General features: G+C 37.3%; 7 protein-coding genes and 1 pseudogene across 7 annotated transcripts; all 8 read right to left on the bottom strand.

Annotated features, from left to right (window-relative positions):
• Positions 1-7,176: 7,176 nt before the first annotated feature.
• On the bottom strand, positions 7,177-15,704 carry LOC137391656 (probable helicase with zinc finger domain). Its single transcript, XM_068078173.1, has 19 exons — positions 15,687-15,704; positions 15,467-15,576; positions 15,131-15,317; positions 13,420-13,527; positions 12,998-13,186; positions 12,633-12,832; positions 12,279-12,452; positions 11,875-12,085; positions 11,506-11,634; positions 11,284-11,405; positions 10,992-11,195; positions 10,433-10,683; positions 10,115-10,233; positions 9,097-9,199; positions 8,660-8,850; positions 8,315-8,507; positions 8,035-8,224; positions 7,838-7,932; positions 7,177-7,244 (listed from the first exon to the last, which is right to left on the bottom strand). Exons 1-19 carry the CDS (start codon positions 15,702-15,704, stop codon positions 7,177-7,179), a joined length of 2,862 nt encoding a protein of 953 aa, XP_067934274.1.
• A 10,297-nt stretch (positions 15,705-26,001) lies between these two features.
• On the bottom strand, positions 26,002-35,696 carry LOC137391665 (probable helicase with zinc finger domain). Its single transcript, XM_068078185.1, has 20 exons — positions 35,679-35,696; positions 35,459-35,568; positions 34,868-35,054; positions 33,117-33,224; positions 32,695-32,883; positions 32,330-32,529; positions 31,980-32,153; positions 31,571-31,781; positions 31,202-31,330; positions 30,980-31,101; positions 30,655-30,891; positions 30,129-30,379; positions 29,809-29,927; positions 28,790-28,892; positions 28,419-28,609; positions 28,074-28,266; positions 27,794-27,983; positions 27,596-27,690; positions 26,817-27,007; positions 26,002-26,133 (listed from the first exon to the last, which is right to left on the bottom strand). Exons 1-20 carry the CDS (start codon positions 35,694-35,696, stop codon positions 26,002-26,004), a joined length of 3,150 nt encoding a protein of 1,049 aa, XP_067934286.1.
• Positions 35,697-44,229: 8,533 nt separating this feature from the next.
• LOC137391673 (probable helicase with zinc finger domain) lies at positions 44,230-53,462 on the bottom strand. Its single transcript, XM_068078198.1, has 19 exons — positions 53,445-53,462; positions 53,226-53,335; positions 52,590-52,776; positions 52,111-52,218; positions 51,689-51,877; positions 51,324-51,523; positions 50,973-51,146; positions 50,563-50,773; positions 50,194-50,322; positions 49,987-50,108; positions 49,695-49,898; positions 49,140-49,390; positions 48,822-48,940; positions 47,067-47,169; positions 45,801-45,991; positions 45,456-45,648; positions 45,176-45,365; positions 44,978-45,072; positions 44,230-44,384 (listed from the first exon to the last, which is right to left on the bottom strand). The coding sequence occupies exons 1-19, from the start codon at positions 53,460-53,462 to the stop codon at positions 44,230-44,232; spliced, it is 2,949 nt and encodes a 982-aa protein (XP_067934299.1).
• Positions 53,463-59,398: 5,936 nt separating this feature from the next.
• Positions 59,399-68,764, bottom strand: LOC137391682 (probable helicase with zinc finger domain). Its single transcript, XM_068078208.1, has 20 exons — positions 68,747-68,764; positions 68,527-68,636; positions 68,191-68,377; positions 66,440-66,547; positions 66,018-66,206; positions 65,653-65,852; positions 65,302-65,475; positions 64,898-65,108; positions 64,602-64,730; positions 64,380-64,501; positions 64,088-64,291; positions 63,529-63,779; positions 63,211-63,329; positions 62,192-62,294; positions 61,821-62,011; positions 61,476-61,668; positions 61,196-61,385; positions 60,998-61,092; positions 60,214-60,404; positions 59,399-59,530 (listed from the first exon to the last, which is right to left on the bottom strand). Exons 1-20 carry the CDS (start codon positions 68,762-68,764, stop codon positions 59,399-59,401), a joined length of 3,117 nt encoding a protein of 1,038 aa, XP_067934309.1.
• A 6,689-nt stretch (positions 68,765-75,453) lies between these two features.
• On the bottom strand, positions 75,454-84,812 carry LOC137391691 (probable helicase with zinc finger domain). The gene is made up of 20 exons (XM_068078221.1): positions 84,795-84,812; positions 84,576-84,685; positions 84,240-84,426; positions 82,494-82,601; positions 82,072-82,260; positions 81,708-81,907; positions 81,357-81,530; positions 80,953-81,163; positions 80,657-80,785; positions 80,435-80,556; positions 80,143-80,346; positions 79,584-79,834; positions 79,266-79,384; positions 78,247-78,349; positions 77,876-78,066; positions 77,531-77,723; positions 77,251-77,440; positions 77,053-77,147; positions 76,272-76,462; positions 75,454-75,585 (listed from the first exon to the last, which is right to left on the bottom strand). Exons 1-20 carry the CDS (start codon positions 84,810-84,812, stop codon positions 75,454-75,456), a joined length of 3,117 nt encoding a protein of 1,038 aa, XP_067934322.1.
• Positions 84,813-91,490: 6,678 nt separating this feature from the next.
• Positions 91,491-100,857, bottom strand: LOC137391701 (probable helicase with zinc finger domain). Its single transcript, XM_068078231.1, has 20 exons — positions 100,840-100,857; positions 100,620-100,729; positions 100,284-100,470; positions 98,534-98,641; positions 98,112-98,300; positions 97,747-97,946; positions 97,396-97,569; positions 96,992-97,202; positions 96,696-96,824; positions 96,474-96,595; positions 96,182-96,385; positions 95,623-95,873; positions 95,305-95,423; positions 94,286-94,388; positions 93,915-94,105; positions 93,570-93,762; positions 93,290-93,479; positions 93,092-93,186; positions 92,308-92,498; positions 91,491-91,622 (listed from the first exon to the last, which is right to left on the bottom strand). The coding sequence occupies exons 1-20, from the start codon at positions 100,855-100,857 to the stop codon at positions 91,491-91,493; spliced, it is 3,117 nt and encodes a 1,038-aa protein (XP_067934332.1).
• Positions 100,858-107,589: 6,732 nt separating this feature from the next.
• On the bottom strand, positions 107,590-117,338 carry LOC137391709 (probable helicase with zinc finger domain). Its single transcript, XM_068078243.1, has 20 exons — positions 117,321-117,338; positions 117,101-117,210; positions 116,510-116,696; positions 114,701-114,808; positions 114,279-114,467; positions 113,914-114,113; positions 113,563-113,736; positions 113,159-113,369; positions 112,790-112,918; positions 112,568-112,689; positions 112,276-112,479; positions 111,717-111,967; positions 111,399-111,517; positions 110,380-110,482; positions 110,009-110,199; positions 109,664-109,856; positions 109,384-109,573; positions 109,186-109,280; positions 108,407-108,597; positions 107,590-107,721 (listed from the first exon to the last, which is right to left on the bottom strand). The coding sequence occupies exons 1-20, from the start codon at positions 117,336-117,338 to the stop codon at positions 107,590-107,592; spliced, it is 3,117 nt and encodes a 1,038-aa protein (XP_067934344.1).
• A 13,506-nt stretch (positions 117,339-130,844) lies between these two features.
• Positions 130,845-140,234, bottom strand: part of LOC137391719 (probable helicase with zinc finger domain) — a 10,083-nt pseudogene continuing 693 nt past the window's right edge.

Consider the following 140,234-nt stretch of genomic DNA (forward strand, 5'->3'; position numbering starts at 1 on the left):
TCTTTCCAGACGCTATTGTCAGTGTCTACCAGAATCTTTAATTGCAGTTTCTATAGTCTAAATACTGTGAAACAGTTAATATCTTAATAGCTGTGAATATAATTGAGGAAAATAATCTTTTACAGAATTAGTGACTAGCTAATGTTTTGAGTAAGAAATGAGGGTGACGCATGAATGTGCCACAGGAGATACAGCTCAGGCACTAGGTCATATGTATATCAGTATAACTAACTAGATAGACACATGTTTAGATCAAACCTAGACATTGTCATGGTTTTGGTGAGCTCACAATAAAACTTGACTTTGGTTTAAAAAGCTTCAGAAAGTATTGCTGTTACTCATGCTCATGATATGAACTATTATAATACTGTTACGTGTGTAACAGAAATAAATAAATATAATATGGCACATTTGTATCAAACAATAAAGTCTATATCATATCTGATAAAACTATTTCACAATAACTTACATAGAGTATTACGGTGTGTCATTATCTTACGATGTCATATATTATTATTAACACATGGATAAAGAATAGTGTAAATGGTGAGCACTCTATTTTCACTATATAACCATAGGGTTTACATAAAAAGGAAGGCATCGAAGCTTTAGGAGTTCTTGTAATAAGTTGTAAGGTAGGAGGTTACAGTAAGATGTACATGAAGGACTTTTTAGGTTAGAGAAGGGAAAGCTGTTAGGAGTATACAAGTAAACAATGGAAGGATTAAAATGGCATATAAGAAAGGGTTTAAAGTGTACAATAGGTAATTATGAGGCGTGTTTGGGGTCTCTGCAATTATAGGATAAGTCATGTCCTCTTCAACATCTTGTGAACTTCAAGAGACCATGGATGGTTGATGCCTAGGAAGATTCTACTACGACATCTCGTCTTGCAAGTTTAGCTCCTGAGAAATATTGTAAAGTTGCCCATAATAACTCACAGAGAAAGACCTCAGTTTCAAAGGCAATTATCAACAATCAAAAGAGGGAGGCACTCATTGATTGTTATTCATATTTATAATAATAATAATAATAATGGTAGAAAAAAAATACAAATATACAAACAAGTATCATCCTCCATAGGAATAAATGGTACATCTTTTACAAATATATTCAAAATGCTGTACAGGAAATGGGAAGATGACACCATAACAAGAATATCGATAACTTCACTGTGGAGGAGTGGCTTCTCCTCTGACACGTATATTCAAACTTTGTTATTGAGAAATAAAACTTAGACATAAAAAACATGATTTGAGACTAATTATGTCTATGAGTAGACTGCCATACCCTAACAATAGGTTTTTGAAAGTGATTTGACTGCCAAGGTGTTTCAAGATTAAAATTGACAAGACTTGATCACGGTTATAAGGCTCAGATGAAGAATACGTAAAAAATTGATTAATTTGTTATTATCATAGACTCCTATAAACCGTGCCAAGATTAAGGTTGTGACTCCTATAACAACTGACAAGATTAAAGTAGTGACTCCTATAACAACTGACAAGATTAAGGTAGTGACTCCTATAACAACTGACAAGATTAAGGTAGTGACTCCTATAACAACTGCCAAGATTAAGGTAGTGACTCCTATAACAACTGAAAAGATTAAGGTAGTGACTCCAATAACAACTGACAAGATTAAGGTAGTGACTCCTATAACAACTGACAAGATTAAGGTAGTGACTCCTATAACAACTGCCAAGATTAAGGTAGTGACTCCTATAACAACTGCCAAGATTAAGGTAGTGACTCCTATAACAACTGACAAGATTAAGGTAGTGACTCCTGTCATCAGTTATACAAAACATCTTATCCTGACTATCAACTCATTTCAAACTTAGCTCTCTTCACCCAAGAATATTTTCACACAAAATAATCAGCCTCGTCTAAAAAAGAGGTAAGCACAATAAACACATCGATCTAGTCAAGCTGAGTTGTCAATAGCTATTCACTAAAATTCCATGTTTCTCTTGGTGATGATATTTTTTACAATAATTTGCCAAACTTTTAAGGAACTTTTAACATGATGGGATCCCGCAATAACATGACATAGCATTTCAGATACATATTAATGGAGCTGAAATCGGGAATACTATTACCTCTTACATAAGCAATGCAGTTAATGAAATCTACATAAGTTTAGTAATCATGCATCAACTTATCAAAGTAGAAAAACTTAAGCCACTGAGGCTTTTATAAACCGTTAGTTTTCGTGTTTTGAAAAGAGTTGATTTGGTACAGCTGAATAGTCTAGTCAGATTGGCATTTTGGTTTATGCTTATGTCAAAGTTTAGCCAGAAGTACAGAGATTAACATGAAAACTATTTAAAACAATCTTGTCATATTAAAGTATTAACAGCAATTTGCTTACAGAAAAAAGCGAGTCTTATGAGACACTTTTTTCCTTGGAAGTGTAAAAGTGACAATTTAATCACTGGAACCTGATGCTCAGGAGAACCCTGCAACACAATCTACCTGACACACTGTTGGTTAGTAGAACACAAGTAATAGGAACAAGAGCTAGTAATTACCCTATTTACATAATTAGTCTTCTAACATATTCTGAATTAATTTAAAATCTCTTATTTTCATGACCTTTGTTCAACATTCTTCAGATTTAGCAAGGGTAAATGAAAGAATATTACAAGTTCTTTAATATGGTTAAAGTGAGAGGAGTAGTGAGCATGTATTACAGTATCAAGGATGTAACTGGTTAAGTGAGAGGAATAGTGAGCATGTATTGCAGTATCAAGGATGTAACTGGTTAAGTGAGAGGAATAGTGAGCATGTATTACAGTATCAAGGATGTAACTGGTTAAGTGAGAGGAATAGTGAGCATGTATTGCAGTATCAAGGATGTAGCTGGTTAAGTGAGAGGAATAGTGAGCATGTATTACAGTATCAAGGATGTAACTGGTTAAGTGAGAGGAATAGTGAGCATGTATTGCAGTATCAAGGATGTAGCTGGTTAAGTGAGAAGAATAGTGAGCATGTATTGCAGTATCAAGGATGTAGCTGGTAAAGTGAGAAGAATAGTGAGCATGTATTGCAGTGTCAAGGATGTAACTGGTTAAGTGAGAGGAATAGTGAGCATGTATTGCAGTGTCAAGGATGTAACTGGTTAAGTGAGAGGAATAGTGAGCATGTATTGCAGTATCAAGTATGTAACTGATTAAGTGAGAGGAATAATGAGCATGTATTGCAGTATCAAGGATGTAACTGGTTAAGTGAGAGGAATTATAGTGAGCATGTATTGCAGTATCAAGGATGTAGCTGGTTAAGTTTGTATTAATAATTGTGCAGTGTAAGTACAGGCCAAATTAGAATAAAAACAACAAACATAGATAAACTCACAAAACAACCAAAAACTTGTAATTATATATCAGATATGGTGTAGTCTGTGAATCTCTCATAACATTACTGCTAATATTGAGTCTGCTTATTATCATCACTCAATATTAATCTCGTGATATTTGAGTAACATAATAATTTAATTCTTAAAAGTGTAGATTCACGAATGCAACACTAATTTACTATTGCTACAAAGTTACTATTGCATAGTGGTAGGTGAATAGTACACTCAACATATACAGGTCAGTATTTACATAGTTGTATATCATTAACAGCTACACTGTCAATAAGTGATGGTATAAGTCTCCTTAAGTAACTGTATCGCACAGTCATAGTAAACTTGTAAGTTAAGGTTTCTTACTAGAGTACACTTCAGCATATGATAATTAAACAATCACAGTTCACAAAAAGCCGAATCATCTGCTAATCAATGTTGCATGGAACTATTGATTTGATTGTCAATATTTTGCTGTTGAAACAATAAAACTAGTTGTTGCTGGTTTTACTATTGAATTATATTTACATTCAGAAATTTGATCTCACTCTAAGATAAGTCTGTATAATGTTTTCTCTTTATCAGACTGTTTATGTCACAAGCAGTGTAAAATTTTTAATAAAAATCATTTAAAAGTGGTGAGGACCCAAAACAGGACCAATTGTCACGGCTATAATTCAAGCTTTTGTGGCTGAACTAGGTTTTTACATATCTAGGCTTATCATAATCATCTGTATCAACAGCAACAATCGAAAAATGCTGCAAAAATGGTTTGCCAAGTATTGGGTCACATGATCAGATTACGACTTGACGATTGAATAATGACGAAACAAAACTGTAAAGTAGCGAGCACCTATGTTTGTTACGGGGTCTTCGGTAAAACCCGAAGTGTTTGTCATAAACTAGTACTACCATAAGTTTTATATTGAGCTTTGTATTGGCCTTTCAATTCTCGTGAGAACATACGTGACAAGACGATAACCAAATTGCGTGGTTACGTCTTTGAAATAAAGAGATTCCAATCTACGCGGCTTTTCGTTTTTGAGCTTTTAAGAGCTTGTAATCACATTTCCACATTATTGGCACTTACAACAAAACAGAGTAAGACATGGTGAATCTTTTAATACCAAATAACTGTAATGTGAATTTTGTTGCAAGTCAACCTTTAACATTAAAATTTGACACAGCGGTGAAAACACATGCATACTTTGGTTAATTGCACTTATTTCCTATTTGTCCTGTTGCTTGTTCATAGTTATTTTAAGTGAAATAATTAATGCTGATGATGGCTTTCACAGAAAAACTTTTGGGCTTCCATATCTGGCACAGACAAATTCATGAAACTTATTGTAAACATTGTGCATGATAATACGTATTATGCTCGTTTCTCGTGGACTCAAACATAGAAGGAGTTATCTTTCCCATGTTGAACAAATGCATTGCACCATCATTTCTAATACGCAGCTATCATGAGTCAGATCGCGTGACGCACGCATCAGTTTATGGTTTGCTAGGCCTTCGATGTTATAATCACATGATCGGTTGATGCGGGTGGGCTATACTTACTAGCCAGTAATGAGTGATTTCAGGGTGGGTCGTTGACATTTCATTTAAGTTTTTAGCAGACGGAACGCGCAGTTAGCTTGCTCAGTCAAAAAGAACCAGTCTACTTTGTTTAAAACTGATCATGTATTTAATCACTGAAAGAGTTCTTGTTGCGCCTCAAAGTTATTTACTGGAAAGTAAAAGGTACTAATTATGAACTTTTTCATAATATTTTAATCTGTCAGTTCTTGTTCTTTCATTTGCCTATGATTGTACTGTGTGAGCCTCGTGATGTTGCTATTCATTCAACTACTTTGGAACTCTTATGAATACTTGTATTTGTGTTTTGAGTTTGGTGGTGGTGTTGTGGCTGAAGGTCAAGGTTCAAACTCAAGAAAGTTGCTTGCAATTATTATAACTCACATCGGTAACGTCATAATCTCTATAAAGTTCAGTCCTAGCGGTTGTACAAATAATTGATTAGCTTTGCGAGACCGGCATTTTTATATAATAATACTGTTAATATAATAAAGGACTGAAAAACAACCTCTATGTGAAATAGATTATAGTCCTTGGTCAGCCAGGAACACACTGAAAACTCAAGCCGCCGTAAAGGAAACATCCAGTTCTAATCAGTGTGGGCATTGTTGAAGTATGATTGTGAATATGGTGTGTGAATATTTTCCTATATATAATAATGACCTGTAAACTATTATTATTATACTATAATAATGATTTTAGAGTTGTTTTATTGTCAAGTATTTGACTAGTTGTCAAAAGAGGAAGCTCATGTAATTCTTGTCATATTAGCTGAGTTTTTGTTACCATTGTTTGGGTGGCTCGGCACCCATAACTCAAGTTACAGTGTTTGGGTGGCTCAGCACCATAATTCATGCTACGGACTAGATAGAGATGTATAATATTGTCTTTAAGTCTGCAATTGTATGCTACCACTACTCCCTTTAAGTAACTGTGGTTTTTTACATCGCTGCTAACTTTTTAAGAGAATCTGCTAAAGTGTTAGTAGCTTGTTGATAATGTATCTGAAAACTGTTAACAACAATACAGTTTTGTGTCTGCTGATATTTTATTACACAGAAAAAAGAAATGTTATGTAGCCAAGCGAATGTAAAAGTAAAAAGAAGTTTTATCACTACCTGAAAGGTATGCGTGCGCCAAATCTTTCCCTATTAAAGTCTGAAAATGCGCAAAGAAAGATAATATAAAAATTAAAAAATAATTTATCGGAACATGGATCTAAAATAATCAGTTCGTATGGTCCTTCCAAGTTGCTGAGGGCTCAGCTAAGCAGTCGACTGTAGTAGAGGGGTCAACAGCAGAGTCTATAGACGTGACGATGCTTGCTCATTCGAATATTCGTCTGCTGCGTCGCTGTAGTGAATGTGTGCTGGATGGTATGACACGGAGCGATATCTTGCTGCACTCGGGACATATGGAATAGATGCGGCTCCGACCTAGAATATTCCAGAACTGATCATTATGACAGCATGAGAAACAGAAAAAACTTTTAGCAACTTTAGAAATTTTTCGTTTTTAGATTTGAGTACTGCAGAAAGCAACAACTTGCTGAAATGCTAGGTGGTGGCCGCAACAAACAGTCTTCAAGCATTCCGGAACCAGTGTAGACAACAGGGCCAAAACTGGCTGAAAGGTCTTTTAGCGATACGCAATACTCCAGAAATCTATGGGTTATTGTCCCCTGCACAACTACTTCAGGGTAGAGTGTTGCGTGATGGTATGCCTGTGTGTGAGACTGCTTATGCTGGTAAGTCAAATGATTTAAATGAGTACTTTGAGCAGCTGAGTAGGATTAAATCAAGAGATAGATTTTACCATGATAATCATGCTGGTAGAGAGAAAAGCAAATTGGATGAAGGCCAGCAGTGTTATTTCAAAACTGCTACAAAAGGCTGGGTTTCAGGTAAGGTAGGAAAGGTTGTTGGTGACAGGTCTTTTAATGTACAGAAGCCTAATGGTCAGACATAGAGACGCAATCGCATTCATATACGACCTAGTCATGTACGTAGCGCTGGATAAGCAAAAGGTTGCCTTTAATATCAGCAGGTAAGTGAAATCTAAATGAAAGATAAGATCCCAGCAACTATTGTACCTACCAGTGAACATAGAAGTATACGAACCTGCACAGGTGGATGCCATCGAGGTTGTGTAACTCCCTGAGTCAATACAGGAACTGCATCTGAAGGTATCACTGGAACAGGAATAACCAAGTGTGGCGGAATTATGCGATGAGGAGCTGCGACTCATTCTCGAGCTGGTCTTGGTACGAATTCGCTAGCTTGAGGATTAAACTTGTAAGATTTCTCTATATCTGTAAATATAAGGCAAAATCTGAAAGACTGAGTAATTGTAAAAGACAGGGCAACAGGGTTACGGTTATATTTTATTGTATAAAGTATATGACTATATGACTGACCCATCATTCAGTCATATGATAATGAGTAAACAGGGAACAAAACCAAACTGAGACTGGCACCTTTCAACAGACAGATATTATTCCTAACTAAAATTTTAACTTGTTGAAACAAAAATTTTCTTTGAGCTGAGCAATAACCTTGTAGGGGGATATGAGTAATTATACACTTTCTTCTTGGTTGTATTTGGAAGAATGGAAAATGAGTCCAAACGATGTACAAAATCGTTGTAGATTTCTTCAGAAAGTATCGGTATTTGTATTGATATGGGGTCATTGTCTGTGGGATTTGTTTTATAAAATTTTGATGTCAGTTGTTGCTAGGGTTGTGATTCAGTTCGACAACTTCACTATAAGTTTTATGTAAACAAAAACATTGGGTTTGTGATCAGGTGTGCGGTATTTAGCAATACAAAATGAAACTGTCACAAAGTCAAGTTCAGTGCAGTTCAGCAGACACTGGTTCTCAAAATTAGACCATTTATACTCACCCATATAGTTGAGGTAGTCCTGCAGCTGGGCAAACGTCACTCCGCGTAGACTCCCATTGCACTGGCATTGCTCCAGATAGTGGATCCAGAGGCTCCTAACAATCAAACAGAGTATATGGAAAAAACGTAGCTTGCAAGATAACGTTACATTTGTGTAAATAAGAAAATAACGCTGTATTCATTTGCTGCGGGCTCACCTGCACTTGCCGACAGTGACGAGTGAAAAAGGATCTCCTATGATGGTTACTAGGGACTGGGCGCGGGTAATGGCAGTGTTGAGCAGCTTGGGGTTGGAAAGAAAGCCAAAATCTGCCTCATTTTCATCAACATCCAGACATGAATTATATGTGCGCACTGCATTGATGACAACGACACGAAACTGTTTACCTAGAAAACAAACCTGAATTGTGAAATACGGTTATATTTAAGCATCAGTTATAAATTTAAATAAAGCAAAGCGATAACTGCATAACACACCTTGCACATTCGATATTTTTTCCACTTGAATCTCACGAAGAGGACTAGGCTTTTCTTTGAGCAACTTCCTCACAATAGCCACTTGATCTGTGTAGGGGAGGATGATTCCGACTGACTCTGGATTAAACTCACCCCATTGGTCCTCAGGCCAGTTGGCCAGCAGGTCAGTGACAAAATCAACTGTTTCATGAACCTGGTGACAGAAGAGAAAGACTACAACAATGCGCTATAACTTTGTTAAAGATCAAACACTACGCCAAGCTCTTTCCATATAATGGCTTTGTAAATATTTTAATTAAGTGTTTCATCGACGAAGGAATAGCAAAAGAGATTCAAAATACTAACCTCTGCCAGATTATAATACCCTGTGCCTTTATCATGTCGTAAACTTTCACCACGGGCAGCGATGAATGAGAGCGGGTAGAGACACGGGTGGCTTGGCTCATCTCCCATAGCTTCCAGCATACCATTATAGAAATAACGAGAAGAGAACCTGACGAGTGACTCGTGGGATCTGTAGTTCTCATTTAAAGTAACTAAAACATGAACATAGAATAATTAGCAAAAGGCCATCATTATTGGTAGGAAATATAATCAAACATGAGTGGAAGTGTCCAAGTATGATAGGCTAGGTGTGAAGTCAGAGTTATAGATGAGTAGTGAGTGAAAACCATGCTACTAAATGCAAACATCAATTTTGGAGCCATGCTACTAACTGCAAGTATCAAGTATCTCTAGCTAAAAGCAGCAACGGTATGTTGATTAAATGTGTCATAGTTTACCTTTACATTCAAAGGTGTCCGGGTAAAGCTTGGTTAATCGCTCAAACATACTGCTAGCCAACCCATATTTCTTCGCACGCTTTGAGAAAACATCCGGGTTCATCTGCAATGTAACGATGGAAAGGAAAAAGCAATAGACATGACATATACACAATTCTATTGCATATACCGTAAGACCTCATGCTCCCGCCGCGCGGCTTGTGCTAAAAAACAAATGACTCACGAAAGAAAAAATAATTCTCCAACAAGCCGCAAATGCCCGCAGACCGCGGCTAATGACAGAGGTTTTGTCGTCCTTGACCCCTTCAGGAGTGAGAGTGTTGAGACGGGTTTCGTTACACTCCCGTCCTCTTGAATAAGAAAACAGGTCACATCAGTACATATGAAAAGAATTTTCTTTTACTTCCGAGTTCGAATTAAAATTCCTAAACCCTTGCACAAGAACTTCCTTGCCATGTCTCAGCTAGATTTTTATTTCGCTGTTAAAGGGCTTCACGTTTATGGAAAGATGCCAGTCAAGAAGGAAAAGGTGTTAATAACCTATGACTGTGGTGAGTTAAACATGACCGATAAATTCTTCTTTAGTCTAAAGTATTCCATAAACATGAAAGTAAACCTTGAAAATAAACGAGTAGGTCACTAAAACCTCGCACATAAAAGTGTATCTGACTGCAATTTTATGGTTATAGCGCGGAACTGAGCAGAAACCGCGTTTATCGAGAAGCGGCCCTGAGCCCCACATAAGTTTTAAAAACTTGTCTTTAGCCGCCGCCTGTGACCTTGAACCAGGAACCGCGCCCAACGACAAGCCGCGTGGCTTGAGCACAAGGACTTACGGTATACAATTCTATTGTTGAGAAGATTACTATATTCAGCCACACGGCCGTAATTAAAAAGGTATGCAGTTTACTATTTTATAAAACAGTCCATGTCAATAAAATCAGCTGAACCAATGCTAAAGATGACATTTACTGATGCATATTGAAATGTTAATTTATACTAAGCATTCCAAACTCACCTGCATGTGATCACCCGCCATTATAATCTTAGTGTTGGGTCCAGCTAGCGCGAATGGTATGATTGTATCAACTTCCTTTGCCTGTGCCGCTTCATCCACCATGACATGAGTGAAGAAACCTGTGAACAAAGTACAGAAAAAATACACATTAGCACAAAAGCTACACTCTTTACCTTGCATAAGCGAGTTGAGTAAAGTGGAAAACTTTTTTTGACCGAATTCCTTACTGAGCATGATGAAACTGGTCTGGTGAATACAGAGTGCAGCACTGAGCATGAAAAGAAAAATGCTCAGAATACCACTTATAGCAAAAGATACCTTTGGGTAGCTGAAGACGAAGCAGGCTGTAACAAGATGCAAGGGAAACAATGACAACCCTTACACCTTGTAAGTCGCTCATAACCGGGTCACGAAAGGACTGCGAGACATGGTCGAATAGGGTGTAGTTCTTGACAGTGGGATGAACAGCTGCACTCCATCGATGTTTGTAGTAAAGCCTCAGTACCTTACAGGATGGTTTAATGACTAGATACGAGTGGATATGCTCTGTGATATACAGGTCAGCAGCGCTGTAAATGAGGAAACATAATCAGCTGCAACACCTTCTAATGGCTTTTTGCTGACACAGACAAAGCATCAATTTAATGGCATGGTATGATCAACACTGAAGGAATTCTGTAACTGAATGGATACTCTCTAAGAACGTCCTGATGGCTCTATACGATATAATATACCAGCACATATTCACCACTCCTTATGAAGTATGATATGTAACATGTTAGCAGGTAACATCCACATGGGCCATTTGACGATGCGACTGATTAACCTGAAACGGCCAACGAACAAAGCAGTAACTAGATGGGCAGTTGATAAAAACCTGTTGGAGTGAGTGCAGAGAAGGATGCGGTTCTCAGTTTTCTCTATAAGATGCAGCAATGTAGTAGCCAATGTCAATGTCTTTCCTGTTCCGAAAGGCCCGATGAGAAGAACAGGGTGAGGCTGGATAGGCTTAGTCATCGCGTTGAAGCCGTCTTTCTGTTTCCGATTTAGCACAAAGGGTCTTGATCTGATCCCATTCATGCTACAAGGGGAGCAACTGATGAACTATAGCAACATTTCTGGTTGAAGAAGTCGCTCAAAGAAAGAACAGTCTAAATATAGATATTCACCATGTCTGGACTTGAGAAGGCCTCATATATTGAGGTGCAGGAAATAATCGAATAATATTATCCAGTTGATCCAAGGCTGAGTGCATCTCACAAAACGGTAGCCTGTTCATGACAAACTGTACCTATGAAGGAAGTAGTGGAAGAATGAAATAGGAATGAAATAGTGGAAGATGCAAAGAACTTCACAAAATGCATAACAATCCAGAGCACCATAAATATTACCTGACATCTTCTAGAAGTTTGGGCCTTGATTTTAAAGAACTTTACCAATTTAGCCGTCACCCTGAAGATCATGCCAGCTTTACAATGGTCTAATATAGGACACTCAAACACCTGTGAGAAATAAAGGAGCTGTGAGAATGGAAGCGAATGCAATCATATGAGGGCCAAAATTACACAAATATTTTGTTTGAAAATATTTTTTAACTATTTTAGCATTGAGTTTTAGCACATACAGAGAAATGAAGCAATTGAAAGTTCAATATCGAAAGCTATAGATCAATACGGGTGTTAGTTTGCAGTTCAATACAATGAGTCACACGTTGGCAGAGCATGTCAAGGTACACACAAGTTATGTAAAGAGATTCATACCACTGAAGGACAAGGATCCATGTCACATGTTATTAGTAGGCTGTTAACATTCTGCAAGAGAATCCTTCCAGGCACTGTATCCTCTGATAAAGCATTGTCGAGTGGCAGTTCTCCGAATAGTTCGGCAGGCCGAGCATAGTTAGTAGTGTTGTTGACAAAAGATTCTCTCGTGTAGGTCTGAGTAAAATGTACCACCCTACTCAGCTGGAGCCTACAAAGCAGCGGAACAACTTAAAAGATTTTTAAAGTTCCTTGCATGCAAGTTGGCATCAATCAAAATCAATAGCCAAAAAGCGTAGTGTCAGAACAAGACTACATTTCAAATGCAGTTGCATGAAGCGGTAGAACTACTAGAACAAAATATGGAAAGTTCAGAGTTGTAGAAGTGTAAACAGGCTACTAACTTGGAAAGTTCATGGAATTGCTCTATCTCCTCGAGATATAATAGTGAGTGATTGTAGAGTTTGTAGTTGGAAGCGGAAAGACTGCCTTGAGACTCGACAATCTCTACACAGTCTTCAACATTAGAAGGTCTCTTGTATTGTTCACTCAACTGTTCATCTTGTTCTGAATCCATTCTAAACACAAGAGCCACATGACGTCACTATCAACATCATTAAACATTAATTACAACAGAAGATGTTAGCTTTTCTTATTGATCTTTTTTTTGGCAATTTTAATGAATAAGAAAAGAAAGTGAACAGCATTAACAAGATACTTCAAATAAGAACTTATGGTAAAAGTAAACAGACACTTACGACTCCTGCCATTTAACGATGCGCAACTCAGGCAGGCTGTCCCATCGCCGGCTTTCCGTGACAGCTACGTCTGCTACAGGATTGGTCATTGTCATTGGCCGAACTGTCACTTTTAACTTCCTGTACAAGTACCTTTCTCGATCCATTGCAAAGACCACTCTTTGTTGATAGACGCCATATGCGTTGCATTTGAACTCAACCTGCAGAGCAAAAATTCTTAAGTGAACTATGCAAAACTCACCAAGTATGTTCATGAGGGGTAGCTGGACCACGGAGTTGACAAGATGAAGTTGTATTTATTTTAATACAATTCTGTGCAAATGAAAACATTGCGAGGCATCGCTAATAAAAAGGTCTTTACTCACCTTTACTCTAAAGGTTTGTGGAGCATGCCCTCTTGTATCATAATAAGGAAACCTCCATTCTCGCTGACCATCTCGTCGCATTGGCAGTCTTTCCACATCACCCGATCCCAAAACATTCCTTGTGACATATTGAAGAGAAAAGTTGGCTGCCGTTTCATTGTCGATGAGAATGATTCCCTTTACACACTCCTACAAGAAAGACAGTCACATGAAAAGATGCTCCGCTCACGTTTCATATGCAGACTATTTTATTATAGTCATCACTCAAAAGTACTATTTTATCACATTATGTTCAGTAAAGGTGATGTAATACAGAAAAGCATATTTAGCAATAAAGGTTTCAAATAACTAGTAAATATAACATTACTTTAAAAAGTTATTACGGATAATTTTTGATTATGATTTTCTCAAAAAATGCTTACCGATGATGAAACATTAAATATCCAGCTAACCACCTCAGACTTGCTCTCTACCACAATGGTATCTTGTTTATCAAGGTACATCTCAACACCATCCAGATATTTTTTCAACTACAACAGGCCGGAATGAGTGCATCACATAACTACAGTTTCTGTCAGCAAGAGAATATATATATTGCATGAAGGTCAGATGAAAACCATTTAAGTCGGATATGTCCAAAGTCAGGCCCGCGGGCCAAATGCGGCCCAGGGTCAATTTTCATTTGGCCCGCAGCCTCTGTCATAAAATCGATACGTCTGGCTCGCCTGTAGAATTAATCCTTTGAACCCTAACGCCGATTTTCCAGCATCGCATAGGGTGTGTCAAAATCCCTAACGGCCGGAATTCTGGCATTCACATGGCTCTGTTTACAAAAGTAGTTTGTAACTAACGGCATAAACCAATCAGATTAATTCTTGCACAGGATGTTTAACCAGAAATGTCTCATCAATTTGTAACAGTTTTCAAATATCTTCATTTCCTTAGATTTAATAGCAAATTTTATTAGAATGGCGTTGCAGAAAAATTGATACGACTCGTTTGTTGGTAGGTCCTAAATGCTTTTGATGCAAATAAAGAATTTTATGATATACTAACTATAAATTTCCATTACATTTTGAGTCATGAAATGATGATGAACATGTGCTCAATGGATATGATGCTACTGTAATTGTTTCTACGAGTTTTTTAGAATCGTACAAATTTTCATAGTTTTGGCGCGAATAATGGTGACACACGGTTTTGTTTGTTTGATGACATTTGCTGTAGGCTGCTCAACCTTTTTACTAATGTTTTACCAAATATCATTGTATTATGGGCATGTTTAGTTATATTTAAAAAAAGTTTAACAACTTAGAATGGCTGGACAGATTGCTTAGGGTTACTGACACCAATGACAAAACTACCAGTGTTCAAAGGGTTAATAAATTGAGCAGAGGCACTGTTACCTGCGTGTTAAACATTTAAAAATTCAATCAACATTTATAGTTACTGTCATACTTTAAATGAGCCCTGCACTTGTTGACGTAATTTTGAATGTTGAAGATATGCCATGGCAAGATATTGTTTCACGTTTCAAATGTAATTTGTACTCAAGAGTACAAATTACGTCTGTTCAACTGTTACAAAAAAGTTGGTATTAAGAAAGTGAAGTTAAGTGATTATTAAATTTCAATTATAATGTCAATGCAAATTTGATACGCATGTTTTAAAGGAACCAAAACACATGCTTAAGATAGCTGAACTTAAAACAAAAAAGTAAATAAGAAACACGGATTGGCTCGGTAAAGTATATTTACATTAATTGCTGTTATCTGTAAAAATGTCTGCCAAGGATGGCCTCCTAAACTTTTAACACGCCAAATCTGCCCCCTTTGCAAAAGGTTTGGACGGTCCTGATTTACGGGAAGAATATTAAACACAAGGAGAGAAGAAGATGTCTAGGAATTAGTTAGAATTCAGCACTCATGTTCCCTAAAGCAGCTGATGCATGTAGTTACCACCAGGTAGTTGTTCCTTCTAGTTATGACCATATTTACTCTGGGTATACCAACAGATGCTAGAGACCTTTGACTAATACCAGTAGAGCTGTAGACAAAATACTCATGAAGAGCTTGAAATAAGGAAAACTCGCTGAAGTAACATGACCTGTAGATATATTAAAACTTGACTCACAAGATGAGAAGCGTCTTGTACGAGTCTAAGGTGACGACGCAACCTTTCAGTCAGAGATGTTGGCTCATGTCCTAAAGTTATTCGGTTGGTTAGACGGTTATCTACAGCCAATCTCATCATCCGTAGCTCCAGTTCATCCTCACTGTGTGCTCTGTTGCAAGTAGGCCGGCGTGAACAAGCTCCCTGACTGAAAAAAGCAACATCATTTAATATGTTAATATAGTAATATGAGCTCGGCCTAGCTTCTACTCAAATGTTCAGCATGTTTCACAAGTGTAGTCAAGACATTTGTAGTTGTTTATATCCTGCAAAAAGCTTAGAAAATTGTTCACTCACCGATTACAAATTGACATTTCCTCTCGAGCCTGCTGGCCACCATAGACTGGCTCGCCTTCATAAAATCTAACATCTACGCCATCCCAGGCACTACCAAATTGCCATGTATTCTACAGATAGAGGAGATCAACTATGTTTCTCTGAATGAGTAAGACGTTACTTCAAGGATTATCAAACAGCTTCAAACAATGAAATCTATAAGCCTACTGCATAAACTTACCCAAGTATAACCCGCCATGTTTTTCTGTAGATTTTGAGATATATTTAACCAGATGAGCCTAAAATGATAATACGACTTGTGAAATATGTCCTAGCCTTTAGCTGCCACATCTATCGTAGAGATATGATACTTATAGACAAATGACAAACATTTTTAATATAAAACTCACCAAATGTGTACGATCTGACAAAAGAGAGGAGTAACTAAGAATCCAAGTATCCGAGGTTCTTGAAAAAGAATGAGAACAGAGAGTCAGCACTCTCGTCTTTATATCTTCATCTCAGACCGGAAATAAATAACCTCATAAAAGTGCATTGCTCATTGGACGGCTTCTTCAAGGGTCCGCCTTTTGGACTGCTTTCCAATCGAGAGTTTATATGACATTCGCTTTAAATTGTGTAGCAAAAGGGCGAGTGCAAAGTTATTGGAGTTCCTTACAATGGAGACAAACCAACAATTATCTTTCCAGACGCTATTGTCAGTGTCTACCAGAATCTTTAATTGCAGTTTCTATAGTCTAAATACTGTGAAACAGTTAATATCTTAATAGCTGTGAATATAATTGAGGAAAATAATCTTTTACAGAATTAGTGACTAGCTAATGTTTTGAGTAAGAAATGAGGGTGACGCATGAATGTGCCACAGGAGATACAGCTCAGGCACTAGGTCATATGTATATCAGTATAACTAACTAGATAGACACATGTTTAGATCAAACCTAGACATTGTCATGGTTTTGGTGAGCTCACAATAAAACTTGACTTTGGTTTAAAAAGCTTCAGAAAGTATTGCTGTTACTCATGCTCATGATATGAACTATTATAATACTGTTACGTGTGTAACAGAAATAAATAAATATAATATGGCACATTTGTATCAAACAATAAAGTCTGTATCATATCTGATAAAACTATTTCACAATAACTTACATAGAGTATTACGGTGTGTCATTATCTTACGATGTCATATATTATTATTAACACATGGATAAAGAATAGTGTAAATGGTGAGCACTCTATTTTCATAGGGTTTACATAAAAAAGAAGGCATCGAAGCTTTAGAAGTTCTTGTAATAAGTTGTAAGGTAGGAGGTTACAGTAAGATGTACATGAAGGAATTTCTAGGTTAGAGAAAGTAAAGCTGTTAGGAGTATACAAGTAAACAATGGAAGGATTAAAATGGCATGTAAGAAAGGGTTTAACGTGTACAATAGGTAATTATGAGGCGTGTTTGGGGTCTCTGCAATTATAGGATAAGTCATGTCCTCTTCAACATCTTGTGAACTTCAAGAGACCATGGATGGTTGATGCCTAGGAAGATTCTACGACGACATCTCGTCTTGCAAGTTTAGCTCCTGAGAAATATTGTAAAGTTGCCCATAATAACTCACAGAGAAAGACCTCAGTTTCAAAGGCAATTACCAACAATCAGAAGAGGGAGGCACTCATTGATTGTTATTCATATTTATAATAATAATAACAATGGTAGAAAAAAGATACAAATATACAAACAAGTATCATCCTTCATAGGAATAAATTGTACAACTTTTACAAATATATTTAAAATGCTTTACAGGAAATGGGAAGATGACACCATAACAAGAATATCGATAACTTCACTGTTTAGGAGTGGCTTCTCCTCTGACACGTATATTCAAACTTTGTTATTGAGAAATAAAACTTAGACATAAAAAACATAATTTTAGACTAATTATGTCTATGAGTAGACTGCCATACCCTAACAATAGGTTTTTGAAGATGATTTGACTGCCAGGGTGTTTCAAGATTAAAATTGACAAGACTTGATCACGGTTAAAAGGCTCAGATGAAGAATACGTGAAAAATGGATTAATTTGTTATTATTATAGACTCCTATAACAACTGCGAAGATTAAGGAAGTGACTCCTATAACAACTGCCAAGATTAAGGTAGTGACTCCTATAATAACTGCCAAGATTAAGGTAGTGACTCCTATAACAACTGACAAGATTAAGGTAGTGACTCCAATAAAAACTGACAAGATTAAGGTAGTGACTCCTAAAACAACTGCCAAGATTAAGGTAGTGACTCCTATAACAACTGACAAGATTAAGGTAGTGACTCCTGTCATCAGTTATACAAAACATCTTATCCTGACTGTCAACTCATTTTAAACTTAGCTCTCTTCACCCAAGATTATTTTCACACAACATAATCAGCCTCGTCTAAAAAAGAGGTAAGCACAATAAACACATCGATCTAGTCGAGCTGAGTTGTCAATAGCTATTCACTAAATTTCCATGTTTCTTTTGGTGATGATATTTTTTACAATAATTTGCCAAACTTTTAAGGAACTTTTAACATGATGGGATCCCGCAATAACATGAAATAGCATTTCAGATACATATTAATGGAGCTGAAATCGGGAATACTATTACCTCTTACATAAGCAATGCAGTTAATGAAATCTACAGAAGTCTAGTAATCATGCATCAACTTATCAAAATAGAAAAACTTAAGCCACTGAGGCTTTTATAAACCGTTAGTTTTCGTGTTTCGAAAAGAGTTGATTTGGTACAGCTGAATAGTCTAGTCAGTTTGGCAGTTTGGTTTATGCTTATGTCAAAGTTTAGCCAGAAGTACAGAGATTAACATCAAAACTATTTAAAACAATCTTGTCATATTAAGGTATTTACAGCAATTTGCTTACAGAAAAAAGCGAGTCTTATGAGACACTTTTTTCCGTGGAAATGTAAAAGTGACAATTTAATCACTGGAACCTGATGCTCAGGAGAACCCTGCAACACAATCTACCTGACACACTGTTGGTTAATAGAACACAAGTAATAGGAACAAGAGCTAGTAATTACCCTATTTACATAATTAGTCTTCTAACATATTCTGAATTAATTTAAAATTTCTTATTTTCATGACCTTTGTTCAACATTCTTCAGATTTAGCAAGGGTAAATGAAAAAATATTACAAGTTCTTTAATATGGTTAAAGTGAGAGGAATAGTGAGCATGTATTACAGTATCAAGGATGTAACTGGTTAAGTGAGAGGAATAGTGAGCATGTATTGCAGTATCAAGGATGTAGCTGGTTAAATGAGAGGAATAGTGAGCATGTATTGCAGTATCAAGGATGTAACTGGTTAAGTGAGAGGAATAGTGAGCATGTATTGCAGTATCAAGGATGTAGCTGGTTAAGTGAGAGGAATAGTGAGCATGTATTGCAGTATCAAGGATGTAGCTGGTTAAGTGAGAGTAATAGTGAGCATGTATCGCAGTATCAAGGATGTAACTGATTAAGTGAGAGGAATAGTGAGCATGTATTGCAGTATCAAAGATGTAACTGGTTAAGTGAGAGGAATAGTGAGCATGTATTGCAGTATCAAGGATGTAACTGGTTAAGTAAGAGGAATAGTGAGCATGTATTGCAGTATCAAGAATGTAGCTGGTTAAGTGAGAGGAATAGTGAGCATGTATTGCAGTATCAAGGATGTAGCTGGTTAAGTGAGAGGAATAGTGAGCATGTATTGCAGTATCAAGTATGTAACTGGTTAAGTGAAAGGAATAGTGAACATGTATTGCAGTATCAAGGATGTAACTGGTTAAGTGAGAGGAATAGTGAGCATGTATTGCAGTATAAAGGATGTAACTGGTTAAGTGAGAGGAATAGTGAGCATGTATTACAGTATCAAGGATGTAGCTGGTTAAGTGAAAGGAATAGTGAACATGTATTGCAGTATCAAGGATGTAGCTGGTTAAGTGAGAGGAATAGTGAGCATGTATTGCAGTATCAAGGATGTAGCTGGTTAAGTGAGAGGAATAGTGAACATGTATTGCAGTATCAAGGATGTAGCTGGTTAAGTGAGAGGAATAGTGAGCATGTATTGCAGTATCAAGGATGTAGCTGGTTAAGTGAGAGGAATAGTGAACATGTATTGCAGTATCAAGGATGTAGCTGGTTAAGTGAGAGGAATAGTGAGCATGTATTGCAGTATCAAGGATGTAGCTGGTTAAGTGAGAGGAATAGTGAGCATGTATTGCAGTATCAAGTATGTAACTGGTTAAGTGAAAGGAATAGTGAACATGTATTGCAGTATCAAGGATGTAACTGGTTAAGTGAGAGGAATAGTGAGCATGTATTGCAGTATAAAGGATGTAACTGGTTAAGTGAGAGGAATAGTGAGCATGTATTACAGTATCAAGGATGTAGCTGGTTAAGTGAAAGGAATAGTGAACATGTATTGCAGTATCAAGGATGTAGCTGGTTAAGTGAGAGGAATAGTGAGCATGTATTGCAGTATCAAGGATGTAGCTGGTTAAGTGAGAGGAATAGTGAACATGTATTGCAGTATCAAGGATGTAGCTGGTTAAGTGAGAGGAATAGTGAGCATGTATTGCAGTATCAAGGATGTAGCTGGTTAAGTGAGAGGAATAGTGAACATGTATTGCAGTATCAAGGATGTAGCTGGTTAAGTGAGAGGAATAGTGAGCATGTATTGCAGTATCAAGGATGTAGCTGGTTAAGGGAGAGGAATAGTGAGCATGTATTGCAGTATCAAGGGTGTAGCTGGTTAAGTGAGAGGAATAGTGAGCATGTAATGCAGTATCAAGGATGTAGCTGGTTAAGTGAGAGGAATAGTGAGCATGTATTGCAGTATCAAGTATGTAACTGGTTAAGTGAAAGGAATAGTGAACATGTATTGCAGTATCAAGGATGTAACTGGTTAAGTGAGAGGAATAGTGAGCATGTATTGCAGTATCAAGGATGTAACTGGTTAAGTGAGAGGAATAGTGAGCATGTATTGCAGTATCAAGTATGTAACTGGTTAAGTGAGAGGAATAGTGAGCATGTATTACAGTATCAAGGATGTAGCTGGTTAAGTGAAAGGAATAGTGAACATGTATTGCAGTATCAAGGATGTAGCTGGTTAAGTGAGAGGAATAGTGAACATGTATTGCAGTATCAAGGATGTAGCTGGTTAAGTGAGAGGAATAGTGAGCATGTATTGCAGTATCAAGGATGTAGCTGGTTAAGTGAGAGGAATAGTGAGCATGTATTGCAGTATCAAGTATGTAACTGGTTAAGTGAAAGGAATAATGAACATGTATTGCAGTATCAAGTATGTAGCTGGTTAAGTGAGAGGAATAGTGAGCATGTATTGCAGTATCAAGGATGTAGCTGGTTAAGTGAGAGGAATAGTGAGCATGTATTACAGTATCAAGGATGTAACTGGTTGAGTTAGAGGAATAGTGAGCATGTATTGCAGTATCAAGGATGTAACTGATTAAGTGAGAGGAATAGTGAGCATGTATTGCAGTATCAAGGATGTAACTGGTTAAGTGAAAGGAATAGTGAACATGTATTGCAGTATCAAGGATGTAGCTGGTTAAGTGAGAGGAATAGTGAACATGTATTGCAGTATCAAGGATGTAGCTGGTTAAGTGAGAGGAATAGTGAGCATGTATTGCAGTATCAAGGATGTAGCTGGTTAAGTGAGAGGAATAGTGAGCATGTATTGCAGTATCAAGGGTGTAGCTGGTTAAGTGAGAGGAATAGTGAGCATGTATTGCAGTATCAAGTATGTAACTGGTTAAGTGAGAGGAATAGTGAGCATGTATTGCAGTATCAAGGATGTAGCTAGTTAAGTGAGAGGAATAGTGAGCATGTATTGCAGTATCAAGGATGTAGCTGGTTAAGTGAGAGGAATAGTGAACATGTATTGCAGTATCAATGATGTAGCTGGTTAAGTGAGAGGAATAGTGAGCATGTATTGCAGTATCAAGGATGTAGCTGGTTAAGTGAGAGGAATAGTGAACATGTATTGCAGTATCAGGGATGTAGCTGGTTAAGTGAGAGAAATAGTGAGCATGTATTGCAGTATCAAGGGTGTAGCTGGTTAAGTGAGAGGAATAGTGAGCATGTATTGCAGTATCAAGTATGTAACTGGTTAAGTGAGAGGAATAGTGAGCATGTATTGCAGTATCAAGGATGTAGCTGGTTAAGTGAGAGGAATAGTGAGCATGTATTGCAGTATCAAGGATGTAGCTAGTTAAGTGAGAGGAATAGTGAGCATATATTGCAACATCAAGGATGTAACTGGTTAAGTGAGAGGAATAGTGAGCATGTATTGCAGTATCAAGTATGTAACTGGTTAAGTGAGAGGAATAGTGAGCATGTATTGCAGTATCAAGGATGTAGCTGGTTAAGTGAGAGGAATAGTGAGCATGTATTGCAGTATCAAGGATGTAGCTAGTTAAGTGAGAGGAATAGTGTGCATGTATTGCAGTATCAAGGATGTAACTGGTTAAGTGAGAGGAATAGTGGGCGTGTATTGCAGTATCAAGGATGTAACTGGTTAAGTGAGAGGAATAGTGAGCGTGTATTGCAGTATCAAGGATGTAACTGGTTAAGTGAGAGGAATAGTGAGCGTGTATTGCAGTATCAAGGATGTAACTGGTTAAGTAAGAGAAATAGTGAGTATGTATTACAGTATCAAGGATGTAGCTGGTTAAGTGAGAGGAATAGTGAGCATGTATTGCAGTATCAAGGATGTAACTGGTTAAGTGAGAGGAATAGTGACCATGTATTACAGTATCAAGGATGTAGTTGGTTAAGTGAGAGGAATAGTGAGCATGTATTACAGTATCAAGGATGTAGTTGGTTAAGTAAGAGGAATAGTGAGCATGTATTGCAGTATCAAGGATGTAACTGGTTAAGTGAGAGGAATAGTGAGCATTCCATTACAGTATCAAGGATGTAACTGGTTAAGTGAGAGGAATAGTGGGCATGTATTGCAGTATCAAGGATGTAGCTGGTTAAGTGAGAGGAATAGTGAGCATGTATTGCAGTATCAAGGATGTAACTGGTTAAGTGAGAGGAATAGTGAGCATGTATTGCAGTATCAAGTATGTAGTTGGTTAAGTGAGAGGAATAGTGAGCAGGTATTGCAGTATCAAGGATGTAACTGGTTAAGTGAGAGGAATAGTGACCATGTATTACAGTATCAAGGATGTAGTTGGTTAAGTGAGAGGAATAGTGAGCATGTGTTACAGTATCAAGGATGTAGCTGGTTAAGTGAGAGGAATAGTGAGCATGTATTACAGTATCAAGGATGTAGTTGGTTAAGTGAGAGGAATAGTGAGCATGTATTACAGTATCAAGGATGTAACTGGTTAAGTGAGAGGAATAGTGAGCATTCCATTACAGTATCAAGGATGTAACTGGTTAAGTGAGAGGAATAGTGGGCATGTATTGCAGTATCAAGGATGTAGCTGGTTAAGTGAGAGGAATAGTGAGCGTGTATTGCAGTATCAAGGATGTAACTGGTTAAGTGAGAGGAATAGTGAGCATGTATTGCAGTATCCGGGATGTAGCTGGTTAAGTTTGTATTAATAATTGTGCAGTGTAAGTACAGGCCAAATTAGAATAAAAACAACAAACATAGATAAACTCACAAAACAACCAAAAACTTGTAATTATATATCAGATATGGTGCAGTCTGTGAATCTCTCATAACATTACTGCTAATATTGAGTCTGCTTATTATCATCACTCAATATTAATCTCGTGATATTTGAGTAACATAATAATTTAATTTTTAAAAGTGTAGATCCACGAATGCAACACTAATTTACTATTGCTACAAAGTTACTATTGCATAGTGGTAGGTGAATAGTACACTCAACATATACAGGTCAGTATTTACATAGTTGTATATCATTAACAGCTACACTGTCAATAAGTGATGGTATAAGTCTCCTTAAGTAACTGTATCGCACAGTCATAGTAAACTTGTAAGTTAAGGTTTCTTACTAGAGTACACTTCAGCATATGATAATTAAACAATCACAGTTCACAAAAAGCCGAATCATCTGCTAATCAATGTTGCATGGAACTATTGATTTGATTGTCAATATTTTGCTGTTGAAACAATAAAACTAGTTGTTGCTGGTTTTACTATTGAATTATATTTACATTCAGAAATTTGATCTCACTCTAAGATAAGTCTGTATAATGTTTTCTCTTTATCAGACTGTGTATGTCACAAGCAGTATAAAATTTTAATAAAAATCATTTAAAAGTAGTAAGGACCCAAAACAGGACTACCAATTGTCACGGCTAATTCAAGCTTTTGTGGCTGAACTAGGTTTTTACATATCTAGGCTTATCATAATCATTTGTATCGACAGCAACAATCGAAAAGTGCTGCAAAAGTGATTTGCCAAGTATTAGGTCACATGATCAGATTACGACTTGACGATTGAATAATGACGAAACAAAACTGTAAAGTAGCGAGCACCTATGTTTGTTACGGGGTCTTCGGTAAAACCTGAAGTGTTTGTCATAAACTAGCACTACCATGAGTTTTATATTGAGCTTTGTATCGGCCTTTCAATTCTCGTGAGAACATACGTGACAAGACGATAACCAAATTGCGTGGTTACGTCTTCGAAATAAAGAGATTCCAATCTACGCGGCTTTTCGTTTTTGAGCTTTTAAGAGCTTGTAATCACATTTCCACCTATTTGGCACTTACAACACAACAGAGTAAAACATGGTGAATTCTTTGATACCAAATAACTGTAATGTGAATTTTGTTGCAAGTCAACTTTTAACATTAAATTTTGACACAGCAGTGAAAACACATGCATACTTTGATTATTTGAACTTATTTCCTATTTGTCCTGTTGCTTGTTCATAGTTAGTTTAAGTGAAATAATTAATGCTGATGATTGCTTACACAGAAAAACTTTTAGGCTTCCATATCTGGCACAGACAACTTCATGAAACTTATTGTAAACATTGTGCATGATTATGCTCGTTTCTCATGGACTCAAACATAGAAGGAGTTATCTTTCCCTTGTTGAACAAATGCATTGCATCATCATTTCTAATACGCAGCTATCATGAGTCAGATCGCGTGACGCACGCATCAGTTTATGGTTTGCTAGGCCTTCGATGTTATAATCACATGATCGGTTGATGCGGGTGGGCTATACTTACTAGCCAGTAATGAGTGATTTCAGGGTGGGTCGTTGACATTTCAATTAAGTTTTTAGCAGACGGAACGCGCAGTTAGCTCGCTCAGTCAAAATGAACCAGTCTACTTTGTTTAAAACTGATCATGTATTTAATCACTGAAAGAGTTCTTGTTACGCCTCAAAGTTATTTACTGGAAAGTAAAAGGTACTAATTATGAACTTTTTCATAATATTTTAATCTGTAAGTTCTTGTTCTTTCATTTGCCTATGATTGTACTGTGCGAGCCTCGGGATGTTGCTATTCATTCAACTAGTTTAGAACTCTTATGAATACTTGTTTTTGTGTTTTGAGTTTGGTGGTGGTGTTGTGGCTGAAGGTCAAGGTTCAAACTCAAGAAAGTTGCTTGCAATTATTATAACTCACATCGGTAACGTCATAATCTCTATAAAGTTCAGTCCTAGCGGTTGTACAAATAATTGATTAGCTTTGCGAGACCGGCATTTTTATATAATAATACTGTTAATACAATAAAGGACTGAAAAACAACCTCTATGTCAAATAGATTATAGTCCTTGGTCAGCCAGGAACACACCGAAAACTCAAGCCGCCCGTAAAGGAAACATCCAGTTCTAATCAGTGTGGGCATTGTTGAAGTATGATTGTGAATATGGTGTGTGAATATTTTCCTATATATAATAATGACCTGTAAACTATTATTATTATACTATAATAATGATTTTAGAGTTGTTTTATTGTCAAGTATTTGACTAGTTGTCAAAAGAGGAAGTTCATGTAATTCTTGTCATATTAGCTGAGTTTTTGTTACCATTGTTTGGGTGGCTCAGCACCATAACTCAAGCTACAGTGTTTGGGTGGCTCAGCACCGTAACTCAAGCTACGGACTAGATAGAGATGTATAATATTGTCTTTAAGTCTGCAATTGTATGCTACCTCTACTCCCTTTAAGTAACTGTGGTTTTTTACATCGCCGCTAACTTTTTAAGAGAATCTGCTAAAGTGTTAGTAGCTTGTTGATAATGTATCTGAAAACTGTTAACAACAATACAGTTTTGTGTCTGCTGATATTTTATTACACAGAAAAAAGAAATGTTATGTAGCCAAGCGAATGTAAAAGTAAAAAAAAGTTTTATCACTACCTGAAAGGTATGTGTGCGCCAAATCTTTCCCTATTAAAGTCTGAAAATGCGCAAAGAAAGATAGTATAAAAATTAAAAAATAATTTATCGGAACATGGATCTAAAATAATCAGTTCGTATGGCCCTTCCAAGTTGCTGAGGGCTCAGCTAAGCAGTCGACTGTAGTAAAGAGGTCAACAGCGGAGTCTATAGACGTGACGATGCTTGCTCATTCGAATATTCGTCTGCTGCGTCGCTGTAGTGAAAGTGTGCTGGATGGTATGACATGGAGTGATATCTTGCTGCACTCGGAACGTATCGAATAAATGGGGCTCCGACCTAGAATATTCCAGAACTGATCATTATGACAGCATGAGAAACAGAAAAAACTTCTAGCAACTTTAGAAACCTTTTCAATTCTAGATTTGAGTACTGCAAAAAGCAACAACTTTCTGAAATGCTAGGTGGTGGCCACAACAAACAGTCTTCAAGCATTCCGGAACCAGTGTAGACAACAGGGCCAACGCTGGCTGAAAGGTCTTTTAGCGATACGCAATACTCCAGAAACCTATGGGTTATTGTCCCCTGCACAACTACTTCAGGGTAGAGTGTTGCGTGATGGTATGCTTGTGTGTGAGACTGCTATGCTGGTAAGTCAAATGATTTAAATGAGTACCGTGAGCAGTTGAGTAGGATTAAATCAAGAGATAGATTTTACCATGATAATCATGCTGGTAGAGAGAAAAGCAAATGGATGAAGGCCAGCAGTGTTATTTCAAAACTGCTACAAAAGGCTGGGTTTCAGGTAAGTTAGGAAAGGTTGTTGGTGACAGGTCTTTTAATGTACAGAAGCCTAATGGTCAGACATGTAGACGCAATCGCATTCATATACGACCTAGTCATGTACGTAGCGCTGGATAAGCAAAAGGTTGCCTTCAATATCAGCAGGTAAGTGAAATTTAAATGAAAGATAAGACCCCAGCAACTATTGTGCCTACCAGTGAACATAGAAGTATGCGAACCTGCACAGGTGGATGCCATCGAGGTTGTGTAACTCCCTGAGTTAATACAGGAACTGCATCTGAAGGTATTACTGGAACAGGAACAACCAAGTGTGGCGGAACTATGCGATGAGGAGCTGCGACTCGTTCTCGAGCTGGTCTTGGTACGAATTCGCTAGCTTGAGGATTAAACTTGTAAGATTTCTCTATATCTGTAAATATAAGGCAAAATCTGAAAGACTGAGTAATTGTAAAGGACAGGGCAACAGGGTTACTGTTATATTTTATTGTATAAAGTATATGACTATATGACCGACCCATCATTCAGTCATATGATAATGAGTAAACAGGGAACAAAACCAAACTGAGACTGGCACCTTTCAAAAGACAGATATTATTCCTAACTAAAATTTCAACTTGTTGAAACAAAAGTTTTCTTTGAGCTGAGCAATAACCTTGTAGGGGGATATGAGTAATTATACATTTTCTTCTTGGTTATATTTGGAAGAATGGAAAATGAGTCCAAACGATGTACGAAATCATTGTAGATTTTTCCAGAAAGTATCGGTATTTGTATTGATATGGGGTCATTGTCTGTGGGATTTGTTTTACAAAATTTTGATGTCAGTTGTTGCTAGGGTTGTGATTCAGTTCAACAACTTTACTATAAGTTTTATGTAGACAAAAACATTGGGTTTAGGATCAGGTGTGCGGTATTTAGCAATACAAAATGAAACTGTCACAAAGCCAAGTGCAGTTCAGCAGACACTGGTTCTCAAAATTAGACTGTTTATACTCACCCATATAGTTGAGGTAGTCCTGCAGCTGGGCAAACGTCACTCCGCGTAGACTCCCATTGCACTGGCATTGCTCCAGATAGTGAATCCAGAGGCTCCTAACAATCAAACAGAGTATATGGAAAAAACGTAGCTTGCAAGATAACGTTACATTTGTGTAAATAAGAATATAACGCTGTATTCATTTGCTGCGGAGCTCACCTGCACTTGCCGACAGTGACGAGCAAAAAAGGATCTCCTATGATGGTTACTAGGGACTGGGCACGGGTAATAGCAGTGTTGAGCAGCTTGGGGTTGGAAAGAAAGCCAAAATCTGCCTCATTTTCATCAACATCCAGACATGAATTATATGTGCGCACTGCATTGATGACAACGACACGAAACTGTTTACCTAGAAAACAAACCTGAATTGTGAAATACTGTTATATTTAAGCATCAGTTATAAATTTAAATAAAGCAAAGCGATAACTGCATAACACACCTTGCACATTCGATATTTTTTCCACTTGAATCTCACGAAGAGGACTAGGCTTTTCTTTGAGCATCTTCCTCACAATAGCCACTTGATCTGTGTAGGGGAGGATGATTCCGACTGACTCTGGATTAAACTCACCCCATTGGTCCTCAGGCCAGTTGGCCAGCAGGTCAGTGACAAAGTCAACTGTTTCATGAACCTGGTGACAGAAGAGAAAGACTACAACAATGCGCTATAATTTTGTTAAAGATCAAACACTACGCCAAGCTCTTTTCATATAATGGCTTTGTAAATATTTTAATTAAGTGTTCCATCGACGAAGGAATAGCAAAAGAGATTCAAAATGCTAACCTCTGCCAGATTATAATACCCTGTGCCTTTATCATGTTGTAAACTTTCACCACGGACAGCGATGAATGAGAGCGGGTAGAGACACGGGTGGCTTGGCTCATCTCCCATAGATTCCAGCATACCATTATAGAAATAACGAGAAGAGAACCTGACGAGTGACTCGTGGGATCTGTAGTTCTCATTTAAAGTAACTAAAACATGACCATAGAATAATTAGCAAAAGGCCATCATTATTGGTATAAGAAATATAATCAAACATGGGTGAAAGTGTCCAAGTATGATAGGCTAGGTGTGATGCTGCTAACTGCAAACATCAAGTATCTATAGCTAGAAGCAGCAACGGTATGTTGATTAAATGTGTCATAGTTTACCTTTACATTCAAAGGTGTCCGGGTAAAGCTTGGTTAATCGCTCAAACATACTGCTAGCCAACCCATATTTCTTCGCACGCTTTGAGAAAACATCCGGGTTCATCTGCAATGTAAGGATGGAAAGGAAAAAGCAATAGACATGACATATACACAATTCTATTGCATATACCGTAAGACCTCATGCTCCCGCCGCGCGGCTTGTGCTAAAAAACAAATGACTCACGAAAGAAAAAATAATCCTCCAACAAGCCGCATATGCCCGCAGACGGTGGCTAATGACAGAGGTTTTGTCATCCTTGACCCCTTCAGGAGTGAGAGTGTTGAGACGGGTTTCATTATACTCTCGTCCTCTTGAATAAAAAAACAGGTTACATCAGTACATATGAAAAGAATTTTCTTTTACTTCCGAGTTCGAATTAAAATTCCTAAACCCTTGCATCAAGAACTTACTTGCCATGTCTCAGCTAGATTTTTATTTCGCTGTTAAAGGGCTTCACGTTTACGGAAAGATGCCAGTCAAGAAGGAAAAGGTGTTAATAACCTATGACTGTGGTGAGTTAAACATGACCGATAAATTCTTCTTTAGTCTAAAGTATTCCATAAACATGAAAATAAACCTTGAAAATAAACGAGTAGGTCACTAAAACCCCGTACATAAAAGTGTATCTGACTGCAATTTTATGGTTATAGCGCGGAACTGAGCAGAAACCGCGTTTATCGAGAAGCCGCCCTGAGCCCCACATAAGTTTTAAAAACTTGTCTTTAGCCGCCGCCTTTGACCTTGAACCAGGAACCGCGCCCAACGACAAGCCGCGCGGCTTGAGCACAAGGACTTACGGTATACAATTCTATTGTTGAGAAGGTTACTATATTCAGCCAAATGGCCGTAATTAAAAAGGTATGCAGTTTACTATTTTATAAAACAGTCCATGTCAATAAAATCCGCTGAACCAATGCTAAAGATGACATTTACTGATACATATTGAAATGTTAATTTATACTAAGCATTCTAAACTCACCTGCATGTGATCACCCGCCATTATAATCTTAGTGTTGGGTCCAGCTAGTGTGAATGGTATGATTGTATCAACTTCCTTTGCCTGTGCCGCTTCATCCACCATGATATGAGTGAAGAAACCTGTGAACAAAGTACAGAAATAATACACATTAGCACAAAAGCTTCACTCTGTACCTTGCATAAGCGAGTTGAGTAAAGTGGAAAACTTTTCTTGACCGAATTCCTTACTGAGCATGATGAAACTCTGGTCTGGTAAATACAGAGTGCAACACTGAGCATGAAAAGAAAAATGCTCGGAATACCACTTATAGCAAAAGATACCTTTGGGTAGCTGAAGACGAAGCAGGCTGTAACAAGATGAAAGGGTAACAATGACAACCCTTACACCTTGTAAGTCGCTCATAACCGGGTCACGAAAGGACTGCGAGACATGGTCGAATAGGGTGTAGTTCTTGACAGTGGGATGAACAGCTGCACTCCATCGATGTTTGTAGTAAAGCCTCAGTACCTTACAGGATGGTTTAATGGCTAGATACGAGTGGATATGCTCTTTGATATACAGGTCAGCAGCGCTGTAAATGAGGAAACATAATCAGCTGCAACACCTTCTAATGGCTTTTTGCTGACACAGACAAAGCATCAATCTAATGGCATGGTATGATCAACACTGAAGGAATTCTGCAACTGAATGGATACTCTCTAAAAACGTCCTGATGGCTCTATACGATATAATATACCAGCACGTATTCACCACTTTTTATGAAGTATGATATGTAACATGTTAGCAGGTAATATCCACATGAGCCATTTGACGATGCGACTGATTAACCTGAAACGGCCAACGAACAAAGCAGGAACTAGATAGGCAGTTGATAAAAACCTGTTGGAGTGAGTGCAGAGAAGGATGCGGTTCTCAGTGTTCTCTATAAGATGCAGCAATGTAGTAGCCAATGTCAATGTCTTTCCTGTTCCGAAAGGCCCGATGAGAAGAACAGGGTGAGGCTGGATAGGCTTAGTCATCGCGTTGAAGCCGTCTTTCTGTTTCCGATTTAGCACAAAGGGTCTTGATCTGATCCCATTCATGCTACAAGGGGAGCAACTGATGAACTATAGGAACATTTCTGGTTGAAGAAGTCGCTCAAAGAAAGAACAGTCTAAATATAGATATTCACCATGTCTGGACTTGAGAAGGCCTCATATATTGAGGTGCAGGAAATAATCGAATAATATTATCCAGTTGATCCAAGGCTGAGTGCATCTCACAAAACGGTAGCCTGTTCACGACAAACTGTACCTATGAAGGAAGTAGTGGAAGAATGAAATAGGAATGAAATAGTGGAAGATGCAAAGAACTTCACAAAAAGCATAACAATCCAGAGCACCATAAATATTACCTGACATCTTCTAGAAGTTTGGGCCTTGATTTTAAAGAACTTTACCAATTTAGCCGTCACCCTGAAGATCATGCCAGCTTTACAATGGTCTAATATAGGACACTCAAACACCTGTGAGAAATAAAGGAGCTGTGAGAATGGAAGCGAATGCAATCATATGAGGGCCAAAATTACACAAATATTTTGTTTGAAAATATTTTTTAACTATTTTAGCATTGAGTTTTAGCACATACAGAGAAATGAAGCAACTGAAAGTTGAATATCGAAAGCTATAGATCAATACGGGTGTTAGTTTGCAGTTCAATACAATGAGTCACACGTTGGCAGAGCATGTCAAGGTGCACACAAGTTATGTAAAGAGATTCATACCACTGAAGGACAAGGATCCATGTCACATGTTATTAGTAGGCTGTTAACATTCTGCAAAAGAATCCTTCCAGGCACTGTATCCTCTGATAAAGCATTGTCGAGTGGCAGTTCTCCGAATAGTTCGGCAGGCCGAGCATAGTTAGTAGTGTTGTTGACAAAAGATTCTCTCGTGTAGGTCTGAGTAAAATGTACCACCCTACTCAGCTGGAGCCTACAAAGCAGCGGAACAACTTAAAAGATTTTTAAAGTTCTTTGCATGCAAGTTGACATCAATCAAAATCAATAGCCAAAAAGCGTAGTGTCAGAACAAGACTACATTTCAAATGCAGTTGTATAACATGAAGCGGTAGAACTACTAGAACAAAATCAGGAAAGTTCAGAGTTGTAGAAGTGTAAACACGCTACTAACTTGGAAAGTTCATGGAATTGCTCTATCTCCTCGAGATATAATAGTGAGTGATTGTAGAGTCTGTAGTTGGAAGCGGAAAGACTGCCTTGAGACTCAACAATCTCTACACAGTCTTCAACATTAGAAGGTCTCTTGTATTGTTCACTCAACTGTTCATCTTGTTCTGAATCCATTCTAAACACAAGAGCCACATGACGTCACTATCAACATCATTAAACATTAATTACAACAGAAGATGTTAGCTTTTCTTATTGATCTTTTTTGTGGCAATTTTAATAAGAAAAGAAAGTGAACAGCATTAACAAGATACTTCAAATAAGAACTTATGGTAAAAGTAAACAGACACTTACGACTCCTGCCATTTAACGATGCGCAACTCAGGCAGACTGTCCCATCGCCGGCTTTCCGTGACAGCTAGGTCTGTTACAGGATTGGTCATTGTCATTGGCCGAACTGTCACTTTTAACTTTCTGTACAAGTACCTTTCTCGATCCATTGCAAAGACCACTCTTTGTTGATAGACGCCATATGCGTTGCATTTGAACTCAACCTGCAAGGCAAAAATTCTTAGGTGAACTATGCAAAACTCACCAAGTATGTTCATGAGGGGTAGCTGGACCACGGAGTTGACAAGATGAAGTTGTATTTATTTTAATACAATTCTGTGCAAATGAAAACATTGCGAGGCATCGCTAATAAAAAGGTCTTTACTCACCTTTACTCTAAAGGTTTGTGGAGCATGCCCTCTTGTATCATAATAAGGAAACCTCCATTCTCGCTGACCACCTCGTCGCACTGGCAGTCTTTCCACATCACCCGATCCCAAAACATTCCTTGTGACATATTGGAGAGAAAAGTTGGCTGCCGTTTCATTGTCGATGAGAACGATTCCCTTTACACACTCCTACAAGAAAGAGAGTCACATGAAAAGATGCTCCGCTCACGTTTCATATGCAGACTATTTTATTATAATCATCACTCAAAAGTATTATTTTAGCACATTATGTTCAGTAAAGGTGATATTATACAGAAAAGCTTATTTAGAAATAAACGTTTCAAATAACTAGTAAATATAACATTACTTTAAAAAGTTATTACGGATAATTATTGATTATGATTCTCTCAAAAAATGCTTACCGATGATGAAACGTTAAATATCCAGCTAACCACCTCAGACTTGCTCTCTACCACAATGGTATCTTGTTTATCAAGGTACATCTCAACACCATCCAGATATTTTTTCAACTACAACAGGCCGGAATGAGTGCATCACATAACTACAGTTTCTGTCAGCAAGAGAATATATATATTGCATGAAGGTCAGATGAAAACCATTTAAGTCGGATATGTCCAAAGTCAGGCCCGCGGGCCAAATGCGGCCCAGGGTCAATTTTCATTTGGCCCGCAGCCTCTGTCATAAAATCGATACGTCTGGCTCGCCTGTAGAATTAATCCTTCGAACCCTAACGCCGATTTTCCAGCATCGCATAGGGTGTGTCAAAATCCCTAACGGCCGGAATTCTGACATTCACATGGCTCTGTTTACAAAATTAGTTTGTAACTAACAGCATAAACCAATCAGATTAATTCTTGCACAGGATGTTTGACCAGAAATGTCTCATCAATTTGTAACAGTTTTCAAATATTTTCATTTCCTTAGATTTAATAGCAAATTTTATTAGAATGGCATTGCGGAAAAATTGATACGACTCGTTTGTTGGTAGGTCCTAAATGCTTTTGATGCAAATAAAGAATTTTATGATATACTAACTATAAATTTCCATTACATTTTGAGTCATGAAATGATGATTAACATGTGCTCAATGGATATGATGCTACTGTAATTGTTTTTACGAGTTTTTTTAGAATCGTACGAATTTTCATAGTTTTGGCGCGAATAAAGGTGACGCACGGTTTTTTTTGTTTGATGACATTTGCTGTGGGTTGCTCGACGTTTTTACTAATATTTTACCAAATATCATTGTATTATGGGCATGTTTAGTTATATTTAATAAAAGTTTAACAACATAGAATGGCTGGACAGATTGCTTAAGGCTGCTGACACCACTGACAAAACTACCAGGGTTCAAAGGATTAATAAATTGGGGAGAAGCGCTGTTACCTGTGTGTTAAACATTTAAAAATCCAATCAACATTTATAGCTACTGTCATATTATTAATGAGCCCTGCACTTGTTGATATGCGTATTACTTGTTCATTTTTCTGTAATTGTGTTTAAAAGTTCTATAAATATTAAACTGCCATAGTGAGATATTGTTTCACGTTTCACGTTTCAAATGTAATTTGTACTCAAGAGTACAATTACGTCTGTTCAACTGTTACAAAAGGTTCGTGTTAAAAAAGTGAAGTTAAGTGATTATTAAATTTCAATTATGTCAATCCACTTTTGATATGCATGTTTTAAATGAACCAAAACACATGCTTAAGATAGCTGAACTTAAAACAAAAAAGCAAATATGAAACACTGATTGGCTCGGTAAAATTTATTTATATTAATTGCTGTTTTCTGTAAAAATGTGCGCCAAGGATGGCCTCCTAAACTTTTAACACGCCAAATCTGCCCCCTTTGCAAAAGGTTTGGACGCTCCTGATTTACGTGAAGAATATTAAACACAAGGAGAGAAGAAGATGTCTAGGAATTAGTTAGAATTCAGCACTCATGTTCCCTAAAGCAGCTGATGCATGTAGTTACCACCAGGTAGTTGCTCTTTCTAGTTATGACCATATTTACTCTGGGTATAGCAACAGATGCTAGAGACCTTTGACTAATACCAGTAGAGCTGTAGACAAAATACTCATGAAGAGCTTGAAATAAGGAAAACTCGCTGAAGTAACATGACCTGTAGATATATTAAAACTTGACTCACTAGATGAGAAGCGTCTTGTACGAGTCTAAGGTGACGACGCAACCTTTCAGTCAGAGTTGTTGGCTCATGTCCTAAAGTTATTCGGTTGGTTAGACGGTTATCTACAGCCAATCTCATCATCCGTAGCTCCAGTTCATCCTCACTGTGTGCTCTGTTGCAAGTAGGCCGGCGTGAACAAGCTCCCTGACTGAAATAAGCAACATCATTTCTCAAGCTACGAAAAGATAACTTTTTAAATGGCACGAAATGAAAAAAATTGTGGGATCTGGCAATTTTATCAAAAGCTGTAAATATTTTTTATGGGATGCAAAATGAGATGAAAACCAGAAATAAGTGATTTTTATTCTGATTAAACCAGTTAGTCAACTGAGATGTGTTTATAAACGTACAAATTACCAGAATTAACAAATAGAAGGTAAAAATGTGTTATTGGCATCTTCTATTTGTAAGAAATAAAAATGATGAACATACAATAAAGTAACATGAGCTCTGCCTAGCTTCTACTCAAATATTCAGCATATTTCACAAGTATAGTCAAGACATTGGCAGTTGTTTCTATCCTGCAAAAAGCTTAGAAAATTGTTTACTCACCGATTACAAATTGACAATTCCTCTCGAGCCTGCTGGCCAACATAGACTGGCTCGCCTTCATAAAATCTAACATCTACGCCATCCCAGGCACTACCAACTTGCCATGTATTCTACAGATAGAGGAGATCAACTATGTTTCTCTGAATGAGTAAGACGTTACTTCAAGGATTATCAAACAGCTTCAAACAATGAAATCTATAAGCCTACTGCATACACTTACCCAAGTATAACCCGCCATGTTCTTCTGTAGATTTTGAGATATATTTAACCAGATGAGCCTAAAATGATAATACGACTTGAGAAATATGTACTAGCATACAGCTGCCACATCCATCATAGAGATATGATACTTATAGACAAATGACAAACATTTTTAATATAAAACTCACCAAATGTGTACGATCTGACAAAAGAGAGGAGTAACTAAGAATCCAAGTATCCGAGGTTCTTGAAAAAGAATGAGAACAGAGAGTCAGCACTCTCGTCTTTATATCTTCATCTCAGACCGGAAATAAATAACCTCATAAAAGTGCATTGCTCATTGGACGGTTTCTTCAAGGGTCCGCCTTCTGGACTGCTTTCCAATCGAAAGTTTATATGACATTCACTTTAAATTGTGTAGTAAAAGGGAGAGTGCAAAGTTATTGGAGTTCCTTACAATGGAGACAAACCAACAATTATCTTTCCAGACGCTATTGTCAGTGTCTACCAGAGTCTTTAATTGCAGTTTCTCTAATCTAAATACTGTGAAACAGTTAATATCTTAATAGCTGTGAATATAATTGAGGAAAATAATCTTTTACAGAATTAGTGACTAGCTAATGTTTTGAGTAAGAAATGAGGGTGACAAGTGAATGTATCACAGGAGATACAGCTCAGGCACTAGGTCATATGTATTATTATCAGTATAACTAACTAACTAGATAGACACATGTTTAGATCAAACCTAGACATTGTCATGGTTTTGGGTAAGTTCACAATAAAACTTGACTTTGGTTTAAAAAGCTTCAGAAAGTATTGCTGTTACTCATGCTCATGATATGAACTATTATAATACTGTTACGTGTGTAACAGAAATAAATAAATATAATATGGCACATTTGTATCAAACAATAAAGTCTATATCATATCTGATAAAACTATTTCACAATAACTTACATAGAGTATTACGGTGTGTCATTATCTTACGATGTCATATATTATTGATAACACAGGGATAAAGGATAGTGTCAATGGTGAGCACTCTATTTTCATAGGGTTTACATAAAAAAGAAGGCATCGAAGCTTTAGAAGTTCTTGTAATAAGTTGTAAGGTAGGAGGTTACAGTAAGATGTACATGTAGGAATTTCTAGGTTAGAGAAGGTAAAGCTGTTAGGAGTATACAAGTAAACAATGGAAGGATTAAAATGGTATTAAGACAGGGTTTAAAGTGTACAATAGGTAATTATGAGATGTGTTTGGGGTCTCTGCAATTATAGGATAAGTCATGTCCTCTTCAACATCTTGTGAACTTCAAGAGACCATGGATGGTTGATGCCTAGGAAGATTCTACTACGACATCTCGTCTTGCAAGTTTAGCTCCTGAGAAATATTGTAAAGTTGTCCATAATAATTCACAGAGAAAGACCTCAGTTTCAAAGGCAATTATCAACAATCAGAAGAGGGAGGCACTCATTGATTGTTATTCATATTTATAATAATAATAATGGTAGAAAAAAGATACAATTATACAAACAAGTATCATCCTTCATAGGAATAAATTGTACAACTTTTACAAATATATTTAAACTGCTTTACAAGAAATGGGAAGATGACACCATAACAAGAATATCGATAAATTCACTGTGGAAAAGTGGCTTCTCCTCCGACACGTATATTCAAACTTTGTTATTGAGAAATAAAACTTAGACATAAAAAACATGATTTGAGACTAATTATGTCTATGAGTAGACTGCCATACCCTAACAATAGGTTTTTGAAGGTGATTTGACCGCCAGGGTGTTTCAAGATTAAAATTGACAAGACTTGATCACGGTTGAAAGGCTCAGATGAAGAATATGTGAAAAATGAATTAATTTGTTATTATCATAGCAATAGTTGATAGATGCAATACCGCTTAAGCTGTAGCGTTGCAGATCTTTATTCCGGCGGTATTTTTACAACTGCAGACGTCGTAAGCGCATCTATGCTTCATCTAAGCGTTTTAACTGCGATCAAGTTTTATTAAATTTAATCTTGAAACACCAAGGCAGTCAGACTACTATAAACATCGAAACAATTAGAAATGGTAGAAAAATATAGATACTTTCTAATAAAATTAACCAAAATCTTTTGTAAGTTCATTTTTGAGTATGATTGACAACAAAAGATGCTGACAACAAGATTAAGGTAGTGACTCTTATAACAACTGCCAAAATATCACTGTGCTATCTGTTTAGCATGAGCGCCAGGTACCCTGGTGTCATATCAGTTATACAAAACATTTTATCCTGACTATCAACTCATTTCAAACTTAGCTCTCTTCACCCAAGATTATTTTCACACAAAATAATCAGCCTCGTGTAAAAAAGAGGTAAGCACAATAAACACATCGATCTAGTCGAGCTGAGTTGTCAATAGCTATTCACTAACTTTCCATGTTTCTCTTGGTGATGAACTTTTTTACAATAGTTTGCCAAACTTTTAAGGAACTTTTAACATGATAGGATCCCGCAATAACAAGACATAGCATTTCAGATACATATTAATGGAGCTGAAATCGGGAATACTATTACCTCTTACATAAGCAATGCAGTTAATGAAATCTACAGAAGTTTAGTATTCATGCATCAACTTATCAAAGTAGAAAAACTTAAGCCAAGGAGGCTTTTATAAACCGTTAGTTTTCGTGTTTCGAAACGAGTTGATTTGGTACAGCTGAATAGTCTAGTCAGTTTGGCAGTTTGGTTTATGCTTATGTCAAAGTTTAGCCAGAAGTACAGAGATTAACATCAAAACTATTTAAAACAATCTTGTCATATTAAAGTATTTACAGCAATTTGCTTCCAGAAAAAAGCGAGTCTTATGAGACACTTTTTTCCTTGGAAGTGTAAAAGTGACAATTTAATCGCTGGAACCTGATGCTCAGGAGAAGCCTGCAACACAACCTACCTGACATACACTGTTAAGTAGTAGAACACAAGTAGTAGGAACAAGAGCTAGTAATTACCCTAATTACATAATTAGTCTGCTAACATATTCTGAATTAATTTAAAATCCTTTATTTTCAGGACCTATGTTCAATATTCTTCAGATTTATCAAGGGTAAATGAAAGAATATTACAAGTTCTTTAATATGATTAAAGTGAGAGGAATAGTGAGCATGTATTGCAGTATCCAGGATGTAACTGGTTAAGTGAAAGGAATAGTGAGCATGTATTGCAGTATCAAGGATGTAACTGGTTAAGTGAGAGGAATAGTGAGCATGTATTGCAATATCAAGGATGTAGCTGGTTAAGTGAGAGGAACAGTGAGCATGTATTGCAGTATCCAGGATGTAACTGGTTAAGTTGGTATTAATAATTGTGCAGTGTGAATACAGGCCTAGTTAGAATAAACAACAAACATAAATAAACTCACAAAACAACCAAAAACTTGTAATTATGTATCAGATATGGTGCAGTCTGTGAATCTCTTATAAAATTTCTGCTAATATTGAGTCTGCTTATTATCATCACTCAACATTACTCTCTTGATATTTGAGTAACATAATAAATTAATTCTTAAACACGAATGCAACACTAAATTACCATTGCTACAAAGATTTTAATGCAACATAAATTTCTCTACAACAGCCCTAGTTATGCGGGCACACAAAGCACAAAGCACTCCAGCACACAAAGTGATTACTTTGTGTGCTGGAGTATGCTTAGTGTCCATGAGCATCTCTTGTCATCATTTCTTCTAGAGAACCTTTAAAGGGACCTATTCAACAGTCATGAACCTCACTTAGTTTAAACAAATTAATAGTAGCCATAACTTTTGTCAAACCAGAATTATAGTGGTAGGTGAATAGTACACTCAACAGATACAGGCCACTATTTACATAGTTGTATATCATTAACAGCTACACTGTCAATAAGTGATGGTATAAGTCTCCTTAAAGGTTGACTTGCAACAAAATTCACATTACAGTTATTTGGTATCAAAAGATTCACCATGTCTTACTCTGTTGTGTTGTAAGTGCCAAATATGTGGAAATGTGAATACAAGCTCTTAAAAGCTCAAAAACGAAAAGCCGCCGTAGATTGGAATCTCTTTATTTCGATGACGTAACCACGAAATTTGGTTATCGTCTTGTCACGTATGTTCTCACGTGAGTTGAAAGGCCAATACAAAGCTCAATATAAAACTTATCGTAGTACTAGTTTATGACAAACACTTCGGGTTTTACCGAAGACCCCGTATAAAATATAGATGCTCGCTACTTTACAGCTTTGCTTCGGCATTATTCAATCGTCAAGTCGTTCTCTGATCATGTGACCCAATACTTCGCAAATAATTTTTGCAACACTTTTCGATTATCACAGGTGACCAACAGGCTCATCATGATTATCAAACAATGATATGTACTCTTTCGAGCTAAGGTTAAAAAGTTTAACGATTTTTTACAGCAAGTTATAAGATATCAGTGCTAAAAGTGACAGCATTACAATGACGATAAAACAGACGCGTAAGAACAATAGACATAGTTTTATTGATTGCGTGAAGTATATTTGTGAAAATATTTCGACGAATAAAGTCGCAGGAAAGTGGGAACAGAAACCATCTCTCACAACTACATCACACTTGAGCCGTTCTGGAAAGGGAATCCAAACTACGACGGTCTCGTGTGGCTGCGATTTTCTGTTCGTTTTTGAGCTTTTAAGAGCTTGTAATCACCTTTCCACATATTTTGCACTTACAACACAACAGAGTGAGACATGGTGAATCTTTTCATATCAAATAACTGTAATGTGAATTTTGTTGCAAGTCAACCTTGAAGTAACTGTATCACACAGTCATAGCAAACTTGAAAGTTAAGGCTCTTTACTAGAGTACACTTCAGCATATGATAATTAAACAATCACAGTTCACAAAAAGCTAACTACTCTGCTAATCAAGTTTGCATGGAACTAGTGATTTGATTGGCAATATTCTGCTGTAGAAACAATAAAACTAGTTGTTGCTGGTTTTACTATTGAATTATATTTACATATCTTTTTTATCGGGCTGTGTATGTCACAAGCGTTGTGAAAATTTTAATAAAAATCATTTAAAAATAGTGAAGACCCAAAACAAGACTACCAATTGTCAAGGCTAATTCAAGCTTTTGCGGCTTAACTAAGTTTTTACATATCTAGGCTTATCATAATCATCTGTATCAACAGCAACAACATTAACATTAAAATTTAACACAGCAGTGAAAATACATGCATGTTTTGGTTATTTCCTACTTGTCCTGTTGCTTGTTCATAGTTGCTTGTTCATTGGCACAGATAAATTCATGAAACTTATCGTAAAGATTGTGCATGATAATGTTCATTTCTCAGACTCAAACATAGAAGGAGTTATCTTTCCCTTGTTGAACAATTGCATTGCATTATCACTTCTAATACGCAGTTATCATGAGTCAGATCGCGTGACGCACGCATCAGTTTATGGTTTGCTAGGCCTTCGATGTTGTTATCACATGATTGGTTGATGCGAGTGGGCTACACTTACTAGCCAGTAATAAGTGAGTTCAAGGGCTTCGTTGACATTTCAACTATGTTTAGCAGACGTACGCGCAGTTATCTCGCTCAGTCGACATGGACCAGTCTACTTTGTTTAGAACTGATCATGTATTTAATCACTGAAAGAGTTCTTGTTACGCCTCAAAGTTATTTACTGGAGAGTAAAAGGTACTAATTATGAACTTTTTCATAATATTTTAATCTGTCAGTTCTTGTTTTTTATTTTGTCTATGATTGTACTGTGCGAGCCTCGGGACGTCGCTATTGTGGTGGAAAACAAACTTCCACCCTCTCTGGTACAGTTAAGATATTTTCTAACAAGGGTTATGTTCTCTTTCTTTTTGTTAGCCACGCCCCTAAGGAAGGCTGGCTTAATTATATCTAATTTGCATAATTTCATGTACATAAGATAGGGTCTCGGCCCTTTTTATTCATTCAATACATTCATTGCAATTGAATCATACTCCTTCTGCTACCTTAAGCAATACAAGGATCACCACGGCATATGGCTATCTCCAAAGAATTGGTCTATGGACTGTGCTGATGGAACAGGCTCATAAAAACACTGTCGACCTCTGTCGACCCTGTCGACCTAGTATAAAACCCCTTTTGTGCAATCCCTTGTGTGAAGTGGTTAATGTTGACCGGTAGAGTAAGCCGACCTAGTCGCCTCTACGTGTTGGTCACGGGGAACCAGCACACAACCTCCTGTGAAGGGTGAATGTTGACCGGTAGAGTAAGCCGACCTAGTCGCCTCTACGTGTTGGTCGCAGGAACCAATACACTATTCATTCAACTAGTTTGGAACTCTTGTGAATACTTGCATTTGTGTTTAGAGTTTGCGGTGGTGTTGTGGCTGAAAGTCAAGGTTCAAACTCAAAAAAGTTCTTTACAATTATTATAACTCACATCGGTAACGTCATAATCTCTATAAAGTTCAGTCCTAGCGGTTGTCGCACATTGCTAAACTAATGTCAGCAATTTGATCAAGATAGTCCAGAACAAAGTAATGATTCTATAAAGATTATACATTTAACAAAAAAACTTTATTAAATAATATTTGATTTGAGTACAGAATCAGACGAAGTAGAAATATCAATAAAACCAGGTAATCTGTTAGGATGACGTGGAGGTCTCAAATTTGAGATTTCTGTATCTGTTGATTACTATTTTTGAATAACAACTCTTTGGTTTTTCGTCTCTTGGAACAACTCACTTTCAATTTACTATTAGAAGGTTTAGACGTAGAATCAGTCTCAAATCAAATGTAAATGACCTTTCAATGTTTCCTTTAAATCTAACCATGTGATCCATGCAAAAAGCTGTCGCTTCATCTAGGAGCTGGTGAGTTGTGCAGAGTCACACTCTTATCTTTCATACAAAAGAGTCATTTGTTTTCATATTTAGTAACACGAAAGAATATGCTGTAGATGTGAGCTTGTACAAAATTTAGCAATAATTGCTTACTTTGCAAAACTGTTATTTTTATATAATAATACTGTTAAGATAATAAAGGGCTGAAAGACAAAGTTTATGTCGAGTAGATTATAGTCCTTGGTCAGCGAGGAAAACACTAAAACTCAAGCCGTCTCTTACAAGGAAACATCTAGTTCTAATCAGCAAGGGCATTGTTGAAATATGACTGTGAATATGATGTGTAAATATTTTCCACACGGCGCTTGTCTAAAAACCACTGATAGTAGTTTAGGTAATATGATATTGGTATTAAAGGCCTAATGATATCTACCTAATGATAGTTACCATGCACTGTCAATGATTTATTCAAGCCGCAAAATCTTCGCTGATGAAAGTCGATCACAAAATAACTGACATAAATTATATGAAAATTATGTCTCTTGATATAACCGTTGCATGTCTTTATATTACATGAATTTAGACATTTCTGTTTAATATGATAACTTTTTGTTTATTTACGAATTACAGCTCCTTGATTTAGTAATAACAAATAGTGGAACTAGGCATAATATATATTATTGCCATATAATAATGACTTGTAAATTATTATTATTATTATTATACTATAATAATTATTTTAGAGTTGTTATATTTTCAAGTATTTGACTAGTTGTCAAAAGAGAAAGCTCATCTAATTCTTGTCACATTAGCTCAGCTTTTGTTATCAGTGTTTGGGTGGCTCAGCACCCATAACTCAAGCTACAGACCAGGTAGAGATTTATAATATTGTCTCTCAGTCGGTAATTGAATGTCACCACCACTTCTTTCAAGTAACTGTGGTTCTTGCATAACTTTTTAAGAGAATCTGTTAAAGTGTTAGTAGCTTGTTGATAGCATATCTGAAAGCTGTTAACAACAATACAGTTTTGTGTCTGCTGATATTTTATTACACAGAAAAGAGAAATGTTATGTAGCCAAGCAAATGTTATAGTAAAAAAATGTTTTATCACTACCTAAAAAGAATGCATGCGCCAAATCTTTCCCTGTCAAAGTCTGAAAATGCACAAAGAAAGATAGTATAAATATTAAAAAATAACTTATCGAAACATGCCTGATTGGATCTAATATAATCAGTTCGTAAGGGCCTTCCAAGTTGCTGAGAGCTCAGCTAAGCAGTTGACTGTAGTAGAGGGGTCAACAGCGGAGTCTATGGACGTGACGATGCTTGCTCACTAGAATATTCGTCTGCTGTGTCGCTGTATTGAGTGTGTGCTGGATAGTATGACATAGAGCGATATCTTGCTGCACTCGGAACAAGTGATGGGGCTCCGACCTAGAATATTCCAAAACTGATCGTTATGACAGCATGAGAGACAGAAAAAACTTTTAGCAACTTAAGAAACGTTTTCAATTCTAGATTTTAGTACTGCAGAAAACAACAACTTTCTGAAATGCTAAGTGATGGTCGCAACAAACAGTCTTCAAGCATTCCGGAACCCGTATTAAATGAAAGATAAGACCCCAGCAACTAATGCACCTACCAGTGAACATAGGAATATGCGAACCTGCATTGGTGGATGCCATTGAAAATGTGTAGCTCTTCAAGTCAATACAGGAACTGCATCTGAAGGTATCACTGGAACAGGAACAACCAAGTGTGGCGGAACTATGCGATGAGGAGCTGCGACTCGTTCTCGAGCTGGTCTTGGTACAAATTCGCTAGCTTGAGGATTAAACTTGTAAGATTTCTCTATATCTGTAAATATAAGGCAAAATCTGAAAGACTGAGTAATTGTAAAGGACAGGGCAACAGGGTTACTATTATATTTTATTGTATAAAGTATATGACTATATGACCGACCCATCATTCAGTCATACGAAAATGAGTAAACAGGGAACAAAACCAAACTGAGACTGGCACCTTTCAACAGACAGATATTATTCCTAACTAAAATTTCAATTTGTTGAAACAAAAGTTTTATTTGAGCTGAGAAATAACCTTGTAGGGGGATATGAGTAATTATACATTTTCTTCTTGGTTGTATTTGGAAGAATGGAAAATGAGTCCAAACGATGTACGAAATCATTGTAGATTTTTCCAGAAAGTATCGGTATTTGTATCGATATGGGGTCATTGTCTGTGGGATTTGTTTTACAAAATTTTGATGTCAGTTGTTGCTAGGGTTGTGATTCAGTTCAACAACTTTACTATAAGTTTTATGTAGACAAAAACATTGGGTTTGGGATCAGGTGTGCGGTATTTAGCAATACAAAATGAAACTGTCACAAAGTCAAGTTCAGTGCAGTTCAGCAGACACTGGTTCTCAAAATTAGACTGTTTATACTCACCCATATAGTTGAGGTAGTCCTGCAGCTGGGCAAACGTCACTCCGCGTAGACTCCCATTGCACTGGCATTGCTCCAGATAGTGGATCCAGAGGCTCCTAACAATCAAACAGAGTATATGGAGAAAATCTAATTTGTAAGAGAGTGTTACATTTGTGTAAATAAGAAAATAACGCTGTATTCATTTGCTGCGGAGCTCACCTGCACTTTCCAACAGTAACGAGTGAAAAAGGATCTCCTATAATGGTTACTAAGGACTGGGCACGGGTAATGGCAGTGTTGAGCAGCTTGGGGTTGGAAAGAAAGCCAAAATCTGCCTCATTCCCATCAACATCGAGACAGGAATGATATGTTCGCACTGCATTGATGACAACGACACGAAACTGTTTACCTAGAAAATAAACTTGAATTGTGAAGTACGATTATACTTAAACATCAGTTATAAATTTACATAAAGCAACGCAATAATTGCACAACACACCTTGCACATTTGATATTTTTTCCACTTGAATCTCACGAAGAGGACTAGGCTTTTCTTTGAGCAACTTCCTCACAATAGCCACTTGATCTGTGTAGGGGAGGATGATTCCGACTGACTCTGGATTAAACTCCCCCCATAGGTCCTCAGGCCAGTTGGCCAGCAGGTCAGTGACAAAGTCAACTGTTTCATGAACCTGGTGACAGAAGAGAAAGACTACAACAATGCGCTATAATTTTGTTAAAGATCAAACACTACGCCAAGCTCTTTTTATATAATGGCTTTGTAAATATTTTAATTAAGTGTTTCATCAACGGAAGACTAGCAAAAAAAATTCAGAATACCAACCTCTGCCAGATTATAAAACCCTGTGCTTTTATCATGTTGTAAACTTTCACCACGGGCAGCGATAAATGAGAGCGGGTAGAGACACGGGTGGCTTGGCTCATCTCCCATAGCTTCCAGCATACCATTATAGAAATAACGAGAAGAGAACCTGACGAGTGACTCGTGGGATCTGTAGTTCTCATTCAGAGTAACTAAAACATGAACATAGAATAATTAGCAAAAGGCCATCATTATTGGTAGGAAATATAATCAAACATGGGTGAAAGTGTCCAAGTATAGGCATGGTCACACGTGCACCGAACCGACGGAGGATCGGTTCGGAGGCTGGTTCGGTTCGTGGCACATGTCACACGGCCACCGAAGTAACTTTGCTTCCTAGATACCATACGTATAGAAACAGGACACGGTTTCATTAGTAGTTGTTATGTATTTGAGTTAAATATTTCTATTGTAAACAAAAAAACTTTGAGGAACAATTATAAATTATAATTACACAGCAGATTTATCAGAAGATCGTTCGGCTGCTCAAAATAAATCACTCGATACAAATATTTTGCTAACCCTTCCCATCAACATAATTATTTTTTTTTTTATTAACATATGAATGTTTTTCTATGCTGAGTACATAACAAACAAAAACAGTCTTTATCATAGTACTGCGGTTTTACATAAATAAATCAGTCAACGATAGTTCATCAGGATGAATATGACACATTACTTATATTCTACACGAAAGAAAATCACAACCATTCCCGTACATTTATGCAAAACTTAAGTGCAATATCTTACATTTATGCAACCCAATCACAAGTCCGGGTGAACCTTGTCGTAAATTGCTTCATGTTGTTTATTTAACGAAATAAAAGTATCGTCCCATTTCTTTTTTAACTTTACTCACACGCACGTAAGAAGAAATGTGACGCGTGCTCGCTAGAATTCTAAAATTTTAACCAGCCAATAAGAGCAAGGGTTCGGCACGAAATTTCGAGCAGTACCGAAATAGTTCGTTTCGGCCAGAAATGTCCTCAGTCGAACTTTTTAGAGCTGAAAACGACGTCGTTTTGCGTCATTTAGCTCGGTTCGGTGCCCGTGTGACCACGGCTTATGATAGGCTAGGTGTGAAGTCAGAGTTATAGATGAGTAGTGAGTGAAAACCATGCTACTAAATGCAAACATCAATTTTGGAGCCATGCTACTAACTGCAGGTATCAAGTATCTCTAGCTAGAAGCAGCAACGGTATGTTGATTAAATGTGCCATAGTTTACCTTTACATTCAAAGGTGTCCGGGTAAAGCTTGGTTAATCGCTCAAACATACTGCTAGCCAACCCATACTTCTTCGCACGCTTTGAGAAGACATCCGGGTTCATCTGCAATGTAAACCATAACTGTCGCGTACAACTTTTATCGCATATACTAGGTAAATCAGACACGCTGATTCCGATTTTGTACTCAAAATAAAGATTGGTTCATTAACTTTCAGAGTATTGAAGGCTTTTTCACAGCGTTCTAATATTGGTCTCAAAAACAACACAACAAGCTCCGCCCATAAATACGTGATGTAACCTAGCTTTTTAGGAACGGAGGTTAGGAATGTTTAGACCGATTTAGAATAATATAGATGGGTGTTTTAAAATCCATTATTATCTAAATTTAGCCTTAGAAATAATCTGTCTATTTTGAAAGGTAAATAAGCTATTTAGCATTGCATATTTAAAAATGAGCTCATAAAAGCGCGATAACAGCGCTAGCTTGTGATAAAATCGCGATTTTTTGAGCTCATTTTTCTTGGCGTTCTGCCTATTTAAACATCATGTAACAAGCTACGAGCAATTTTAAATAGTTTATATACCTTTCATAAAAAACTGAGATTATTTTACAGGCTGGATTTAGTTTATAATGGGTTTTAAGACACCCATCTCTATTATTCTAAATCGGACTAAACATCCCTAACTTCCGTTCCTGAAAAAGCTAGGTTTCGTCACATATTTATGGGCGGAGCTTGTTATGCCGATTGTGTTGTTTTAGAGACGGATATTGAAACGCTTTAAAAAAGCCTTAATGACTTTGAAGGTTAGTGGACTAATCTTTATTTTGAGTACAAAATCAGAATCCGCGTGTCTGATTTACTTACAAAATGCAATAAAAGTTGTATGTGACAGTTAAGGTTAAGGATGAAAAGGAAAAAGCAATAGACATGGCATATACATGTATACAATTCTATTGTTTAACTCTTTCACTGCCAACCATGTACAAATTCGGCCTAGTGCCAGGCACCTTACCGAAAATTGCCGATATTGCTTCATGATATGTATATAGTATTTTTTCAATTTCAATCTCTATCTAGAACATTTTTGTTACATATTTTATTTTGCTAACATTTCAACCAACATTGCTAAGTGAAAATTCAATGGATCTGTACTCTGAGCGATGATAAAGCTATGTGAAGCTACATGTACTATCGACGCGAAGCTAAAACGGTCCTCAACAAGGTTCCTTACTCTTACAAAACGATTACTGTCACCACTATCAGTGACAGTGCTGCTACTTTAATTGTCTGTATAATCGCGAAAATCTGAAATTGGCTATAATGTCATCAACATAACTAATTACCTGTTTTCTGACTCGCGCGGTACTTAACAAAACTTACATAAAAATGTGCCTCTTTAGATTAGAAACTCTCAAACAAAAGTTTAAAACTGCTTCGTTGTTCTAGGCTAATTTTATAGATGAATTTTTTGTCAATTTCAATTTCATAAAAGTCTTAAAGATCGTGGGTAGTGTTGTCAACGAATAATAAAATTAAGTTACAACACAATTGCTGGGGAAGTCGCAAAAATGCATATATAGCAGTCGACCCTAAAAAATGCCTAAATGTCTCTATGCCGGCAAAAGGGTTACAAGAATACTATATTCAGCCACATGGCCATAATTAAAAAAGTATGCAGTTTACTATTTTATAATTTATACATTTACTGATACATATTGAAATGTTAATTTATACTAAGCATTCTAAACTCACCTGCATGTGATCACCCGCCATTATAATCTTAGTGTTGGGTCCAGCTAGCGCGAATGGTATGATTGTATCAACTTCCTTTGCCTGTGCCGCTTCATCCACCATGATATGAGTGAAGAAACCTGTGAACAAAGTACAGAAATAATACACATTAGCACAAAAGCTACACTCTTTACCTTGCATGAGCGAGTTGAGTAAAGTCGAACACTTTTCCTGAGCGAATTCCTTACTGAGCAAGATGAAACTAGTCTGGTAAATACAGAGTGCAACACTGAGCATGAAAAGAAAAATACTAGGAATACTATTTATAGCAAAATATACCTTTGGGTAGCTGAAGACGAAGCAGGCTGTAACAAGATGCAAGGGTAACAATGACAACCTTTACACCTTGTAAGTCGCTCATAACCGGGTCACGAAAGGACTGCGAGACATGGTCGAATAGGGTGTAGTTCTTGACAGTGGGATGAACAGCTGCACTCCATCGATGTTTGTAGTAAAGCCTCAGTACCTTACAGGATGGTTTAATGGCTAGATACGAGTGGATATGCTCTTTGATATACAGGTCAGCAGCGCTGTAAATGAGGAAACATAATCAGCTGCAACACCTTCTAATGGCTTTTTGCTGACACAGACAAAGCATCAATCTAATGGCATGGTATGATCAACACTGACTTCTGCAACTGAATGGATAATCTCTAAGAACGTTCTGATGGCTCTATACAAGATAATATACCAGCACGTATTCACCACTTTTTATGAAGAACGCTATGTAACATGTTGGCAGGTAATATCCACATGAGCCATTTGATGATGCGACTGATTAACCTGAAACGGCCAACGAACAAAGCAGTAACTAGATGGGCAGTTGATAAAAACCTGTTGGAATGAGTGCAGAGAAGGATTCGGTTCTCAGTTTTCTCTATAAGATGCAGCAATGTAGTAGCCAATGTCAATGTCTTTCCTGTTCCGAAAGGTCCGATGAGAAGAACAGGGTGAGGCTGGACAGGTTTGGTCATTGCGTTGAAGCCGTCTTTTTGCTTCCGATTTAGCGTAAATGTTCTTGATCTGACCTCATCCATGCTACAAGTGGAGCAACTGATGAACTATAGGAACATTTCTGGTTGAAGAGATTGCTCATAAAAAGAACAGTATAAATATGGATACTCACGGTGTCTGGACTTGAGAAGGCCTCATATGTTGTGGTGCAGGAAATAATCGACTGATATTATCCAGTTGATCCAAGGCTGAGTGCATCTCACAAAACGGTAGCCTGTTCACGACAAACTGTACCTATAAAGTAATATAGGAATGAAATAGTGGAAGATGCAAAGAACTTCACAAAATGCATAACAATCCAGAGCACCATAAATATTACCTGACATCTTCTAGAAGTTTGAGCCTTGATTTTAGAGAACTTTACCAATTTAGCCGTCACCCTGAAGATCATGCCAGCTTTACAATGGTCTAATATAGGACACTCAAACACCTGCGAGAAATAAAGGAGCTGTGAAAATGGAAGCGAATGCAATCATATGAGGGCCAAAATACACACAAATATTTTGTTTGGAAATATTTTCAACTATTTTAGATTTGAGTTTTAGCACATACAGAGAAATGAAGCAAATGAAAGTTCAATTTCAAAAGCTATAGATCAATGCGGGTGTTAGTTTGCAGTTCAATACAACCAGTCACACGTTGGCAGAGCATGTCAAGGTACACACAAGTTATGTAAAGAGACTCATACCACTGAAGGACAAGGATCCGTGTCACATGTTATCAGTAGGCTGTTAACATTCTGCAAGAGAATCCTTCCAGGCACTGTATCCTCTGATAAAGCATTGTCGAGTGGCAGTTCTCCGAATAGTTCGGCAGGCCGAGCATAATTAGTAGTGCTGTCGATAAGAGATTCTCTCGTGTAGGTCTGAGTGAAATGTACCACCCCACTCAGCTGGAGCCTACAAAGCAGCAGAACAACTTAAAAGATTTTTAAAGTTCCTTGCATGCAAGTTGGCATCAATCAAAATCATTAGCCAAAAGAGCATAGTGTCAGAACAAGACTAGATTTCATGTGCAGTTGTATAACATAAAGCGGTAGAACTACTAAAACGGAATCAGAAAAGTTCAGAGTAGTAGAACTGTAAACAAACTACTAACTTGGAAAGTTCATGGAATTGCTCCATCTCCTCGAGATATAATAGTGAGTGATTGTAAAGTCTGTAGTTGAAGGCGGAAAGATTGCTTTGAGACGCAACAATCTCTATACAGTCTTCAACATTAGAAGGTCTCTTGTATTGTTCACTCAACTGTTCATCTTGTTCTGAATCCATCCTAAACACAAGAGCCACATAACACCACTATCAACATCTTTAAACATTAATTACAACAGAAGAATTTAGCTTTTCTTATTGATCTTTGTGGCAATTTTAATGAATAAGAAAAGAAAGTGAACAGCATTAACAAGATACTTCAAATAAGAACTTATGGTAAAAGTAAACAGACACTTACGACTCCTGCCATTTAACGATGCGCAACTTAGGCAGACTGTCCCATCGCCGGCTTTCCGTGACAGCTACGTCTGCTACAGGATTGGTCATTGTCATCGGCCAAACTGTCACTTTTAACTTCCTGTACAAGTACCTTTCTCGATCCATTGCAAAGACAACTCTTTGTCGATAGACGCCATATGCGTTGCATTTGAACTCAACCTGCAAGGCGAAGATTCTTAGATGAACTATGCAAAACTCACAAAGTATGTTCATGAGGGGTAGCTGGACTACGGAGTTGACACGATGAATTTCTAATTATTTTAATATAATTCTGTGCAAACAAAAACATTGCGATACACCACAAATAAAAAGGTCTTCACTCACCTTTACTCTAAAGGTTTGTGGAGCATGCTCTCTTGTATCATAATAAGGAAACCTCCATTCTCGCTGACCACCTCGTCGCATTGGCAGTCTTTCCACATCACCTGATCCCAAAACATTCCTTGTGACATATTGGAGAGAAAAGTTGGCTGCCGTTTCATTGTCGATGAGAACGATTCCCTTTACACACTCCTACAACAAAAAGAGTCACATGAAAAGATGCTCCGCTCACGTTTCATATGCAGACTATTTTATTATAGTCATCACTCAAAAGTATTATTTTAGCACATTATGTTCAGTAAAGGTGATGTAATACAGAAAAGCATATTTAGCAATAAACGTTTCAAATAACTAGTAAATATAACATTATTTTAAAAAGTTATTACGGATAATTATTGATTATGATTCTCTCAAAAAATGCTTACCGATGATGAAACATTAAATATCCAGCTAACCACCTCAGACTTGCTCTCTACCACAATGGTATCTTGTTTATCAAGGTACATCTCAACACCATCCAGATATTTTTTCAACTACAACAGGCCGGAATGAGTGCATCACATAACTACAGCTTCTGTCAACATGAGAATATATATGACATGAAGGTCAGATGAAAACCATTTACTTTTTTAAGAATGTGAAGAATATTAAACACAAGGAGAAAAGTAGATGTCTAGGAATTAGACTTCAGCACTCATGTACCCTAAAGCAGCTGATGCATGTAGTTACCACCAATTAGTTGTTCCCTCTGTTATGACCACATTTACTCTGGGTATAGAAACAGATGCCAGAGACCTTTGACTAATACCAGTAGAGCTGTAGAAAAATAAACTCATGAAAAGCTTGAAATAAGGAAAACTCGCCGAAGTAATATGACATGTAGATATAGTAAAACTTGACTCACAGGATGAGAAGCGTCTTGTACGAGTCTAAGGTGACGACGCAACCTTTCAGTCAGAGAAGTTGGCTCATGTCCTAAAGTTATTTGGTTGATTAGATGGTTATCTACAGCCAATCTCATCATCCGTAGCTCCAGCTCATCCTCACTGTGTGCTCTGTTGCAAGTAGGCCGGCGTGAACAAGCTCCCTGACTAAAATAAACAATGCAGTTTCTCAGGCTGCTGAAAGATAACTTTTTAAACGGCACGAAATCAAAAAATTGTAGGATCTGGCAGTTTTATCGAAAGCTGTAAATATTTTTAAAGGATGCAAGATGAGATGAAAACCAGAAATAAGTAATTTTTATTCTGATTAAACCAGTTAGTCAACTGAGATTTCTTATAAACCGACAAATTTCTAAAATTAACAAATAGAAAGCAAACATTGGCATCTTGGCATCTTCTATTTGTAAGAAATGAAAATGATGAACATGCAATAAATTAGCATGAGCTCTGCCACTACTGAACTGAGCTACTCGCCTACTCGCCACTACACCACTCGCTGAGCTACTCAAATATTCAGCATATTTCACAAGTATAGTCAAGACATTGGTATATAGTTGTTTATATCCTGCAAAAAGCTTAGAAATGTGTTTACTTACCGATTACAAATTGACATTTCCTCTCGAGCCTGCTGGCCCACATAGACTGGCTCGCCTTCATAAAATCTAACATCTATACCATCCCAGGCAGTACCAAATTGCCATGTATTCTACAGATAGAGGAGATCAACTATGTTTCTCTGAAGAGTGAAAGGTTACTTCAAGGATTATCAAACAGCTTCAAACAATGAAATCTATAAGCCTACTGCATACACTTACCCAAGTATAACCCGCCATGTTCTTCTGTAGATGTTGAGATATATTTAACCAGATGAGCCTAAAATGATAATACGACTTGTGAAATATGTACTAGCATACAGCTGCCACATCCATCATAGAGATATGATACTTATTGACGAATGACCAACATTTTTAATATAAAACTCACCGAATGTGTACGATCTGACAAAAGAGAGGAGTAACTAAGAATCCAAGTATCCGAGGTTCTTGAAAAAGAATGAGAACAGAGAGTCAGCCCTCTCGTCTTTATGTCTTCATCTCACACCGGAAATAAATAACCTCATAAAAGTGCATTGCTCATTGGACGGTTTCTTCAAGGGTCCGCCTTCTGGACTGCTTTCCAATCGAGAGTTTATATGACATTCGCTTTAAATTGTGTAGTAAAAGGGAGAGTGCAAAGTTATTGGAGTTCCTTACAATGGAGACAAACCAACAATTATCTTTCCAGACGCTATTGTCAGTGTCTACCAGAATCTTTAATTGCAGTTTCTATAGTCTAAATACTGTGAAACAGTTAATATCTTAATAGCTGTGAATATAATTGAGGAGAATAATCTTTTACAGAATTAGTGACTAGCTAATGACTAGAGTAAGAAATGAGGGTGACGCATGAATGTGCCACAGGAGATACAGCTCAAGCAGGAGGTCATAATGTATATCAGTATAACTAACTAGATAGATACATGTTTAGATCAAACCTAGACATTGTCATGGTTTTGGTGAGCTCACAATAAAACTTGACTTTGGTTTAAAAAGCTTCAGAAAGTATTGCTGTTACTCATGCTCATGATATGAACTATTATAATACTGTTATGTGTGTAACAGAAATGAATAAATATAAAATAGCACATTTGTATCAAACAATAAAGTCTATATCATATCTGATAAAACTATTTCACAATAACTCACATAGAGTATTACGGTGTGTCATTATTTTACGATGTCATATATTATTGATAACACGGGGATAAAGAATAGTGTAAATGGTGAGCACTCTATTTTCATACAGTTTACATAAAAAAGAAGGCATCGAAGCTTTAGGAGTTCTTGTAATAAGTTGTAAGGTAGGAGGTTACAGTAATATGTACATGAAGGAATTTCTAGGTTAGAGAAAGTAAAGCTGTTAGGAGTATACAAGTAAACAATAGAAAGATTAAAATGGCATATAAGAAAGGGTTTAAAGTGTACAATGGGTATTTATGAGATGTGTTTGGGGTCTCTGCAATTATAGGGTAAGTCATGTCCTCTTCAACATCTTGTGAACTTCAAGAGACCATGGATGGTTGATATCTAAAAGTTTGCAATTGTCTTGCAAGTTTTAGTCACGAAATTAGCCCGTGAGAAATATTGTAAAGTTGTCCATAATAACTCGCAGAGAAAGACCTCAGTTTTAAAGGCGATTATCAACAATCAGAAGAAGGAGGCCCTCAATGATTATCATTCATATTTATAATAATGATAATGGTAGAAAAAAGATACAAATATACAAACAAGTATCATCCTTCATAGGAATAAATGATACATCTCTTACAAATATATTCAAAATGCTTTACAGGAAATAAAAAGATGACACCATAACAAGAATACCGATAAATTCACTGTGGATAAACGATTACTTTTCCTCCGACACGTATAATCCAAGTTTACGATTGGCAAATAGTACTAAAAGGTTAAATATAAAACACATATGAATTTAGACCAACTAAATCTATGAGTAGATTGTCACACCCTAACAATAAATCCTTGAACAAACTTACAAAAAGTTTTAGTAGATTTTATCAGAAAGTATCCGTATTTTTCTATCATTTACAGTTGTTTTTGATGTTTAAGGTGATCTGACTGGCAGGAAGTTTCAAGATTAAAATAGACAATCTTAATTGCGATTAAAAGCTCATATGAAGAATGCTTGAAAATTGACTTCGTTAGTTATTATCATAGCGATTGTGGATATCTACTATATCGTTGAAGCAGTAGCTTTGCAGATCTTTATTCTGTCAGTATTTTTGCAACTGCAGACGCCCTAATCGCATCTTTGCTTACTCTGAGCATTTTAATTGTGATCAAGTTTTGTTAAATTTAAGCTTGAAACATCCTGGCAGTCAGATTACTACAAATATCAAAAACAATCGCAAATGATAGAAAGTTACTGATACTTGCTATTAAAATTAATTAAAATTTAGTGTAAGTTCATCATTAAATAATAGTGACAACAAAAGATGCTGACAACAAGATTAAGGTAGCGACTCTTGTAACTCTGGTAACAACTGACAAGATAGCACCGTGCTTTCTGGTTAGCATGAGGGCAGGTACCTCAGTGTCATATCAGCTATACAAAACACCTTATCAGGCTATCAACTCATTTAAAACTTACATGTAGCTCACCTTACCTATGATCATTTTCACACGAAATAATCAACCTCGTTTGAATAGGAGGTAAGCATAATAAATACGCCGATCTAGTCGAGCTGAGTTGTCAATAGCTATTCACTAAATTTCCATGTTTCTCTTGGTGATGAACTGTTTTACAATACTTTACCAGACTTTTAAGGAACTCTTGAGATGACAGGATCCCGCAATAACATGACATAGCATTTCAGATACATATTAATGGAGCAGGAATTGGGAATACTATTACCTCTTACATAAGCAATGCAGTTAATGAAATCTACAGAAGTTTATTATTCTTACATCAATTTATCAAAGTATAAAAACTTGAGCCACTGAGGCTTTTATAAACAGAGTCTATACTAGTCAGATTGGCATTTTGGTGTATGCTTATGTCAAAGTTTAGCCAGAAGTACAGAGATTAACATCAAAAATATTTAAAACAATCTTGTCATATTAAAGTATTTACAGCAATTTGCTTACAGAAAAAAGCGAGTCTCATGAGACACTTTTCTCCATGGAAGTGTCAAAGTGACAATCTAATCGCTGGAACCTGATGCTCTGCAACACAACCTACCTGACATACACTGTTAAATAGTAGAACACAAGTAGTAGAAACAGGAGCTAGTAATTACCCTAATGACATAATTAGTCTGCTAACATATTCTGAATTAATTTAAAATCTTTTATTTTCAGGACCTATGTTCAACATTCTTCAGAGTTATCACTAGTAAATGAAAGAATATTACAAGTTCTTTAATATGATTAAAGTGAGAGGAATAGTGAGCATGTATTGCAGTATCAAGGATGTAGCTGGTTAAGTGAGAGGAATAGTGAGCATGTATTGCAGTATCAAGGATGTAACTGGTTAAGTGAGAGGAATAGTGAGCATGTATTACAGTATCAAGGATGTAACTGGTTAAGTGAGAGGAATAGTGAGCATGTATTGCAGTATCAAGGATGTAACTGGTTAAGTGAGAGGAATAGTGAGCATGTATTACAGTATCAAGGATGTAGCTGGTTAAGTTGGTATTAATAATTGTTCAGTGTGAATACAGGCCAAATTAGAATAAACAACAAACATAGATAAACTCACAAAACAACCAAAAACTTGTAATTATATATCAGATATGGTGCAGCCTGTGAATCTCTCATAAAATTTCTGCTAATATTGAGTCTGCTTATTATCATCACTCAATATTAATCTCTTGATATTTGAGTAACATAATAAATTAATGCTTATAAGTGTAGATCCACAAATGCAACACTAAATTACTAGTGCTACAAAGATTTTAATCCAACAACACCTTCTCAGAAAAGACAAAAAGACAATGGGCAGCCCTAGTTATGCGGACATCCAAATAGCTAATCACTTTGTGTGCTGGAGTATGCTTAGTATCCATGAGCATACTTCCTTTCTTATGAAAAGAGTTATCGCCTTTTTATCTGGCACAAAAAAAATCTATGAAATTTATTGTAAAGATGGTGTATGATCATTATGATCATTTCTCATAGACTCAACTATAGAAGCAATTATCTTCCCCTTATTGACCAATTGCGTTGCATCATGTATTTGAATACAGAATGATCTTGAGTCAGGCTGTGTGTGACACACGTATCGTATCGGTTTACGCTTTGCCTAGAGACGTATAGTGCAAAGCCCGCGACCTATGTCTACTATGTGTCTACTATGTGTCTACTATGTGTCTACTATGTGTCTACTATGTGTCTACTATGTGTCTACTATGTGTCTACTATGTGTCTACTATGTGTCTACTATGTGTCTACTATGTGGCTATGAGTTTACTTGGCCTTTATTTTTATCGCATGATTGGCTGGTATGGATGGGCCATACTTGTTAGCCAGTGATATGTGATTTCAGGACTGGTCGTTGACCTGTGAACTCTGTTTTAGCAGCCGGGGATCGCGCCGTTAGTCCACGCAGTCAAAATGACACAATCTACTTTGCTTGCAGCTGATCATGTATTTGACTACTAAAAGAATTCTTGTTGCACCAAGTCTCCAAGCATACCTGCCAACTTTCACGCATTGGGCGCGAGACTCACGCAATTGCCCCATGCCTCACGCATCTCACACCCGTGTCACGCAATTGCCCCTTTTACCCAAGCAACCCTGATTTTTGCCTCAATCTTCAAGTAGTAATCATATACTTACTATCAATAAACAACTATGTATACACATATTTGTGGCATTCTCATCTTTCAATAACCTCCATGACATGTGGTTTCCAGATGGAGTTATATTATCTTCCACTGTGGTGTTTTTTACGCTATGAAAATTTACCCCACTTATCAAATCCTCGCGTTTTCATTGGCCCCAAAATAGACTCTCACTCTTTTCCCCACTCCAAGGTTGACAAGTCTGTCTCCAAGGACTGGGAAGCAAAAGGTACTAATTATGAACTTTTTCATAATATTTTAATCTGTAAGTTCTTGTTCTTTCATTTGCCTATGATTGTACTGTGCGAGCCTCGTGATGTTGCTATTCATTCAACTAGTTTGGAACTCTTATGAATACTTGTATTTGTGTTTTGAGTTTGGTGGTGGTGTTGTGGCTGAAGGTCAAGGTTCAAACTCAAGAAAGTTGCTTGCAATTATTATAACTCACATCGGTAACGTCATAATCTCTATAAAGTTCAGTCCTAGCGGTTGTACAAATAATTGATTAGCTTTGCGAGACCGGCATTTTTATATAATAATACTGTTAATATAATAAAGGACTGAAAAACAACCTCTATGTCAAATAGATTATAGTCCTTGGTCAGCCAGGAACACACCGAAAACTCAAGCCGCCCGTAAAGGAAACATCCAGTTCTAATCAGTGTGGGCATTGTTGAAGTATGATTGTGAATATGGTGTGTGAATATTTTCCTATATATAATAATGACCTGTAAACTATTATTATTATACTATAATAATGATTTTAGAGTTGTTTTATTGTCAAGTATTTGACTAGTTGTCAAAAGAGGAAGCTCATGTAATTCTTGTCATATTAGCTGAGTTTTTGTTACCATTGTTTGGGTGGCTCAGCACCATAACTCAAGCTACAGTGTTTGGGTGGCTCAGCACCGTAACTCAAGCTACGGACTAGATAGAGATGTATAATATTGTCTTTAAGTCTGCAATTGTATGCTACCTCTACTCCCTTTAAGTAACTGTGGTTTTTTACATCGCCGCTAACTTTTTAAGAGAATCTGCTAAAGTGTTAGTAGCTTGTTGATAATGTATCTGAAAACTGTTAACAACAATACAGTTTTGTGTCTGCTGATATTTTATTACACAGAAAAAAGAAATGTTATGTAGCCAAGCGAATGTAAAAGTAAAAAAAAGTTTTATCACTACCTGAAAGGTATGTGTGCGCCAAATCTTTCCCTATTAAAGTCTGAAAATGCGCAAAGAAAGATAGTATAAAAATTAAAAAATAATTTATCGGAACATGGATCTAAAATAATCAGTTCGTATGGCCCTTCCAAGTTGCTGAGGGCTCAGCTAAGCAGTCGACTGTAGTAAAGAGGTCAACAGCGGAGTCTATAGACGTGACGATGCTTGCTCATTCGAATATTCGTCTGCTGCGTCGCTGTAGTGAAAGTGTGCTGGATGGTATGACATGGAGTGATATCTTGCTGCACTCGGAACGTATCGAATAAATGGGGCTCCGACCTAGAATATTCCAGAACTGATCATTATGACAGCATGAGAAACAGAAAAAACTTCTAGCAACTTTAGAAACCTTTTCAATTCTAGATTTGAGTACTGCAAAAAGCAACAACTTTCTGAAATGCTAGGTGGTGGCCACAACAAACAGTCTTCAAGCATTCCGGAACCAGTGTAGACAACAGGGCCAACGCTGGCTGAAAGGTCTTTTAGCGATACGCAATACTCCAGAAACCTATGGGTTATTGTCCCCTGCACAACTACTTCAGGGTAGAGTGTTGCGTGATGGTATGCTTGTGTGTGAGACTGCTATGCTGGTAAGTCAAATGATTTAAATGAGTACCGTGAGCAGTTGAGTAGGATTAAATCAAGAGATAGATTTTACCATGATAATCATGCTGGTAGAGAGAAAAGCAAATGGATGAAGGCCAGCAGTGTTATTTCAAAACTGCTACAAAAGGCTGGGTTTCAGGTAAGTTAGGAAAGGTTGTTGGTGACAGGTCTTTTAATGTACAGAAGCCTAATGGTCAGACATGTAGACGCAATCGCATTCATATACGACCTAGTCATGTACGTAGCGCTGGATAAGCAAAAGGTTGCCTTCAATATCAGCAGGTAAGTGAAATTTAAATGAAAGATAAGACCCCAGCAACTATTGTGCCTACCAGTGAACATAGAAGTATGCGAACCTGCACAGGTGGATGCCATCGAGGTTGTGTAACTCCCTGAGTTAATACAGGAACTGCATCTGAAGGTATTACTGGAACAGGAACAACCAAGTGTGGCGGAACTATGCGATGAGGAGCTGCGACTCGTTCTCGAGCTGGTCTTGGTACGAATTCGCTAGCTTGAGAATTAAACTTGTAAGATTTCTCTATATCTGTAAATATAAGGCAAAATCTGAAAGACTGAGTAATTGTAAAGGACAGGGCAACAGGGTTACTGTTATATTTTATTGTATAAAGTATATGACTATATGACCGACCCATCATTCAGTCATATGATAATGAGTAAACAGGGAACAAAACCAAACTGAGACTGGCACCTTTCAAAAGACAGATATTATTCCTAACTAAAATTTCAACTTGTTGAAACAAAAGTTTTCTTTGAGCTGAGCAATAACCTTGTAGGGGGATATGAGTAATTATACATTTTCTTCTTGGTTATATTTGGAAGAATGGAAAATGAGTCCAAACGATGTACGAAATCATTGTAGATTTTTCCAGAAAGTATCGGTATTTGTATTGATATGGGGTCATTGTCTGTGGGATTTGTTTTATAAAATTTTGATGTCAGTTGTTGCTAGGGTTGTGATTCAGTTCATCAACTTTACTATAAGTTTTATGTAAACAAAAACATTAGGTTTGGGATCAGGTGTGCGGTATTTAGCAATACAAAATGAAACTGTCACAAAGTCAAGTTCAGTGCAGTTCAGCAGACACTGGTTCTCAAAATTAGACTGTTTATACTCACCCATATAGTTGAGGTAGTCCTGCAGCTGGGCAAACGTCACTCCGCGTAGACTCCCATTGCACTGGCATTGCTCCAGATAGTGAATCCAGAGGCTCCTAACAATCAAACAGAGTATATGGAAAAAACGTAGCTTGCAAGATAACGTTACATTTGTGTAAATAAGAATATAACGCTGTATTCATTTGCTGCGGAGCTCACCTGCACTTGCCGACAGTGACGAGCAAAAAAGGATCTCCTATGATGGTTACTAGGGACTGGGCACGGGTAATAGCAGTGTTGAGCAGCTTGGGGTTGGAAAGAAAGCCAAAATCTGCCTCATTTTCATCAACATCCAGACATGAATTATATGTGCGCACTGCATTGATGACAACGACACGAAACTGTTTACCTAGAAAACAAACCTGAATTGTGAAATACTGTTATATTTAAGCATCAGTTATAAATTTAAATAAAGCAAAGCGATAACTGCATAACACACCTTGCACATTCGATATTTTTTCCACTTGAATCTCACGAAGAGGACTAGGCTTTTCTTTGAGCATCTTCCTCACAATAGCCACTTGATCTGTGTAGGGGAGGATGATTCCGACTGACTCTGGATTAAACTCACCCCATTGGTCCTCAGGCCAGTTGGCCAGCAGGTCAGTGACAAAGTCAACTGTTTCATGAACCTGGTGACAGAAGAGAAAGACTACAACAATGCGCTATAATTTTGTTAAAGATCAAACACTACGCCAAGCTCTTTTCATATAATGGCTTTGTAAATATTTTAATTAAGTGTTCCATCGACGAAGGAATAGCAAAAGAGATTCAAAATGCTAACCTCTGCCAGATTATAATACCCTGTGCCTTTATCATGTTGTAAACTTTCACCACGGGCAGCGATGAATGAGAGCGGGTAGAGACACGGGTGGCTTGGCTCATCTCCCATAGATTCCAGCAAACCATTATAGAAATAACGAGAAGAGAACCTGACGAGTGACTCGTGGGATCTGTAGTTCTCATTTAGAGTAACTAAAACATGACCATAGAATAATTAGCAAAAGGCCATCATTATTGGTATAGGAAATATAATCAAACATGGGTGAAAGTGTCCAAGTATGATAGGCTAGGTGTGATGCTGCTAACTGCAAACATCAAGTATCTATAGCTAGAAGCAGCAACGGTATGTTGATTAAATGTGTCATAGTTTACCTTTACATTCAAAGGTGTCCGGGTAAAGCTTGGTTAATCGCTCAAACATACTGCTAGCCAACCCATATTTCTTTGCACGCTTTGAGAAAACATCCGGGTTCATCTGCAATGTAACGATGGAAAAGAAAAAGCGATAGACATGACATATACACAATTCTATTGCATATACCGTAAGACCTCATGCTCCCGCCGCGCAGCTTGTGCTAAAAAACAAATGACTCACGAAAGAAAAAATAATCCTCCAACAAGCCGCATATGCCCGCAGACCGCGGCTAATGACAGAGGTTTTGTCGTCCTTGACCCCTTCAGGAGTGAGAGTGTTGAGACGGGTTTCGTTATACTCTCGTCCTCTTGAATAAGAAAACAGGCTACATCAGTACATATGAAAAGAATTTTCTTTTACTTCCGAGTTCGAATTAAAATTCCTAAACCCTTGCATCAAGAACTTACTTGCCATGTCTCAGCTAGATTTTTATTTCGCTGTTAAAGGGCTTCACGTTTACGGAAAAATGCCAGTCAAGAAGGAAAAGGTGTTAATAACCTATGACTGTGGTGAGTTAAACATGACCGATAAATTCTTCTTTAGTCTAAAGTATTCCATAAACATGAAAATAAACCTTGAAAATAAACGAGTAGGTCACTAAAACCCCGTACATAAAAGTGTATCTGACTGCAATTTTATGGTTATAGCGCGGAACTGAGCAGAAACCGTGTTTATCGAGAAGCCGCCCTGAGCCCCACATAAGTTTTAAAAACTTGTCTTTAGCTGCCGCCTCTGACCTTGAACCAGGAACCGCGCCCAACGACAAGCCGCACGGCTTGAGCACAAGGACTTACGGTATACAATTCTATTGTTGAGAAGGTTACTATATTCAGCCACATGGCCGTAATTAAAAAGGTATGCAGTTTACTATTTTATAAAACAGTCCATGTCAATAAAATCAGCTGAACCAATGCTAAAGATGACATTTACTGATGCATATTGGAATGTTAATTTATACTAAGCATTCTAAACTCACCTGCATGTGATCACCCGCCATTATAATCTTAGTGTTGGGTCCAGCTAGCGTGAATGGTATGATTGTATCAACTTCCTTTGCCTGTGCCGCTTCATCCACCATGATATGAGTGAAGAAACCTGTGAACAAAGTACAGAAAAAATACACATTAGCACAAAAGCTACACTCTTTACCTTGCATGAGCGAGTTGAGTAAAGTGGAAAACTTTTTTTGACCGAATTCCTTACTGAGCATGATGAAACTGGTCTGGTAAATACAGAGTGCAGCACTGAGCGTGAAAAGAAAAATGCTCGGAATACCACTTATAGCAAAATATACCTTTGGGTAGCTGAAGACGAAGCAGGCTGTAACAAGATGAAAGGGTAACGATGACAACCCTTACACCTTGTAAGTCGCTCATAACCGGGTCACGAAAGGACTGCGAGACATGGTCGAATAGGGTGTAGTTCTTGACAGTGGGATGAACAGCTGCACTCCATCGATGTTTGTAGTAAAGCCTCAGTACCTTACAGGATGGTTTAATGGCTAGATATGAGTGAATATGCTCTTTGATATACAGGTCAGCAGCGCTGTAAATGAGGAAACATAATCAGCTGCAACACCTTCTAATGGCTTTTTGCTGACACAGACAAAGCATCAATTTAATGGCATGGTATGATCAACACTGAAGGAATTCTGCAACTGAATGGATACTCTTCAAGAACGTCCTGATGGCTCTATACGATATAATATACCAGCACGTATTCACCACTTTTTATGAAGTATGATATGTAACATGTTAGCAGGTAATATCCACATGAGCCATTTGACGATGCGACTGATTAACCTGAAACGGCCAACGAACAAAGCAGTAGCTAGATAGGCAGTTGATAAAAACCTGTTGGAGTGAGTGCAGAGAAGGATGCGGTTCTCAGTGTTCTCTATAAGATGCAGCAGTGTAGTAGCCAATGTCAATGTCTTTCCTGTTCCGAAAGGCCCGATGAGAAGAACAGGGTGAGGCTGGATAGGCTTAGTCATCGCGTTGAAGCCGTCTTTCTGTTTCCGATTTAGCACAAAGGGTCTTGATCTGATCCCATTCATGCTACAAGGGGAGCAACTGATGAACTATAGGAACATTTCTGGTTGAAGAAGTCGCTCAAAGAAAGAACAGTCTAAATATAGATATTCACCATGTCTGGACTTGAGAAGGCCTCATATATTGAGGTGCAGGAAATAATCGAATAATATTATCCAGTTGATCCAAGGCTGAGTGCATCTCACAAAACGGTAGCCTGTTCACGACAAACTGTACCTATGAAGGAAGTAGTGGAAGAATGAAATAGGAATGAAATAGTGGAAGATGCAAAGAACTTCACAAAATGCATAACAATCCAGAGCACCATAAATATTACCTGACATCTTCTAGAAGTTTGCGCCTTGATTTTAAAGAACTTTACCAATTTAGCCGTCACCCTGAAGATCATGCCAGCTTTACAATGGTCTAATATAGGACACTCAAACACCTGTGAGAAATAAAGGAGCTGCGAGAATGGAAGCGAATGCAATCATATGAGGGCCAAAATTACTATAGATATAGAAAGCTAAAAGCTATAGATCAATACGGGTGTTAGTTTGCAGTTCAATACAATGAGTCACACGTTGGCAGAGCATGTCAAGGTGCACAAAAGTTATGTAAAGAGATTCATACCACTGAAGGACAAGGATCCATGTCACATGTTATTAGTAGGCTGTTAACATTCTGCAAAAGAATCCTTCCAGGCACTGTATCCTCTGATAAAGCATTGTCGAGTGGCAGTTCTCCGAATAGTTCGGCAGGCCGAGCATAGTTAGTAGTGTTGTTGACAAGGGATTCTCTCGTGTAGGTCTGAGTAAAATGTACCACCCTACTCAGCTGGAGCCTACAAAGCAGCGGAACAACTTAAAAGATTTTTAAAGTTCCTGGCATGCAAGTTGGCATCAATCAAAATCAATAGCCAAAAAGCATAGTGTCAGAACAAGACTACATTTCAAATGCAGTTGCATGAAGCGGTAGAACTACTAGAACAAAATCAGGAAAGTTTAGAGTTGTAGAAGTGTAAACACGCTACTAACTTGGAAAGTTCATGGAATTGCTCTATCTCCTCGAGATATAATAGTGAGTGATTGTAGAGTTTGTAGTTGGAAGCGGAAAGACTGCCTTGAGACTCAACAATCTCTACACAGTCTTCAACATTAGAAGGTCTCCTGTATTGTTCACTCAACTGTTCATCTTGTTCTGAATCCATTCTAAACACAAGAGCCACATGACGTCACTATCAACATCTTTAAACATTAATTACAACAGAAGATGTTAGCTTTTCTTATTGATCTTTGTGGCAATTTTAATGAATAAGAAAAGAAAGTGAACAGCATTAACAAGATACTTCAAATAAGAACTTATGGTAAAAGTAAACAGACACTTACGACTCCTGCCATTTAACGATGCGCAACTCAGGCAGACTGTCCCATCGCCGGCTTTCCGTGACAGCTAGGTCTGTTACAGGATTGGTCATTGTCATCGGCCGAACTGTCACTTTTAACTTCCTGTACAAGTACCTTTCTCGATCCATTGCAAAGACAACTCTTTGTTGATAGACGCCATATGCGTTGCATTTGAACTCAACCTGCAAAGCAAAAATTCTTAGGTGAACTATGCAAAACTCACCAAGTATGTTCATGAGGGGTAGCTGGACCACGGAGTTGACAAGATGAAGTTGTATTTATTTTAATACAATTCTGTGCAAACGAAAACATTGCGAGACACCGCTAATAAAAAGGTCTTTACTCACCTTTACTCTAAAGGTTTGTGGAGCATGCCTTCTTGTATCATAATAAGGAAACCTCCATTCTCGCTGACCATCTCGTCGCATTGGCAGTCTTTCCACATCACCCGATCCCAAAACATTCCTTGTGACATATTGAAGAGAAAAGTTGGCTGCCGTTTCATTGTCGATGAGAACGATTCCCTTTAGACACTCCTACAACAAAGAAAGTCACATGAAAAGATGCTCCGCTCACGTTTCATATGCAGACTATTTTATTATAGTCATCACTCAAAAGTCTTATTTTCGCACATTATGCTCAGTAAAGGTGATGTAATACAGAAAAGCATATTTAGCAATAAACGTTTCAAATAACTAGTAAATATAACATTATTTTAAAAAGTTATTACGAATAATTATTGATTATGATTCTCTCAAAAAATGCTTACCGATGATGAAACATTAAATATCCAGCTAACCACCTCAGACTTGCTCTCTACCACAATGGTATCTTGTTTATCAAGGTACATCTCAACACCATCCAGATATTTTTTCAACTACAACAGGCAGGTATGAGTGCATCACATAACTACAGTTTCTGTCAGCAAGAGAATATATATATTGCATGAAGGCCAGATGAAAACCATTTAAGTCGGATATGTCCAAAGTCAGGCCCGCGGGCCAAATGCGGCCCAGGGTCAATTTTCATTTAGCCCGCAGCCTCTGTCATAAAATCGATACGTCTGGCTCGCCTGTAGAATTAATCCTTCGAACCTAACGGCGATTTTCCAGCATTGCATAGGGTGTGTCAAAATCCCTAACGGCCGGAATTCTGGCATTCACATGGCTCTGTTTACAAAAGTAGTTTGTAACTAACGGCATAAACCAATCACATTAATTCTTGCACAGGATGTTTGACCAGAAATGTCTCATCAATTTGTAACAGTTTTCAAATATCTTCATTTCCTTAGAAAAATTTCCTTAGCAAATTTTATTAGAATGGCATTGCGAAAAAATTGATACGACTCGTTTGTTGGTAGGTCCTAAATACTTTTGATGCAAATAAAGAATTTCATGATATACTAAGTATAAATTTCCATTTCATTTTGAGTCATGAAATGATGATGAACATGTGCTCAATGGATATGATGCTACTGTAATTGTTTTCACGAGTTTTTTAGAATCGTACAAATTTTCATAGTTTTGGCGCGAATAATGGTGACGCGCGGTTTTGTTTGTTTGATGACATTTGCTGTAGGCTGCTCAACCTTCCTACTAATGTTTTACCAAATATCATTGTATTATGGGCATGTTTAGTTATATTTAATAAAAGTTTAAAAACTTAGAATGGCTGGACAGATTGCTTAGGGTTACTGACACCACTGACAAAACTACCAGTGTTCAAAAGGTTAATAAATTGAGCAGAAGCGCTGTTACCTGCGTGTTAAACATTTAAAAATCCAATCAACATTTATAGCTACTGTCATACTTTAAATGAGCCCTGCACTTGTTGATGTGCTTATTACTTGTTCATTTTTCTGTAATTGTGTTTAAAAGTTTTATAAATATTAAACTGCCATGGCAAGATATTGTTTCACGTTTCAAATGTAATTTGTACTCAAGAGTACAAATTACGTCTGTTCAACTGTTACAAAAAGTTGGTGTTAAAAAAGTGAAGTTAAATGATTATTAAATTTCAATTATAATGTCAATGCAAATTTGATACGCATGTTTTAAATGAACCAAAACACATGCTTAAGATAGCTGAACTTAAAACATAAAAGCAAATATGAAACACGGATTGGCTCGGTAAAGTTTATTTACATTAATTGCTGTTATCTGTAAAAATGTCTGCCAAGGATGGCCTCCTAAACTTTTAACACGCCAAATCTGCCCCCTTTGCAAAAGGTTTGGACGGTCCTGATTTACGTGAAGAATATTAAACACAAGGAGAGAAGAAGATGTCTAGGAATTAGTTAGAATTCAGCACTCATGTTCCCTAAAGCAGCTGACGCATGTAGTTACCACCAGGTAGTTGTTCCTTCTAGTTATGACCACATTTACTCTGGGTATACCAACAAATGCTAGAGACCTTTGACTAACACCAGTAGAGCTGTAGACAAAATACTCATGAAGAGCTTGAAATAAGGAAAACTCGCTGAAGTAACATGACCTGTAGATATATTAAAACTTGACTCACTAGATGAGAAGCGTCTTGTATGAGTCTAAGGTGACGACGCAACCTTTCAGTCAGAGAAGTTGGCTCATGTCCTAAAGTTATTCGGTTGGTTAGACGGTTATCTACAGCCAATCTCATCATCCGTAGCTCCAGTTCATCCTCACTGTGTGCTCTGTTGCAAGTAGGCCGGCGTGAACAAGCTCCCTGACTGAAATAAGCAACATCATTTAATATGTTAATATAGTGATATGAGCTCGGCCTAGCTTCTACTCAAATGTTCAGCATGTTTCACAAGTGTAGTCAAGACATTTGTAGTTGTTTATATCCTGCAAAAAGCTTAGAAAATTGTTCACTCACCGATTACAAATTGACATTTCCTCTCGAGCCTGCTGGCCCCCATAGACTGGCTCGCCTTCATAAAATCTAACATCTACGCCATCCCAGGCACTACCAACTTGCCATGTATTCTACAGATAGAGGAGATCAACTATGTTTCTCTGAATGAGTAAGACGTTACTTCAAGGATTATCAAACAGCTTCAAACAATGAAATCTATAAGCCTACTGCATACACTTACCCAAGTATAACCCGCCATGTTCTTCTGTAGATTTTGAGATATATTTAACCAGATGAGCCTAAAATGATAATACGACTTGTGAAATCTGTACTAGCATATAGCTGCCACATCCATCGTAGAGATATGATACTTATTGACGAATGACAAACATTTTTAATATAAAACTCACCGAATGTGTACGATCTGACAAAAGAGAGGAGTAACTAAGAATCCAAGTATCCGAGGTTCTTGAAAAAGAATGAGAACAGAGAGTCAGCAATCTCGTCTTTATATCTTCATCTCAGACCGGAAATAAATAACCTCATAAAAGTGCATTGCTCATTGGACGGTTTCTTCAAGGGTCCGCCTTCTGGACTGCTTTCCAATCGAGAGTTTATATGACATTCACTTTAAATTGTGTAGTAAAAGGGAGAGTGCAAAGTTATTGGAGTTCCTTACAATGGAGACAAACCAACAATTATCTTTCCAGACGCTATTGTCAGTGTCAACCAGAGTCTTTAATTGCAGTTTCTATAGTCTAAATACTGTGAAACAGTTAATATCTTAATAGCTGTGAATATAATTGAGGAAAATAATCTTTTACAGAATTAGTGACTAGCTAATGACTAGAGTAAGAAATGAGGGTGACGCTTGAATGTGCCACAGGAGATACAGCTCAAGCAGGAGGTCATAATGTATATCAGTATAACTAACTAGATAGATACATGTTTAGATCAAACCTAGACATTGTCATGGTTTTGGTGAGCTCACAATAAAACTTGACTTTGGTTTAAAAAGCTTCAGAAAGTATTGCTGTTACTCATGCTCATGATATGAACTATTATAATACTGTTACGTGTGTAACAGAAATAAATAAATATAATATGGCACATTTGTATCAAACAATAAAGTCTATATCATATCTGATAAAACTATTTCACAATAACTTACATAGAGTATTACGGTGTGTCATTATCTTACGATGTCATATATTATTATTAACACAGGGATAAAGGATAGTGTAAATGGTGAGCACTCTATTTTCATAGGGTTTACATAAAAAAGAAGGCATCGAAGCTTTAGAAGTTCTTGTAATAAGTTGTAAGGTAGGAGGTTACAGTAAGATGTACATGTAGGAATTTCTAGGTTAGAGAAGGTAAAGCTGTTAGGAGTATACAAGTAAACAATGGAAGGATTAAAATGGTATTAAGACAGGGTTTAAAGTGTACAATAAGTAATTATGAGATGTGTTTGGGGTCTCTGCAATTATAGGATAAGTCATGTCCTCTTCAAAATCTTGTGAACTTTAAGAGACCATGGATGGTTGATGCCTAGGAAGATTCTACTACGACATCTCGTCTTGCAAGTTTAGCTCCTGCGAAATATTGTAAAGTTGTCCATAATAATTCACAGAGAAAGACCTCAGTTTCAAAGGCAATTATCAACAATCAGAAGAGGGAGGCACTCATTGATTGTTATTCATATTTATAATAATAATAATGGTAGAAAAAAGATACAAATATACAAACAAGTATCATCCTTCATAGGAATAATTGGTACAACTTTTACAAATATATTTAAAATGCTTTACAAGAAATGGGAAGATGACACCATAACAAGAATATCGATAAATTCACTGTGGAGAAGTGGCTTCTCCTCCGACACGTATATTCAAACTTTGTTATTGAGAAATAAAACTTAGACATAAAAAACATGATTTGAGACTAATTATGTCTATGAGTAGACTGCCATACCCTAACAATAGGTTTTTGAAGGTGATTTGACCGCCAGGGTGTTTCAAGATTAAAATTGACAAAACTTGATCACGGTTGAAAGGCTCAGATGAAAAATATGTGAAAAATGAATTAATTTGTTATTATCATAGCAATAGTTGATAGATGCAATACCGCTTAAGCTGTAGCGTTGCAGATCTTTATTCTGGCGGTATTTTTACAACTGCAGACGTCGTAAGCGCATCTTTGCTTCATCTAAGCGTTTTAACTGCGATCAAGTTTTATTAAATTTAATCTTGAAACACCAAGGCAGTCAGACTACTATAAACATCGAAACAATTAGAAATAGTAGAAAAATATAGATACTTTCTAATAAAATTAACCAAAATCTTTTGTAAGTTCATTTTTGAGTATGACTGACAACAAAAGATGCTGACAACAAGATTAAGGTAGTGACTCTTATAACAACTGCCAAGACATCACTGTGCTATCTGTTTAGCATGAGCGCCAGGTACCCTGGTGTCATATCAGTTATACAAAACATTTTATCCTGACTATCAACTCATTTCAAACTTAGCTCTCTTCACCCAAGATTATTTTCACACAAAATAATCAGCCTCGTGTAAAAAAGAGGTAAGCACAATAAACACATCGATCTAGTCGAGCTGAGTTGTCAATAGCTATTCACTAACTTTCCATGTTTCTCTTGGTGATGAACTTTTTTACAATAGTTTGCCAAACTTTTAAGGAACTTTTAACATGATGGGATCCCGCAATAACATGACATAGCATTTCAGATACAGATTATTGGAGCTGAAATCGGGAATACTATTACCTCTTACATAAGCAATGCAGTTAATGAAATCTACAGAAGTTTAGTATTCATGCATCAACTTATCAAAATAGAAAAACTTAAGCCATGGAGGCTTTTATAAACCGTTAGTTTTCGTGTTTCGAAAAGAGTTGATTTGGTACAGCTGAATAGTCTAGTCAGTTTGGCAGTTTGGTTTATGCTTATGTCAAAGTTTAGCCAGAAGTACAGAGATTACCATCAAAACTATTTAAAACAATCTTGTCATATTAAAGTATTTACAGCAATTTGCTTCCAGAAAAAAGCGAGTCTTATGAGACACTTTTTTCCTTGGAAGTGTAAAAGTGACAATTTAATCGCTGGAACCTGATGCTCAGGAGAAGCCTGCAACACAACCTACCTGACATACACTGTTAATTAGTAGAACACAAGTAGTAGGAACAAGAGCTAGTAATTACCCTAATTACATAATTAGTCTGCTAACATATTCTGAAATAATTTAAAATCCTTTATTTTCAGGACCTATGTTCAACATTCTTCAGATTTATCAAGGGTAAATGAAAGAATATTACAAGTTCTTTAATAAGATTAAAGTGAGAGGAATAGTGAGCATGTATTGCAGTATCAAGGATGTAGCTGGTTAAGTGAGAGAAATAGTGAGCATGTATTGCAGTATCAAGGATGTAACTGGTTAAGTTGGTATTAATAATTGTGCAGTGTGAATACAGGCCTAGTTAGAATAAACAAAAAACATGAATAAACTCACAAAACAACCAAAAATTGTAATTATGTATCAGATATGGTGCAGTCTGTGAATCTCTCATAAAATTACTGCTAATATTGAGTCTGCTTATTATCATCACTCAACATTACTCTCTTGATATTTGAGTAACATAATAAAATAATTCTTAAACACGAATGCAACACTAAATTACCATTGCTACAAAGATTTTAACGCAACATAAATTTCTCTACAACAGCCCTAGTTATGCGGGCACACAAAGTACAAAGCACTCCAGCACACAAAGTGATTACTTTGTGTGCTGGAGTATGCTTAGTGTCCATGAGCATCTCTTGTCATCATTTCTTCTAGAGAACCTTTAAAGAAACCTATTCAACAGTCATGAACCTCACATAGTTTAAACAAATTAATAGTAGCCATAACTTTTGTCAAACCAGAATTATAGTGGTAGGTGAATAGTACACTCAACAGATACAGGCCACTATTTACATAGTTGTATATTATTAACAGCTACACTGACAATAAGTGATGGTATAAGTCTCCTTAAAGGTTGACTTGCAACAAAATTCACATTACAGTTATTTGGTATCAAAAGATTCACCATGTCTTACTCTGTTGTGTTGTAAGTGCCAAATATGTGGAAATGTGAATACAAGCTCTTAAAAGCTTAAAAACGAAAAGCCGCCGTAGATTGGAATCTCTTTATTTCGATGACGTAACCAAGAAATTTGGTTATCGTCTTGTCACGTATGTTTTCACGTGAGTTGAAAGGCCAATACAAAGCTCAATATAAAACTTATCGTAGTACTAGTTTATGACAAACACTTCGGGTTTTACCGAAGACCCCGTATAAAATATAGATGCTCGCTACTTTACAGCTTTGCTTCGGCATTATTCAATCGTCAAGTCGTTCTCTGATCATGTGACCCAATACTTCGCAAATAATTTTTGCAACACTTTTCGATTGTCACAGGTGACCAACAGGCTCATCATGATTATCAAACAATGATATGTACTCTTTCGAGCTAAGGTTAAAAAGTTTAACGGTTTTTTACAGTAAGTTATAAGATATCAGTGCTAAAAGTGACAGCATTACAATGACGATAAAACAGACGCGTAAAAACAATAGACATAGTTTTATTGATTGCGTAAAGTATATTTGTGAAAATATTTCGACGAATAAGGTCGCAAGAAAGTGGGAACAGAAACCATCTCTCACAACTACATCACACTTGAGCCGTTCTGGAAAGGGAATCCAAACTACGACGGTCTCGTGTGGCTGCGATTTTCTGTTCGTTTTTGAGCTTTTAAGAGCTTGTAATCACCTTTCCACATATTTTGCACTTACAACACAACAGAGTAAGACATGGGGAATCTTTTCATATCAAATAACTGTAATGGGAATTTTGTTGCGAGTCAACCTTGAATTAACTGTATCACACAGTCATAGCAAACTTGAAAGTTAAGGATCTTTACTAGAGTACACTTCAGCATATGATAATTAAACAATCACAGTTCACAAAAAGCTAACTACTCTGCTAATCAAGTTTGCATAGAACTAGTGATTTGATTGGCAATATTCTGCTGTAGAAACAATAAAACTAGTTGTTGCTGGTTTTACTATTGAATTATATTTACATATCTTTTTTATCGGGCTGTGTATGTCACAAGCGTTGTGAAAATTTTAATAAAAATCATTTAAAAATAGTGAAGACCCAAAACAAGACTACCAATTGTCAAGGCTAATTCAAGCTTTTGCGGCTTAACTAAGTTTTTACATATCTAGGCTTATCATAATCATCTGTATCAACAGCAACAACATTAACATTAAAATTTAACACAGCAGTGAAAATACATGCATGTTTTGGTTATTTCCTACTTGTCCTGTTGCTTGTTCATAGTTGCTTGTTCATTGGCACAGATAAATTCATGAAACTTATTGTAAAGATTGTGCATGATTATGTTCATTTCTCAGACTCAAACATAGAAGGAGTTATCTTTCCCTTGTTGAACAAATGCATTGCATCATCAATTCTAATACGCAGTTATCATGAGTCAGATCGCGTGACGCACGCATCAGTTGATGGTTTGCTAGGCCTTCGATGTTATAATGGCATGATCGGTTGATGGGGGTGGGCTATACTTACTAGCCAGTAATGAGTGATTTCAGGGTGGGTCGTTGACATTTCAATTAAGTTTTTAGCAGACGAACGCGCAGTTAGCTTGCTCAGTCAAAATGAACCAGTCTACTTTGTTTAAAACTGATCACGTATTTATAGTCTCCAAGGACTGGGAAGCAAAAGGTACTAATTATGAACTTTTTCATAATATTTTAATCTGTCAGTTCTTGTTCTTTCATTTGCCTATGATTGTACTGTGCGAGCCTCGTGATGTTGCTATTCATTCAACTAGTTTAGAACTCTTACGAATACTTGTATTTGTGTTTTGAGTTTGGTGGTGGTGTTGTGGCTGAAGGTCAAGGTTCAAACTCAAGAAAGTTGCTTGCAATTATTATAACTCACATCGGTAACGTCATAATCTCTATAAAGTTCAGTCCTAGCGGTTGTACAAATAATTGATTAGCTTTGAGAGACCGGCATTTTTATATAATAATACTGTTACTACAATAAAGGACTGAAAAACAACCTCTATGTCAAATAGATTATAGTCCTTGGTCAGCCAGGAACACACTGAAAACTCAAGCCGCCGTAAAGGAAACATCCAGTTCTAATCATTGTGGGCATTGTTGAAGTATGATTGTGAATATGGTGTGTGATTATTTTCCTATATATAATAATGACCTGTAAACTATTATTATTATACTATAATAATGATTTTAGAGTTGTTTTATTGTCAAGTATTTGACTAGTTGTCAAAAGAGGAAGCTCATGTAATTCTTGTCATATTAGCTGAGTTTTTGTTACCATTGTTTGGGTGGCTCGGCACCCATAACTCAAGCTACAGTGTTTGGGTGGCTCAGCACCATAACTCAAGCTACGGACTAGATAAAGATGTATAATATTGTCTTTAAGTCTGCAATTGTATGCTACCTCTACTCCCTTTAAGTAACTGTGGTTTTTTACATCGCCGCTAACTTTTTAAGAGAATCTGCTAAAGTGTTAGTAGCTTGTTGATAATGTATCTGAAAACTGTTAACAACAATACAGTTTTGTGTCTGCTGATATTTTATTACACAGAAAAAAGAAATGTTATGTAGCCAAGCGAATGTAAAAGTAAAAAGAAGTTTTATCACTACCTGAAAGGTATGCGTGCGCCAAATCTTTCCCTATTAAAGTCTGAAAATGCGCAAAGAAAGATAGTATAAAAATTAAAAAATAATTTATCGGAACATGGATCTAAAATAATCAGTTCGTATGGCCCTTCCAAGTTGCTGAGGGCTCAGCTAAGCAGTCGACTGTAGTAAAGAGGTCAACAGCGGAGTCTATAGACGTGACGATGCTTGCTCATTCGAATATTCGTCTGCTGCGTCGCTGTAGTGAATGTGCGCTGGATGGTATGACACGGAGCGATATCTTGCTGCACTCGGGACATATGGAATAGATGCGGCTCCGACCTAGAATATTCCAGAACTGATTGTTATAACAGCATGAGAAACAGAAAAAACTTCTAGCAACTTTAGAAACCTTTTCAATTCTAGATTTGAGTACTGCAGAAAGCAACAACTTGCTGAAATGCTAGGTGGTGGCCGCAACAAACAGTCTTCAAGCATTCCGGAACCAGTGTAGACAACAGGGCCAAAACTGGCTGAAAGGTATTTTAGCGATACGCAATACTCCAGAAACCTATGGGTTATTGTCCCCTGCACAACTACTTCAGGGTAGAGTGTTGCGTGATGGTATGCTTGTGTGTGAGACTGCTTATGCTGGTAAGTCAAATGATTTAAATGAGTACCGTGAGCAGTTGAGTAGGATTAAATCAAGAGATAGATTTTACCATGATAATCATGCTGGTAGAGAGGAAAGCAAATTGGATAAAGGCCAGCAGTGTTATTTCAAAACTGCTACAAAAAGGCTGGGTTTCAGGTAAGGTAGGAAAGGTTGTTGGTGACAGGTCTTTTAATGTACAGAAGCCTAATGGTCAGACATGTAGACGCAATCGCATTCATATACGACCTAGTCATGTACGTAGTGCTGGATAAGCAAAAGGCTGCCTTCAATATCAGCAGGTAAGTGAAATCTAAATGAAAGATAAGACCCCAGCAACTATTGTGCCTACCAGTGAACATAGAAGTATACGAACCTGCACAGGTGGATGCCATCGAGGTTGTGTAACTCCCTGAGTCAATACAGGAACTGCATCTGAAGGTATCACTGGAGCAGGAGCTACCAAGTGTGGCGGAACTATGCGATGAGGAGCTGCGACTCGTTCTCGAGCTGGTCTTGGTACGAATTCGCTAGCTTGAGGATTAAACTTGTAAGATTTCTCTATATCTGTAAATATAAGGCAAAATCTGAAAGACTGAGTAATTGTAAAAGACAGGGCAACAGGGTTACTGTTATATTTTATTGTATAAAGTATATGACTATATGACCGACCCATCATTCAGTCATACGAAAATGAGTAAACAGGGAACAAAACCAAACTGAGACTGGCACCTTTCAACAGACAGATATTATTCCTAACCAAAATTTCAACTTGTTGAAACAAAAGTTTTTGAGCTGAGCAATAACCTTGTAGGGGGATATGAGTAATTATACATTTTCTTCTTGGTTATAATTGGAAGAATGGAAAATGAGTCCAAACGATGTACGAAATCATTGTAGATTTTTCCAGAAAGTATTGGTATTTGTATCGATATGGGGTCATTGTCTGTGAGATTTGTTTTATAAAATTTTGATGTCAGTTGTTGCTAGGGTTGTGATTCAGTTCAACAACTTTACTATAAGTTTTATGTAAACAAAAACATTGGGTTTGGGATCAGGTGTGCGGTATTTAGCAATACAAAATGAAACTGTCACAAAGTCAAGTTCAGTGCAGTTCAGCAGACACTGGTTCTCAAAATTAGACTGTCTATACTCACCCATATAGTTGAGGTAGTCCTGCAGCTGGGCAAACGTCACTCCGCGTAGACTCCCATTGCACTGGCATTGCTCCAGATAGTGGATCCAGAGGCTCCTAACAATCAAACAGAGTATATGGAAAAAACGTAGCTTGCAAGATAACGTTACATTTGCGTAAATAAGAATATAACGCTGTATTCATTTGCTGCGGAGCTCACCTGCACTTGCCGACAGTGACGAGTGAAAAAGGATCTCCTATGATGGTTACTAGGGACTGGGCACGGGTAATAGCAGTGTTGAGCAGCTTGGGGTTGGAAAGAAAGCCAAAATCTGCCTCATTTTCATCAACATCGAGACAGGAATGATATGTTCGCACTGCATTGATGACAACGACACGAAACTGTTTACCTAGAAAACAAACCTGAATTGTGAAATACCGTTATATTTAAGCATCAGTTATGAATTTACATAAAGCAAAGCGATAACTGCATAACACACCTTGCACATTCGATATTTTTTCCACTTGAATCTCACGAAGAGGACTAGGCTTTTCTTTGAGCAACTTCCTCACAATAGCCACTTGATCTGTGTAGGGGAGGATGATTCCGACTGACTCTGGATTAAACTCACCCCATTGGTCCTCAGGCCAGTTGGCCAGCAGGTCAGTGACAAAGTCAACTGTTTCATGAACCTGGTGACAGAAGAGAAAGACTACAACAATGCGCTATAATTTTGTTAAAGATCAAACACTACGCCAAGCTCTTTACATATAATGGCTTTGTAAATATTTTAATTAAGTGTTCCATCGACGAAGGAATAGCAAAGGAGATTCAAAATGCTAACCTCTGCCAGATTATAATACCCTGTGCCTTTATCATGTTGTAAACTTTCACCACGCGCAGCGATGAATGAGAGCGGATAGAGACACGGGTGGCTTGGCTCATCTCCCATAGATTCCAGCAAACCATTATAGAAATAACGAGAAGAGAACCTGACGAGTGACTCGTGGGATCTGTAGTTCTCATTTAGAGTAACTAAAACATGACCATAGAATAATTAGCAAAAGGCCATCATTATTGGTATAGGAAATATAATCAAACATGGGTGAAAGTGTCCAAGTATGATAGGCTAGGTGTGATGCTGCTAACTGCAAACATCAAGTATCTATAGCTAGAAGCAGCAACGGTATGTTGATTAAATGTGTCATAGTTTACCTTTACATTCAAAGGTGTCCGGGTAAAGCTTGGTTAATCGCTCAAACATACTGCTAGCCAACCCATATTTCTTCGCACGCTTTGAGAAAACATCCGGGTTCATCTGCAATGTAACGATGGAAAGGAAAAAGCAATAGACATGGCATATACACAATTCTATTGCATATACCGTAAGACCTCATGCTCCTGCCGCGCGGCTTGTGCTAAAAAACAAATGACTCACGAAAGAAAAAATAATCCTCCAACAAGCCGCGTATGCCCGCAGACGGTGGCTTATGACAGAGGTTTTGTCGTCCTTGACCCCTTCAGGAGTGAGAGTGTTGAGACGGGTTTCGTTATACTCTCGTCCTCTTGAATAAGAAAACAGGCTACATCAGTACATATGAAAAGAATTTTCTTTTACTTCCGAGTTCGAATTAAAATTCCTAAACCCTTGCATCAAGAACTTGCTTGCCATGTCTCAGCTAGATTTTTATTTCGCTGTTAAAGGGCTTCACGTTTACGGAAAGATGCCAGTCAAGAAGGAAAAGGTGTTAATAACCTATGACTGTGGTGAGTTAAACATGACCGATAAATTCTTCTTTAGTCTAAAGTATTCCATAAACATGAAAATAAACCTTGAAAATAAACGAGTAGGTCACTAAAACCCCGTACATAAAAGTGTATCTGACTGCAATTTTATGGTTATAGCGCGGAACTGAGCAGAAACCGTGTTTATCGAGAAGCCGCCCTGAGCCCCACATAAGTTTTAAAAACTTGTCTTTAGCTGCCGCCTCTGACCTTGAACCAGGAACCGCGCCCAACGACAAGCCGCACGGCTTGAGCACAAGGACTTACGGTATTCAATTCTATTGTTGAGAAGGTTACTATATTCAGCCACATGGCCGTAATTGAAAAGGTATGCAGTTTACTATTTTATAAAACAGTCCATGTCAATAAAATCAGCTGAACCAATGCTAAAGATGACATTTACTGCTACATATTGAAATGTTAATTTATACTAAGCATTCTAAACTCACCTGCATGTGATCACCCGCCATTATAATCTTAGTGTTGGGTCCAGCTAGCGTGAATGGTATGATTGTATCAACTTCCTTTGCCTGTGCCGCTTCATCCACCATGATATGAGTGAAGAAACCTGTGAACAAAGTACAGAAAAAATACACATTAGCACAAAAGCTACACTCTTTACCTTGCATAAGCGAGTTGAGTAAAGTGGAAAACTTTTTTTGACCGAATTCCTTACTGAGCATGATGAAACTAGTCTGGTAAATACAGAGTGCAGCACTGAGCATGAAAAGAAAAATGCTCGGAATACCACTTATAGCAAAATATACCTTTGGGTAGCTGAAGACGAAGCAGGCTGTAACAAGATGAAAGGGTAACGATGACAACCCTTACACCTTGTAAGTCGCTCATAACCGGGTCACGAAAGGACTGCGAGACATGGTCGAATAGGGTGTAGTTCTTGACAGTGGGATGAACAGCTGCACTCCATCGATGTTTGTAGTAAAGCCTCAGTACCTTACAGGATGGTTTAATGGCTAGATATGAGTGAATATGCTCTTTGATATACAGGTCAGCAGCGCTGTAAATGAGGAAACATAATCAGCTGCAACACCTTCTAATGGCTTTTTGCTGACACAGACAAAGCATCAATTTAATGGCATGGTATGATCAACACTGAAGGAATTCTGCAACTGAATGGATACTCTTTAAGAACGGCCTGATGGCTCTATACGATATAATATACCAGCACGTATTCACCACTTTTTATGAAGTATGATATGTAACATGTTAGCAGGTAATATCCACATGAGCCATTTGACGATGCGACTGATTAACCTGAAACGGCCAACGAACAAAGCAGTAACTAGATGGGCAGTTGATAAAAACCTGTTGGAGTGAGTGCAGAGAAGGATGCGGTTCTCAGTGTTCTCTATAAGATGCAGCAGTGTAGTAGCCAATGTCAATGTCTTTCCTGTTCCGAAAGGCCCGATGAGAAGAACAGGGTGAGGCTGGATAGGCTTAGTCATCGCGTTGAAGCCGTCTTTCTGTTTCCGATTTAGCACAAAGGGTCTTGATCTGATCCCATTCATGCTACAAGGGGAGCAACTGATGAACTGTAGCAACATTTCTGGTTGAAGAAGTCGCTCAAAGAAAGAACAGTCTAAATATAGATATTCACCATGTCTGGACTTGAGAAGGCCTCATATATTGAGTTGCAGGAAATAATCGAATAATATTATCCAGTTGATCCAAGGCTGAGTGCATCTCACAAAACGGTAGCCTGTTCACGACAAACTGTACCTATGAAGGAAGTAGTGGAAGAATGAAATAGGAATGAAATAGTGGAAGATGCAAAGAACTTCACAAAATGCATAACAATCCAGAGCACCATAAATATTACCTGACATCTTCTAGAAGTTTGGGCCTTGATTTTAAAGAACTTTACCAATTTAGCCGTCACCCTGAAGATCATGCCAGCTTTACAATGGTCTAATATAGGACACTCAAACACCTGTGAGAAATAAACGAGCTGTGAGAATGGAAGCGAATGCAATCATATGAGGGCCAAAATTACTATAGATATAGAAAGCTAAAAGCTATAGATCAATACGGGTGTTAGTTTGCAGTTCAATACAATGAGTCACACGTTGGCAGAGCATGTCAAGGTGCACACAAGTTATGTAAAGAGATTCATACCACTGAAGGACAAGGATCCATGTCACATGTTATTAGTAGGCTGTTAACATTCTGCAAAAGAATCCTTCCAGGCACTGTATCCTCTGATAAAGCATTGTCGAGTGGCAGTTCTCCGAATAGTTCGGCAGGCCGAGCATAGTTAGTAGTGTTGTTGACAAGAGATTCTCTCGTGTAGGTCTGAGTAAAATGTACCACCCTACTCAGCTGGAGCCTACAAAGCAGCGGAACAACTTAAAAGATTTTTAAAGTTCCTGGCATGCAAGTTGGCATCAATCAAAATCAATAGCCAAAAAGCCTAGTGTCAGAACAAGACTACATTTCAAATGCAGTTGCATGAAGCGGTAGAACTACTAGAACAAAATCAGGAAAGTTTAGAGTTGTAGAAGTGTAAACACGCTACTAACTTGGAAAGTTCATGGAATTGCTCTATCTCCTCGAGATATAATAGTGAGTGATTGTAGAGTTTGTAGTTGGAAGCGGAAAGACTGCCTTGAGACTCAACAATCTCTACACAGTCTTCAACATTAGAAGGTCTCCTGTATTGTTCACTCAACTGTTCATCTTGTTCTGAATCCATTCTAAACACAAGAGCCACATGACGTCACTATCAACATCTTTAAACATTAATTACAACAGAAGATGTTAGCTTTTCTTATTGATCTTTGTGGCAATTTTAATGAATAAGAAAAGAAAGTGAACAGCATTAACAAGATACTTCAAATAAGAATTTATGGTAAAAGTAAACAGACACTTACGACTCCTGCCATTTAACGATGCGCAACTCAGGCAGACTGTCCCATCGCCGGCTTTCCGTGACAGCTAGGTCTGTTACAGGATTGGTCATTGTCATCGGCCGAACTGTCACTTTTAACTTCCTGTACAAGTACCTTTCTCGATCCATTGCAAAGACCACTCTTTGTTGATAGACGCCATATGCGTTGCATTTGAACTCAACCTGCAAGGCAAAAATTCTTAGGTGAACTATGCAAAACTCACCAAGTATGTTCATGAGGGGTAGCTGGACACGGAGTTGACAAGATGAAGTTGTATTTATTTTAATACAATTCTGTGCAAACGAAAACATTGCGAGACACCGCTAATAAAAAGGTCTTTACTCACCTTTACTCTAAAGGTTTGTGGAGCATGCCTTCTTGTATCATAATAAGGAAACCTCCATTCTCGCTGACCATCTCGTCGCATTGGCAGTCTTTCCACATCACCCGATCCCAAAACATTCCTTGTGACATATTGAAGAGAAAAGTTGGCTGCCGTTTCATTGTCGATGAGAACGATTCCCTTTAGACACTCCTACAACAAAGAAAGTCACATGAAAAGATGCTCCGCTCACGTTTCATATGCAGACTATTTTATTATAGTCATCACTCAAAAGTCTTATTTTCGCACATTATGCTCAGTAAAGGTGATGTAATACAGAAAAGCATATTTAGCAATAAACGTTTCAAATAACTAGTAAATATAACATTATTTTAAAAAGTTATTACGGATAATTATTGATTATGATTCTCTCAAAAAATGCTTACCGATGATGAAACATTAAATATCCAGCTAACCACCTCAGACTTGCTCTCTACCACAATGGTATCTTGTTTATCAAGGTACATCTCAACACCATCCAGATATTTTTTCAACTACAACAGGCCGGAATGAGTGCATCACATAACTACAGTTTCTGTCAGCAAGAGAATATATATATTGCATGAAGGCCAGATGAAAACCATTTAAGTCGGATATGTCCAAAGTCAGGCCCGCGGGCCAAATGCGGCCCAGGGTCAATTTTCATTTGGCCCGCAGCCTCTGTCATAAAATCGATACGTCTGGCTCGCCTGTAGAATTAATCCTTCGAACCTAACGGCGATTTTCCAGCATCGCATAGGGTGTGTCAAAATCCCTAACGGCCGGAATTCTGGCATTCACATGGCTCTGTTTACAAAAGTAGTTTGTAACTAACGGCGTAAACCAATCACATTAATTCTTGCACAGGATGTTTGACCAGAAATGTCTCATCAATTTGTAACAGTTTTCAAATATCTTCATTTCCTTAGATTTAATAGCAAATTTTATTAGAATGGCATTGCGGAAAAATTGATACGACTCGTTTGTTGGTAGGTCCTAAATACTTTTGATGCAAATAAAGAATTTCATGATATACTAACTATAAATTTCCATTACATTTTGAGTCATGAAATGATGATGAACATGTGCTCAATGGATATGATGCTACTGTAATTGTTTTCACGAGTTTTTTAGAATCGTACAAATTTACATAGTTTTGGCGCGAATAATGGTGACGCACGGTTTTGTTTGTTTGATGACATTTGCTGTAGGCTGCTCAACCTTCTTACTAATGTTTTACCAAATATCATTGTATTATGGGCATGTTTAGTTATATTTAATAAAAGTTTAAAAACTTAGAATGGCTGGACAGATTGCTTAGGGTTACTGACACCACTGACAAAACTACCAGTGTTCAAAAGGTTAATAAATTGAGCAGAAGCGCTGTTACCTGCGTGTTAAACATTTAAAAATCCAATCAACATTTATAGCTACTGTCATACTTTAAATGAGCCCTGCACTTGTTGATGTGCTTATTACTTGTTCATTTTTCTGTAATTGTGTTTAAAAGTTCTATAAATATTAAACTGCCATGGCAAGATATTGTTTCACGTTTCAAATGTAATTTGTACTCAAGAGTACAAATTACGTCTGTTCAACTGTTACAAAAAGTTGGTGTTAAAAAAGTGAAGTTAAATGATTATTAAATTTCAATTATAATGTCAATGCAAATTTGATACGCATGTTTTAAATGAACCAAAACACATGCTTAAGATAGCTGAACTTAAAACAAAAAAGCAAATATGAAACACGGATTGGCTCGGTAAAGTTTATTTACATTAATTGCTGTTATCTGTAAAAATGTCTGCCAAGGATGGCCTCCTAAACTTTTAACACGCCAAATCTGCCCCCTTTGCAAAAGGTTTGGACGGTCCTGATTTACGTGAAGAATATTAAACACAAGGAGAGAAGAAGATGTCTAGGAATTAGTTAGAATTCAGCACTCATGTTCCCTAAAGCAGCTGACGCATGTAGTTACCACCAGGTAGTTGTTCCTTCTAGTTATGACCACATTTACTCTGGGTATACCAACAGATGCTAGAGACCTTTGACTAACACCAGTAGAGCTGTAGACAAAATACTCATGAAGAGCTTGAAATAAGGAAAACTCGCTGAAGTAACATGACCTGTAGATATATTAAAACTTGACTCACTAGATGAGAAGCGTCTTGTATGAGTCTAAGGTGACGACGCAACCTTTCAGTCAGAGAAGTTGGCTCATGTCCTAAAGTTATTCGGTTGGTTAGACGGTTATCTACAGCCAATCTCATCATCCGTAGCTCCAGTTCATCCTCACTGTGTGCTCTGTTGCAAGTAGGCCGGCGTGAACAAGCTCCCTGACTGAAATAAGCAACATCATTTAATATGTTAATATAGTGATATGAGCTCGGCCTAGCTTCTACTCAAATGTTCAGCATGTTTCACAAGTGTAGTCAAGACATTTGTAGTTGTTTATATCCTGCAAAAAGCTTAGAAAATTGTTCACTCACCGATTACAAATTGACATTTCCTCTCGAGCCTGCTGGCCCCCATAGACTAGCTCGCCTTCATAAAATCTAACATCTACGCCATCCCAGGCACTACCAACTTGCCATGTATTCTACAGATAGAGGAGATCAACTATGTTTCTCTGAAGAGTGAGACGTTACTTCAAGGATTATCAAACAGCTTCAAACAATGAAATCTATAAGCCTACTGCATAAACTTACCCAAGTATAACCCGCCATGTTCTTCTGTAGATTTTGAGATATATTTAACCAGATGAGCCTAAAATGATAATACGACTTGTGAAATCTGTACTAGCATATAGCTGCCACATCCATCGTAGAGATATGATACTTATTGACGAATGACAAACATTTTTAATATAAAACTCACCGAATGTGTACGATCTGACAAAAGAGAGGAGTAACTAAGAATCCAAGTATCCGAGGTTCTTGAAAAAGAATGAGAACAGAGAGTCAGCAATCTCGTCTTTATATCTTCATCTCAGACCGGAAATAAATAACCTCATAAAAGTGCATTGCTCATTGGACGGTTTCTTCAAGGGTCCGCCTTCTGGACTGCTTTCCAATCGAGAGTTTATATGACATTCACTTTAAATTGTGTAGTAAAAGGGAGAGTGCAAAGTTATTGGAGTTCCTTACAATGGAGACAAACCAACAATTATCTTTCCAGACGCTATTGTCAGTGTCAACCAGAGTCTTTAATTGCAGTTTCTATAGTCTAAATACTGTGAAACAGTTAATATCTTAATAGCTGTGAATATAATTGAGGAAAATAATCTTTTACAGAATTAGTGACTAGCTAATGACTAGAGTAAGAAATGAGGGTGACGCTTGAATGTGCCACAGGAGATACAGCTCAAGCAGGAGGTCATAATGTATATCAGTATAACTAACTAGATAGATATATGTTTAGATCAAACCTAGACATTGTCATGGTTTTGGTGAGCTCACAATAAAACTTGACTTTGGTTTAAAAAGCTTCAGAAAGTATTGCTTTTACTCATGCTCATGATATGAACTATTATAATACTGTTATGTGTGTAACAGAAATAAATATAATATGGCACATTTGTATCAAACAATAAAGTCTATATCATATCTGATAAAACTATTTCACAATAACTTACATAGAGTATTACGGTGTGTCATTATCTTACGATGTCATATATTATTATTAACACAGGGATAAAGGATAGTGTAAATGGTGAGCACTCTATTTTCATAGGGTTTACATAAAAAAGAAGGCATCGAAGCTTTAGAAGTTCTTGTAATAAGTTGTAAGGTAGGAGGTTACAGTAAGATGTACATGTAGGAATTTCTAGGTTAGAGAAGGTAAAGCTGTTAGGAGTATACAAGTAAACAATGGAAGGATTAAAATGGTATTAAGACAGGGTTTAAAGTGTACAATAGGTAATTATGAGATGTGTTTGGGGTCTCTGCAATTATAGGATAAGTCATGTCCTCTTCAAAATCTTGTGAACTTTAAGAGACCATGGATGGTTGATGCCTAGGAAGATTCTACTACGACATCTCGTCTTGCAAGTTTAGCTCCTGCGAAATATTGTAAAGTTGTCCATAATAATTCACAGAGAAAGACCTCAGTTTCAAAGGCAATTTTCAACAATCAGAAGAGGAAGGCACTCATTGATGGTTATTCATATTTATAATAATAATAATGGTAGAAAAAAGATACAAATATACAAACAAGTATCATCCTTCATAGGAATAATTGGTACAACTTTTACAAATATATTTAAAATGCTTTACAAGAAATGGGAAGATGACACCATAACAAGAATATCGATAAATTCACTGTGGAGAAGTGGCTTCTCCTCCGACACGTATATTCAAACTTTGTTATTGAGAAATAAAACTTAGACATAAAAAACATGATTTGAGACTAATTATGTCTATGAGTAGACTGCCATACCCTAACAATAGGTTTTTGAAGGTGATTTGACCGCCAGGGTGTTTCAAGATTAAAATTGACAAAACTTGATCACGGTTGAAAGGCTCAGATGAAAAATATGTGAAAAATGAATTAATTTGTTATTATCATAGCAATAGTTGATAGATGCAATACCGCTTAAGCTGTAGCGTTGCAGATCTTTATTCTGGCGGTATTTTTACAACTGCAGACGTCGTAAGCGCATCTTTGCTTCATCTAAGCGTTTTAACTGCGATCAAGTTTTATTAAATTTAATCTTGAAACACCAAGGCAGTCAGACTAATATGAACATCGAAACAATTAGAAATAGTAGAAAAATATAGATACTTTCTAATAAAATTAACCAAAATCTTTTGTAAGTTCATTTTTGAGTATGATTGACAACAAAAGATGCTGACAACAAGATTAAGGTAGTGACTCTTATAACAACTGCCAAGATATCACTGTGCTATCTGTTTAGCATGAGCGCCAAGTACCCTGGTGTCATATCAGTTATACAAAACATCTTGTCCTGACTATCAACTCATTTCAAACTTAGCTCTCTTCACCCAAGATTATTTTCACACAAAATAATCAGCCTCGTGTAAAAAAGAGGTAAGCACAATAAACACATCGATCTAGTCGAGCTGAGTTGTCAATAGCTATTCACTAACTTTCCATGTTTCTCTTGGTGATGAACTTTTTTACAATAGTTTGCCAAACTTTTAAGGAACTTTTAACATGATGGGATCCCGCAATAACATAACATAGCATTTCAGATACATATTAATGGAGCTGGAATCGGGAATACTATTACCTCTTACATAAGCAATACAGTTAATGAAATCTACAGAAGTTTAGTAATCATGCATCAACTTATCAAAGTAGAAAAACTTAAGCCATGGAGGCTTTTATAAACCGTTAGTTTTCTTGTTTCGAAAAGAGTTGATTTGGTACAGCTGAATAGTCTAGTCAGATTGGCATTTTGGTTTATGCTTATGTCAAAGTTTAGCCAGAAGTACAGAGATTAACATCAAAACTATTTAAAACAATCTTGTCATATTAAAGTATTTACAGCAATTTGCTTCCAGAAAAAAGCGAGTCTTATGAGACACTTTTTTCCTTGGAAGTGTAAAAGTGACAATTTAATCGCTGGAACCTGATGCTCGGGAGAAGCCTGCAACACAACCTACCTGACATACACTGTTAATTAGTAGAACACAAGTAGTAGGAACAAGAGCTAGTAATTACCCTAATTAGTCTGCTAACCTATTCTGAAATAATTTAAAATCCTTTATTTTCAGGACCTATGTTCAACATTCTTCAGATTTATCAAGGGTAAATGAAAGAATATTACAAGTTCTTTAATAAGATTAAAGTGAGAGGAACAGTGAGCATGTATTGCAGTATCAAGGATGTAGCTGGTTAAGTGAGAGAAATAGTGAGCATGTATTGCGGTATCAAGGATGTAGCTGGTTAAGTTGGTATTAATAATTGTGCAGTGTGAATACAGGCCTAGTTAGAATAAACAACAAACATAAATAAACTCACAAAACAACCACAAACTTGTAATTATGTATCAGATATGGTGCAGTCTGTGAATCTCTCATAAAATTACTGCTAATATTGAGTCTGCTTATTATCATCACTCAACATTACTCTCTTGATATTTGAGTAACATAATAAATTAATTCTTAAACACGAATGCAACACTAAATTACCATTGCTACAAAGATTTTAACGCAACATAAATTTCTCTACAACAGCCCTAGTTATGCGGGCACACAAAGTACAAAGCACTCCAGCACACAAAGTGATTACTTTGTGTGCTGGAGTATGCTTAGTGTCCATGAGCATCTCTTGTCATCATTTCTTCTAGAGAACCTTTAAAGGAACCTATTCAACAGTCATGAACCTCACATAGTTTAAACAAATTAATAGTAGCCATAACTTTTGTCAAACCAGAATTATAGTGGTAGGTGAATAGTACACTCAACAGATACAGGCCACTATTTACATAGTTGTATATTATTAACAGCTACACTGTCAATAAGTGATGGTATAAGTCTCCTTAAAGGTTGACTTGCAACAAAATTCACATTACAGTTATTTGGTATCAAAAGATTCACCATGTCTTACTCTGTTGTGTTGTAAGTGCCAAATATGTGGAAATGTGAATACAAGCTCTTAAAAGCTTAAAAACGAAAAGCCGCCGTAGATTGGAATCTCTTTATTTCGATGACGTAACCAAGAAATTTGGTTATCGTCTTGTCACGTATGTTTTCACGTGAGTTGAAAGGCCAATACAAAGCTCAATATAAAACTTATCGTAGTACTAGTTTATGACAAACACTTCGGGTTTTACCGAAGACCCCGTATAAAATATAGATGCTCGCTACTTTACAGCTTTGCTTCGGCATTATTCAATCGTCAAGTCGTTCTCTGATCATGTGACCCAATACTTCGCAAATAATTTTTGCAACACTTTTCGATTGTCACAGGTGACCAACAGGCTCATCATGATTATCAAACAATGATATGTACTCTTTCGAGCTAAGGTTAAAAAGTTTAACGGTTTTTTACAGTAAGTTATAAGATATCAGTGCTAAAAGTGACAGCATTACAATGACGATAAAACAGACGCGTAAAAACAATAGACATAGTTTTATTGATTGCGTAAAGTATATTTGTGAAAATATTTCGACGAATAAGGTCGCAAGAAAGTGGGAACAGAAACCATCTCTCACAACTACATCACACTTGAGCCGTTCTGGAAAGGGAATCCAAACTACGACGGTCTCGTGTGGCTGCGATTTTCTGTTCGTTTTTGAGCTTTTAAGAGCTTGTAATCACCTTTCCACATATTTTGCACTTACAACACAACAGAGTAAGACATGGGGAATCTTTTCATATCAAATAACTGTAATGGGAATTTTGTTGCAAGTCAACCTTGAAGTAACTGTATCACACAGTCATAGCAAACTTGAAAGTTAAGGATCTTTACTAGAGTACACTTCAGCATATGATAATTAAACAATCACAGTTCACAAAAAGCTAACTACTCTGCTAATCAAGTTTGCATAGAACTAGTGATTTGATTGGCAATATTCTGCTGTAGAAACAATAAAACTAGTTGTTGCTGGTTTTACTATTGAATTATATTTACATATCTTTTTTATCGGGCTGTGTATGTCACAAGCGTTGTGAAAATTTTAATAAAAATCCTTTAAAAATAGTGAAGACCCAAAACAAGACTACCAATTGTCAAGGCTAATTCAAGCTTTTGCGGTTTAACTAAGTTTTTACATATCTAGGCTTATCATAATCATCTGTATCAACAGCAACAACATTAACATTAAAATTTAACACAGCAGTGAAAATACATGCATGTTTTGGTTATTTCCTACTTGTCCTGTTGCTTGTTCATAGTTGCTTGTTCATTGGCACAGATAAATTCATGAAACTTATTGTAAAGATTGTGCATGATTATGTTCATTTCTCAGACTCAAACATAGAAGGAGTTATCTTTCCCTTGTTGAACAAATGCATTGCATCATCAATTCTAATACGCAGTTATCATGAGTCAGATCGCGTGACGCACGCATCAGTTTATGGTTTGCTAGGCCTTCGATGTTATAATGGCATGATCGGTTGATGGGGGTGGGCTATACTTACTAGCCAGTAATGAGTGATTTCAGGGTGGGTCGTTGACATTTCAATTAAGTTTTTAGCAGACGAACGCGCAGTTAGCTTGCTCAATCAAAATGAACCAGTCTACTTTGTTTAAAACTGATCACGTATTTATAGTCTCCAAGGACTGGGAAGCAAAAGGTACTAATTATGAACTTTTTCATAATATTTTAATCTGTCAGTTCTTGTTCTTTCATTTGCCTATGATTGTACTGTGCGAGCCTCGTGATGTTGCTATTCATTCAACTAGTTTGGAACTCTTATGAATACTTGTATTTGTGTTTTGAGTTTGGTGGTGGTGTTGTGGCTGAAGGTCAAGGTTCAAACTCAAGAAAGTTGCTTGCAATTATTATAACTCACATCGGTAACGTCATAATCTCTATAAAGTTCAGTCCTAGCAGTTGTACAAATAATTGATTAGCTTTGCGAGACCGGCATTTTTATATAATAATACTGTTAATATAATTAAGGACTGAAAAACAACCTCTATGTCAAATAGATTATAGTCCTTGGTCAGCCAGGAACACACTGAAAACTCAAGCCGCCGTAAAGGAAACATCCAGTTCTAATCAGTGTGGGCATTGTTGAAGTATGATTGTGAATATGGTGTGTGAATATTTTCCTATATATAATAATGACCTGTAAACTATTATTATTATACTATAATAATGATTTTAGAGTTGTTTTATTGTCAAGTATTTGACTAGTTGTCAAAAGAGGAAGCTCATGTAATTCTTGTCATATTAGCTGAGTTTTTGTTACCATTGTTTGGGTGGCTCGGCACCCATAACTCAGGCTACAGTGTTTGGGTGGCTCAGCACCATAATTCATGCTACGGACTAGATAGAGATGTATAATATTGTCTTTAAGTCTGCAATTGTATGCTACCTCTACTCCCTTTAAGTAACTGTGGTTTTTTACATCGCCGCTAACTTTTTAAGAGAATCTGCTAAAGTGTTAGTAGCTTGTTGATAATGTATCTGAAAACTGTTAACAACAATACAGTTTTGTGTCTGATGATATTTTATTACACAGAAAAAAGAAATGTTATGTAGCCAAGCGAATGTAAAAGTAAAAAAAAGTTTTATCACTACCTGAAAGGTATGCGTGCGCCAAATCTTTCCCTATTAAAGTCTGAAAATGCGCAAAGAAAGATAATATAAAAATTAAAAAATAATTTATCGGAACATGGATCTAAAATAATCAGTTCGTATGGCCCTTCCAAGTTGCTGAGGGCTCAGCTAAGCAGTCGACTGTAGTAAAGAGGTCAACAGCGGAGTCTATAGACGTGACGATGCTTGCTCATTCGAATATTCGTCTGCTGCGTCGCTGTAGTGAATGTGTGCTGGATGGTATGACACGGAGCGATATCTTGCTGCACTCGGGACATATGGAATAGATGCGGCTCCGACCTAGAATATTCCAGAACTGATTGTTATAACAGCATGAGAAACAGAAAAAACTTCTAGCAACTTTAGAAACCTTTTCAATTCTAGATTTGAGTACTGCAGAAAGCAACAACTTTCTGAAATGCTAGGTGGTGGCCGCAACAAACAGTCTTCAAGCATTCCGGAACCAGTGTAGACAACAGGGCCAAAACTGGCTGAAAGGTATTTTAGCGATACGCAATACTCCAGAAACCTATGGGTTGGTGTCTTCTGCACAACTACTTCAGGGTAGAGTGTTGCGTGATGGTATGCTTGTGTGTGAGACTGCTATGCTGGTAAGTCAAATGATTTAAATGAGTACCATGAGCAGTTGAGTAGGATTAAATCAAGAGATAGATTTTACCATGATAATCATGCTGGTAGAGAGAAAAGCAAATTGGATGAAGGCCAGCAGTGTTATTTCAAAACTGCTACAAAAAGGCTGGGTTTCAGGTAAGGTAGGAAAGGTTGTTGGTGACAGGTCTTTTAATGTACAGAAGCCTAATGGTCAGACATGTAGACGCAATCGCATTCATATACGACCTAGTCATGTACGTAGCGCTGGATAAGCAAAAGGCTGCCTTCAATATCAGCAGGTAAGTGAAATCTAAATGAAAGATAAGACCCCAGCAACTATTGCGCCTGCCAGTGAACATAGAAGTATGCGAACCTGCACAGGTGGATGCCATCGAGGTTGTGTAACTCCCTGAGTCAATACAGGAACTGCATCTGAAGGTATTACTGGAACAGGAATAACCAAGTGTGGCGGAACTATGCGATAAGGAGCTGCGACTCGTTCTCGAGCTGGTCTTGGTACGAATTCGCTAGCTTGAGGATTAAACTTGTAAGATTTCTCTATATCTGTAAATATAAGGCAAAATCTGAAAGACTGAGTAATTGTAAAGGACAGGGCAACAGGGTTACGGTTATATTTTATTGTATAAAGTATATGACTATATGACCGACCCATCATTCAGTCATATGATAATGATCAAACAGGGAACAAAACCAAACTGAGACTGGCACCTTTCAACAGACAGATATTATTCCTAACTAAAATTTCAACTTGTTGAAACAAAAGTTTTCTTTGAGCTGAGCAATAACCTTGTAGGGGGATATGAGTAATAATACATTTTCTTCTTGGTTATATTTGGAAGAATGGAAAATGAGTCCAAACGATGTACGAAATCATTGTAGATTTTTCCAGAAAGTATCAGTATTTGTATCGATATGGGGTCATTGTCTGTGGGATTTGTTTTACAAAATTTTGATGTCAGTTGTTGCTAGGGTTGTGATTCAGTTCAACAACTTTACTATAAGTTTTATGTAAACAAAAACATTGGGTTTGGGATCAGGTGTGCGGTATTTAGCAATACAAAATGAAACTGGTACAAAGTCAAGTTCAGTGCAGTTCAGCAGACACTGGTTCTCAAAATTAGACTGTTTATACTCACCCATATAGTTGAGGTAGTCCTGCAGCTGGGCAAACGTCACTCCGCGTAGACTCCCATTGCACTGGCATTGCTCCAGATAGTGGATCCAGAGGCTCCTAACAATCAAACAGAGTATATGGAAAAAACGTAGCTTGCAAGATAACGTTACATTTGTGTAAATAAGAATATAACGCTGTATTCATTTGCTGCGGAGCTCACCTGCACTTGCCGACAGTGACGAGCGAAAAAGGATCTCCTATGATGGTTACTAGGGACTGGGCACGGGTAATAGCAGTGTTGAGCAGCTTGGGGTTGGAAAGAAAGCCAAAATCTGTCTCATTTTCATCAACATCCAGACATGAATTATATGTGCGCACTGCATTGATGACAACGACACGAAACTGTTTACCTAGAAAACAAACCTGAATTGTGAAATACGGTTATATTTAAGCATCAGTTATAAATTTAAATAAAGCAAAGCGATAACTGCATAACACACCTTGCACATTCGATATTTTTTCCACTTGAATCTCACGAAGAGGACTAGGCTTTTCTTTGAGCAACTTCCTCACAATAGCCACTTGATCTGTGTAGGGGAGGATGATTCCGACTGACTCTGGATTAAACTCACCCCATTGGTCCTCAGGCCAGTTGGCCAGCAGGTCAGTGACAAAGTCAACTGTTTCATGAACCTGGTGACAGAAGAGAAAGACTACAACAATGCGCTATAATTTTGTTAAAGATCAAACACTACGCCAAGCTCTTTACATATAATGGCTTTGTAAATATTTTAATTAAGTGTTCCATCGACGAAGGAATAGCAAAGGAGATTCAAAATGCTAACCTCTGCCAGATTATAATACCCTGTGCCTTTATCATGTTGTAAACTTTCACCACGGGCAGCGATGAATGAGAGCGGATAGAGACACGGGTGGCTTGGCTCATCTCCCATAGATTCCAGCAAACCATTATAGAAATAACGAGAAGAGAACCTGACGAGTGACTCGTGGGATCTGTAGTTCTCATTTAGAGTAACTAAAACATGACCATAGAATAATTAGCAAAAGGCCATCATTATTGGTATAGGAAATATAATCAAACATGGGTGAAAGTGTCCAAGTATGATAGGCTAGGTGTGATGCTGCTAACTGCAAACATCAAGTATCTATAGCTAGAAGCAGCAACGGTATGTTGATTAAATGTGTCATAGTTTACCTTTACATTCAAAGGTGTCCGGGTAAAGCTTGGTTAATCGCTCAAACATACTGCTAGCCAACCCATATTTCTTCGCACGCTTTGAGAAAACATCCGGGTTCATCTGCAATGTAACGATGGAAAGGAAAAAGCAATAGACATGACAGATACACAATTCTATTGCATATACCGTAAGACCTCATGCTCCCGCCGCGCGGCTTGTGCTAAAAAACAAATGACTCACGAAAGAAAAAATAATCCTCCAACAAGCCGCGTATGCCCGCAGACGGTGGCTTATGACAGAGGTTTTGTCGTCCTTGACCCCTTCAGGAGTGAGAGTGTTGAGACGGGTTTCATTATACTCTCGTCCTCTTGAATAAGAAAACAGGCTACATCAGTACATATGAAAAGAATTTTCTTTTACTTCCGAGTTCGAATTAAAATTCCTAAACCCTTGCATCAAGAACTTACTTGCCATGTCTCAGCTAGATTTTTATTTCGCTGTTAAAGGGCTTCACGTTTACGGAAAGATGCCAGTCAAGAAGGAAAAGGTGTTAATAACCTATGACTGTGGTGAGTTAAACATGACCGATAAATTCTTCTTTAGTCTAAAGTATTCCATAAACATGAAAATAAACCTTGAAAATAAACGAGTAGGTCACTAAAACCCCGTACATAAAAGTGTATCTGACTGCAATTTTATGGTTATAGCGCGGAACTGAGCAGAAACCGTGTTTATCGAGAAGCCGCCCTGAGCCCCACATAAGTTTTAAAAACTTGTCTTTAGCCGCCGCCTCTGACCTTGAACCAGGAACCGCGCCCAACGACAAGCCGCACGGCTTGAGCACAAGGACTTACGGTATACAATTCTATTGTTGAGAAGGTTACTATATTCAGCCACATGGCCGTAATTAAAAAGGTATGCAGTTTACTATTTTATAAAACAGTCCATGTCAATAAAGTCAGCTGAACCAATGCTAAAGATGACATTTACTGATGCATATTGAAATGTTAATTTATACTAAGCATTCTAAACTCACCTGCATGTGATCACCCGCCATTATAATCTTAGTGTTGGGTCCAGCTAGCGTGAATGGTATGATTGTATCAACTTCCTTTGCCTGTGCCGCTTCATCCACCATGATATGAGTGAAGAAACCTGTGAACAAAGTACAGAAAAAATACACATTAGCACAAAAGCTACACTCTTTACCTTGCATAAGCGAGTTGAGTAAAGTGGAAAACTTTTTTTGACCGATTTCCTTACTGAGCATGATGAAACTAGTCTGGTAAATACAGAGTGCAGCACTGAGCATGAAAAGAAAAATGCTCGGAATACCACTTATAGCAAAATATACCTTTGGGTAGCTGAAGACGAAGCAGGCTGTAACAAGATGAAAGGGTAACGATGACAACCCTTACACCTTGTAAGTCGCTCATAACCGGGTCACGAAAGGACTGCGAGACATGGTCGAATAGGGTGTAGTTCTTGACAGTGGGATGAACAGCTGCACTCCATCGATGTTTGTAGTAAAGCCTCAGTACCTTACAGGATGGTTTAATGGCTAGATATGAGTGAATATGCTCTTTGATATACAGGTCAGCAGCGCTGTAAATGAGGAAACATAATCAGCTGCAACACCTTCTAATGGCTTTTTGCTGACACAGACAAAGCATCAATTTAATGGCATGGTATGATCAACACTGAAGGAATTCTGCAACTGAATGGATACTCTTTAAGAACGTCCTGATGGCTCTATACGATATAATATACCAGCACGTATTCACCACTTTTTATGAAGTATGATATGTAACATGTTAGCAGGTAATATCCACACGAGCCATTTGACGATGCGACTGATTAACCTGAAACGGCCAACGAACAAAGCAGTAACTAGATAGGCAGTTGATAAAAACCTGTTGGAGTGAGTGCAGAGAAGGATGCGGTTCTCAGTGTTCTCTATAAGATGCAGCAGTGTAGTAGCCAATGTCAATGTCTTTCCTGTTCCGAAAGGCCCGATGAGAAGAACAGGGTGAGGCTGGATAGGCTTAGTCATCGCGTTGAAGCCGTCTTTCTGTTTACGATTTAGCACAAAGGGTCTTGATCTGATCCCATTCATGCTACAAGGGGAGCAACTGATGAACTATAGGAACATTTCTGGTTGAAGAAGTCGCTCAAAGAAAGAACAGTCTAAATATAGATATTCACCATGTCTGGACTTGAGAAGGCCTCATATATTGAGGTGCAGGAAATAATCGAATAATATTATCCAGTTGATCCAAGGCTGAGTGCATCTCACAAAACGGTAGCCTGTTCACGACAAACTGTACCTATGAAGGAAGTAGTGGAAGAATGAAATAGGAATGAAATAGTGGAAGATGCAAAGAACTTCACAAAATGCATAACAATCCAGAGCACCATAAATATTACCTGACATCTTCTAGAAGTTTGGGCCTTGATTTTAAAGAACTTTACCAATTTAGCCGTCACCCTGAAGATCATGCCAGCTTTACAATGGTCTAATATAGGACACTCAAACACCTGTGAGAAATAAAGGAGCTGTGAGAATGGAAGCGAATGCAATCATATGAGGGCCAAAATTACTATAGATATAGAAAGCTAAAAGCTATAGATCAATACGGGTGTTAGTTTGCAGTTCAATACAATGAGTCACACGTTGGCAGAGCATGTCAAGGTGCACACAAGTTATGTAAAGAGATTCATACCACTGAAGGACAAGGATCCATGTCACATGTTATTAGTAGGCTGTTAACATTCTGCAAAAGAATCCTTCCAGGCACTGTATCCTCTGATAAAGCATTGTCGAGTGGCAGTTCTCCGAATAGTTCGGCAGGCCGAGCATAGTTAGTAGTGTTGTTGACAAAAGATTCTCTCGTGTAGGTCTGAGTAAAATGTACCACCCTACTCAGCTGGAGCCTACAAAGCAGCGGAACAACTTAAAAGATTTTTAAAGTTCCTGGCATGCAAGTTGGCATCAATCAAAATCAATAGCCAAAAAGCGTAGTGTCAGAACAAGACTACATTTCAAATGCAGTTGCATGAAGCGGTAGAACTACTAGAACAAAATCAGGAAAGTTTAGAGTTGTAGAAGTGTAAACACGCTACTAACTTGGAAAGTTCATGGAATTGCTCTATCTCCTCGAGATATAATAGTGAGTGATTGTAGAGTTTGTAGTTGGAAGCGGAAAGACTGCCTTGAGACTCAACAATCTCTACACAGTCTTCAACATTAGAAGGTCTCCTGTATTGTTCACTCAACTGTTCATCTTGTTCTGAATCCATTCTAAACACAAGAGCCACATGACGTCACTATCAACATCATTAAACATTAATTACAACAGAAGATGTTAGCTTTTCTTATTGATCTTTGTGGCAATTTTAATGAATAAGAAAAGAAAGTGAACAGCATTAACAAGATACTTCAAATAAGAACTTATGGTAAAAGTAAACAGACACTTACGACTCCTGCCATTTAACGATGCGCAACTCAGGCAGACTGTCCCATCGCCGGCTTTCCGTGACAGCTAGGTCTGTTACAGGATTGGTCATTGTCATCGGCCGAACTGTCACTTTTAACTTCCTGTACAAGTACCTTTCTCGATCCATTGCAAAGACAACTCTTTGTCGATAGACGCCATATGCGTTGCATTTGAACTCAACCTGCAAGGCAAAAATTCTTAGGTGAACTATGCAAAACTCACCAAGTATGTTCAGGAGGGGTAGCTAGACCACGGAGTTGACAAGATGAAGTTGTATTTATTTTAATACAATTCTGTGCAAACGAAAACATTGCGAGACACCGCTAATAAAAAGGTCTTTACTCACCTTTACTCTAAAGGTTTGTGGAGCATGCCTTCTTGTATCATAATAAGGAAACCTCCATTCTCGCTGACCATCTCGTCGCATTGGCAGTCTTTCCACATCACCCGATCCCAAAACATTCCTTGTGACATATTGAAGAGAAAAGTTGGCTGCCGTTTCATTGTCGATGAGAACGATTCCCTTTAGACACTCCTACAACAAAGAAAGTCACATGAAAAGATGCTCCGCTCACGTTTCATATGCAGACTATTTTATTATAGTCATCACTCAAAAGTCTTATTTTCGCACATTATGCTCAGTAAAGGTGATGTAATACAGAAAAGCATATTTAGCAATAAACGTTTCAAATAACTAGTAAATATAACATTATTTTAAAAAGTTATTACGGATAATTATTGATTATGATTCTCTCAAAAAATGCTTACCGATGATGAAACATTAAATATCCAGCTAACCACCTCAGACTTGCTCTCTACCACAATGGTATCTTGTTTATCAAGGTACATCTCAACACCATCCAGATATTTTTTCAACTACAACAGGCCGGAATGAGTGCATCACATAACTACAGTTTCTGTCAGCAAGAGAATATATATATTGCATGAAGGCCAGATGAAAACCATTTAAGTCGGATATGTCCAAAGTCAGGCCCGCGGGCCAAATGCGGCCCAGGGTCAATTTTCATTTGGCCCGCAGCCTCTGTCATAAAATCGATACGTCTGGCTCGCCTGTAGAATTAATCCTTCGAACCTAACGGCGATTTTCCAGCATCGCATAGGGTGTGTCAAAATCCCTAACGGCCGGAATTCTGGCATTCACATGGCTCTGTTTACAAAAGTAGTTTGTAACTAACGGCATAAACCAATCACATTAATTCTTGCACAGGATGTTTGACCAGAAATGTCTCATCAATTTGTAACAGTTTTCAAATATCTTCATTTCCTTAGAAAAATTTCCTTAGCAAATTTTATTAGAATGGCATTGCGGAAAAATTGATACGACTCGTTTGTTGGTAGGTCCTAAATACTTTTGATGCAAATAAAGAATTTCATGATATACTAACTATAAATTTCCATTACATTTTGAGTCATGAAATGATGATGAACATGTGCTCAATGGATATGATGCTACTGTAATTGTTTTCACGAGTTTTTTAGAATCGTACAAATTTTCATAGTTTTGGCGCGAATAATGGTGACGCACGGTTTTGTTTGTTTGATGACATTTGCTGTAGGCTGCTCAACCTTCTTACTAATGTTTTACCAAATATCATTGTATTATGGGCATGTTTAGTTATATTTAATAAAAGTTTAAAAACTTAGAATGGCTGGACAGATGCTTAGGGTTACTGACACCACTGACAAAACTACCAGTGTTCAAAAGGTTAATAAATTGAGCAGAAGCGCTGTTACCTGCATGTTAAACATTTAAAAATTCAATCAACATTTATAGCTACTGTCATACTTTAAATGAGCCCTGCACTTGTTGATGTGCTTATTACTTGTTCATTTTTCTGTAATTGTGTTTAAAAGTTTTATAAATATTAAACTGCCATGGCAAGATATTGTTTCACGTTTCAAATGTAATTTGTACTCAAGAGTACAAATAACGTCTGTTCAACTGTTACAAAAAGTTTGTGTTAAAAAAGTGAAGTTAAATGATTATTAAATTTCAATTATAATGTCAATGCAAATTTGATACGCATGTTTTAAATGAACCAAAACTCATGCTTAAGATAGCTGAACTTAAAACAAAAAAGCAAATATGAAACACGGATTGGCTCGGTAAAGTTTATTTACATTAATTGCTGTTATCTGTAAAAATGTCTGCCAAGGATGGCCTCCTAAACTTTTAACACGCCAAATCTGCCCCCTTTGCAAAAGGTTTGGACGGTCCTGATTTACGTGAAGAATATTAAACACAAGGAGAGAAGAAGATGTCTAGGAATTAGTTAGAATTCAGCACTCATGTTCCCTAAAGCAGCTGATGCATGTAGTTACCACCAGGTAGTTGTTCCTTCTAGTTATGACCACATTTACTCTGGGTATACCAACAGATGCTAGAGACCTTTGACTAACACCAGTAGAGCTGTAGACAAAATACTCATGAAGAGCTTGAAATAAGGAAAACTCGCTGAAGTAACATGACCTGTAGATATATTAAAACTTGACTCACTAGATGAGAAGCGTCTTGTATGAGTCTAAGGTGACGACGCAACCTTTCAGTCAGAGAAGTTGGCTCATGTCCTAAAGTTATTCGGTTGGTTAGATGGTTATCTACAGCCAATCTCATCATCCGTAGCTCCAGTTCATCCTCACTGTGTGCTCTGTTGCAAGTAGGCCGGCGTGAACAAGCTCCCTGACTGAAATAAGCAACATCATTTAATATGTTAATATAGTGATATGAGCTCGGCCTAGCTTCTACTCAAATGTTCAGCATGTTTCACAAGTGTAGTCAAGACATTTGTAGTTGTTTATATCCTGCAAAAAGCTTAGAAAATTGTTTACTCACCGATTACAAATTGACATTTCCTCTCGAGCCTGCTGGCCCCCATAGACTGGCTCGCCTTCATAAAATCTAACATCTACGCCATCCCAGGCACTACCAACTTGCCATGTATTCTACAGATAGAGGAGATCAACTATGTTTCTCTGAATGAGTAAGACGTTACTTCAAGGATTATCAAACAGCTTCAAACAATGAAATCTATAAGCCTACTGCATACACTTACCCAAGTATAACCCGCCATGTTCTTCTGTAGATTTTGAGATATATTTAACCAGATGAGCCTAAAATGATAATACGACTTGTGAAATCTGTACTAGCATATAGCTGCCACATCCATCGTAGAGATATGATACTTATTGACGAATGACAAACATTTTTAGTATAAAACTCACCGAATGTGTACGATCTGACAAAAGAGAGGAGTAACTAAGAATCCAAGTATCCGAGGTTCTTGAAAAAGAATGAGAACAGAGAGTCAGCAATCTCGTCTTTATATCTTCATCTCAGACCGGAAATAAATAACCTCATAAAAGTGCATTGCTCATTGGACGGTTTCTTCAAGGGTCCGCCTTCTGGACTGCTTTCCAATCGAGAGTTTATATGACATTCACTTTAAATTGTGTAGTAAAAGGGAGAGTGCAAAGTTATTGGAGTTCCTTACAATGGAGACAAACCAACAATTATCTTTCCAGACGCTATTGTCAGTGTCAACCAGAGTCTTTAATTGCAGTTTCTATAGTCTAAATACTGTGAAACAGTTAATATCTTAATAGCTGTGAATATAATTGAGGAAAATAATCTTTTACAGAATTAGTGACTAGCTAATGACTAGAGTAAGAAATGAGGGTGACAAGTGAATGTATCACAGGAGATACAGCTCAGGCATTAGGTCATATGTATATCAGTATAACTAACTAGATAGACACATGTTTAGATCACACCTAGACATTGTCATGGTTTTGGTGAGCTCACAATAAAACTTGACTTTGGTTTAAAAAGCTTCAGAAAGTATTGCTGTTACTCATGCTCATGATATGAACTATTATAATACTGTTATGTGTGTAACAGAAATAAATAAATATAATATGGCACATTTGTATCAAACAATAAAGTCTATATCATATCTGATAAAACTATTTCACAATAACTTACATAGAGTATTACGGTGTGTCATTATCTTACGATGTCATATATTATTATTAACACAGGGATAAAGGATAGTGTAAATGGTGAGCACTCTATTTTCATAGGGTTTACATAAAAAAGAAGGCATCGAAGCTTTAGAAGTTCTTGTAATAAGTTGTAAGGTAGGAGGTTACAGTAAGATGTACATGTAGGAATTTCTAGGTTAGAGAAGGTAAAGCTGTTAGGAGTATACAAGTAAACAATGGAAGGATTAAAATGGTATTAAGACAGGGTTTAAAGTGTACAATAGGTAATTATGAGATGTGTTTGGGGTCTCTGCAATTATAGGATAAGTTATGTCCTCTTCAACATCTTGTGAACTTCAAGAGACTATGGGTGGTTGATGCCTAGGAAGATTCTACTACGACATCTCGTCTTGCAAGTTTAGCTCCTGCGAAATATTGTAAAGTTGTCCATAATAATTCACAGAGAAAGACCTCAGTTTCAAAGGCAATTATCAACAATCAGAAGAGGGAGGCACTCATTGATTGTTATTCATATTTATAATAATAATAATGGTAGAAAAAAGATACAAATATACAAACAAGTATCATCCTTCATAGGAATAATTGGTACAACTTTTACAAATATATTTAAAATGCTTTACAAGAAATGGGAAGATGACACCATAACAAGAATATCGATAAATTCACTGTGGAGAAGTGGCTTCTCCTCCGACACGTATATTCAAACTTTGTTATTGAGAAATAAAACTTAGACATAAAAAACATGATTTGAGACTAATTATGTCTATGAGTAGACTGCCATACCCTAACAATAGGTTTTTGAAGGTGATTTGACCGCCAGGGTGTTTCAAGATTAAAATTGACAAAACTTGATCACGGTTGAAAGGCTCAGATGAAAAATATGTGAAAAATGAATTAATTTGTTATTATCATAGCAATAGTTGATAGATGCAATACCGCTTAAGCTGTAGCGTTGCAGATCTTTATTCTGGCGGTATTTTTACAACTGCAGACGTCGTAAGCGCATCTTTGCTTCATCTAAGCGTTTTAACTGCGATCAAGTTTTATTAAATTTAATCTTGAAACACCAAGGCAGTCAGACTACTATAAACATCGAAACAATTAGAAATAGTAGAAAAATATAGATACTTTCTAATAAAATTAACCAAAATCTTTTGTAAGTTCATTTTTGAGTATGATTGACAAGAAAAGATGCTGACAATAAGATAAAGGTAGTGACTCTTATAACAACTGCCAAGATATCACTGTGCTATCTGTTTAGCATGAGCGCCAGGTACCCTGGTGTCATATCAGTTATACAAAACATTTTATCCTGACTATCAACTCATTTCAAACTTAGCTCTCTTCACCCAAGATTATTTTCACACAAAATAATCGTGTAAAAAAGAGGTAAGCACAATAAACACATCGATCTAGTCGAGCTGAGTTGTCAATAGCTATTCACTAACTTTTCATGTTTCTCTTGGTGATGAACTTTTTTACAATAGTTTGCCAAACTTTTAAGGAACTTTTAACATGATGGAATCCCGCAATAACATGACATAGCATTTCAGATACATATTCATGGAGCTGAAATCGGGAATACTATTACCTCTTACATAAGCAATGCAGTTAATGAAATCTACAGAAATTTAGTAATCATGCATCAACTTATCAAAGTAGAAAAACTTAAGCCATGGAGTCTTTTATAAACCGTTAGTTTTCGTGTTTCGAAACGAGTTGATTTGGTACAGCGGAATAGTCTAGTCAGTTTGGCAGTTTGGTTTATGCTTATGTCAAAGTTTAGCCAGAAGTACAGAGATTAACATCAAAACTATTTAAAACAATCTTGTCATATTAAAGTATTTACAGCAATTTGCTTCCAGAAAAAAGCGAGTCTTATGAGACACTTTTTTCCTTGGAAGTGTAAAAGTGACAATTTAATCGCTGGAACCTGATGCTCGGGAGAAGCCTGCAACACAACCTACCTGACACACTGTTGGTTAATAGAACACAAGTAGTAGGAACAAGAGCTAGTAATTACCCTAATTACATAATTAGTCTGCTAACCTATTCTGAAATAATTTTAAATCCTTTATTTTCAGGACCTATGTTCAACATTCTTCAGATTTATCACTGGTAAATGAGAGAATATTACAAGTTCTTTAATATGATTAAAATGAGAGGAACAGTGAGCATGTATTGCAGTATCAAGGATGTAGCTGGTTAAGTGAGAGGAATAGTGAGCATGTATTGCAGTATCAAGGATGTAACTGGTTAAGTGAGAGGAACAGTGAGCATGTATTGCAGTATCCAGGATGTAACTGGTTAAGTTGGTATTAATAATTGTGCAGTGTGAATACAGGCCTAGTTAGAATAAACATCAAACATAAATAAACTCACAAAACAACCAAAAACTTGTAATTATGTATCAGATATGGTGCAGTCTGTGAATCTCTCATAAAATTACTGCTAATATTGAGTCTGCTTATTATCATCACTCAACATTACTCTCTTGATATTTGAGTAACATAATAAATTAATTCTTAAACACGAATGCAACACTAAATTACCATTGCTACAAAGATTTTAACGCAACATAAATTTCTCTACAACAGCCCTAGTTATGCGGGCACACAAAGCACAAAGCACTCCAGCACACAAAGTGATTACTTTGTGTGCTGGAGTATGCTTAGTGTCCATGAGCATCTCTTGTCATCATTTCTTCTAGAGAACCTTTAAAGGAACCTATTCAACAGTCATGAACCTCACTTAGTTTAAACAAATTAATAGTAGCCATAACTTTTGTCAAACCAGAATTATAGTGGTAGGTGAATAGTACACTCAACAGATACAGGCCACTATTTACATAGTTGTATATCATTAACAGCTACACTGTCAATAAGTGATGGTATAAGTCTCCTTAAAGGTTGACTTGCAACAAAATTCACATTACAGTTATTTGGTATCAAAAGATTCACCATGTCTTACTCTGTTGTGTTGTAAGTGCCAAATATGTGGAAATGTGAATACAAGCTCTTAAAAGCTCAAAAACGAAAAGCCGCCGTAGATTGGAATCTCTTTATTTCGATGACGTAACCACGAAATTTGGTTATCGTCTTGTCACGTATGTTCTCACGTGAGTTGAAAGGCCAATACAAAGCTCAATATAAAACTTATCGTAGTACTAGTTTATGACAAACACTTCGGGTTTTACCGAAGACCCCGTATAAAATATAGATGCTCGCTACTTTACAGCTTTGCTTCGGCATTATTCAATCGTCAAGTCGTTCTCTGATCATGTGACCCAATACTTCGCAAATAATTTTTGCAACACTTTTCGATTATCACAGGTGACCAACAGGCTCATCATGATTATCAAACAATGATATGTACTCTTTCGAGCTAAGGTTAAAAAGTTTAACGATTTTTTACAGTAAGTTATAAGATATCAGTGCTAAAAGTGACAGCATTACAATGACGATAAAACAGACGCGTAAGAACAATAGACATAGTTTTATTGATTGCGTGAAGTATATTTGTGAAAATATTTCGACGAATAAGGTCGCAAGAAAGTGGGAACAGAAACCATCTCTCACAACTACATCACACTTGAGCCGTTCTGGAAAGGGAATCCAAACTACGACGGTCTCGTGTGGCTGCGATTTTCTGTTCGTTTTTGAGCTTTTAAGAGCTTGTAATCACCTTTCCACATATTTTGCACTTACAACACAACAGAGTAAGACATGGTGAATCTTTTCATATCAAATAACTGTAACGTGAGTTTTGTTGCGAGTCAACCTTGAAGTAACTGTATCACATAGTCATAGCAAACTTGAAAGTTAAGGCTCTTTACTAGAGTACACTTCAGCATATGATAATTAAACAATCACAGTTCACAAAAAGCTAACTACTCTGCTAATCAAGTTTGCATGGAACTAGTGATTTGATTGGCAATATTCTGCTGTAGAAACAATAAAACTAGTTGTTGCTGGTTTTACTATTGAATTATATTTACATATCTTTTTTATCGGGCTGTGTATGTCACAAGCGTTGTGAAAATTTTAATAAAAATCCTTTAAAAATAGTGAAGACCCAAAACAAGACTACCAATTGTCAAGGCTAATTCAAGCTTTTGCGGCTTAACTAAGTTTTTACATATCTAGGCTTATCATAATCATCTGTATCAACAGCAACAACATTAACATTAAAATTTAACACAGCAGTGAAAATACATGCATGTTTTGGTTATTTCCTACTTGTCCTGTTGCTTGTTCATAGTTGCTTGTTCATTGGCACAGATAAATTCATGAAACTTATTGTAAAGATTGTGCATGATTATGTTCATTTCTCAGACTCAAACATAGAAGGAGTTATCTTTCCCTTGTTGAACAAATGCATTGCATCATCAATTCTAATACGCAGTTATCATGAGTCAGATCGCGTGACGCACGCATCAGTTGATGGTTTGCTAGGCCTTCGATGTTATAATGGCATGATCGGTTGATGGGGGTGGGCTATACTTACTAGCCAGTAATGAGTGATTTCAGGGTGGGTCGTTGACATTTCAATTAAGTTTTTAGCAGACGAACGCGCAGTTAGCTTGCTCAATCAAAATGAACCAGTCTACTTTGTTTAAAACTGATCACGTATTTATAGTCTCCAAGGACTGGGAAGCAAAAGGTACTAATTATGAACTTTTTCATAATATTTTAATCTGTCAGTTCTTGTTCTTTCATTTGCCTATGATTGTACTGTGCGAGCCTCGTGATGTTGCTATTCATTCAACTAGTTTGGAACTCTTATGAATACTTGTATTTGTGTTTTGAGTTTGGTGGTGGTGTTGTGGCTGAAGGTCAAGGTTCAAACTCAAGAAAGTTGCTTGCAATTATTATAACTCACATCGGTAACGTCATAATCTCTATAAAGTTCAGTCCTAGCAGTTGTACAAATAATTGATTAGCTTTGAGAGACCGGCATTTCTATATAATAATACTGTTACTACAATAAAGGACTGAAAAACAACCTCTATGTCAAATAGATTATAGTCCTTGGTCAGCCAGGAACACACTGAAAACTCAAGCCGCCGTAAAGGAAACATCCAGTTCTAATCAGTGTGGGCATTGTTGAAGTATGATTGTGAATATGGTGTGTGAATATTTTCCTATATATAATAATGACCTGTAAACTATTATTATTATACTATAATAATGATTTTAGAGTTGTTTTATTGTCAAGTATTTGACTAGTTGTCAAAAGAGGAAGCTCATGTAATTCTTGTCATATTAGCTGAGTTTTTGTTACCATTGTTTGGGTGGCTCGGCACCCATAACTCAGGCTACAGTGTTTGGGTGGCTCAGCACCATAATTCATGCTACGGACTAGATAGAGATGTATAATATTGTCTTTAAGTCTGCAATTGTATGCTACCTCTACTCCCTTTAAGTAACTGTGGTTTTTTACATCGCCGCTAACTTTTTAAGAGAATCTGCTAAAGTGTTAGTAGCTTGTTGATAATGTATCTGAAAACTGTTAACAACAATACAGTTTTGTGTCTGATGATATTTTATTACACAGAAAAAAGAAATGTTATGTAGCCAAGCGAATGTAAAAGTAAAAAAAAGTTTTATCACTACCTGAAAGGTATGCGTGCGCCAAATCTTTCCCTATTAAAGTCTGAAAATGCGCAAAGAAAGATAATATAAAAATTAAAAAATAATTTATCGGAACATGGATCTAAAATAATCAGTTCGTATGGCCCTTCCAAGTTGCTGAGGGCTCAGCTAAGCAGTCGACTGTAGTAAAGAGGTCAACAGCGGAGTCTATAGACGTGACGATGCTTGCTCATTCGAATATTCGTCTGCTGCGTCGCTGTAGTGAATGTGTGCTGGATGGTATGACACGGAGCGATATCTTGCTGCACTCGGGACATATGGAATAGATGCGGCTCCGACCTAGAATATTCCAGAACTGATTGTTATAACAGCATGAGAAACAGAAAAAACTTCTAGCAACTTTAGAAACCTTTTCAATTCTAGATTTGAGTACTGCAGAAAGCAACAACTTTCTGAAATGCTAGGTGGTGGCCGCAACAAACAGTCTTCAAGCATTCCGGAACCAGTGTAGACAACAGGGCCAAAACTGGCTGAAAGGTATTTTAGCGATACGCAATACTCCAGAAACCTATGGGTTGGTGTCTTCTGCACAACTACTTCAGGGTAGAGTGTTGCGTGATGGTATGCTTGTGTGTGAGACTGCTATGCTGGTAAGTCAAATGATTTAAATGAGTACCATGAGCAGTTGAGTAGGATTAAATCAAGAGATAGATTTTACCATGATAATCATGCTGGTAGAGAGAAAAGCAAATTGGATGAAGGCCAGCAGTGTTATTTCAAAACTGCTACAAAAAGGCTGGGTTTCAGGTAAGGTAGGAAAGGTTGTTGGTGACAGGTCTTTTAATGTACAGAAGCCTAATGGTCAGACATGTAGACGCAATCGCATTCATATACGACCTAGTCATGTACGTAGCGCTGGATAAGCAAAAGGCTGCCTTCAATATCAGCAGGTAAGTGAAATCTAAATGAAAGATAAGACCCCAGCAACTATTGCGCCTGCCAGTGAACATAGAAGTATGCGAACCTGCACAGGTGGATGCCATCGAGGTTGTGTAACTCCCTGAGTCAATACAGGAACTGCATCTGAAGGTATTACTGGAACAGGAATAACCAAGTGTGGCGGAACTATGCGATAAGGAGCTGCGACTCGTTCTCGAGCTGGTCTTGGTACGAATTCGCTAGCTTGAGGATTAAACTTGTAAGATTTCTCTATATCTGTAAATATAAGGCAAAATCTGAAAGACTGAGTAATTGTAAAGGACAGGGCAACAGGGTTACGGTTATATTTTATTGTATAAAGTATATGACTATATGACCGACCCATCATTCAGTCATATGATAATGATCAAACAGGGAACAAAACCAAACTGAGACTGGCACCTTTCAACAGACAGATATTATTCCTAACTAAAATTTCAACTTGTTGAAACAAAAGTTTTCTTTGAGCTGAGCAATAACCTTGTAGGGGGATATGAGTAATAATACATTTTCTTCTTGGTTATATTTGGAAGAATGGAAAATGAGTCCAAACGATGTACGAAATCATTGTAGATTTTTCCAGAAAGTATCGGTATTTGTATCGATATGGGATCATTGTCTGTGGGATTTGTTTTATAAAATTTTGATGTCAGTTGTTGCTAGGATTGTGATTCAGTTCAACAACTTTACTATAAGTTTTATGTAGACAAAAACATTAGGTTTGGGATCAGGTGTGCGGTATTTAGCAATACAAAATGAAACTGTCACAAAGTCAAGTTCAGTGCAGCAGACACTGGTTCTCAAAATGAGACTGTTTATACTCACCCATATAGTTGAGGTAGTCCTGCAGCTGGGCAAACGTCACTCCGCGTAGACTCCCATTGCACTGGCATTGCTCCAGATAGTGGATCCAGAGGCTCCTAACAATCAAACAGAGTATATGGAAAAAACGTAGCTTGCAAGATAACGTTACATTTGTGTAAATAAGAATATAACACTGTATTCATTTGCTGCGGAGCTCACCTGCACTTGCCGACAGTGACGAGCGAAAAAGGATCTCCTATGATGGTTACTAGGGACTGGGCACGGGTAATAGCAGTGTTGAGCAGCTTGGGGTTGGAAAGAAAGCCAAAATCTGCCTCATTTTCATCAACATCCAGACATGAATTATATGTGCGCACTGCATTGATGACAACGACACGAAACTGTTTACCTAGAAAACAAACCTGAATTGTGAAATACCGTTATATTTAAGCATCAGTTATAAATTTAAATAAAGCAAAGCGATAACTGCATAACACACCTTGCACATTCGATATTTTTTCCACTTGAATCTCACGAAGAGGACTAGGCTTTTCTTTGAGCAACTTCCTCACAATAGCCACTTGATCTGTGTAGGGGAGGATGATTCCGACTGACTCTGGATTAAACTCACCCCATTGGTCCTCAGGCCAGTTGGCCAGCAGGTCAGTGACAAAGTCAACTGTTTCATGAACCTGGTGACAGAAGAGAAAGACTACAACAATGCGCTATAATTTTGTTAAAGATCAAACACTACGCCAAGCTCTTTACATATAATGGCTTTGTAAATATTTTAAATAAGTGTTCCATCGACGAAGGAATAGCAAAGGAGATTCAAAATGCTAACCTCTGCCAGATTATAATACCCTGTGCCTTTATCATGTTGTAAACTTTCACCACGGGCAGCGATGAATGAGAGCGGATAGAGACACGGGTGGCTTGGCTCATCTCCCATAGATTCCAGCAAACCATTATAGAAATAACGAGAAGAGAACCTGACGAGTGACTCGTGGGATCTGTAGTTCTCATTTAGAGTAACTAAAACATGACCATAGAATAATTAGCAAAAGGCCATCATTATTGGTATAGGAAATATAATCAAACATGGGTGAAAGTGTCCAAGTATGATAGGCTAGGTGTGATGCTGCTAACTGCAAACATCAAGTATCTATAGCTAGAAGCAGCAACGGTATGTTGATTAAATGTGTCATAGTTTACCTTTACATTCAAAGGTGTCCGGGTAAAGCTTGGTTAATCGCTCAAACATACTGCTAGCCAACCCATATTTCTTCGCACGCTTTGAGAAAACATCCGGGTTCATCTGCAATGTAACGATGGAAAGGAAAAAGCAATAGACATGACAGATACACAATTCTATTGCATATACCGTAAGACCTCATGCTCCCGCCGCGCGGCTTGTGCTAAAAAACAAATGACTCACGAAAGAAAAAATAATCCTCCAACAAGCCGCGTATGCCGGCAGACGGTGGCTTATGACAGAGGTTTTGTCGTCCTTGACCCCTTCAGGAGTGAGAGTGTTGAGACGGGTTTCATTATACTCTCGTCCTCTTGAATAAGAAAACAGGCTACATCAGTACATATGAAAAGAATTTTCTTTTACTTCCGAGTTCGAATTAAAATTCCTAAACCCTTGCATCAAGAACTTACTTGCCATGTCTCAGCTAGATTTTTATTTCGCTGTTAAAGGGCTTCACGTTTATGGAAAAATGCCAGTCAAGAAGGAAAAGGTGTTAATAACCTATGGCTGTGGTGAGTTAAACATGACCGATAAATTCTTCTTTAGTCTAAAGTATTCCATAAACATGAAAATAAACCTTGAAAATAAACGAGTAGGTCACTAAAACCCCGTACATAAAAGTGTATCTGACTGCAATTTTATGGTTATAGCGCGGAACTGAGCAGAAACCGTGTTTATCGAGAAGCCGCCCTGAGCCCCACATAAGTTTTAAAAACTTGTCTTTAGCTGCCGCCTCTGACCTTGAACCAGGAACCGCGCCCAACGACAAGCCGCACGGCTTGAGCGCAAGGACTTACGGTATACAATTCTATTGTTGAGAAGGTTACTATATTCAGCCACATGGCCGTAATTAAAAAGGTATGCAGTTTACTATTTTATAAAACAGTCCATGTCAATAAAATCAGCTGAACCAATGCTAAAGATGACATTTACTGCTACATATTGAAATGTTAATTTATACTAAGCATTCTAAACTCACCTGCATGTGATCACCCGCCATTATAATCTTAGTGTTGGGTCCAGCTAGCGTGAATGGTATGATTGTATCAACTTCCTTTGCCTGTGCCGCTTCATCCACCATGATATGAGTGAAGAAACCTGTGAACAAAGTACAGAAAAAATACACATTAGCACAAAAGCTACACTCTTTACCTTGCATGAGCGAGTTGAGTAAAGTGGAAAACTTTTTTTGACCGAATTCCTTACTGAGCATGATGAAACTGGTCTGGTAAATACAGAGTGCAGCACTGAGCATGAAAAGAAAAATGCTCGGAATACCACTTATAGCAAAAGATACCTTTGGGTAGCTGAAGACGAAGCAGGCTGTAACAAGATGCAAGGGTAACAATGACAACCCTTACACCTTGTAAGTCGCTCATAACCGGGTCACGAAAGGACTGCGAGACATGGTCGAATAGGGTGTAGTTCTTGACAGTAGGATGAACAGCTGCACTCCATCGATGTTTGTAGTAAAGCCTCAGTACCTTACAGGATGGTTTAGTGGCTAGATACGAGTGGATATGCTCTTTGATATACAGGTCAGCAGCGCTGTAAATGAGGAAACATAATCAGCTGCAACACCTTCTAATGGCTTTTTGCTGACACAGACAAAGCATCAATTTAATGGCATGGTATGATCAACACTGAAGGAATTCTGCAACTGAAAGTATACTCTCTAAGAACGTCCTGATGGCTCTATACGATATAATATACCAGCACGTATTCACCACTTTTTATGAAGTATGATATGTAACATGTTAGCAGGTAATATCCACATGAGCCATTTGACGATGCGACTGATTAACCTGAAACGGCCAACGAACAAAGCAGTAACTAGATGGGCAGTTGATAAAAACCTGTTGGAGTGAGTGCAGAGAAGGATGCGGTTCTCAGTGTTCTCTATAAGATGCAGCAGTGTAGTAGCCAATGTCAATGTCTTTCCTGTTCCGAAAGGCCCGATGAGAAGAACAGGGTGAGGCTGGATAGGCTTAGTCATCGCGTTGAAGCCGACTTTCTGTTTCCGATTTAGCACAAAGGGTCTTGATCTGATCCCATTCATGCTACAAGGGGAGCAACTGATGAACTATAGGAACATTTCTGGTTGAAGAAGTCGCTCAAAGAAAGAACAGTCTAAATATAGATATTCACCATGTCTGGACTTGAGAAGGCCTCATATATTGAGGTGCAGGAAATAATCGAATAATATTATCCAGTTGATCCAAGGCTGAGTGCATCTCACAAAACGGTAGCCTGTTCACGACAAACTGTACCTATGAAGGAAGTAGTGGAAGAATGAAATAGGAATGAAATAGTGGCAGATGCAAAGAACTTCACAAAATGCATAACAATCCAGAGCACCATAAATATTACCTGACATCTTCTAGAAGTTTGGGCCTTGATTTTAAAGAACTTTACCAATTTAGCCGTCACCCTGAAGATCATGCCAGCTTTACAATGGTCTAATATAGGACACTCAAACACCTGTGAGAAATAAAGGAGCTGTGAGAATGGAAGCGAATGCAATCATATGAGGGCCAAAATTACACAAATATTTTGTTTGAAAATATTTTTTAACTATTTTAGCATTGAGTTTTAGCGCATACAGAGAAATGAAGCAATTGAAAGTTCAATATCAAAAGCTATAGATCAATACGGGTGTTAGTTGGCAGTTCAATACAATGAGTCACACGTTGGCAGAGCATGTCAAGGTGCACACAAGTTATGTAAAGAGACTCATACCACTGAAGGACAAGGATCCATGTCACATGTTATTAGTAGGCTGTTAACATTCTGCAAAAGAATCCTTCCAGGCACTGTATCCTCTGATAAAGCATTGTCGAGTGGCAGTTCTCCGAATAGTTCGGCAGGCCGAGCATAGTTAGTAGTGTTGTTGACAAGAGATTCTCTCATGTAGGTCTGAGTAAAATGTACCACCCTACTCAGCTGGAGCCTACAAAGCAGCGGAACAACTTAAAAGATTTTTAAAGTTCCTGGCATGCAAGTTGGCATCAATCAAAATCAATAGCCAAAAAGCGTAGTGTCAGAACAAGACTACATTTCAAATGCAGTTGCATGAAGCGGTAGAACTACTAGAACAAAATCAGGAAAGTTCAGAGTTGTAGAAGTGTAAACACGCTACTAACTTGGAAAGTTCATGGAATTGCTCTATCTCCTCGAGATATAATAGTGAGTGATTGTAGAGTTTGTAGTTGGAAGCGGAAAGACTGCCTTGAGACTCAACAATCTCTACACAGTCTTCAACATTAGAAGGTCTCTTGTATTGTTCACTCAACTGTTCATCTTGTTCTGAATCCATTCTAAACACAAGAGCCACATGACGCCACTATCAACATCATTAAACATTAATTACAACAGAAGATGTTAGCTTTTCTTATTGATCTTTGTGGCAATTTTAACGAATAAGAAAAGAAAGTGAACAGCATTAACAAGATACTTCAAATAAGAACTTATAGTAAAAGTAAACAGACACTTACGACTCCTGCCATTTAACGATGCGCAACTCAGGCAGACTGTCCCATCGCCGGCTTTCTGTGACAGCTAGGTCTGTTACAGGATTGGTCATTGTCATTGGCCGAACTGTCACTTTCAACTTCCTGTACAAGTACCTTTCTCGATCCATTGCAAAGACCACTCTTTGTTGATAGACGCCATATGCGTTGCATTTGAACTCAACCTGCAAAGCAAAAATTCTTAGGTGAACTATGCAAAACTCACCAAGTATGTTCATGAGGGGTAGCTGGACCACGGAGTTGACAAGATGAAGTTGTATTTATTTTAATACAATTCTGTGCAAACGAAAACATTGCGAGGCACCGCTAATAAAAAGGTCTTTACTCACCTTTACTCTAAAGGTTTGTGGAGCATGCCTTCTTGTATCATAATAAGGAAACCTCCATTCTCGCTGACCACCTCGTCGCACTGGCAGTCTTTCCACATCACCCGATCCCAAAACATTCCTTGTGACATATTGGAGAGAAAAGTTGGCTGCCGTTTCATTGTCAATGAGAACGATTCCCTTTACACACTCCTACAAGAAAGAGAGTCACATGAAAAGATGCTCCGCTCACGTTTCATATGCAGACTATTTTATTATAATCATCACTCAAAAGTATTATTTTAGCACATTATGTTCAGTAAAGGTGATATTATACAGAAAAGCTTATTTAGAAATAAACGTTTCAAATAACTAGTAAATATAACATTACTTTAAAAAGTTATTACGGATAATTATTGATTATGATTCTCTCAAAAAATGCTTACCGATGATGAAACGTTAAATATCCAGCTAACCACCTCAGACTTGCTCTCTACCACAATGGTATCTTTTTTATCAAGGTACATCTCAACACCATCCAGATATTTTTTCAACTACAACAGGCCGGAATGAGTGCATCACATAACTACAGTTTCAGTCAGCAAGAGAATATATATATTGCATGAAGGTCAGATGAAAACCATTTAAGTCGGATATGTCCAAAGTCAGGCCCGCGGGCCAAATACGGCCCAGGGTCAATTTTCATTCAGCCCGCAGCCTCGGTCATAAAATCGATACGTCTGGCTCGCCTGTAGAATTAATCCTTCGAACCCCAACGCCGATTTTCCAGCATCGCATAGGGTGTGTCAAAATCCCTAACGGCTGGAATTCTGGCATTCACATGGCTCTGTTTACAAAAGTAGTTAGTAACTAACGGCGTAAACCAATCAGATTAATTCTTGCACAGGATGTTTGAACAGAAATGTCTCATCAATTTGTAACAGTTTTCAAATATCTTCATTTCCTTATATCTAATAGCAAAGTTTATTAGAATGGCGTTGCGGAAAAATTGATACGACTCGTTTGTTGGTAGGTCCTAAATGCTTTTGATGCAAATAAAGAATTTTATGATATACTAACTATAAATTTCCATTACATTTTGAGTCATGAAATGATGATGAACATGTGCTCAATGAATATGATGCTACTGTAATTGTTTTTATGAGTTTTTTAGAATCGCACGAAATTTCATAGTTTTGGAGCGAATAATGGTGACGCACGGTTTTGTTTGTTTGATGACATTTGCTGTAGGCTGCTCAACCTTTTTACTAATGTTTTACCAAATATCATTGTATTATGGGCATGTTTAGTTATATTTAATAAAAGTTTAACAACTTAGAATGGCTGGACAGATTGCTTAGGGTTACTGACACCAATGACAAAACTACCAGGGTTCAAAAGGTTAATAAATTGAGCAGAAGCGCTGTTACCTGCGTATTAAACATTTAAAAGTTCAATCAACATTTATAGCTACTGTCATACTTTAAATGAGCCCTGCACCCTTTGATGTGCTTATTACTTGTTCATTTTTCTGTAATATTGTTTAAAAGTTCTATAAATATTAAACTGCCATAGTGAGATATTGTTTCACGTTTCAAATGTAATTTGTACTCAAGAATACAAATTACATTTGAAACGTGAAACTCTTCGTGAAAATTTGTACTCTTTGTACTCAAGAGTACAAATTACGTCTGTTCAACTGTTACAAAAAAGTTGGTGTTAAAAAAGTGAAGTTAAGTGATTATTAAATTTCAATTATAATGTCAATGCAAATTTGATATGCATGTTTTAAATGAACCAAAACACATGCTTAAGATAGCTGAACTTAAAACAAAAAAGCAAATAAGAAACACGGATTGGCTCGGTAAAGTTTATTTACATTAATTGCTGTAATCTGTAAAATTGTCTGCCAAGGATGGCCTCCTAAACTTTTAACACGCCAAATCTGCCCCCTTTGCAAAAGGTTTGGACGGTCCTGATTTACGTGAAGAATATTAAACACAAGGAGAGAAGAAGATGTCTAGGAATTAGTTAGAATTCAGCACTCATGTTCCCTAAAGCAGCTGATGCATGTAGTTACCACCAGGTAGTTGTTCCTTCTAGTTATGACCACATTTACTCTGGGTATAGCAACAGATGCCAGAGACCTTTGACTAATACCAGTAGAGCTGTAGACAAAATACTCATGAAAAGCTTGAAATAAGGAAAACTCGCTGAAGTAACATGACCTGTAGATATATTAAAACTTGACTCACAAGATGAGAAGCGTCTTGTATGAGTCTAAGGTGACGACGCAACCTTTCAGTCAGAGAAGTTGGCTCATGTCCTAAAGTTATTCGGTTGGTTAGACGGTTATCTACAGCCAATCTCATCATCCGTAGCTCCAGTTCATCCTCACTGTGTGCTCTGTTGCAAGTGGGCCGGCGTGAACAAGCTCCCTGACTGAAATAAGCAACATCATTTTTCAAGCTACGAAAAGATAACTTTTTAAATGGCACGAGATCAAAAAAATTGTGAGATCTGGCAATTTTATCAAAAGCTGTAAATATTTTTTATGGGATGCAAAATGAGATGAAAACCAGAAATAAGTGATTTTTATTTTGATTAAACCAGTTAGTCAACTGAGATGTGTTTATAAACTTACAAATTACCAGAATTAACAAATAGAAGGTAAAAATGAGTTATTGGCATCTTCTATTTGTAAGAAATAAAAATGATGAACATGCAATAAAGTAACATGAGCTCAGCCTAACTTCTACTCAAATGTTCAGCATGTTTCACAAGTATAGTCAAGACATTTGTAGTTGTTTATATCCTGCAAAAAGCTTAGAAAATTGTTTACTCACCGATTACAAATTGACATTTCCTCTCGAGCCTGCTGGCCAACATAGACTGGCTCGCCTTCATAAAATCTAACATCTACGCCATCCCAGGCACTACCAAATTGCCATGTATTCTACAGATAGAGGAGATCAACTATGTTTCTCTGAATGAGTAAGACGTTACTTCAAGGATTATCAAACAGCTTCAAACAATGAAATCTATAAGCCTACTGCATACACTTACCCAAGTATAACCCGCCATGTTCTTCTGTAGATTTTGAGATATATTTAACCAGATGAGCCTAAAATGATAATACGACTTGTGAAATATGTACTAGCATACAGCTGCCACATCCATCATAGAGATATGATACTTATTGACAAATGACAAACATTTTTAATATAAAACTCACCAAATGTGTACGATCTGACAAAAGAGAGGAGTAACTAAGAATCCAAGTATCCGAGGTTCTTGAAAAAGAATGAGAACAGAGAGTCAGCAATCTCGTCTTTATATCTTCATCTCAGACCGGAAATAAATAACCTCATAAAAGTGCATTGCTCATTGGACGGCTTCTTCAAGGGTCCGCCTTTTGGACTGCTTTCCAATCGAGAGTTTATATGACATTCGCTTTAAATTGTGTAGTAAAAGGGCGAGTGCAAAGTGATTGGAGTTCCTTACAATGGAGACAAACCAACAATTATCTTTCCAGATACTATTGTCAGTGTCTACCAGAGTCTTTAATTGCAGTTTCTCTAATCTAAATACTGTGAAACAGTTAATATCTTAATAGCTGTGAATATAATTGAGGAAAATAATCTTTTACAGAATTAGTGACTAGCTAATGACTAGAGTAAGAAATGAGGGTGACGCTTGAATGTGCCACAGGAGATACAGCTCAAGCAGGAGGTCATAATGTATATCAGTATAACTAACTAGATAGACACATGTTTAGATCACACCTAGACATTGTCATGGTTTTGGTGAGCTCACAATAAAACTTGACTTTGGTTTAAAAAGCTTCAGAAAGTATTGCTGTTACTCATGCTCATGATATGAACTATTATAATACTGTTACGTGTGTAACAGAAATAAATAAATATAATATGGCACATTTGTATCAAACAATAAAGTCTATATCATATCTGATAAAACTATTTCACAATAACTTACATAGAGTATTACGGTGTGTCATTATCTTACGATGTCATATATTATTATTAACACATGGATAAAGAATAGTGTAAATGGTGAGCACTCTATTTTCACTATATAACCATAGGGTTTACATAAAAAGGAAGGCATCGAAGCTTTAGGAGTTCTTGTAATAAGTTGTAAGGTAGGAGGTTACAGTAAGATGTACATGAAGGACTTTTTAGGTTAGAGAAGGGAAAGCTGTTAGGAGTATACAAGTAAACAATGGAAGGATTAAAATGGCATATAAGAAAGGGTTTAAAGTGTACAATAGGTAATTATGAGGGGTGTTTGGGGTCTCTGCAATTATAGGATAAGTCATGTCCTCTTCAACATCTTGTGAACTTCAAGAGACCATGGATGGTTGATGCCTAGGAAGATTCTACTACGACATCTTGTCTTGCAAGTTTAGCTCCTGCGAAATATTGTAAAGTTGCCCATAATAACACACAGAGAAAGACGTCAGTTTCAAAGGCAATTATCAACAATCAGAAGAGGGAGGCACTCATTGATTGTTATTCATATTTATAATAATAATAATGGTAGAAAAAAGACACAAATATACAAACAAGTATCATCCTTCATAGGAATAAATTGTACAACTTTTACAAATATATTTAAAATGCTTTACAAGAAATGGGAAGATGACACCATAACAAGAATATCGATAAATTCACTGTGGAGAAGTGGCTTCTCCTCCGACACGTATATTCAAACTTTGTTATTGAGAAATAAAACTTAGACATAAAAAACATGATTTGAGACTAATTATGTCTATGAGTAGACTGCCATACCCTAACAATAGATTTTTGAAGGTGATTTGACCGCCAGGGTGTTTCAAGATTAAAATTGACAAAACTTGATCACGGTTGAAAGGCTCAGATGAAGAATATGTGGAAAATGAATTAATTTGTTATTATCATAGCAATAGTTGATAGATGCAATACCGCTTAAGCTGTAGCGTTGCAGATCTTTATTCTGGCGGTATTTTTACAACTGCAGACGTCGTAAGCGCATCTTTGCTTCATCTAAGCGTTTTAACTGCGATCAAGTTTTATTAAATTTAATCTTGAAACACCAAGGCAGTCAGACTACTATAAACATCGAAACAATTAGAAATAGTAGGAAAATATAGATACTTTCTAATAAAATTAACCAAAATCTTTTGTAAGTTCATTTTTGAGTATGATTGACAACAAAAGATGCTGACAACAAGATAAAGGTAGTGACTCTGATAACAACTGCCAAGATATCACTGTGCTATCTGTTTAGCATGAGCGCCAGGTACCCTGGTGTCATATCAGTTATACAAAACATTTTATCCTGACTATCAACTCATTTCAAACTTAGCTCTCTTCACCCAAGATTATTTTCACACAAAATAATCAGCCTCGTGTAAAAAAGAGGTAAGCACAATAAACACATCGATCTAGTCGAGCTGAGTTGTCAATAGCTATTCACTAACTTTCCATGTTTCTCTTGGTGATGAACTTTTTTACAATAGTTTGCCAAACTTTTAAGGAACTTTTAACACGATGGAATCCCGCAATAACATGACATAGCATTTCAGATACATATTAATGGAGCTGAAATCGGGAATACTATTACCTCTTACATAAGCAATGCAGTTAATGAAATCTACACAAGTTTAGTAATCATGCATCAACTTATCAAAGTAGAAAAACTTAAGCCATGGAGTCTTTTATAAACCGTTAGTTTTTGTGTTTCGAAAAGAGTTGATTTGGTACAGCTGAATAGTCTAGTCAGTTTGGCATTTTGGTTTATGCTTATGTCAAAGTTTAGCCAGAAGTACGGAGATTACCATCAAAAATATTTAAAACAATCTTGTCATATTAAAGTATTTACAGCAAATTGCTTACAGAAAAAGCGAGTCTCATGAGACACTTTTTTCCTTGAAAGTGTCAAAGTGACAATTTAATCGCTGGAACCTGATGATCAGGAGAACCCTGCAACACAATCTACCTGACACACTGTTGGTTAATAGAACACAAGTAATAGGAACAAGAGTTAGTAATTACCCTATTTACATAATTAGTCTTCTAACATAATCTGAATTAATTTAAAATCTCTTATTTTCATGACCTTTGTTCAACATTCTTCAGATTTAGCAAGGGTAAATGAAAGAATATTACAAGTTCTTTAATATGGTTAAAGTGAGAGGAATAGTGAGCATGTATTACAGTATCAAGGATGTAACTGGTTAAGTGAGAAGAATAGTGAGCATGCATTGCAGTATCAAGAATGTAGCTGGTTAAGTGAGAAGAATAGTGAGCATGTATTGCAGTATCAAGGATGTAACTGGTTAAGTGAGAGGAATAGTGAGCAGGTATTGCAGTATCAAGGATGTAACTGATTAAGTGAGAGGAATAGTGAGCATGTATTGCAGTATCAAGGATGTAGCTGGTTAAGTGAGAGGAATAGTGAGCATGTATTGCAGTATCAAATATGTAACTGGTTAAGTGAGAGGAATAGTGAGCATGTATTGCAGTATCAAATATGTAACTGGTTAAGTGAGAGGAATAGTGAGCATGTATTGCAGTATCAAGGAAGTAACTGGTTAAGTGAAAGGAATAGTGAACATGTATTGCAGTATCAAGGATGTAGCTAGTTAAGTGAGAGGAATAGTGAGCATGTATTGCAGTATCACGTATGGAACTGGTTAAGTGAAAGGAATAGTGAACATGTATTGCAGTATCAATGATGTAGCTGATTAAGTGAGAGGAATAGTGAGCATTTATTGCGGTATCAAAGATTTAACTGGTTAAGTGAGAGGAACAGTGAGCATGTATTGCAGTATCAAGGATGTAACTGGTTAAGTAAGAGGAATAGTGAGCATGTATTACAGTATCAAGGATGTAGCTGGTTAAGTGAGAGGAATAGTGAGCATGTATTGCAGTATCAAGGATGAAACTGGTTAAGTGAGAGGAATAGTGAGCATGTATTGCAGTATCAAGGATGTAGTTGGTGAAGTGAGAGGAATAGTGAGCATGTATTGCAGTATCAAGGATGTAACTGGTTAAGTAAGAGGAATAGTGAGCATGTATTACAGTATCAAGGATGTAGCTGGTTAAGTGAGAGGAATAGTGAGCATGTATTGCAGTATCAAGGATGTAACTGGTTAAGTGAGAGGAATAGTGAGCATGTATTGCAGTATCAAGGATGTAGCTGGTTAAGTGAGAGGAATAGTGAGCATGTATTGCAGTATCAAGGATGTAACTGGTTAAGTGAGAGGAATAGTGAGCATGTATTGCAGTATCAAGGATGTAACTGGTTAAGTGAGAGGAATAGTGAGCATGTATTGCAGTATCAAGGATGTAACTGGTTAAGTGAGAGGAATAGTGAGCATGTATTGCAGTATCAAGGATGTAGTTGGTTAAGTGAGAGGAATAGTGAGCATGTATTACAGTATCAAGGATGTAACTGGTTTAGTAAGAGGAATAGTGAGCATGTATTGCAGTATCAAGGATGTAACTGGTTAAGTGAGAGGAATAGTGAGCATGTATTGCAGTATCAAGGATGTAACTGGTTAAGTGAGAGGAATAGTGAGCATGTATTGCAGTATCAAGTATGTAACTGGTTAAGTGAGAGGAATAGTGAGCATGTATTGCAGTATCAAGGATGTAGCTGGTTAAGTGAGAGGAATAGTGAGCATGTATTACAGTATCAAGGATGTAACTGGTAAAGTGAGAGGAATAGTGAGCATGCATTACAGTATCAAGGATGTACCTGGTTAAGTGAGAGGAATAGTGAGCATGTATTGCAGTATCAAAGATGTAACTGGTTAAGTGAGAGGAATAGTGAGCATGTATTGCAGTATCAAGGAAGTAACTGGTTAAGTGAAAGGAATAGTGAACATGTATTGCAGTATCAAGGATGTAGCTAGTTAAGTGAGAGGAATAGTGAGCATGCATTGCAGTATCAAGTATGTAACTGGTTAAGTGAAAGGAATAGTGAAAATGTATTGCAGTATCAAGGATGTAGCTGGTTAAGTGAGAGGAATAGTGAGCATGTATTGCAGTATCAAGTATGTAACTGGTTAAGTGAGAGGAATAGTGAGCATGTATTGCAGTATCAAGTATGTAACCGGTTAAGTGAGAGGCATAGTGAGCATGTATTGCAGTATCAAGTATGTAACTGGTTAAGTGAGAGGAATAGTGAGCATGTATTGCAGTATCAAGGATGTAGCTAGTTAAGTGAGAGGAATAGTGAGCATGTATTGCAGTATCAAGTATGTAACTGGTTAAGTGAAAGGAATAGTGAACATGTATTGCAGTATCAAGGATGTAGCTGGTTAAGTGAGAGGAATAGTGAGCATGTATTGCAGTATCAAAGATGTAGCTGGTTAAGTGAGAGGAATAGTGAGCATTTATTGCAGCATCAAGGATGTAACTGGTTAAGTGAGAGGAATAGTGAGCATGTATTGCAGTATCAAGGATGTAACTGGTTAAGTGAGAGGAATAGTGAGCATGTATTGCAGTATCAAGGATGTAACTGGTTAAGTGAGAGGAATAGTGAGCATGTATTACAGTATCAAGGATGTGGCTGGTTAAGTGAGAGGAATAGTGAGCATGTATTGCAGTATCAAGGATGTAACTGGTTAAGTGAGAGGAATAGTGAGCATGTATTGCAGTATCAAGTATGTAACTGGTTAAGTGAGAGGAATAGTGAGCATGTATTGCAGTATCAAGTATGTAACCGGTTAAGTGAAAGGAATAGTGAGCATGTATTGCAGTATCAAGGATGTAACCGGTTAGGTGAGAGGAATAGTGAGCATGTATTGCAGTATCAAGGATGTAACTGGTTAAGTAAGAGGAATAGTGAGCAAGTATTGCAGTATCAAGGATGTAGCTGGTTAAGTGAAAGGAATAGTGAGCATGTATTGCAGTATCAAGGATGTAGCTGGTTAAGTGAGAGGAATAGTGAGCATGTATTGCAGTATCAAGTATGTAACCGGTTAAGTGAGAGGAATAGTGAGCATGCATTACAGTATCAAGGATGTACCTGGTTAAGTGAGAGGAATAGTGAGCATGTATTGCAGTATCAAGGATGTAACTGGTTAAGTGAGAGGAATAGTGGGCATGTATTGCAGCATCAAGGATGTAACTGGTTAAGTGAGAGGAATAGTGAGCATGTATTGCAGTATCAAGGATGTAGCTGGTTAAGTGAGAGGAATAGTGAGCATGTATTACAGTATCAAGGATGTAACTGGTAAAGTGAGAGGAATAGTGAGCATGCATTACAGTATCAAGGATGTACCTGGTTAAGTGAGAGGAATAGTGAGCATGTATTGCAGTATCAAGGATGTAACTGGTTAAGTGAGAGGAATAGTGGGCATGTATTGCAGTATCAAGGATGTAACTGGTTAAGTGAGAGGAATAGTGAGCATGTATTGCAGTATCAAGGATGTAGCTGGTTAAGTGAGAGGAATAGTGAGCATGTATTGCAGTATCAAGGATGTAACTGGTTAAGTGAGAGGAATAGTGAGCATGTATTACAGTATCAAGGATGTAACTGGTTAAGTGAGAGGAATAGTGAGCATGTATTGCAGTATCAAGGATGTAACTGGTTAAGTGAGAGGAATAGTGAGCATGTATTACAGTATCAAGGATGTAACTGGTAAAGTGAGAGGAATAGTGAGCATGCATTACAGTATCAAGGATGTACCTGGTTAAGTGAGAGGAATAGTGAGCATGTATTGCAGTATCAAGGATGTAACTGGTTAAGTGAGAGGAATAGTGGGCATGTATTGCAGTATCAAGGATGTAACTGGTTAAGTGAGAGGAATAGTGAGCATGTATTGCAGTATCAAGGATGTAGCTGGTTAAGTGAGAGGAATAGTGAGCATGTATTGCAGTATCAAGGATGTAACTGGTTAAGTGAGAGGAATAGTGAGCATGTATTACAGTATCAAGGATGTAACTGGTTAAGTGAGAGGAATAGTGAGCATGTATTGCAGTATCAAGGATGTAACTGGTTAAGTGAGAGGAATAGTGAGCATGTATTACAGTATCAAGGATGTAACTGGTTAAGTGAGAGGAATAGTGAGCATGTATTACAGTATCAAGGATGTAACTGGTTAAGTGAGAGGAAAAGTGAGCATGTATTGCAGTATCAAGGATGTAACTGGTTAAGTGAGAGGAATAGTGAGCATGTATTACAGTATCAAGGATGTAACTGGTTAAGTGAGAGGAATAGTGAGCATGTATTGCAGTATCAAGGATGTAGCTGATTAAGTGAGAAGAATAGTGACCATGTATTGCAGTATCAAGGATGTAACTGGTTAAGTGAGAGGAATAGTGAGCATGTATTGCAGTATCAAGGATGAAACTGGTTAAGTGAGAGGAATAGTGAGCATGTATTGCAGTATCAAGGATGTAGTTGGTGAAGTGAGAGGAATAGTGAGCATGTATTGCAGTATCAAGGATGTAACTGGTTAAGTAAGAGGAATAGTGAGCATGTATTACAGTATCAAGGATGTAGCTGGTTAAGTGAGAGGAATAGTGAGCATGTATTGCAGTATCAAGGATGTAACTGGTTAAGTGAGAGGAATAGTGAGCATGTATTGCAGTATCAAGGATGTAGCTGGTTAAGTGAGAGGAATAGTGAGCATGTATTGCAGTATCAAGGATGTAACTGGTTAAGTGAGAGGAATAGTGAGCATGTATTGCAGTATCAAGGATGTAACTGGTTAAGTGAGAGGAATAGTGAGCATGTATTACAGTATCAAGGATGTAACTGGTAAAGTGAGAGGAATAGTGAGCATGCATTACAGTATCAAGGATGTACCTGGTTAAGTGAGAGGAATAGTGAGCATGTATTGCAGTATCAAAGATGTAACTGGTTAAGTGAGAGGAATAGTGAGCATGTATTGCAGTATCAAGGAAGTAACTGGTTAAGTGAAAGGAATAGTGAACATGTATTGCAGTATCAAGGATGTAGCTAGTTAAGTGAGAGGAATAGTGAGCATGCATTGCAGTATCAAGTATGTAACTGGTTAAGTGAAAGGAATAGTGAAAATGTATTGCAGTATCAAGGATGTAGCTGGTTAAGTGAGAGGAATAGTGAGCATGTATTGCAGTATCAAGTATGTAACTGGTTAAGTGAGAGGAATAGTGAGCATGTATTGCAGTATCAAGTATGTAACCGGTTAAGTGAGAGGCATAGTGAGCATGTATTGCAGTATCAAGTATGTAACTGGTTAAGTGAGAGGAATAGTGAGCATGTATTGCAGTATCAAGGATGTAGCTAGTTAAGTGAGAGGAATAGTGAGCATGTATTGCAGTATCAAGTATGTAACTGGTTAAGTGAAAGGAATAGTGAACATGTATTGCAGTATCAAGGATGTAGCTGGTTAAGTGAGAGGAATAGTGAGCATGTATTGCAGTATCAAAGATGTAGCTGGTTAAGTGAGAGGAATAGTGAGCATTTATTGCAGCATCAAGGATGTAACTGGTTAAGTGAGAGGAATAGTGAGCATGTATTGCAGTATCAAGGATGTAACTGGTTAAGTGAGAGGAATAGTGAGCATGTATTGCAGTATCAAGGATGTAACTGGTTAAGTGAGAGGAATAGTGAGCATGTATTACAGTATCAAGGATGTGGCTGGTTAAGTGAGAGGAATAGTGAGCATGTATTGCAGTATCAAGGATGTAACTGGTTAAGTGAGAGGAATAGTGAGCATGTATTGCAGTATCAAGTATGTAACTGGTTAAGTGAGAGGAATAGTGAGCATGTATTGCAGTATCAAGTATGTAACCGGTTAAGTGAAAGGAATAGTGAGCATGTATTGCAGTATCAAGGATGTAACCGGTTAGGTGAGAGGAATAGTGAGCATGTATTGCAGTATCAAGGATGTAACTGGTTAAGTAAGAGGAATAGTGAGCAAGTATTGCAGTATCAAGGATGTAGCTGGTTAAGTGAAAGGAATAGTGAGCATGTATTGCAGTATCAAGGATGTAGCTGGTTAAGTGAGAGGAATAGTGAGCATGTATTGCAGTATCAAGTATGTAACCGGTTAAGTGAGAGGAATAGTGAGCATGCATTACAGTATCAAGGATGTACCTGGTTAAGTGAGAGGAATAGTGAGCATGTATTGCAGTATCAAGGATGTAACTGGTTAAGTGAGAGGAATAGTGGGCATGTATTGCAGCATCAAGGATGTAACTGGTTAAGTGAGAGGAATAGTGAGCATGTATTGCAGTATCAAGGATGTAGCTGGTTAAGTGAGAGGAATAGTGAGCATGTATTACAGTATCAAGGATGTAACTGGTAAAGTGAGAGGAATAGTGAGCATGCATTACAGTATCAAGGATGTACCTGGTTAAGTGAGAGGAATAGTGAGCATGTATTGCAGTATCAAGGATGTAACTGGTTAAGTGAGAGGAATAGTGGGCATGTATTGCAGTATCAAGGATGTAACTGGTTAAGTGAGAGGAATAGTGAGCATGTATTGCAGTATCAAGGATGTAGCTGGTTAAGTGAGAGGAATAGTGAGCATGTATTGCAGTATCAAGGATGTAACTGGTTAAGTGAGAGGAATAGTGAGCATGTATTACAGTATCAAGGATGTAACTGGTTAAGTGAGAGGAATAGTGAGCATGTATTGCAGTATCAAGGATGTAACTGGTTAAGTGAGAGGAATAGTGAGCATGTATTACAGTATCAAGGATGTAACTGGTAAAGTGAGAGGAATAGTGAGCATGCATTACAGTATCAAGGATGTACCTGGTTAAGTGAGAGGAATAGTGAGCATGTATTGCAGTATCAAGGATGTAACTGGTTAAGTGAGAGGAATAGTGGGCATGTATTGCAGTATCAAGGATGTAACTGGTTAAGTGAGAGGAATAGTGAGCATGTATTGCAGTATCAAGGATGTAGCTGGTTAAGTGAGAGGAATAGTGAGCATGTATTGCAGTATCAAGGATGTCACTGGTTAAGTGAGAGGAATAGTGAGCATGTATTACAGTATCAAGGATGTAACTGGTTAAGTGAGAGGAATAGTGAGCATGTATTGCAGTATCAAGGATGTAACTGGTTAAGTGAGAGGAATAGTGAGCATGTATTACAGTATCAAGGATGTAACTGGTTAAGTGAGAGGAATAGTGAGCATGTATTACAGTATCAAGGATGTAACTGGTTAAGTGAGAGGAAAAGTGAGCATGTATTGCAGTATCAAGGATGTAACTGGTTAAGTGAGAGGAATAGTGAGCATGTATTACAGTATCAAGGATGTAACTGGTTAAGTGAGAGGAATAGTGAGCATGTATTGCAGTATCAAGGATGTAGCTGATTAAGTGAGAAGAATAGTGACCATGTATTGCAGTATCAAGGATGTAACTGGTTAAGTGAGAGGAATAGTGAGCATGTATTGCAGTATCAAGGATGTAGCTGGTTAAGTGAGAGGAATAGTGAGCATGTATTGCAGTATCAAGGATGTAACTGGTTAAGTGAGAGGAATAGTGAGCACGTATTGCAGTATCAAGTATGTAACTGATTAAGTGAGAGGAATAGTGAGCATGTATTGCAGTATCAAGGATGTAGCTGGTTAAGTGAGAGGAATAGTGAGCATGTATTGCAGTATCAAAGATGTAGCTGGTTAAGTTTGTATTAATAATTGTGCAGTGTAAGTACAGGCCAAATTAGAATAAAAACAACAAACATAGATAAACTCACAAAACAACCAAAAACTTGTAATTATATATCAGATATGGTGCAGTCTGTGAATCTCTCATAACATTACTGCTAATATTGAGTCTGCTTATTGTCATCACTCAATATTAATCTCGTGATATTTGAGTAACATAATCATTTAATTCTTAAAAGTGTAGATCCACGAATGCAACACTAATTTACTATTGCTACAAAATTACTATTGCATAGTGGTAGGTGAATAGTCCACTCAACATATACAGGTCAGTATTTACATAGTTGTATATCATTAACAGCTACACTGTCAATAAGTGATGGTATAAGTCTCCTTAAGTAATTGTATCGCACAGTCATAGTAAACTTGTAAGTTAAGGTTTCTTACTAGAGTACACTTCAGCATATGATAATTAAACAATCACAGTTCACAAAAAGCCGATTCATCTGCTAATCAATGTTGCATGGAACTATTGATTTGATTGTCAGTATTTTGCTGTTGAAACAATAAAACTAGTTGTTGCTGGTTTTACTATTGAATTATATTTACATTCAGAAATTTGATCTTACTCTAAGATAAGTCTGTATAATGTTTTCTCTTTATCAGACTGTGTATGTCACAAGCAGTATAAAATTTTAATAAAAATCATTTAAAAGTAGTGAGGACCCAAAACAGGACTACCAATTGTCACGGCTAATTCAAGCTTTTGTGGCTGAACTAGGTTTTTACATATCTAGGCTTATCATAACCATTTGTATCGACAGCAACAATCGAAAAGTGCTGCAAAAGTGATTTGCCAAGTATTAGGTCACATGATCAGATTACGACTTGACGATTGAATAATGACGAAACAAAACTGTAAAGTAGCGAGCACCTATGTTTGTTACGGGGTCTTCGGTAAAACCCGAAGTGTTTGTCATAAACTAGTACTACCATGAGTTTTATATTGAGCTTTGTATCGGCCTTTCAATTCTCATGAGAACATACGTGACAAGACGATAACCAAATTGCGTGGTTACGTCTTCGAAATAAAGAGATTCCAATCTACGCGGCTTTTCGTTTTTGAGCTTTTAAGAGCTTGTAATCACATTTCCACCTATTTGGCACTTACAACACAACAGAGTAAAACATGGTGAATCCTTTGATACCAAATAACTGTAATGTGAATTTTGTTGCAAGTCAACTTTTAACATTAAATTTTGACACAGCAGTGAAAACACATGCATACTTTGATTATTTGAACTTATTTCCTATTTGTCCTGTTGCTTGTTCATAGTTAGTTTAAGTGAAATAATTAATGCCGATTATTGCTTTCACAGAAAAACTTTTAGGCTTCCATATCTGGCACAGATAAATTCATGAAACTTATTGTAAACATTGTGTGTGATTAGACGTATTATGCTCGTTTCTCATGGACTCAAACATAGAAGGAGTTATCTTTCCCTTGTTGAACAAATGCATTGCATCATCATTTCTAATACGCAGTTATCATGAGTCAGATCGCGTGACGCACGCATCAGTTTATGGTTTGCTAGGCCTTCAATGTTATAATCACATGACCGGTTGATGCGGGTGGGCTATACTTACTAGCCAGTAATGAGTGATTTCAGGGTGGGTCGTTGACATTTCAATTAAGTTTTTGGCAGACGGAACGCGCAGTTAGCTTGCTCAGTCAAAATGAACCAGTCTACTTTGTTTAAAACTGATCATGTATTTAATCACTGAAAGAGTTCTTGTTGCGCCTCAAAGTTATTTACTGGAAAGTAAAAGGTACTAATTATGAACTTTTTCATAATATTTTAATCTGTCAGTTCTTGTTCTTTCATTTGCCTATGATTGTACTGTGCGAGCCTCGTGATGTTGCTATTCATTCAACTAGTTTGGAACTCTTATGAATACTTGTATTTGTGTTTTGAGTTTGGTGGTGGTGTTGTGGCTGAAGGTCAAGGTTCAAACTCAAGAAAGTTGCTTACAATTATTATAACTCACATCGGTAACGTCATAATCTCTATAAAGTTCAGTCCTAGCGGTTGTACAAATAATTGATTAGCTTTGCGAGACCGGCATTTTTATATAATAATACTGTTAATATAATAAAGGACTGAAAAACAACCTCTATGTCAAATAGATTATAGTCCTTGGTCAGCCAGGAACACACTGAAAACTCAAGCCGCCGTAAAGGAAACATCCAGTTCTAATCAGTGTGGGCATTGTTGAAGTATGATTGTGAATATGGTGTGTGAATATTTTCCTATATATAATAATGATCTGTAAACTATTATTATTATACTATAATAATGGTTTTAGAGTTGTTTTATTGTCAAGTATTTGACTAGTTGTCAAAAGAGGAAGCTCATGTAATTCTTGTCATATTAGCTGAGTTTTTGTTACCATTGTTTGGGTGGCTCAGCACCCATAACTCAAGCTACAGTGTTTGGGTGGCTCAGCACCATAATTCAAGCTACGGACTAGATAGAGATGTATAATATTGTCTTTAAGTCTGCAATTGTATGCTACCACTACTCCCTTTAAGTAACTGTGGTTTTTTACATCGCTGCTAACTTTTTAAGAGAATCTGCTAAAGTGTTAGTAGCTTGTTGATAATGTATCGGAAAACTGTTAACAACAATACAGTTTTGTGTCTGCTGATATTTTATTACACAGAAAAAAGAATTGTTATGTAGCCAAGCGAATGTAAAAGTAAAAAGGAGTTTTATCACTACCTGAAAGGTATGCGTGCGCCAACTCTTTCCCTATTAAAGTCTGAAAATGCGCAAAGAAAGATAGTATAAAAATTAAAAAATAATTTATCGGAACATGGATCTAAAATAATCAGTTCGTATGGTCCTTCCAAGTTGCTGAGGGCTCAGCTAAGCAGTCGACTGTAGTAAAGAGGTCAACAGCGGAGTCTATAGACGTGACGATGCTTGCTCATTCGAATATTCGTCTGCTGCGTCGCTGTAGTGAATGTGTGCTGGATAGTATGACATAGAGCGATATCCTGCTGCACTCGGAACGTATCGAATAGATGGGGCTCCGACCTAGAATATTCCAGAACTGATCATTATGACAGCGAGAGACAGAAAAAACTTTTAGCAACTTTAGAAATTTTTTCAATTCTAGATTTTAGTACAGCAGAAAGCAACAACTTTCTGAAATGCTAGGTGGTGGCCGCAACAAACAGTCTTCAAGCATTCCGGAACCAGTGTAGACAACAGGGCCAAAGCTGGCTGAAAGGTATTTTAGCGATACGCAATACTTCGGAAACCTATGGGTTATTGTCCCCTGCACAACTACTTCAGGGTAGAGTGTTGCGTGATGGTATGCTTGTGTGTGAGACTGCTTATGCTGGTAAGTCAAATGATTTAAATGAGTACCGTGAGCAGTTGAGTAGGATTAAATCAAGAGATAGATTTTACCATGATAATCATGCTGGTAGAGAGAAAAGCAAATTGGATAAAGGCCAGCAGTGTTATTTCAAAACTGCTACAAAAGGCTGGGTTTCAGGTAAGTTAGGAAAGGTTGTTGGTGACAGGTCTTTTAATGTACAGAAGCCTAATGGTCAAACATATAGACGCAATCGCATTCATATACGACCTAGTCATGTACGTAGCGCTGGATAAGCAAAATGTTGCCTTCAATATCAGCAGGTAAGTGAAATCTAAATGAAAGATATGATCCCAGCAACTATTGTACCTACCAGTGAAAATAATGCTAACCTGTACAGGTGGATGCCATCGAGGTTGTGTAACTCCCTGAGTCAATACAGGAACTGCATCTGAAGGTATCACTGGAACAGGAATAACCAAGTGTGGCGGAACTATGTGATGAGGAGCTGCGACTCGTTCTCGAGCTGGTCTTGGTACGAATTCGCTAGCTTGAGGATTAAACTTGTAAGATTTCTCTATATCTGTAAATATAAGGCAAAATCTGAAAGACTGAGTAATTGTAAAGGACAGGGTAACAGGGTTACGGTTATATTTTATTGTATAAAGTATATGACTATATGACCGACCCATCATTCAGTCATATGAAAATGAGTAAACAGGGAACAAAACCAAACTGAGACTGGCACCTTTCAACAGACAGATATTATTCCTAACTAAAATTTCAACTTATTGAAACAAAAGTTTTCTTTGAGCTGAGCAATAACCTTGTAGGGGGATATGAGTAATAATACATTTTCTTCTTGGTTGTAATTGGAAGAATGGAAAATGAGTCCAAACGATGTACGAAATCATTGTAGATTTCTTCAGAAAGTATCGGTATTTGTATTGATATGGGGTCATTGTCTGTGGGATTTGTTTTATAAAATGTTGATGTCAGTTGTTGCTAGAGTTGTGATTCAGTTCAACAACTTTACTATAAGTTTTATGTAAACAAAAACATTAGGTTTGGGATCAGGTGTGCGGTATTTAGCAATACAAAATGAAACTGTCACAAAGTCAAGTTCAGTGCAGTTCAGCAGACACTGGTTCTCAAAATTAGACTGTTTATACTCACCCATATAGTTGAGGTAGTCCTGCAGCTGTGCAAACGTCACTCCGCGTAGACTCCCATTGCACTGGCATTGCTCCAGATAGTGGATCCAGAGGCTGCTAACAATCAAACAGAGTATATGGAAAAAACGTAGCTTGCAAGATAACGTTACATTTGTGTAAATAAGAATATAACGCTGTATTCATTTGCTGCGGAGCTCACCTGCACTTGCCAACAGTGACGAGTGAAAAAGGATCTCCTATAATGGTTACTAAGGACTGGGCGCGGGTAATGGCAGCGTTGAGCAGCTTGGGGTTGGAAAGAAAGCCAAAATCTGCCTCATTCCCATCAACATCGAGACAGGAATGATATGTTCGCACTGCATTGATGACAACGACACGAAACTGTTTACCTAGAAAACAAACCTGAATTGTGATGTACGATTATACTTAAACATCAGTTATAAATTTACATAAAGCAACGCAATAATTGCACAACACACCTTGCACATTTGATATTTTTTCCACTTGAATCTCACGAAGAGGACTAGGCTTTTCTTTGAGCAACTTCCTCACAATAGCCACTTGATCTGTGTAGGGGAGGATGATTCCGACTGACTCTGGATTAAACTCACCCCATTGGTCCTCAGGCCAGTTGGCCAGCAGGTCGGTGACAAAGTCAACTGTTTCATGAACCTGGTGACAGAAGAGAAAGACTACAACAATGCGCTATAATTTTGTTAAAGATCAAACACTACGCCAAGCTCTTTTCATATAATGGCTTTGTAAATATTTTAATTAAGTGTTTCATCAACGGAAGACTAGCAAAAAAAATTCAGAATACCAACCTCTGCCAGATTATAAAACCCTGTGCTTTTATCATGTTGTAAACTTTCACCACGGGCAGCGATGAATGAGAGCGGGTAGAGACACGGGTGGCTTGGCTCATCTCCCATAGCTTCCAGCATACCATTATAGAAATAACGAGAAGAGAACCTGACGAGTGACTCGTGGGATCTGTAGCTCTCATTTAGAGTAACTAAAACATGAACATAGAATAATTAGCAAAAGGCCATCATTATTGGTAGGAAATATAATCAAACATGGGTGAAAGTGTCCAAGTATAGGCATGGTCACACGAGCACCGAACCGACGTAGGATCGGTTCGGTTCGGAGGCTGGTTCGGTTCGTGGCACATGTCACACGGCCACCGAAGTAACTTTGCTTCCTAGATACCATACGTATAGAGACAGGACACGGTTTCATTAGAAGTTGTTATGTATTTGAGTTAAATATTTCTATTGTAAACAAAAAACTTTGAGGAACAATTATAAATTATAATTACACAGCAGGTTTATCAGAAGATCGTTCGGCTGCTCAAAATAAATCACTCGATACAAATATTTTGCTAACCCTTCCCATCAACATAATTATATTTTTTTTATTAACATATGAATGTTTTTCTATGCTGAGTACATAACAAACAAAAACAGTCTTTATCATAGTACTGTGGTTTTACATAAATAAATCAGTCAACGATAGTTCATCAGGATGAATATGACACATTACTTATATTCTACACGAAAGAAAATCACAACCATTCCCGTACATTTATGCAAAACTTAAGTGCAACATCTTACATTTATGCAACCCAATCACAAGCCCGGGTGAACCTTGTCGTAAATTGCTTCATGTTGTTTATTGAACGAAATAAAAGTATCGTCCCATTTCTTTTTTAACTTTACTCACACGCACGTAAGAAGAAATGTGACGCGTGCTCGCTAGAATTCTAGAATTTTAACCAGCCAATAAGAGCAAGGATTCGGCACGAAATTTCGAGCAGTACCGAAATAGTTTGCTTCGGCCAAAAATGTCCTCAGCCGAACTTTTTAGAGCTGAAAACGACGTCGTTTTGCGTCATTTAGTTCGGTTCGGTGCCCGTGTGACCACGGCTTATGATAGGCTAGGTGTGAAGTCAGAGTTATAGATGATTAGTGAGTGAAAACCATGCTACTAAATGCAAACATCAATTTTGGAGCCATGCTACTAACTGCAGGTATCAAGTATCTCTAGCTAGAAGCAGCAACGGTATGTTGATTAAATGTGCCATAGTTTACCTTTACATTCAAAGGTGTCCGGGTAAAGCTTGGTTAATCGCTCAAACATACTGCTAGCCAACCCATACTTCTTCGCACTCTTTGAGAAGACATCCGGGTTCATCTGCAATGTAAACCATAACTGTCGCGTACAACTTTTATCGCATATACTAGGTAAATCAGACACGCTGATTCCGATTTTGTACTCAAAATAAAGATTGGTCCACTAACTTTCAGAGTATTGAAGGCTTTTTCACAGCGTTTTAATATTGGTCTCAAAAACAACACAACAAGCTCCGCCCATAAATACGTGATGTAACCTAGCTTTTTAGGAACGGAGGTTAGGAATGTTTAGACCGATTTAGAATAATATAGATGGGTGTTTTAAAATCCATTATTATCTAAATTTAGCCTTAGAAATAATCTGTCTATTCTGAAAGGTAAATAAGCTATTTAGCATTGCATATTTAAAAATGAGCTCAAAAAAGCGCGATAACAGCGCTAGCTTGTGATAAAATCGCGATTTTTTGAGCTCATTTTTCTTGGCGTTCTGCCTATTTAAACATCATGTAACAAGCTACGAGCAATTTTAAATAGTTTATATACCTTTCATAAAAAACTGAGATTATTTTACAGGCTGGATTTAGTTAATAATGGGTTTTAAGACACCCATCTCTATTATTCTAAATCGGACTAAACATCCCTAACTTCCGTTCCTGAAAAAGCTAGGTTTCGTCACATATTTATGGGCGGAGCTTGTTATGCCGATTGTGTTGTTTTAGAGACGGATATTGAAACGCTTTAAAAAAGCCTTAATGACTTTGAAGGTTAGTGGACTAATCTTTATTTTGAGTACAAAATCAGAATCAGCGTGTCTGATTTACTTACAAAATGCAATAAAAGTTGTATGTGACAGTTAAGGTTAAGGATGAAAAGGAAAAAGCAATAGACATGGCATATACATGTATACAATTCTATTGTTTAACTCTTTCACTGCCAACCATGTACAAATTCGGCCTAGTGCCAGGCACCTTACCGAAAATTGCCGATATTGCTTCATGATATGTATACAGTATTTTTTCAATTTCAATCTCTATCTAGAACATTTTTGTTACATATTTTATTTTGCTAACATTTCAACCAACATTGCTAAGTGAAAATTCAATGGATCTATACTCTGTGCGATGATAAAGCTATGTGAAGCTACTATCGACGCGAAGCTAAAACGATCCTCAACAATGTTCCTTACTCTTACAAAACTATTACTTTCACCACTATCAGTGACAGTGCTGCTACTTTTATTATCTGTATAATCACGAAAATCTGAAATTGGCTATAATGTCATCAACATAACTAATTACCTGTTTTCTGACTCGCGCGGTACTTAACAAAACTTACATAAAAATGTGCCTCTTTAGATTAGAAACTCTCAAACAAAAGTTTAAAACAGCTTCGTTGTTTTAGGCTAATTTTTTAGATAAATCTTTTGTCAATTTCAATTTCATAAAAGTCTTAAAGATTGTGGGTAGTGTTGTCAACCAATAATAAAATTAAGTTACAACACAATTGCTGGGGAAGTCGCAAAAATGCATATATAGCAGTCGACCCTAAAAAATGCATAAATGTCTCTATGGCGGCAAAAGGGTTACAAGAATACTATATTTAGCCACATGGCCATAATTAAAAAAGTATGCAGTTTACTATTTTATAATTTATACATTTACTGATGCTATTGAAATGTTAATCTATACTAAGCATCCTAAACTCACCTGCATGTGATCACCCGCCATTATAATCTTAGTGTTGGGTCCAGCTAGCGCGAATGGTATGATTGTATCAACTTCCTTTGCCTGTGCCGCTTCATCCACCATGATATGGGTGAAAAAACCTGTGAATAAAGTACAGAAATAATACACATTAGCACAAAAGCTACACTCTTTACCTTGCATGAGCGAGTTGAGTAAAGTGGAAAACTTTTCCTGAGCGAATTCCTTACTGAGCATGATGAAACTAGTCTGGTAAATACAGAGTGCAGCACTGAGCATGAAAAGAAAAATACTAGGAATACTATTTATAGCAAAATATACCTTTGGGTAGCTGAAGACGAAGCAGGCTGTAACAAGATGCAAGGGTAACAATGACAACCTTTACACCTTAAAAGTCGCTCATAACCGGGTCACGGAAGGACTGCGAGACATGGTCGAATAGGGTGTAGTTCTTGACAGTGGGATGAACAGCTGCACTCCATCGATGTTTGTAGTAAAGCCTCAGTACCTTACAGGATGGTTTAGTGGCAAGATACGAGTGGATATGCTCTTTGATATACAGATCAGCAGCGCTGTAAATGAGGAAACATAATCAGCTGCAACACCTTCTAATGGCTTTTTGCTGACACAGACAAAGCATCAATATAATGGCATGGTATGATCAACACTGACTTCTGCAACTGAATGGATACTCTCTAAGAACGTTCTGATGGCTCTATACAATATAATATACCAGCACGTATTCACCACTCTTTATGAAGAACGCTATGCAACATGTTGGCAGGTAATATCCACATGAGCCATTTGATGATGCGACTGATTAACCTGAAACGGCCAACGAACAAAGCAGTAACTAGATGGGCAGTTGATAAAAACCTGTTGGAATGAGTGCAGAGAAGGATTCGGTTCTCAGTTTTCTCTATAAGATGCAGCAATGTAGTAGCCAATGTCAATGTCTTTCCTGTTCCGAAAGGTCCGATGAGAAGAACAGGGTGAGGCTGGACAGGTTTGGTCATTGCGTTGAAGCCGTCTTTTTGCTTCCGATTTAGCATAAATGTTCTTGATCTGACCTCATCCATGCTACAAGTGGAGCAACTGATGAACTATAGGAACATTTCTGGTTGAAGAGATGCTCATAAAAAGAACAGTATAAATATGGATACTCACGGTGTCTGGACTTGAGAAGGCCTCATATGTTGTGGTGCAGGAAATAATCGACTGATATTATCCAGTTGATCCAAGGCTGAGTGCATCTCACAAAATGGTAGCCTGTTCACGACAAACGGTACCTATAAAGTAACATAGGAATGAAATAGTGGAAGATGCAAAGAACTTCACAAAATGCATAACAATCGAGAGCACCATAACTATTACCTGACATCTTCTAGAAGTTTGAGCCTTGATTTTAGAGAACTTTACCAATTTAGCAGTCACCCTGAAGATTATGCCAGCTTTACAATGGTCTAATATAGGACACTCAAACACCTGTGAGAAATAAACGAGCTGTGAGAATGGAAGCGAATGCAATCATATGAGGGCCAAAATACACACAAATATTTTGTTTGGAAATATTTTCAACTATTTTAGCATTGAGTTTTAGCACATACAGAGAAATGAAGCAAATGAAAGTTCAATTTCAAAAGCTATAGATCAATGCGGGTGTTAGTTTGCAGTTCAATACAATGAGTCACACGTTGGCAGAGCATGTCAAGGTACACACAAGTTATGTAAAGAGATTCATACCACTGAAGGACAAGGATCCATGTCACATGTTATCAGTAGGCTGTTAACATTCTGCAAGAGAATCCTTCCAGGCACTGTATCCTCTGATAAAGCATTGTCGAGTGGCAGTTCTCCGAATAGTTCGGCAGGCCGAGCATAGTTAGTTGTGCTGTCGATAAGAGATTCTCTCGTGTAGGTCTGAGTAAAATGTACGACCCTACTCAGCTGGAGCCTACAAAGCAGCGGAACAACTTGGAAGACTTTGAAAGTTCCTGGCATGCAAGTTGGCATCAATCAAAATCATTAGCCAAAAAGCATAGTGTCAGAACAAGACTAGATTTCATGTGCAGTTGTATAACATAAAGCGGTAGAACTACTAAAACGGAATCAGAAAAGTTCAGAGTAGTAGAACTGTAAACAAACTACTAACTTGGAAAGTTCATGGAATTGCTCCATCTCCTCGAGATATAATAGTGAGTGATTGTAAAGTCTGTAGTTGAAGGCGGAAAGATTGCTTTGAGACGCAACAATCTCTATAGGCCTACAGTCTTCAACATTAGAAGGTCTCTTGTATTGTTCACTCAACTGTTCATCTTGTTTTGAATCCATTCTAAACACAAGAGCCACATGACGTCACTATCAACATCATTAAACATTAATTACAACAGAAGATGTTAGCTTTTCTTATTGATCTTTTTTGTGGCAATTTTAATGAATAAGAAAAGAAAGTGAACAGCATTAACAAGATACTTCAAATAAGAACTTATGGTAAAAGTAAACAGACACTTACGACTCCTGCCATTTAACGATGCGCAACTTAGGCAGACTGTCCCATCGCCGGCTTTCCGTGACAGCTACGTCTGCTACAGGATTGGTCATTGCCATTGGCCAAACTGTCACTTTTAACTTCCTGTACAAGTACCTTTCTCGATCCATTGCAAAGACCACTCTTTGTCGATAGAAGCCATATGCGTTGCATTTGAACTCAACCTGCAAGGCAAAGATTCTTAGATGAACTATGCAAAACTCACAAAGTATGTTCATGAGGGGTAGCTGGACTACGGAGTTGACACGATGAATTTCTAATTATTTTAATATAATTCTGTGCAAACAAAAACATTGCGATACACCACAAATAAAAAGGTCTTTACTCACCTTTACTCTAAAGGTTTGTGGAGCATGCTCTCTTGTATCATAATAAGGAAACCTCCATTCTCGCTGACCACCTCGTCGCATTGGCAGTCTTTCCACATCACCCGATCCCAAAACATTCCTTGTGACATATTGGAGAGAAAAGTTGGCTGCCGTTTCATTGTCGATGAGAACGATTCCCTTTACACACTCCTACAACAAAAAGAGTCACGTGACAGATGCTCCGCTCACGTTTCATATGCAGACCATTTCATTATAATTATCAGTCAAAAGTATTACTTTAGCACATTATGTTCAGTAAGGGTAATATTATTCAGAAAAGTATATTCAGCAATAAAAGTTTCAAATAACTAGTAAATATAACATTACTTTAAAAAGTTATTACGGATAATTATTGATTATAATTCTCTCAAAAAATGCTTACCGATGATGAAACATTAAATATCCAGCTAACCACCTCAGACTTGCTCTCTACCACAATGGTATCTTTTTTATCAAGGTACATCTCAACACCATCCAGATATTTTTTCAACTACAACAGGCCGGAATGAGTGCATCACATAACTACAGCTTCTGTCAACATGAGAATATATATGACATGAAGGTCAGATGAAAACCATTTACTTTTTTAAGAATGTGAAGAATATTAAACACAAGGAGAAAAGTAGATGTCTAGGAATTAGACTTCAGCACTCATGTACCCTAAAGCAGCTGATGCATGTAGTTACCACCAATTAGTTGTTCCCTCTGTTATGACCACATTTACTCTGGGTATAGAAACAGATGCCAGAGACCTTTGACTAATACCAGTAGAGCTGTAGAAAAATAAACTCATGAAAAGCTTGAAATAAGGAAAACTCGCCGAAGTAATATGACATGTAGATATAGTAAAACTTGACTCACAGGATGAGAAGCGTCTTGTACGAGTCTAAGGTGACGACGCAACCTTTCAGTCAGAAAAGTTGGCTCATGTCCTAAAGTTATTTGGTTGGTTAGATGGTTATCTACAGCCAATCTCATCATCTGTAGCTCCAGCTCATCCTCACTGTGTGCTCTGTTGCAAGTAGGCCGGCGTGAACAAGCTC

This window comes from Watersipora subatra, chromosome 1 (assembly GCF_963576615.1).
Source record: "Watersipora subatra chromosome 1, tzWatSuba1.1, whole genome shotgun sequence".
NCBI classification, from domain to species: Eukaryota; Metazoa; Bryozoa; class Gymnolaemata; order Cheilostomatida; family Watersiporidae; genus Watersipora; species Watersipora subatra.

Coding starts and splice junctions, on each gene's coding strand:
- LOC137391656 (XM_068078173.1), bottom strand. Junction 8,225..8,314: donor AAAAATATCGAATGTGCAAG/GTGTGTTATGCA, acceptor TTTGTTTTCTAG/GTAAACAGTTTCGTGTCGTT. Junction 7,245..7,837: donor GGACTACCTCAACTATATGG/GTGAGTATAAAT, acceptor TTATATTTACAG/ATATAGAGAAATCTTACAAG.
- LOC137391665 (XM_068078185.1), bottom strand. Junction 35,055..35,458: donor GAATTGTCAATTTGTAATCG/GTGAGTAAACAA, acceptor TGCTTATTTCAG/TCAGGGAGCTTGTTCACGCC. Junction 30,380..30,654: donor GCCTATCTAGTTCCTGCTTT/GTTCGTTGGCCG, acceptor CCTCATTTACAG/CGCTGCTGACCTGTATATCA.
- LOC137391673 (XM_068078198.1), bottom strand. Junction 50,323..50,562: donor CGGATCCTTGTCCTTCAGTG/GTATGAGTCTCT, acceptor CCATTTTCACAG/CTCCTTTATTTCTCGCAGGT. Junction 49,391..49,694: donor CTCTGCACTCATTCCAACAG/GTTTTTATCAAC, acceptor CCTCATTTACAG/CGCTGCTGACCTGTATATCA.
- LOC137391682 (XM_068078208.1), bottom strand. Junction 65,853..66,017: donor CACAAACCTTTAGAGTAAAG/GTGAGTAAAGAC, acceptor TTTGCTTTGCAG/GTTGAGTTCAAATGCAACGC. Junction 59,531..60,213: donor GATGGCATCCACCTGTGCAG/GTTCGCATACTT, acceptor GGAATATTCTAG/GTCGGAGCCCCATTTATTCG.
- LOC137391691 (XM_068078221.1), bottom strand. Junction 78,067..78,246: donor GGACACCTTTGAATGTAAAG/GTAAACTATGAC, acceptor GTCATGTTTTAG/TTACTCTAAATGAGAACTAC. Junction 77,724..77,875: donor GGTATTATAATCTGGCAGAG/GTTAGCATTTTG, acceptor TTCTGTCACCAG/GTTCATGAAACAGTTGACTT.
- LOC137391701 (XM_068078231.1), bottom strand. Junction 97,570..97,746: donor ATCGTTAAATGGCAGGAGTC/GTAAGTGTCTGT, acceptor TCTTGTGTTTAG/AATGGATTCAGAACAAGATG. Junction 95,874..96,181: donor CTCTGCACTCACTCCAACAG/GTTTTTATCAAC, acceptor CCTCATTTACAG/CGCTGCTGACCTGTATATCA.
- LOC137391709 (XM_068078243.1), bottom strand. Junction 112,919..113,158: donor TGGATCCTTGTCCTTCAGTG/GTATGAGTCTCT, acceptor CCATTCTCACAG/CTCCTTTATTTCTCACAGGT. Junction 111,968..112,275: donor CTCTGCACTCACTCCAACAG/GTTTTTATCAAC, acceptor CCTCATTTACAG/CGCTGCTGACCTGTATATCA.